General features: G+C 40.8%; 1 protein-coding gene across 2 annotated transcripts; it reads right to left on the bottom strand.

The window, feature by feature from the left end:
* Positions 1-46,424: 46,424 nt before the first annotated feature.
* Positions 46,425-106,421, bottom strand: RALA (RAS like proto-oncogene A). 2 transcript variants are annotated; one of them, XM_019710245.3, is made up of 5 exons: positions 106,151-106,421; positions 60,407-60,558; positions 56,554-56,762; positions 53,351-53,525; positions 46,425-48,396 (listed from the first exon to the last, which is right to left on the bottom strand). In XM_019710245.3, the coding sequence occupies exons 2-5, from the start codon at positions 60,518-60,520 to the stop codon at positions 48,274-48,276; spliced, it is 621 nt and encodes a 206-aa protein (XP_019565804.1). In that variant the 5' UTR covers positions 60,521-60,558; positions 106,151-106,421; the 3' UTR covers positions 46,425-48,273. The 2 variants fall into 2 exon arrangements, with proteins under 2 accessions (XP_019565804.1, XP_019565806.1); XM_019710247.3 differs by lacking the exon at positions 106,151-106,421 and adding an exon at positions 105,850-105,989.
* Between the last annotated feature and the right edge of the window lie 37,758 nt (positions 106,422-144,179).

The raw sequence follows: 144,179 nt of genomic DNA, 5'->3' as shown, positions 1-144,179 counted from the left end.
ACAGAGGTACAGAGGTACAGAGACACAGACGGGTAGGTCATGTGACCATGGAGGCAGGCACTGGGGGATACAGCTGAGGCTGCGGAATGCCAAGGGTTGTCAGCACATGGCAGAAGCTAGTAGCAAGGAAGGAGTCTCCCCTGCAGGTTTCAGAGGGAGCGTGGCTCTGCTGACACCTTGATTTCTGACTTCTGACCTCCAGAATTGGGAGAGAATAAATTATTGTTCTAAGCCACCCAGTTATGCTAATGTTACAGCAGCCCTGGGAAAATAATATAGCATCTTTAAAAGCTTGTTTGAGAAAAGTCAGTGTCACAAATTATGAACAGTACCTAGCCATCTCTAGGCCTGAAGGTGTATGTTCACTGGAAACATTGCCCTGTGGCTGTGACCACTAATTGAAGATAAGTTTTTAAAAGATAACAGTGAAAACCCATTGTAATTGAGGCCTTATAGGTATAACCTGTTTTTTCTGACCCAGGCCACTGGCTCCACCTCCCTGGAGAGACCCAATTTTCCCTGCGCAATTTTAGGAGACCCGAGCAGGACCCTGACTGGGGTGAGTCCAAGGGGGCCGTCCACATGCTTCCCTAATGCTGCCCTGGGGCTCACTCTATTCCAGCCCCGCCCCAGAGTGCTCACAGGTGCTCATGAACAGAAAGATGGATTTTGAAGCCATACCAAAGACACCTGGGTGAGACTTCCCTGGTGGGCAGATGGAATCTGCATTGTATGAAACTCTCCAGGCAATTCTGAGAATGAACTAGGTGGGGGCCGAGGTGGGAGGAGGGGTAGGTCATACCCAGGCCCAGAAATATGATTCAAAATACTTCTTTTTTGCTTTACACCTGTGTCATGCGAGGTGACAGGCGGGGTCTCAGCTCCCGCTCCCCACATAAGAACGCAGGCTATAGTGAGGCCAAAAAGGAACATCCACAGAGCCATAGATAGGGGAGTCATAGCACTATATTCTCGCTGGCGGCTGGGTTGGAGATACAGGAGCAGGAGCCACACGATCCGCAATCTGCCGTCACTTCTCTCTGCCAACCAACTTCATTTGCTACTGCAATCCACTCTTGCTAGCTCAGCCGCCATCTTCTTGTTAGCCCCCATTTGCTGCTAGCATAGCCACAGCAGTTATATTAGTGGCCAATGGCTCACTGGTTACATCTGACGGCCAACTAGCCACAGCTGATGGCCATCCAATCACAGTTGATGGCCATTTACTACCTGAGTGAGCACCTTTCCACGTGAGGCCGAGAGCCTGGAAACTGCACTCCTGGCTTTGTCCCCACAATCAGACAATGGAATATTATTTACCACTAAAAAGAAATGAGCTATCAAGCCATTAAAGGACATGAAGGAAACTTAAATGCACATTGCTAAGTGAAAGAAGCCAATCTGAAAAGGCTACATACTGTGTGATTCTGTTGCACAATCCAAGACCGGAAAGAACCCAAGTGGCACTCAGTGAGTTAGAAGAGTCAGCTTTATTACCCCGGTGGGCTCAGTGGGATCCTTCCCAAAAGACTGAGCCCCTAGCAAGGTTTTGAGCAAGTTTTTATGGGTTGGGGACTTCCTTGAGTTTGGGAAGGGGTAGGTGTCGTCTGGTGATTGGTTCAAGGTATGGCTTGGAGGGGGTTATGCGGAAGTGGGATGGGGCTTAGGCTGGGGACCTCTCTCTCTGCTCGGGCCACCATTTTAGCTCAGTTCCACGTGGCAGGAAACCATTTTAAGGTCAGTTTCCCCATCATGACGCCCCTGTTGATGATCGTAAGTGGTAACAACTTAGAGATCATCATATTAGCTAAGAGGACTATAACCCCACAGGGCGAGGATCTGGGCTGTGGCCCGGCGGGTGACGGAGTACGAGAAGGTTGGGTGGCCAGCTAATTTTCCCCAGCAGCCTGAGGGACAGGAAGGGAAGGTCGTGACTCCTTCTGGGGAAGAGATAGTATGAGAAAAAGCCAAATCATGGTTGCTCCCTAAGACAGGTTAGGGAGAGGAGGCAAGCAGCCCAGAACAGGAAGTAGAACCCTAACAGTCCCTTTTCCAGTGGTGACCAGCTCGGGGGGGGGGGGGGGGAGGATGCAATGAGACCAGCAAAGATTAGAAACAATAGGAGTCCAATAACAGTGAAGACGGAGGCCAGGCAGATGACGGCGAGGCTCATCTGGGCTGTTTCTTGAGGGTCAGATGGAGTGGACGGGCTGGGTCAGGCCGGGTGGTCCAGGCGTCGGTCTCTGGCTGGGCTCCTTTAACCGGGCGTGATGGATCCACGGGACAATGCCTGAAACTTTAAGAGCGGTGGGAGTAACGAATATTACAGTATGAGGGCCTTTCCACCTGGGCTGGAGGGGTTTGCATTTCCAATCTTTGACCCAGACCTGATTCCTGGAGTAAAGGGGTGTACAGGGGTACCGAGGGAAATGGGGGCCCTTTCCAGAATGTAAGCACGTATATCTGTGAGGACCTTGCCTAGCTCGGCCATCTGGTTTTGGAGGCTGGAGAACCCCAGCTGGCGAATGTCACCAGGGAGACTGGTTAGCAGGGGAGGGGGCCTCCTGAACCTAATTTTGAAGGGAGAGAATCCAGATTTGCCAGGGGTGCAGCGTGCCCAAAGGACAGCTAGCGGTAGGAGGTCCACCCACCCTAGGGAGGTCTCCTGGTGGAGTTTAGCCAATGTCTCCTTGAGGGTACGGTTCATGCGTTCAACTTTCCCTGAGCTTTGTGGTCAGTATGCTGTATGGAGTCTCCAGTTGATGCCCATGGCTCTGGTTACCGTCTGGAGGAGTTCTGCTATGAAAGCTGGCCTGTTGTCACTGTGGATAGAAAGTGGATGCCCGTAGCGAGGGATAATCTCCCTAAAAAGGATCTTGGCTACTTCACGGCTCTTTTCAGTCCAAGTGGGGAAGGCTTTGACCCACCCAGACAGAGTAGGTACAGACCAGGACCAGCAAGTACTTAGTACCATGGCAGTTTGTCATGTCAGTGAAGTCGACTTCAAGGTCCTCAAAAGTTGTGGCACCGCTTCTCTGAATCCCGGGCATGGGGCTAGGGCCAGACTTTGGATTGTTCTTTGCACAAGTGAGGCAGCGTTTTCCAATGGACTTGCAAAGACCTGACAGCCAGTTAATGTAGAAGTTTTGGGCTAGGAGGCCTTCAAGAGCAGTTTTCCTAAGTGGGTTAACTTGTGGTATTCAGTGGTTACTTGAGAACCCAGCAGGGCTGGGATGACAAGTCTTCCGTTGAGCAGTTGCCGTCACCCTTGTGGCAAACTGGTGGCCCCTTCTGACCTTGCCCATCTGGGTTTTTTTTCTGTGTACCGCGGGAGGGACGTGGTGGTAGTGTCAGTGACCAAGAGTAATTCACTAGGGCTTCCCATCGCCACTGATTTGGCCGTGGTGTCAGTGAGCCTGTTCCCGATTGCTGAGGGCTCGTTGCCCCTCTGGTGGCCCTGACAATGGATAACTGCAACCTGCTGGGGAAGCCAAATGGCTTGTAGGAGCTTAAGGATTTCTTGTTTATTTTTAGTAGTTTGTTTCCTCCATGGTCAGAAGGCCTCTTTCTTTGTATATAGCCCCATGGATATACTGAGAGTTGGTGTAGCTGTTGACTTTTTGGCCCTCGGATAGAGTGAGGGCTCTTATTAGTGCCCATAGTTCTGCCCGTTGGGTTGACCATCCCAATGGAAGTGCCCCTGCCTCGAGTACCTCATCTGTGGTAGTTACCGCATACCCCGCATGACGTTTTCCATCCCTCAGGAAGTTGCTGCCGTCAGTATACAGAGTAAGGTCCAGGTTAGGGTGTGGGCTGTCCCAGAGGTCAGGTCTGGTGGCGTAGACCTCGTTGAAACTTCTATACAGTCATGTTCTAGATCCCTGTCCTTGGTTGGCAGGAAAGTGGCTGGGTTCAGGGCGCACACAGTTTCTAACTAGATCCGATGGTTTTCCAGGAGTAGCCCCTGATACTGAGTCAGCCATGCATTTGACAGCCATCAGTGTCCTTGACTATTCATTAAGGTGGTGACCGAGTGGGGTACTTTAACTATGAGTCTCTGGCCTAAGGTGAGCTTATCTGCCTCTTTGATGGAATCACAGTGGCTGCTAGGGCCCGCAGGCATGGTGGCCAACCCACTGCTACCGGGTGTAGTTTCTTTGAGAGGTAGGCGATGGGATGGAGCTACAGTCCAACTGTTTGGGCCAGCAGTCCTAAGGCTATTTTGTCTCTTTCATGGATGAATAAGTGGAATGGCCTCTCAGCATCAGGTAACCCGAGGGCTGGGGCCTGTCCAAGTGAGCTCTTGAGCTGCTGGAAGGCATGTTCTTGATCTTCTGTCCATATAATGGGGGCCTTTTTTTGACCAGCTGAGCCTCATATAAGGGCCGGGCTATTGCCGAAAAGCCAGGGATCCAGATCCGGCAGAAGGCAGCGGCCCCGAGGAACTCACAGAGCGCTCTCCGGTTGGTGGGCCGAGAGAGAGAGGTGATGACTTTCTTTCGCTCAGTGCTGAGGGCCCGCTGTCCTTTGGAGATGACAAAGCCCAAGTACTGTACTTGTTCTCTGCAGAGCTGGGCTTTCTGCCAGGAGACTCTATACCCCGTCTCGGTTGAGTGGGACAGGGGTGCCCGCGTCGCGGTTTGGCATTCAGTCTTGGTGGCACAGGCTAGGAGCAGATCATCCACATATTGCAATAGAGTGCAGCGGTATTCTTCTCGAGGGAAGGTGGCTAAATCTGAGGCTAGTGCTTCCCCAAAGAGGGTTGGGGAGTTTTTGAAGCCCTGTGGGAGCCGAGTCCATGTCAGCTGGAGCTGCTGGCCAGTATCAGATTCAGTCCATTCAAAGGCAAACAGTGATTGGCTCTGGGCCGCCAACCGAATGCAGAAGAACGCATCTTTCAGGTCCAGGCAGATGAACCATCGGCCTCTGGGGGCAGCCGACTGAGGAGAGTATACGGATTTGGGACTACAGGGTGTAGGGAAACCCTAGCTTGGTTCACCGCTCTTAAATCTTGTCCTGGCCGGTATTCTCCATTAGGTTTCCTTACCAGCAGGAGGGGCATATTCCATGGCGACTGGCACTCTACGAGTATCCCTGCTGCTCTGAGATGGGCGAGGTGTTTTTGAATTCCTGCCCAAGCTTCCCTGGAGATGGCTTATTGACGTAGCCATTGGGGTTGAGCTCCGGGTCTCAATTCTACCAAAACTAGGGCCTTATGTTTTGCTAGCCCAGGCGGGTTATCTTCAGCCCAAACTTCCAGGAAATCGGCCCTGTATGCTTCCGGGTTCTGTTCTACACTGCTGGTCCCATAAAGCCTCCATTCTTTCCTCGGGGTGGTGATAGACAGAATAAGTCCCTCTGACGGGGGCTGCAGTGACATGGTGGCCTGAACTGATGGTTTGAAGGAGATCTGCACCCCTAACTTGGTAAGGAGGTCGCGTCCCAGTAGCAGGATTGTGCAGTCTGGTAAGTAGAGGAACTCATGTGACATGGTGTGTCCTCCCAATTTACAAGTCTGAGCCTGTCAGAACTGTCAGCTCTTAGCGTGATCCCCGCTGGCTGCCATTATGGTGATTCTGCAATCCCCGAGCGGTGCCACCGGCATGGTGACTACCAAGTGTTCTGCTCTGGTATCTACCATAAAAGTCACTGTTTGGCCCCCTACATCTAAGTCAACCGTGGGCTTGTGGGGGCCGAGTTTGAACGAGCCCAGTCCTCCTTAGTCCGACTCAATTCCCGCTAATCCTATGAAGTCGGGCTCCGGGCTGATTGGGTTGGGACCACGGGGAGGCCGACGCTGGAAGCAGAGTGTCTGGAAGCGGCGGTCCATGCCAGCCGTTGGCCGTGTTGTGTAGGGAAGTGATGGCAGCTCTTCGTCGGGGTCCCCCTGGTAAATGGCTTTAGCCATGTCTTTCTGAGTGTGGCCTCGTGGGTTCCGTGCAACATAGATCCTGGACTGTCCCTTACTATTGGAGCAGAACCATACCCAAGGAGGAAGGGTTCGGGCTATTTCCAACCATGAGTCAACTTAAGGAACTGGTCTGGATGTCCTGGGGTCCTGGTGACAACTAAGTAGACTTGGCAAATTGTGGGGAGGTCAAGAGTGCCTTCTGGGGGCCATCCCACGTCAAAACCTGGCCACTCCAGCTCACATAAAGTGCGGAGATGTCTGGGGGTCATTTTGACCCCATAGTTGCCTCCAAAACCTTTCCTGAAATTCTTTAACATGCAGTCTAGAATCGTGGGCTTCCTGTGACTCCCTCCCATGATGTTCAGTGTCGCACGGACGAGGGAAGGGTTTCAATCAGGCGTCTACCTGGCCGTTTCCCTTGCGGGAACTTAGGGTGCATCTTGGCTAAGGTGTGCCCGTATAAACGCTGGGCAGGTTGCACCCTGAGAGTGCGAATCACCATTATGCCTTACGACGCTACCATGGAAACGCAGGTTGGGGCTCACTCAGGTTCCGTAGCCGACAGGCGGTGGATCCACACAGAATCCCGTTCGGGACCAAGCATAGACACACTCATTCAGGGAGGGGAGATGCCCTCCCCCGGAATGGTCCTAACTGGAGTCCGAAGTGGAACTCAGCGGGAAGTGATCAGGCTCCCTTTCTGCCCTTAGGCAGGCCTAACTGGGTCCGGGCCCCGGGGTCTTACTGTGTCTGATGTCCTGGTTGGCTGTCTGTCCTTTCTCCCTACTGGGGTCCTGCAGGGAGTCACGGGCCGGAGCCGGTGGGAGGTCGCTGGTCCTGGGCCTGCTGAAATCAGCAGGGCACGCCTAGCCCCCTCTCTGCTCTCCTGCCACCCTGCGGACCGCCTCTGCCCAAACTGGTGGCTCAAGGGGCCAGCGCAGTTGGGTTCCCGGTCAGGGAACCAAATATTGCAGAATCCAAGACCGGAAAGAACCCAAGCGGCACTCAGAAAGTTAGGAGAGTCAGCTTTATTACACTGGTGGACTCAGCGGGATCCTTCTCAAAAGACTGAGACCCTAGCAATGTTTTGAGCAGGTTTTATGGGTTGGGGACTTCCTTGAGTTTGGGAAGGGGTAGGTGTCCTCTGGTAATTGGCTCAAGGTATAGCTTGGAGGGGGTTATGCGGAAGTGGGCTGGGGCTTAGGTTGGGGACCTCTCTCTCTGCTCTGGTCACCATTTCAGCTCAGTTTCACGTGACAGGGAACCATTTTAAGGTCAGTTTCCCCATAAATTCCACCTATATGACATTCTGGGAAAGGCAACACTATGGAGACAAGTGAAAAGTCAGTGGTTGTCAGGGGTTGGGGGAGGGTGGGATGAATAGGTAGAGCCCAGAGCATTTTTAGGGCAGTGAAACTGCTCTGCATGATACTATAATGATGGATATATGTCATCATAAATTTGTCCAGACCCACAGAATGTATAACACCAATTGTGAGCCCTAATGTGAACTATGGACTGAGGTGCATATAAAGCCTTGATATCTATCAATGTAAACAAACCAAAACCTAAGCCAGAGTCAATGCACTCAAATCTCATAAAACAAAATGTAAGAACAAACAGCCAACTAGGCTTTCCCAAATAAGGAAATGCTCAAGCTATATATAGCCATTCATGTAATTGCTTTGCTTCTGCATGGTCTTTATAAAAGTCTTTCTCCTTGCTCCTGTAGATGGAGGGCTCTTAACTATTTGGGTTTGGTACTACCCAATTTAAATTGATATTTGCTCAAATAAACTCTTCAAAATTTTAATGTGCCTTGGTTTATCTTTTAATCATCACCTTTTGCTGGGTGTGTACATTACAGTCGGGAAGAACTCTTAATACATCCATCCTTCAGCTTCAGGACAGCATGATGCAGTGACCAGACAATTCAACAGAAGGCTCCGAGCAAGTCTCAGGGTGTTGGGTAGGTATTCTGAATCCACAAGCATGTTCCCTGCCAGCTACAAAGATGTGGCTCTTCTTTTTTTTTCCGCACTTTGGTTTCTTTCACCTTACAATTTACTTTAGAGGTATTTCCATATCAGCACATTCCTAATGACTGAATTACACTCTTAGAGAAGTCCAGTCAGTTTTGCTATGAGAAAACACAAATTTGTTTCAGTGCTATTGATACATGAGGGAACTATCTGAGCATAATGGGAATTTCACACTTGCTTATGCATTTCTTCTGCAAGAAATGCTGGGTGAACACAGAAAGATGCACCCTGCTGAATTAAGCCACAGAAAGAATCCATGAGCTGTATATAGGTACACACCTCAAACATCCTCCAGGGACTGCAGACAATTGCTGTGTTATGAGACACACCCCTCCAGATGTGCACGTTCAAAGAAATGATTCCACTCTAGGGAGAAGAGACACACCCAATCTGCAGTTCACTTATGAAAATTAAATGCTTGAATGTCTATTTCTGGATAGCTCATTCCAAAACACTGGAATAGTAAAATTGCAAATAATTGAGATATTTAAAAAGACTTTAAACTTCTCAAATGCAAGAGACTCACATTTCTTTCTGACTTTAAAAAGGTTCTGAACACTTACGTGGGAGGCTCTGATTAACACAATCGGAGAAAAGGGGTGACAAAACTGAGTTGCCAGGAGGTGGCACCTGGTATGCAGCTGGGAGCCTGGCAACCCAGAAACAGCCTTCTGGAAAAGTGAAGCTGGTGGGACGTGGCCTTAGGGGGACAGAGGGTCCCCCAGTGATGTTGACAGCAAGGAGGCTGCTGGTGAGGTGGGAGGGGGAAGGTCTTAGTGGCCCAACCGCACACCAGAAACCTGGAGAATGACTTGTTCCCATCTCCCACTCACTCCTCAACATAAGTTATTGGCTCTCAGACTCTTTGGGATGCCCAAGAATCACCCATGATGTGTTGAAAACATAAAGGTAATGATGGACCCCAACCTAAGATCCAGATCTCCAAAGCCTGCATTATAAGCAGCATCCCAGGGGATCCTGAGGTAGTTGTGGTCTTTAGGTCAAAGCCACACTTATTTCAGGAGCAGCAAGCACATTTCATAGCTCTAGGTTTGAGCACCACAATAACTGACATTGAATCTTACCTCAGTTTACAAAGGGCTTTCACATCTAAGGTCTTATTTGAGACTCAGATTTATCCTTTTATTTGAGACTCAGAATTAACCTGAGGAGTCAAGCCAGCCCATGCCCAGGGCCTTCTGTTGGCAAGTCCCATGCCCACTCCTCAGCCCCAGGCAGCCTCTCCAGGGCCGAAGTCAAAACAAGGTTACTTTAGTGGTTCTCAAAACAGGAGAATCACATCACTGGGAACTTGCTAAAAGTGCAATTTGGGGTACTCAAAGATCCTGGAGTGGGGCCGTAGTCTGTGTTTTAACAGCCCTCCCTCCCCAGGTGATGCTGAAGCTTGAGAACCACAGGGTTTCCTCAAGAAGACCCTGAAACCTACCAGCGTTTGGATCACAGTACTGAGCGCAGCCTGCAGTTGGAGACGTCAGGGAGAAATCGGGGAGGGGGGAGGGGGTTGCTGGGGTGAGCTAGACCTGTTTCTAAACCTTTCCCTCTAGTCATGTGTCAGCCAGCGTCTTGGAGCCTGCTTGTTTTTTCTGCTTCTCTGCATGGCCACACTCTGTCCATATTTCCACCCCTCTCCCCATAAAGTTTATCTGACGTCAGATAAACATTATCAGAGCCTGCCCAATTGTCAGACCCACTCTTCCCTCCTGCAGGCCACCTGGAGGCCACTGACCTTCAGAACCAGCCTCAGCTCAGGTCCTGTCGCAAGCTGTTCCTAAAAGACTCTCTAAGGAGCACAAGTCCCACCCTCCAGGATTATACCATCCTTTTCTTCATGTACCCGCCTGGGTCCTGCTGCTGGTTCACACACACTTCCAACTGTGGCTCTTTGGCTCTTGAAAACAGAATTCCCTGCTTCCCACATGGAGATATCCGATACCTCCTCTGTCCTGCAGAGCCAGGCTCCAACAGCTCCTTTGTGACAGCTTTTCCAGGAAGAGTGAGCCAGTTCTTCCTCTGGGCTCCTGGGGCACTCAGAGCTCACCTCACAGCACTTACCTCACTGTTTTATAAGTATTTACTCTTCTGAAGTCCTTTTTGGATTCCCAGGATCTATGTCTGTTCCTGGCCCTAAGGAGAGCATCAGTAAATGCTCATTAGATGAAATGAATGTTTGATTTCCCCTGATCACAGGCTCTGTCCGTGTACCATGCTTCATGCATCTGGATTCCTAGTACGTGGAGCAGCAGTACAGATGCTCAACAAACCCGGTGCCCGGTGACCCTGACGTGGAGGTGAACCAGAGCACGTACAAGTATCTTGGCCTCCTGGGTCTTTCCTACATTGGGCTGAACAATTTCAAAACTCCTGCCCACCTCCCCCCTCCCCACCGCCCCCAGCACTCTCCCTTCCGTTTACCTTTTGGGAACCAGCGCAGTGTCCTTGGACCCTGGTTCTCCAATCTGAGGCTGCCAAGTCTTGCTAACTGTTGAGGTAACAGACTGCAGTCCAGTTCTCAATAAGGAGAATATGTAATTTAGCACCTATCTTTGGGAGTGAAAGGGGCAGTATTAGTAATGATACCAGGACAACAGGCATCAAAGGGGAGTGGCACAGGCAATCTGGAAGGAGACGTGGTCACCCAGGTCTGAGCTACATGGCCGCTTGGGCCACTCCCATTCTGGAGCTGGGTTTGGCCAGGCTGGGCCCACATAGGAGCTGGACAGGCCAGCGAAAGGGGTTTCATGCCTGAGGCAGACAGCATTTTCCCATGGAAACTACAGATGTACCACACTTATAATGGTTCGACTTACCATTTTTGACTTTATTATGGTGCAAAAGTGATATGCATTTGTAGAAACTGTACGTGGATTTCTGAATTTTGATCTTTTCCCAGGCTAGCGATATTAGGTCCACTGCTGTCCTGTGGTGCTGGGCAGTGGCAGCCACGGTTCCCAGTCAGCCATGCGGTCACAAGGGTAGACAACCCATATTCATCAGTGTGTTCATTGTGTTAGGTGGTTTTGCCCAACTGTCGGCTGATGTAAGTGTTCTGAGCACATTTAAGGTGGGCTACACTCAGCTCTGATGTTTGGTGGTGTGAGGGAGGAACGGACTTTCCTTTACCCTCTAAGGTCCTTTGGAGGGTCTAATAATCAAATAGACATGAGACAGATTAGCAAGAGAAAATAACCACATTTAATACATACGTATGTATGGGAACCGCACATACATGAGAGAGTCAGAGACAGAAAGGGGGATTGAGGAATATAAGACCTGCTGAGCTAGGGATGAGGCACGGTGCCTTGGGGGCTTCAAAGGGTCATTGCAGGATGATAAGAACAGACATTTAGTAAATGGAAGTTTGCTGTTCCCTATAGATAGCTCAAAAGAAGGTATCTCTGATAACCTCTTACGGGCAAGGCCCCTGATTCAAGTTCTTCTTGGTAGTTAAAGGGAGGAGGAGAAGTTTCTCTGGAGCCTGAAGCTAAAATTGCCTTTAGCTCAAAGTAATCTCTATACCACTGAGGCATATCTTGGGGGGCCTGTTCTGAACCCCCACAGTAGGTTATGTGTATTAAATACATTTTTTATTTACAGTATTTTCAACTTAGAATGGGTTTATCAGGACACAATCCCACTGTAAGTTTAGGAGCATCTATAGTATCAAATTTTGAACTGTTGGCAGGCCAGTTTAGGGAAAAAAATCAAATTTCAAAGGTCTGATCTGCCCACCAGCTGCCTCAGTTACCTCCTCATTTTTGGCACTTCCTCTACGTTCTCAATGGGCTACCCCCCAGCACCTCTTGTCTCCTGTTTTCCCAGATGTACAGGGACCCCAGGAAGTCACCCAACTTAATTATAACCCCCAGCCTGTCTAGCGCTTGGGTTAAAAAGCATTTTCACATGCATTTCTCTTTGGGGCCACACAATGGCTTTCCGGGAGGGGAGTGCTTGGAATGACTGGGTGTCTGTCACAGAAACACAGGACACAGAAGAATGTGAAAAGAAGGAATCTGTGTGTATAAATGTATACTCTACCGCACTGGGCAGTCTTTGGCATGATTAAACAGAATGCTTACCATTTCCTGTCTTACTGTGTCAAATTAGAGGGTGAAGTTATTGCTGCAACAAAAAGATTTCCCATATTACAAAAAGGTCCCTCTAAGAAGCAGTTTCTCATATGTGGACTTACAGATCAGATCCTTAAATCTTTTTTTTTTTTTTTTTTTCAGTGATGATAAATGCATTTCATTATTTATTTAGATGTTTAAACTCTCGCACTAGATTCAGATCCTTAAATCTTAACAGAGGCAGAAACCAAAAGTTGAAGTGTTCCAAGTTGGTGCTTATTAAATGTCATTAAAAATGAAAATAAAGTTAGTCTGAAATTATAATGCTAAAGAAATTATTTTTCCTATATTTATCTTTAAGTGGTCATTTCTCCAGTAATGTTTTTTACTTTCCTAGGCAGGACGCTAAAATGACAGATGTCCAGCTCAATATTAGAGCCAGGGAGAAGTAAGTGACTGGTCCTCATTTCCACAGTTAGATAGAGGCAGACCTGAGCCTCTGACTCAGTCTCCCCAGGCCCACACCACCTCTCAGCCAGACCTGCCCCCTGCCCACTTCCACCCATTAGCCCGACACACCCATGGCCGCTTGCCTGGTCTCCCCTAGTCAGGAGCAAAGCTTCCCAAAAGGGTGTTACGATGTCATCTGATCATGACTCTCCAGTGCTCAGTTTACAGGATCCCGAATGTGGCTTCTCCATAGTCAAGTCAGAGCTGGAAGAGCACTGTCTCAGCAGGTAATCCCGCGTGCACGTCACCTCATCTCAGGACACACCCTTCACTCAGTTCATCCTGGCCACACGAATCTTTTCTCAGAATGTGCTAAGCTCCTTCCCATCTCAGGACCTTTCCCCATGTGATTCCCCTGCCTGGGAACCTTATTGAATTATTGGCTGAAAGCCTGTCTGTAGGAGACCGAAAGATCTATACAGTAGTACCTTGGTTTTTGAACATCTCCATTGACGAACATTTCAGTTTACGAATGCTATAAACCTGGAAGTAAATGCTTAGGTTTTCGAACACGCCTCAGAAGTTGAACATGTCACACGACTTCCATTAATTGCAAGATCCTGAGGCCTAGCTGTCGGCTGTTTTCGAACATTTCAGAACTCGAACAGTCTTCCAGAACGGATTACGTTCGAAAACTGAGGTACCACTGTCTATGCTTTTAAAGATCATCTGTCTGGTTACAACTCTCTCCAGGGCACTTAGCAGTACCTGACACATAATAAGTACCCGTGAACACCTAAAGGGTGTTCCCTGCCAGCCCACATAGAAACATCTGCAGCAATGCCAGAACTGGGAAAGCTTCCAACACCACCATGTCATGTTAGATTTCTCCAGAATTCTAGGTTATCTTTGTTCCACCATGAAATTGAAAGCCAAGGGACATGCTACTAAGTAACTGTGAACATTCGAAATAATTGCTTAGAAACAAAAAAGACAAATAAAATTTCTATAAGATACTGAACTTCTAAACCGTATTTGTTTGTTTGTTTATTTATTTATTTATTGCACAGCCTCATTTAAAGCCCTTCCTGGAAGAAGATCCTATTCACAAAAGCAACCAAACATATAAACCACTGAGGAATAAACAAAAATAAATGTGTAAAAATTGTAAAAATGATATAAAAAAGCTATAAAACTTTGCTAACAGAGATAGGATTTTACTAAACACTGAATGAGAATTCTCTAAGTTAAGATATTAAATTAACCTATGTGTTTTGCAGTATCCAAATCAAAATGCCAACATTAAGCTTCCTGGGATTTTTACCAAATGATACTAAGGTCCATCTATATGCAAAGATAGATAAAAAATTTTGAAAAAGAAAATAATGAGGGGCGGACATGCAAGGATAGTTCAAAAATTTTGAAAAAGAAAATAATGAGGGGGGGACTTGCCCCCCTCCAAACACTCAAAGACATGCACAAGAATGTATAAAGTAGCATTATTAATAGTAGCCCAAAATTAGATAAAACCCAACCACCCATCAACAGAAGAATGTATAAATAAGTTGTTATATATTTGAAGAATGATGCAGCAATGAGGAATGAACTCCAACTGCACCCAACCATGTGGGTGAATCTGATACAGCAATGAATGAAGCCAGTCATCAAAGAGTACATTAATATACTATTAATATATGAGCTATTAGGTTGGTGCAAAAGTAATTGCGGTTTTTGCAATTATTTTTAACTTTTTACACCACAATTACTTTTGCACCAACCAAATAGTTATATATAAAGTTTAAAAATCAATGGTGATAGAAACTGGAAGAGGAGTTACCTTTGGGGGAAGTAATGATAGGTAGAGGTATAAAAAATAATATAAACCGAGCCACTTCAAAATGGAGTCAGAGCTGCTATCCTAAAGGAACTGCCTTGCCCCTATTACTCCTCAAATCTTTGGAATGTTAAAACTGGGCAAAATAACCTTTGTACTGGGCCTAAAGCAGCATTGTATACCAAACAACCATTTGTTATGACTAGGACTGAAAATTAAAGACTTCCTTTAGAGTTAGCATCACTATGTTACCTTAATTGCACCTATAGAAATTCCTTCCTTAGCTTATTAATACCCATAGAAAGTCCTTCCGTCTATTCATGTAATTAATCCCCTTGCCTTTCTCATAAACCCCCTTGCCTTTATCTCCTATTTGAAATGCTAGTTAGGTTTCTGCCTGAATCAATGCTTCCCAAGTAGCTATTCTTTTGGATCTCAAGTTCAATGCTTATTGCCTCTCATTTTGGCCTTTGATTTTTCTGTTAGGAGGGGGTACAAGAGAGGATTCTGGTGTGATGGTTACACTTGAATACTGACATTTTAAAAACTCAGTATTAGAATTTACCAGAAGGGTGGCCGGATGGCTCAGTTGGTTAGAGTGTGAGCTCAACAGCAAGGTTGCCGGTTCGATTCCCACATGGGCCAGTGAACTGCACCCTCCACAACTTGATTGAAAACAATAGTTTGAGCTTAGAGCGGAGTCGCTGGTGGACGGCTGGTTGGCTCAGTGGTTGGAGCGCAGTTCTCATAACACCAAGGTCACCTGTTCAAGTCCCATGGGCCAGTGAGCAGCACCCTCCACAATTAGATTGAAAAAACAACCACTTGACATCCTGGAAAAACACACTGTTTCCCAGTATTCCCCAATAATAATAATAATAATAATGATAATACAATTTACCAGAAAATACAGCAAAGAAAATAAATGAGCTACCGCTATGCTCAACAAAAAGAATTAAGTTCACAAAGATAATATTGAGTGAAAGAAATCAGACACAAATGAGTACACACTGTATGATTCCATTTATATAAAGCTAAATGACAGTCAAAATCAACCGATGATGTTAAACATCAAAAGAGTGTTTATGTCTGGAAAGGTGAGAGCAGTAAAAGTTGGGAGGAGACATGAGAGAGGTTGGGTGTTCATATTTTTCTATTTCTTGATCCCGGTGGTATTCCACAGGTGTGTTCCCTTTGTGATAACTGACCAAACTGTCTACTTAAAATTTGTACACTTTCTATATGCATGGTATATTTGAATCTAAATATTTGTTTTTTAAAAAAGTATGTGCATTCCATTTGTTTTTGCAATTTCACTTTTAGGATTTTTTCGTAAAGAAACAATAATAAAAGCATCCAAAGATGTACCAACATATGTACTGAAGTACTGTTTATAATAAATAAAAATTAAAAACAACCTAAATGTCTAATGATAGGCAAACCAGATGAATAATTTAAAAGACATGCATACACTGAGATGCTATCCAGCCAACTGTCAATGATATAGATCTACATTTACTGACCTAGAAAAAGGCTCACTAAAAAGGCTCAGATGATAATGATGGGGAAACTGACCTTAAAATGGTTCCCTGCCATGTGGAACCGACCTAAAATGGTGGCCCGAGTGGAGAGAGAGGTCCCCAGCCTAAGCCCCAGCCCACTTCCGCATAACTTCCTCCAAATCACAGCTTGAGCCAATCACCAGATGACACCTACCCCTCAAGAAAGTCCGGCTCAAGAAAGTCCCCAACCCATAAAAACCTGCTCAAAACCTTGCTAGGGGCTGAGGATCCCGCTGAGCCCGCCAGCGTAATAAAGCTGACTCTCCTAACTCTCTGAGTGCCGCTTGGGTTCTTTCCGGTCTTGGATTCTGTAACAATAAAAGCAGGTAAATGTATTGATGTTTTCAAATATAACACCAAAATGTTTTCTGCTGTAACTCTGGATGGGGGATTATGTATGATATTTTTCCACTTGCTTGTATCTATTTTCTAACTTTTCTGCAAAACCTATATTTTTAAAGACATTTAGTCATTTTATTCACATTAAGACAGTCCAGCTATTGGTAAACAGATGAGTTGCCTCCCTGAAGAATTTAGACTCTCGGAACAGATCCAGAATTGTGTTCCAGCCAGAACCAGGCTACTTCGAAGGTGTTGCCTCAATTTAAGAGTTTCCTTTTCCAGACCAATAAAAATGAAGATACTTGTTAAGAGGGGTTTAAATGATTAAACTTATATAAAGCATTTATCATTAGCTGACACACAAAAGACCCCAATCAATGTCACTGTCCTGCTTTTGATAGGTTCAAGGAGCTTAAGTCCGAATTTGGATTTCAGATACAACAAATCATTTCTAAAGATGCCCAGTTTTCCAGGGGCATCTCTTGTTTAATCCTGTCTGTCACCAGGTGGAATTGCTGCTCTTGTGCTCAAGTTTGATAACTGAAGGGCCAACACCCCAAAGGCCCAGGTGGCTCTCTGGTGACACAGCTGACCTGACCCAGCAGAAGTCTGGAGAACAGCAGTTGGGCTCCAATACTACATCTCTATTCAGGGTGGATAACCCAGTGTCTTCATACAGACAGGGCATGACACACCCAGCTGTCCCTGGCCCTAGAGTTTCAGCCTTGTAAGCATCTCTTTTTCTAATCAGCTAAACCAGGAGGTCAGGCCACAGGTATATGCACAGCATTTGGTTAGTAGAGAGACCTGGAATCCTTCCCAAATGTACTGTATGGCCCACCATCTTAAGAGATACCTTCCCCAACATGACAAGTCCTGGTATCAACCCCAAAGCCTTGCTGATGTTCCAAAGGAAGAAAATACAACGAAGCTTGCCAGAACATGAAGCATGTTAGTACATGAAAATGACATGACTTATGAAACAGAAGTTCATTTACATTGAGACCGTATAAACACTGCAATTGTTTTCATTAGGATAGGAACTGAAAACAAAGTAAACTGTGAACACCTTCATATAAAGAAACCACACTGGCAGGGAAGAGGTGTGTGTGAAGCCTTCCTATTTTATCCACTGAGACAGCTGCCCGGCTCCTCACCACTCCAAGCAATGATAATGATAGCTAAGACTTACATACCACTTAGTAACGCTCCATATACATTGACTCATATTCCCTATAACTACTTATGAGGCATGTAGTATCTTTATCTCCCACTTACAGATGAGGAAACTGAGGTTGCCATCGGTCAGCCCTAGGCAGCACCATCCTTGCTGCTCCACTGTCATCATCAGCTCGTTCAGCTGCTTTTGTGTTCTGGCTAGAGACCAGTCTCCCCTGTCCAGGCCTCTTGGTGATGAAATCAGAGCCGCCAGACCTCGATCCACCCCAGAGATGGCTTCCTGCCATCGGTCCAGATTGGTGATGTTGTGTTGTCTGCAGTTGTCTAGAGCTGCCATTGCCAAGATTGCTGGCATCGCTCTCAGTCAGATTGCCAGTCCCACTGATGTGCCACCAAGTAGAGACTGATTCCTTTGTCCCACCGATGCTGTCCCACCGTTCACATGTAACGGTGATTCTCAACTTTGGCTGCACATTGGACTCACTCAGAGAACTTCACAAATCTATTGTCCAGGCCATGCCCTGGACCAATTACATCAGAATCTCGGGGAGGTGTGGGGCCCAAGTATCAGTATTATTTTTAACTCCCAGGTAAGCTAATGGTAAAGACCACACTTAGCTGCCTGTCATTGGAAAAGGGGAGGCTTCAACGTGAACTGTTTAGCAAACCCAACACAGGGCTATGACCTAGTCTTCCTTCTTTTCAATTTGTTTATTAAAACATAAAACTTCTAAATGGGCTGTGTTCCATTTTCCTGTTACACAGAACAGAAAGATAAGCATTTTGTAAGAAACATATGGCATACATTATTCCTTCAAAATGGGAGGGCCTGAATAAAAAATAATGCTGTCTGCTAGATTGTTATTACGAGAAAGAAGAGTCACAGACTGACCATTTTTTAAATTTAACAAATACTTATTGAGCATCTACTTTATGCCAGGTATTGTGCTTGATGTGGGGGAAGACAGACAGACAGACAGCTAGGCAATTACAGTTCAGCGTGGTATCTATGATGGACAGGAATTCTGTGGAAACCATAGAAGGGACTCATGTCAAGGACAAAATTCAGACAAGTAAGCAGACTGATTTATTCCATCTGTTGTATTCAGGAGCGCGCCTAGATCCGAAGATCAGAATGTATAGGCAGGGTGGTTTTACTGCAGACATTTGTAGGGAGGAGGAGACAGGACACAGGTGTGGGGATTTACAGTCGGGATTGTTTTGCAATCAGGGAAAGTCTCAGTCAGCTAAACAGGAAATGTTTTTCTCTGTGTCTAGCTGGTTTCAAGGGGACAAACGGTTCTAATTTTAGCTAATCACCAAAAAGACAAAGAACAGGACATTGGCCAGAGGCAAAAGTGGAAGTGTCTGGGTCTGGCCTTGTCGCTCCTACCCAAGATTTTGTGTATGTGTATGTATGCTTTGCCTCTTTTTTTAAAAAAGTGATAAAATTTTGAATATATACAAAGGTAGAATAGTATAATGAATCTTCTTATAATAATCTTCTAATTTCAATAAGTATCAAATTTGGCCACCCTTGATAATTATTCCTCTCTCTCTCTCACTCTCTCTACCTCCTTCCTTCCCTCCCTTTTTTAAAAAAATAAGTGTTTTTTTAAAGCTCAGTCTGTGGTATTTTGGAGTAAGTGTATTTTTTTTAAAACTTACATTTATTTAAGTGTGTTTTTCCAGGACCCATCAGCTCCAAGTCAAGTGGTTGTTTCAATCTAGTTGTGGAGGGCACAGCTCACAGTGGCCCATGAGGGGATCAAACCAGCAACCCTGGTGTTACAAGCATCGTGCTCTAACCAACTGAGCTAGCCGGCTGCCTCCCTTCCTTCCTTTTAAAATTTATCCTAGACATTGTGTCACTTCATCCCTACACCCTTTGATATGCATCTGTAAATAAAATTTAATGAATTTTTGAGGTTCAGGAAGGCTTCCTAGAGGAAGTGGCATCTACACTGAGATCAGAAGGATAGGTAGAAAATAGCCTGGTGAAAATGTAGGTGGTAGGGCTGGAAAAAGGAGCAGGTTATGTTCTAGACAGAGGAAGACCCTGTGCAAAGACTTCGAGGTACATTTTGAGGAGAAAGGAAGCTATGAGAGATGATCGTGAAGAGGTAAACTGTGGCCTTTTCATAAAAAGTTTCGTGAGCCTCGGGTTCCAGAAGGCCTAAAGTAACTAGAGGACTGAGAAAGGAGAAAGCAGCATATCACAAGATTTCTCTAGCCCACCCACATGGACTCCTCTTGGGCAAAGGCCTCACTGCTCTGGGGTCCACTTTCAATTCCTCCCTGAGGTGGGAAATATAGTCTAGTGGTTCTCAAAGCTTCATCAGAACAAGTAAAATGTGTATTTTAGGGGGCTCAGTTCTCTCACACAGCATGCCCCATTCCTGCTGAAAGAGGTAGGCAGGCTCCTGCCGAGTCCACCCCCTCTCCAAGCAGATACATTAGAAGTGGGGCTTGTCTTTCACTGGCTTATGCCTTCTGAGACCCACTCAGAGAAGAGGAGAGACCCATTTTCTTGCACGAAAGAATGAGGGCGTTATACAATTCAGTTGAGTCCACAGGTCAGGAGAGATCTGAGTTGGCAACAGAAATTTGGGAACGATCTGCAGAGATGGCACTTGAGGTGAGAAGTGAGCTTAGGCCAGTACCCAGAAGGATGCCAACATCTAAGAGCCTAGCAGAGGAGTCACATTAGATCTTGGTATCATTTCCTTAAGCTTCATAATTGTCCCTGGTTCTTTATTTTTCTTGCACTCAACTGTGTTCCTGTAGTAAAAATGATAAAAAATGATAAAAAACTATGGCAAAGTTCTGTGGCCTTGTCTTTAGGGATAGTGAGGACAGGAGGAACATAGGAGATATGGTCCCGTTCTACAGCAGGTTTGGGTACACACCTCAAGGCTGGGATAGTGAAGCAACCAGGATGAGAAAGGAGAAAGCTGAGTCCCTGGGAATTACAGAAGTGGGGGAGGGAGGCAGAGGGGAAGGGCAAGGGAAGCCAGACTAGCCAGAGGGGGAAACAGTTAATAGAATAAGCATGGGACCCAACACAAAATACACATTTAATAAGATTCAATTTATTTATTAAAAATTAATTAGACATTAGAACGACCATTTATTAAAGGCTGTGTGCTTAGCACCTGTCTATGTGATTTCACATATTCTAGGAGCACTCTACTGAAGAGGGGTCCTCAGGCCTCAGTCTGCAAATAAGGAAACTGAGGCTCTGAAGGATTACTCAGTGTCTTGCTGATTAGACTCGCTGGAAATGACCTAAGTTCTGGCCCAGCACCTACCTAACTGGGGAACCTTGAACAAGTCCTTTCATCTTGAACCCCTCAAGGTTTGGAACCACAGACCTAGAGGAGCTCTAATGCCCCTGCACTCCCGCTCCTCCATTCCAAGTCTCATCACTGTTTTACAGATGAAACAGGCCAGAGGCAATGCCAGGGCTAGATTCCAGGTTTCTGGTTAAGAACCTCACGTTTTGAAGCAGAAGCTACTTGCCAATCATCGCCGACAGTAGCTTCTCTCTGGAACTACACAAGAAAAACATACCCAGAAAAGGACTTAGTCCTAGGTCATGATGCGAACACAAGGTCGCATCACAAGGTCATCGGACTCCAGCCTGATGGCGGATGGGGGCCCGCTTCCCTTCGGCGCTGGTGCTGCCCGGCAAGCCCTGAGCAGGGAGGATCCGGTTTCAGGTTTCCAGGCACGATAGAAGTAGCCCGCTCTGCGCTGGGGATCCCAGTCTCCTAGACAAGGCGGGGAAGGCCCACGTGGGCCCCTCGAACCATCCAGCTTGTAGTCACCACGGAAACCGCCTCCTGGGTCTCACGCAAGGGAGAGGAAATATCGACCAATGAGATAGCGAAACTTCCGTGACGTCAACAGTAGCTGGGTAGGTGTGAGCCGAGAGCTAAGCCAGACGCTGGAGCCTCTGACGGGGGTTGAGAAGAATGGTACCCGATGGATCAGAAAGACACAGCTTCCTCTCCTTCTGGGTGTCTCACAGACATCTCTCGTGTCCTCTCCCCTACCCCTCTCCTCCTCCTGAATTCAGTTTCAGTGCTGGCACAGTGGTCAACTCCAGGAGTGATAGCCCTGGGCGCGGGGATTGGGGGTGTAAAAGGAGTATTAGCAGAGAAGGCCTCGCTGAGGAATCCGGCCGCTGACTTTTGATTCTGACTGGGAAGTCTGAGTGGGGTTCAGGCAGCAATAGAGGTAAAGGTGGGGAGGGCTTCTTCTGACTGGAGAGAAATGCCACCCTGGAAAACAGAGAAGTCTACTCAACTAACCTGGAGGAGGGGAGGATGGGCTAGAGAAGTTGTAGAGAGCCTGAATGCCAGCCTGGCTCCACTTCATCCTGCTGGAGATGGCCAGCAGACAGTGACAACTGTGGGTTTGTAGCCACAGAAGCCAGGCTGGACGTTCCTATATGGCAGACATCTACACACTGGGGGAGGGGGGGGCAGAGTATCTTTATCAAGGATTCTTGGGGCCCAGAAGGCCTAGATGCTATTCCTCTGGTGGCTATAGAGCCCGGCTCAGCCCAGCTTGGGGAAGGGCCTTCCCTTCTTTTCTCAGTTTGTGTTAAGGGCCACCTATGAGCCAGACCTTGTTCCAAGGACTGGGAATACAGTACTGAAGGAGACAACAAGGTTCCAGCCCTCAAGGAGACTGCATTCGGGGATGCATTAGAACCTGAACTCCAGACTATACCGCAGCCTCTGCTCTGAAAGGGATCATCTGTGCTGAATGCAGTGAACAGATCAGGCCAGATGTGGCCCTAAAAGAAGGTATCTTTTATTTTTAAATTTTAGCTTTACTGAGGTATAATTGACATATAAAATTGTAAGATAAAGTGTGTATCATGGTGATTTGACATAGGTATGCATTGTGAAAGGATGCCCCCCAAATTAAAACATTTATCACCTCACATATTTGTGTTTTTTTCTAACTCACGTAGCAAATTTCAATTATATAACACAGTGTTTTCAACTATAGTCACCATGTTTTGCTTCACGTTGTGTGGCCGCAACATCAGAGTCCAAGTTCTGGACAGCAGGATGGAGGAAGAGACAGAGATAGATCAAGGGGCGTGCACTTATTCACCTGATAGCTGAAGTTTATACCCTTTTACCAAACTCTCCCTAGATCCCCCACCCTCCAGCTCTTGGTACCCATGCTGCTGCTCTATTTCTATGAGATTGACTTGTTTTATCTTTTTTTTTTTTTTTTAAAGATTCCACATATAAGTGATACCATACAGTATTTGTCTTTCTCTTTCTGGCTTATTTCATTAAGAGGGTATCCTTTCTTGGTGGCACCCTGACCATTTCCCAAAAGTTGCCCCTCCCCAGTGCCAGGAGCCAAGGGCGTAGGGCTGCCTTCAGGTATCCATCCCAGCCTCCCTTCTCAGTATGTTCCCTCCCCTTGTGCTGTCTCTGATGGATCAAAGGATTCCCCCAGGAGAACAGGTCTGGGTTTGAGGAGGCTGCTCAGCTCTGTCCTGAGCTGTAGCCCAAGGAAGGAGTAAATGGGGCATGGACAGGGACATGGTGCGAGGTCAAGGGATTTGGGACCTGGTGAAGGCAAAAGATATGACCATGAGAGGCAGTAACACACAAGCTTTAACAAGGTTGTGCTTAAACAAGGGTGCATGGGAGTGGAAGTTCCTCTAGCATGAGACCATTAGAGCACTGGCCACCATGAAGAAGGTGAGGAGGCCAAGGGAATTCCCAGGGGATATGGGACTTGGAGAGGGCTTAGATGTCTGGGAGGTGTTGCTCAGCAGCACAGAGGGGGGTGTCTGGATTAAAGGGGAGCTTGAGGTCTTATAACTACAAATCTCTATCTTATTTATGGCTGCAGACATGACGTAAGCCACTCTTCGCAGGGTACATGCAAGACCAGAAGGCTCTAATGGCTAAAAATCTGTGTGAGGGCTATTTTAAAAGTAACTGGATGTGTAAAAATTTGAGTTTCAACCTGGTGGGCTATTGAGCTAATGTGTCTTAGCCCACAGTGAAGAAATAACCTAGGGAAGCCATCTTTGGCTCATTTATATAATACAAGGACAGAAGAGGGATAGAAAGGTCTGCTGATGGCCTTCCCTTTAGCATTGACCTTGACTCAGGATCCTCTCAAATAGCAAATGAGGGCATCTCATTACAGGCAACTTTCACCCTCAGAGGACTCCTAAGACTGCCATTTAAGGTCCTTCACAATCTGGTTCCCGCTGGCCCCTATACTGCTGCTAGATGTTGTCATGGCATCCTGGGTCTCTTCAGAGTACAACTTTCCTAATGTCATTATCCCACTTGAAAACCTTAATGGCTCCGTACTGTCTACTTTGTCCCACAAACTGGGTGGCTTAAAACAACAGAAATGTATTGTCTTACAGTTGTGGAGGCTAGAAGTCTGAAATCAAATCAAGGTGTCACAGGACCATTCTCTCTCTGAAGGCACTCGGGGAGGAATCCTTTCTTGCCTCTTCTAGCTTCTAAAGTTTGCCAACAATCCTTGAGTTCCTTGGCTTGTAAAGTTATCACTCCAATCTCTGCCTCTCTTGTCACATGGCTGTCCTCTCCTGTGTGTCTCTTAGTGTCTGTGTCTCTTCTTCTCTTCTTACAAGGATACCAGTCATATTGAATTAGGTACCATCCTAATGACCTCATCTTAACCTGATTACCTCTTCAAAGATCTTATTTCCAAATGAGGTCACCTTCACACGTGCAGGGGTTAGGACTTCAACATATCTTTTTGAGGGACACAATAGCAGGTGACTTGACTAACTTTTGGTTAAATGAATGTGATAGAAATATGCAGGAGCTTCCATAGACATTTCTTAGGAAACAGCTGGTGCACTCCCCTTGATCTCTCTCTGTCTCTTCCTCCATCCTGCTGCCCAGAACTTTGACTTTGATGTTGAAGCCACACTAGGTGAAGCAACAATGTGGAGGAGCCTGGGTTTGATGCAGTGTGGAATGTATTTCCAGCTCTGGACAACCAACCTGGACTTTTACTTTAGAGAGAAATAAATTTCCAAGTGTATAATTCCCTTGTTGTGGGGTCTCTTTCCCTTGTAGCAGAACGAACTTCTACCATGGTGCAGTCCTGGATGTGGGGCTTCTCTGTAAGGTTTGGTTTCTCCTTGGAGTTACCAAGAGGAAGTTAGCACAGGTCCTTTTGCTTTTAGATCTTCAAGCTAACTTGGGGATTCTATCATGCACACCCTTTCTCAGGGATGGTCACCAGTGCCTAATCTCTCTCTTCACTTCTGACTTTTCTCTCCCTTTCTTCAATTCAGAGGGTCTTAATCCCTCCTAGGTCAGGAAAATAATTTTTCTCTTACATTTATCCAAATCTATTATTTCTGCCATAAATCGCCTGCCCGGAGTCCCCTGGGGCTTTGACTTTTGAGATTCAAAATGTTTATTTCTCATCTCAAAGATGTAGTTTGAAAGTCACAAGTCCAAAAAGGATATTTTTGTGTTGCTGTAACCCCTTTCTCTGAGGCTGTGAGCCCAGACTGCTGTAGCTGATACACAAATAGGGCAAAGGTTACAAGGGACCAGAAATGACCAGGAATGAAGACACACTGGCAAATTTTTCAGGTATGACCCTGCCACATGAGCATTCATGCAAAGTACTGGCAGAAAATGCCAATACTACAAAAAGTCTTTAAGAATTTCCCCCAGAAGAAGAGTTCTGCATTCAAATAAGTTTGAGAAACACTCAGAACATGTAATATGCTGATATGCATTGTGAGATACATAGACTGCAATATATCCTAAATTTATCTTCCTCCCCAGAACCATTTACCAACACATCAAAGCATGGAAGGGGTCTGTATTCCAAAATGCATCTCTACATACATACATATGTATGTGTTCTTGCAGAGACTCAGTGTGTCCAGAAGGATAAGCTGGTACAAATGGTGGCCTCTGTGGAGCCAGGGTGGGAATTAGATATTATTTTCACTGCACAGCTTTTGGTGTTTTGGAGTTATGTTTACTATGTACAGGTATTAAAATAGATACAATAAATTTATGAAAGCTTCAATGAGCCCAAAGCTGGATATCCAGTTGACATGTTTAATTGAATCCTCCTTGAGAATGATAGCTGATGCCCTCCTCTGAGGTCATAATCAGAAAGAGCCTAGAGATCTGATCAAGGTGGCTGAGTAGGTAAACACTGTGACCGCTCATGACCACGGCAAAAGTACAACTAAACTTACAAAAGTACAAAAGTACAACAAAAGAACAACCATCATTCAAAATTGCATGAAGTCTAACTGAACTGAAACCCTACAATTACAAACATACAGAAGAAGCCACCTTGAGACCGGTAGGAGGGGTAGAAACAACAGGCTGGTCCCACACCCATATGTGACCATTAAAAACTGGGAAAGAGGGGTGGCTGGTTAGTTCAGTTGGTTAGAGCGTGGTGCTAATAACACCAAGGCTGCTGGTTTGATCCCCCCATAGGCTATTCTGAGCTGCGCCTTTCTTTAAAAAAGAAAAAAAAAATCGGGAAGGATATCTTGGCTGTGAAGAACCCCCCACCCCCGGGGGAATGAGGGGTCCCCTGCCCACACTAGGCTCCCCAACCCAGAGTTTCAGTGCTAGGGAGAGAAGTCCCCATAACTTCTGGCTGTGAAAACCAGCAGAGATTGTGGCTGAGTGAGACAGAGGGCAACTGGAGTCCCAGGTGCTCCTCTTAAAGGGCCTGCACACGGACTTACTTGCTGATGGACTACCTCTGAGCTCCGTACTGAGGCAGCAGCTCGAAAGGCACCAAGAACATACAGGGAGGAACTGAATTGTCTGGCTTTAGAGCGAGAGCTGGAGGAGCAGCTTTCTCCCAGACAGAGGAGCTGCTTGAAGCCATTGTTTTTTTGTTGAGCCCTCCCCATTTCTGGCATGCAGACACAGGAGGCCGCCATGTCTGAATCTCTGTCTACCTGGCTAACACTGTTCATTTGCCCTTATTCCCTGAGATCCTGCCCCATCCAACTTTCAGGTCCACCCAAGCCACTTCCAGTGGCTTTTCTGTACAAACGGCCTGCCTTGGTTCATGCTGCAGAATTTTCTAAAATCCCTGAAAGGTTCACAAAACCCAAACAAGAAGTATCTGGCTTTGGCCTGTCCTGTACCTCTGGCTGAGCAGTCCCAAGCCTGGCACCAGTGACAGAGGGCCTGGTTCACAGCTTGGCCTCTTGAGGCACCTTCAAGCCCAGTGTGGGTGGTGGCCACCTGCAGATTGCTTTGTGGCTCATGCCAGGTGGTCCCAAGCAAGGCCCATCCTGCAGCTGAACTTGGGGTCCCTCTCAGAAGGCCCTGAGACTAGTGCAGCTAGTAGCCAGCTTCAGATCCAGCCAAAGCATCAACCAGTTTCTTCCAGGGATGACCTACCCAAAGGGCACACTCGGCAGGCACCACAGCCCTGCTAAAGTGAATCCTGCTCTGTAGGGTCAGCCTCTGCACAGCAGCTCCTCCACTGTAGTCATGGCCAGTCCTCACAAACAATCAGCCTGAGACTCAATCTTTCCCACTGATGTGCAAACAGCAACCAAGGCTCAACTACAAGACAGGGGCACACACAGCCTACACAAGGGACACTCCTGGAGCATTCAGATAAGGTGACCTGGGAGATTGCACCACTGGACCTCACAGGACACCAACTACATGAGGCCACTCTACTAGGACCGGGAGACCTAGCAGCCCTATCTAATACATAGAAGCAAACACAGGGAGGCAGCCAAAGTGGGGAGACAAAGAAATATTTCTCAAATCAAAGAACAGAACAAAACTCCAGAAAAAGAATTAAACAAAATGAAGACAAGCACCTACCAGACGCGGAGTTCCAAACACTGGTTATGAAGACGCTCAATGAGACACCGTCAAGAGGGCGGAGTAGGTAAATGCTGTGCTTACTTTCTCTCATGACCATGTCAGAATTATAACTAAGCTACAAAATAACCATCATTGAGAATCTCCTGAAATCTTGATGAACTGAAACCCTACAACTAACGATATACAGAAGAAGCCACCTTGAGACTGGTATGAGGGGCACAGACACAGAATGTGGTGGTCCCTGTGTGTGATCATTAAAAATTGGGAGGGATATCTTGGCTGCATAGTTTCCCCTATCCCTAAAGGAGCAAGGAGTCCCAACCTATCCCCAGCCCAGGGTTCTGGTGCCAGGGAGAGAAGTCTCTGAAACATCTGGTTGTGAAAACTAGTGGATAGTGTGGCTGAGTGAGACGGAGGGTGGCTGCATTCCCAGGTGCTTCTCTTGAAGCATGTGTGCATGGACTTACTCACTGACAGAATCACTGGCTCTGAACTCCAGCTCTGGGGCAGCAACTGGAAAGGCGGCAGGGACATATGGTGGAAAACTGAGTTGCCTGGCTTTAGGCCAGGGGTTGGAGGGGCAGCTTTCTCCCGGATGGAGGAGCTGGCAGAAGCCATTGTTCCTTTGTTGAGCCCTCCCCCTTACTGGCATGCACACAGGCTGCCACCATATCCGAGTCTCCATCTAGTTGGCTAACCTACTCATTCACCATGCCCTGGTGTCCTATCCAACTTTTGGATGCACTCAAGCTGCTTCCAGTGGCTTTTTTGTACAAACCGCCTGCCTTAGCTCATGCTAAAGATTTTCCTAGGGTCTCTCAGGTGTTTGTGGAACCCAGACAAGCAGCATCTGGCTTGAGCATGTCCCGTACCTCTGGCTGAGCAGCGCTAAGCCTGGCACTAGTGGCAGCCTGCCTTGGTTTGCAGCTTGGTCTCTCAAGGCATTTCTAAGCACAACACAGGCACCGGCCATTTGGAGATTGCTTTGTGGCTCCTGCCAGTGGCCCTGGGTGGGGTATGGGCTTTGGCTGAACTTGACTACTTGCAGTGGATCCCCTCCCAGGTAGCCCTGGGGAATGGCACACCCAGTGGGCAGCTTCAAAACAAGCTGGGGCATCATCTAGCTGACCCCAAGGACAACAGACCCAAAGGGTGTATTGGGCAAGCATCAACTCAGAGCCCTTCTGAGGCGATCCCACTCTGTAGGGTCAGCCCCTGCACAGTTCCTCCACTGTAGTCAAGGCCAGTCCTACCAATAAGCCTAAGGTTCAATCCCTTCTATTGATGTGCAAATAATAGCCAAAGCTCAACTACAAGAAGAGGGCACACACAACCCTCACAAGGGACACACCTGGACTGCACGGCTCGGGTGACTAGGAAGAATACACCACTGAGCCCCACAGCACACCTACTATAATAGGCCACCCTACCAAAACTGGGAGACATAGCAGCCCTACCTAATACATAGAAACAAACACAGGGAGGCAGTCAAAGTGGGGAGACAAAGAAACATGTCCCAAATAAAAGAACAGATCAAAGCTCCAGAAAAAGAATTAAACAAAATGGAGACAAACAGGGCCAGCCTGGTGGCTCAGGTGGTTGGAGTGCTGTGCTCCTAACACCAAGGTCGCCAGTTTGATTCCCACATGGGCCAGTGAGCTGCGCCCTTTGTGAACAACAGGTCTCCCTGGAGCTGGGCTGCTGTCAGCAGCCGGAGATCAGCATGAGCTGCCGTGAGCTGCTAAGTGCTGCCATGGGCAGCTGTGTGCTGCCATGAGCAGCCGGTGGCCAGTGCGAGTGGCCAGCAGCCAGCATGAGTGGCTGTGGGCCGCTGTGTGTGACCAACTGACGACTGGCAACTGACTGTCTTAGCTGGCGGGAACGCAAGGCTCATAACACCAGCATGGGCCAGGGAGCTGTGTCCTACACAACTAGACTGAGAAACAACGGCTTGAAGCAGAGTGGGGGGTTTGGGAGGAGGTGGAAGAAGGGGAAAAAGAAAAAAACACAAAAAACAAAATGAAGACAAACAATCTACCAGATGCAGAGTTCCAGCACTGCTTATGAGGATGCTCAATGACCTAAGGGAGAACTTCAACAAAGAGATAGGAAACATAAAAATGGAGGAAACATAAAAAAGAACCACTCAGAAATAAAACGTACAATAATTGAAATGAAAAGTACATTACAGGGAATCAACAGATTAGATGAAGCAGAGGCTCAAATCAGCAATTTAGAAGATAAGGTAGCAGAGAACACCCAATCAGAACAGCAAAAAGAAAAAATAATCAAAAAAAAAAATGAGCAAAGTTTAAGGGGATTCTGACACGACATCAAGCATTCCAACATTTGCATCATAGGGGTACCAGAAGGAGAAGAGAGAGCAAGGAATTGAAATCCTATTTGAAGAAATAATGATGGAAAACTTCCCTAACCTGGCAAAGAAAATAGATATACAAGCTTAGGAAGCAGAGTCCCAAACAAGGAGAACCCAAAGAGGTCCAAACCCAGACACATCATAATTAAAATGCTAAAGGTTAAAATCAAGGAGTGAATCTTAAAAGCAGCAAGAGAAAAGCACTTAGTCACCTACAAGACTGTCAGCTGATTTCTCATCAGAAACTTTGCAGGCCAGAAGGGATTGACATGAAATAGTGAAAGTGATGAAAAGCAAGGACCTACAAACAAGATTACGCTACTCAGCAAAGCTATCATTTAGAATGGAGGGACAGATAAGGAGCTTTCCCAGATAAGAAAAAGCTAAAGGAGTTTATCATCACCAAGCCAGTATTACAAGGAATCTTAGAGGGACTTCTTTAAAAAAAACAGAAAAGCTCAAAAGTATGAATAATAAAATGGCAATAACTGCATACTTATCAACAATTCCTTTCAATGTAAATGGATTAAATGCTCCAATCAAAAGATGGGGGGGGGCTGAATGTATAAGAAAACAAGACCCTTACATAGGCTGCCTAGAAGAGACTCACTTCAGTTCTAAAGACACACACAGACTGAAAGTAAAGGGGTAGAAAAATATATTTCAGAAAAATGGAAACAAAAAAGGCTGGGGTAGCAATACTTATACCAGACAAAATAGACTTCAAAATAAAAATTATAACAAGACAAAGGACCCAGTAATCCCACTTTTGAGTATTTATTCAAAGAAAACAAAAAGGGTACTTGAAGAGGACATGTGCATCCATATGTTCATCGAGACAATGCTTGCAATGGTGAGGTGTGGAGACAGCCTGGGTGCTCCTGAATAAACGATGGGGAGGAGGTGGCGCATATATACAATGGAATATTATTTGACCATAAAAAAGAATGAAATTTTGCCACCTGTGACAACATGGATGGATCTGGAGAATATTGTGCTGAGTGTAGTAAGTCAGATAGTGAAAGACAAATGTCATATGATTTCACTTCTTAGTAGAATCTAAAGAACAAAATAAACAAATGAGACAGAAACAAACTCACAGATATATTCAGGGAACATTTTGATAGATGGAAGGGGATTTAGGGGTAGGTGAAAAAAAGGAAGGGATTGGTTGTTACACAGTAGTCATGGGGATGTAGGGTATAGCATAAGGAATATAGTCAATAATATTTTAATAACTATATATAGTGCTGGTGGGGACTAGATTTATCTGGGTGATAGATAAGAGGGAGGTTGGTGGGCTGGATAAAAAACATGAAGGCTTAAGAAGTAAAGCTGGTAGTTACAAAATAGTCATGGGGATGTAAAGTAAAGCATAGGGAATATAGTCAATAATATGGTAAAAACCATGTATAGTGCCAAGTGAGAACTAGACTAGTAGGGGGTGTGTGGAGAGTTACTTCTTAAATTATATAAATGTCTAACCACTATGCTGTACACCTAAAATTAATATACAATAATATTGAGGCGGCCGGTTAGCTCAGTTGGTTAGAGCACGATGTACGTAACACCGGGGTTGCTGGATCGATCTCTGCAAGGGCCAGTGTGAGCTGTGCCCTCCACAACTAGATTGAACAACTACGTGACTTGGAGCTGACGGGTCCCGGAAAAACACACTTAAAATAAATAAAAGTTAAAAAAAAATAATAATGTTGAATGTCACCTATAATTGAAAAATTTAAAAAGGGGGGGGAAGGTGAAGAGGAAGAAGAGGTTCAAATTTCCAGGTATAAAACATAGAAGTCAACTGCATAGAAGAAAGCATAGGTACTAAACTTATGGATCTTGGGTTCAAAGAGGATTTTATGAATTTGACCTCAAAGGTAAGGGAAATAAAAGCAAAAATAAATAAATGGGACTATATCAAACTAAGAAAGCTTCTGCACAGCAAAATAAACTATCAATAAAACAAAGAGGCAACCGACAAAATGGGAGAAGATATATGCAAACAATGCCTCTGATAAGGGGCTAATATCCAAAATATATAAGGAACTCATACAACTCAACAACAAAAAGACAATCCAATTAAAAAATGGGCAGAGGACACGAACAGACTTCTCCCAAGAAGACATACAAACAGATATATGAAAAAGTGTTCAACTTCACTAGTTATTAGGGAGATGCAAATCAAAACCACAATGAGACATCACACCTGCTGGAATGCATATCATCAACAAGACAAATAATATCAAGCGTTGAAAAGGATGCAGAGAAAAAGGAACCCTCATATACTGTTGGTGGAAATGTAGTACAGCCACTATAGAAAACAGTATGGAGTTTCCTCAAAAAAATTAAGAATAGAATTACTATATGACCCAGCAATCCCTCTTCTGGGTGTCTACACAAAACATCTGAAAACATTTGTCCGTAAAGATATATGTGCTCCGATGTTCAATTGCAGCATTATTTATGGTGGCCAAGACATGGAAACAACCAAAATGTGCTTCAGTAGGTGATTGGATAAAGAAGATGTGGTATATACACACAATGGAATACTACTCTGCCATAAGAAAAGATGAAATACTGCCATTCACAACAACATGGATGGATCTTGAGATCATTATGCTAAGTGAAATAAGTCAGACAGAAAAAGCTGAGAACCATATGACTTCACTCTTGTGGGATATAAAACTGAAAACAGCGAAGGAACAAGACAAGCAAATAAAGAAACAAAAACTCAGACACAGACAACAGTTTAGTGGTTACCAGAGGGTAAGGGTGTGGGGGAATGGTAGAAGAGGGTAAAGGGGTCAAATATATGGTGATGGAAGAACTGACTCTGGATAGTGGGCACATAATGCAATATATAGATGATGTATTACAGAACTGTACACTTGAAACCTATGTAGTTTTGTTCACTATTGTCACCCCAATATATTTTAGTTAAAAAAAAAGTTATGAGGATGTAATGTACAGTATGGGGAATATAGTCAATAATATTGTGATAGCACGGTACGGTGTCAGGTGGTTGCTGGATTTATCACGGTAATTACTTCTTTAGGTATATAAATGTTGAACAACTATTGTGTACATCTGAAACTAATATAATATGTATGTTAGCTATATTTTAATAAAAATCTTAAAAAGAAAATCCCTCAGAAACTCATCACTGAGCTTGATGTAAGAAGGACATTGAGGAAGCTATAAAAAAGAAAACAAAACATCCCAAAGAAACAAAAACAAAAAGATGACTTATCTACTCTGGTGTGGAACTATGTCTACCAAAGTTTTTTTTTCCAGTTTTTTTTAATTAGCTGCAGGTGCACAAAACAATGTAATAGACATTTATCATTTATACCCCTCACACAGTGACAACCCCCCTCACCCATCCACTACCCCTCTGACATCGCACACAACCATTACATTTCCACTGTCTCTATTCTTCACGCTGTACTCCGCTTCTTGTAAATATATATATATAGTTGTAAATATATATATTTATATATATATATCTTGCAACTATATATATATATATATATATATATATATATATATATATATAATTATAGTTCACATTCATTATTGTTCAACTTCAGCTTCAGGTGTACAGTGCAGTGATCAGGCAGCTACATCATCCCTGAAGTGGTCTCCCTAATGAGACAAATGTCCATTGGATACCCCACAAAATCTTTACAACATTATTGATTACATTCCCCAATTGACTTTCATTTCCCCGTGCCAATCTTGTGGTTGCCGACTGTCATGCAGGGTGTCATGAGGGGTCTCTGGTCCCGCTCCCCACATAAGAACACAGGATATGGTGAGGCCAAAAAGGAACACCCACGGAGCCATAGGTAGGGGAGTCATCCCACTATAGTCTCTCTGGCAGCTGGGCTGGAGACAAAGGAAGCAGGAGCCACACTATCCGCAACCCGCCATCCACTTCTGTCTGTCAGCCAATCTCACTTGCTAGCTGCAATCCGCCCTGCTAACTGCAATCGCGTTTGCTAGCTCAGCCACCATCTTCTTGTTAGCCCTCATTCGCTGCTCGCGTAGCCACAGCAGTTATATTAGTGGCCAATGGCTCACTGGTTACAGCTGACAGCCAACTAGCCACAGCTGATGGCCATACAGTCACAGTTGATGGCCATTTACTACCTGAGTGAGCACCTTTTCATGTGAGGCCGAGAGCCTGGAAACTGCACTCCTGGCTCTGTCCCCACACTGACTGTGCTTTCTAATCCCCTCACCTTCCCCCTTATCCCTACTCCCCCCATCTAGCAACCCTCAGTTTTTCCTCTATGTCTCTGAGACTATTTCTGATTCGTTCATTCATTTATTCTTTTCTTTAGATTCCACATATAAGTGTGATCATATGGTATTTGTCTTTCTCTGTCTGACTTATTTCACTTAACATAATGTTCTCTAGGTCCATCCATATTGTTGCAAATGGTAAGATTTCCTTCTTCTTTATGGCTGCATAATACTCCATTGTATAAATGTACCACAGTTTCTTCTTAATCCAATCGTCTACTGATGGGCATTTCGGTGGTTTCCATGTCTTGGCTATTGTGTATAGTACTGCAATAAACATAGGGGTGCATAAAGTTTTTTGAATTAGAGTTGTGGATTTCTCCAGATAGATACCTAGGAGTGGAATTGCTGGGACATAAGGTAGTTCCATTCTCAGATTTTTGAGATACATCTGTACTGTTTTCCATAGTGGCGGCACCAATCTGCAATCCCACCAACAGTGCACAAGGTTCCCTTTTCTCCAAATCCTTGCCAGCAATTGTTTGTTGATTTATTGATGATAACCATTTTGACTGGGGTGAGGTGGTGTCTCATTGTGGTTTTTATTTGCATTTCTCTAATGATTAGTGAGGTTGAGCATTTTTTTCATATGTCTATTTGCCATCTGTATGTCCTCTTTAGAAGAATGTCTCTTCATGTCCTCAGCCCATTTTTTAATTGGGTTGTTTGTTTTTTTGGAGTTGAGTTGAGTGAGTTTTTTATAAATTTGGGATATTGACCCCTTATCGGATATATCATTGGCAAATATCTTCTTTCATTCAGTAGGATACCTTTTTGTTTTATCGATGGTTTCCTTTGCTGTGAAAAAACTTTTTAGTTTGATGTAATTCCACATGTTTATTTTTTCTCTTACTTCCCTTGCCTGAGGGGATATACAGTGAAAAACTAATATTTTCACTGATGCAGTGAAAGATTTCACTGATACAGTGGTACCTCGGTTTTCGAACGTCTCCATTGACGAACATTTTCGTTTATGAATGCTGTAAACCCGGAAATAAATGCTTCGGTTTTTGAACACGACTCAGAAGTCAAACATGTCACACGGCTTCCACTGAGTGCAAGATCCTGAGACCTAGCTGTTGGCTGTTTTTGAACGTTTCAGAACTCGAGGATTATGTTGGAAAACCGAGGTACCACTGTATCAGTGAAATCTTTCACTGTATCAGTGAAAATCTTAGTCCGGGTAATGTCTGTAAAGTTTCTTCCTATATTTTCCTCTAGAAATTTTATGGTTTCAGGTCTTACATTTAAGTCTTTAATCCATTTTGAATTTATTCTTGTATATGGTGTAAGGAGGTGGTCCAGCTTCATTTTTTTTGCATGTGTCTGTCCAGGTTTCCCAGCACCATTTGTTGAATAGACTGTCTTTACCCCACCATAAATTCTTGCTTCCATTGCTGAAGATTAAATATTTAATAGCTCTAAAGTGCAGCCAGAGTCGAGACTCACTAGGATTAAGAGCAGTCTTGAAGAAGTCCTCACCCACTAGCCATTTCCCTTGTGTTGGGTAAGGCACTATGCGCAGGAAATTCAAAAGTGAGTAAGACTCAGTCTCTATCTTCAAATGGCTCCAGGAGCTGGAAGTTGCTGTGTTTTCTAACAAACACTTGTTGGAAAAGAACCCCACCCCCACCCCCAGCTTTATTGTTTAAACTAGGGCTGGCTAGGGCTGGGTTTGCCTAGAGAGAGCTGAACTGAGTTTAACAAGCCAGACTTTGAAAATAAAGAACTTTAGGTCACCTGGAGGCCTGAGGACAGCCTGTCCCTTCCAGGTACATCTGTGAGACTCCACATTTTAGATCATACTCCCAGGCCCAGGAACTGGAGGAGGGGTCTGCTGGCTGATTTATAATCTGGACTTGCAATTGGCACCTTGATTTGGCAGGGGAACATCCAATCTGTAGCCAGTTGGTCAGAAGCACAGGTAACAACCTGGACTTGTGATTGGCCTCTAAAGCAGAGGGCAGTCTTGTGAGTATGAGCCCTTATCTTGAGGAATCTGATGCTGTCTCCTGGTAGATGGTGTCAGAATTGAGATGAATTATAGGATAACCAGCTGATATCACAGAGCATTGCCTGGTGGTGTGTGTGTGTGTGTACTGGGGAACTTCCCCCTACACACACACAGACACACACACACCGACAGTGGAATTGGGGCGCATAATCCAAATAACTATATCCCTAAAAGTGGAATTGCTGGATCATATGATAACTCTGTTTAACCTTTTCAGGAGCTTCCAAACCATTTTCCAAAGCAGATGTACTCTTTTACACATTCACCAGCAGTGTATGAGGAGTCTAATTTCTCCACATCCTCACCAACACTTGTTATTATCTATCTTTTTTATTGTAGCCTTCCTAATGTGTGTAAAGTAGGATCTCTTTGTTTTGATTTACATTTCTGTAATGGCTAAAGATGTTGAGAATCTTTTCATATGCTTATTGGTCATTTGTATATCTTCCTTGAAAAATGTCTATTTGGATTATTTGCACATTTTAAAATTGGGTTATTTGTCTTTTTATTGTGAGTTATAAGAGTTTTTTCATATAATCTACATAAAACTCTCTTATCAGGTGTGTGATTTGCAATCTTTTTTCCCATTCTGTGGGTTGTCTTTATGTTTTCTTGAGGGTATTTTGAAGCACAAATGTTTTTAATTTTGTTGAAGTCCAATTTATCTACTTTTTCTTTTTGTATTTTTTGGTGTTGTAGTTTAGAAGGCTTTGCCTTATCTAAGCTTATAAAATTTACTTCTATATTTTCTTTTAAGAGTTTTGTAGTTTTAGCTCTTACATTTAATTCAATGATTCGAGTTAATTTTTGTGTATGGTATAAAGAAGGAGTCAAATTGAATTCTTTTGTATGTGGATATCCAGTTGTTCCAGCACCATTTTGTTGAAAAATGATTCCTTCTCATTGAATTGTTGTGGCATCCTTGTCCAAAATCAATTAACTATAAGTGTAAGAGTTTGTTTCTGGACTCTCAATTCTATTCTACTGATCTATTTGTTCTCATGCCAGTCTTGTTTAGTTTAGTTTTGTAGAAAGTTTTGAAATCATTCTTTTTCTAGATTGTTTTGGCTATTCTGAACCCCTTGAATTTCCATATGCATTTTAGAATACGTTAGTAAATTTCTGCAAAAAAAATCATCAGGGATTTTTATTTTTTTAAAGATTTTATTGGGGAAGGGGAACAGGACTTTATTGGGGAACAGTGTGTACTTCCAGGCCTTTTTTTTCCAAGTCAAGTTGTTGTCCTTTCAATCTTAGTTGTGCAGGGTGCCGTCCAGCTTCAAGTTGTTGGTCGAACCGGCAACCTTGTGGTTGAGAGGACGCACTCCAACCAACTGAGCCATCCGGGAGCTCAGCGGCAGCTCAGCTCAAGGTGCTGTGTTCAATCTTAGTTGCAGGGGGCGGAGCCCACCATCCCTTGCGGGACTCGAGGGATTGAACTGGCAACCTTGTGGTTGAGAGCCCACTGGCCCATGTGGGAATCGAACTGGCAGCGTTCGGAGTTAGGAGCATGGAGCTCTAACCGCCTGAGCCACCGTGCCAGCCCAATCATCAGGGATTTTGATAAGGATTACATTGAATATGTTGACCATTTGAGGGGGTACCTATTGCCATCTTAACAATACTAAATCTTCCAACCCATAAACACAGGATGTCTTTCCATTTATTTAGGTCATTCTTAATTTCTTTCAACAATATTTTAAAAAGTTTTCAGACTATACGTTTTGTACTTCTTTTGTTAAATGTATTCCTAGGTATTTTATTCTTTTGACACTATTGCAAATGGAATTATTTTTCTTAATTTCATGTTCAGATTGTTCATTGCTACTAGTGTATAGAAATACAACTGATTTTTGTATATTGATATTGTACCCTGCAACCTTGCAATGAACTTTTTATTTGTTCTAAAAGTTTTCAGTGGATTCCTTAGGATTTTCTATATACAATCTCATGTCATCGGCAAATAGAGTTGTTTTTCCCCACATTAAAAAAAATAGACTTTATTTTTTAGATCGGTTTTAGGTTGAAAAATTGAGAGGAAAGTACAGAGATTTCCCATCTACCCTCTGCCCCCCACATGCACAGCCTCCCCCACTATGAACACCCACCATCAGAAGGTAGGTACATTTATTACAATTGATGAACTTACATGGCCACATCATCATCACGTGGAGTCCATAATTTACACTAGGATTCACTCTTGGTGTTATATAGTCTATGGGTTTGGACAAATCTGTGATATTTGTCCACTATTATAGTATCATACAGAGCAGTTTCACTGCCCCATAAATCCTCTGTGCTCTGCCTGTTCATTCCTCCCTCCTCTCCAACCCCTGGCAACCACTGATCTTTTTACTGTCTCCATAACTTTGCTTCATCCAAAATGTCAACTAGTTGGAATTACACAATACTTAGTCTTTTCAGAGCGGTTCTTTCACTTAGTAGTATATATTTAAGTTTCCTTCATGTCCTTTCATGGCTTGCTAGCTCATTTCTTTTTAGTGGTAAATAATATTCCCTTGTCTGGATGGACCACAATTCATTGATCCACTCACCTACTAAAAGACATCTTAGTTGTTTCCAAATTTTGGCAATTATGAATAAAGTTGCTATAAACATCCATATATATGTTTTTGTATAAACATAAGTTTTCAACTTGTTTGGACAAACACAAGGAGCACCAATGTTGGATCTTATGGTAAGAACATAATTTAATTTTGTGAGAATTAAAACTGCCAAACTGTCTTTCAAAGTGGCCACACCATTTTGCATTTTCACCAGCAATGAATGAGAGTTCCTGCTGCTCCACATTCTCACCAGCATTTGGTGTTGTCAGTGTCAGGATTTTGGCCATTCTAGCAGGTGTGTAGTAGTATCTCCTTATTGTTTTAATTTGCATTTCCCTGATGATATATGATGTGGAGCATTTTTTCATGTGCTTACTTGCCATCTTCTTCAGTGAGGTGTCTCTTAAGTCTTTGGCCCATTTTTTAATTGAGTTGTTTGCTTTCTTATTGTTGTTTTAAGAGTTCTTTGCATATTTTGTATAATAGTTGTTCATCAGATATATCTTTTGAAAACATCTTCTCTCAGTCTGTGGCTTTTCATTCTCTTGACAGTATCATAGAGCTGAATTTTTTAATGTTAATGAAGTTCAGTTTATCAATTCCGTCTCTTATAAATTGTAGTTTTGGTGTTGTATCTAAAATGTCATTGTCAAACCAAGGTCATCTAGATATTCTCCTTTGTTATCTTCTAAGAGTTTTAGAGCTTTTCATTTAGATTTATGATCTATTTTGAGTTAATTATTGTAAAGGTTGCAAGGTCTGTGTCTAGATGCATTTTGTTTGTTTGCATGTGGATGTCCAGTTGTTTCAGCACTATTTGTTCAAAGGACTGTTTTCCTCCATCATATTGCCTTGCTCCTTTGTCAAAAATCAGTTGGCTTATGTATGTGGGTCTATTTGGGGCTCTATAATCCTGTTTTATTGACCTATTTATTCTTTTGCCAACACCACATTGTCTTGATTACTATAACTTTATATAAGACTTGAGTTCTGGTAGTGTCAGTCCTCCAACTTTGTTCTTCTTCAATATTGTGTTGGATAACCTTGGTCTCTTACCTCTCCATGTAGATCTTAGAATCAGTTTGTTTACACCCACAAAATAACTTGCTGGGATTTTGTTTGGGATTACATTGACTCTATAGATTAAGTTGGGAAGAACTGACCTCTTGAAAATATTGAGTCTTCTTATTCATGAACATGGAATCTTTCTCCATTCAGTTCTTCAATATCTTTCATTAGTGTTTTGTAGTTTTTCTCGTATAGATTTTGTACATATTTTGTTACATTTATATCCAAGTATAAATACAAGGAGTATTAATTTAATTTTGGGAGTGCTAATGTAAATGGTATTGTGTTTTTAATTTCAAATGCCACTTGTTCATTGCTGGTATATGGGGAAGCAATTGACTTGTATATCTTAATCTTGTATTCTGCAACCTTGCTATAGTTACCGTATCAGTTTCAGAAGGGCTTTTTGGTAATTCTTTTAGATTTTCTACATAGATGATTATATCCATATAGCTTTATTTCTTTCTTTCCTATCTGGATACCTTTTATTTCACTTTCTTGCCTAATTATCCTGCTGGAATCTTCAGTACAGTGTTGAATAGAAGTGGTGAGAGTGACATCCCTTTGTTGTGAGGATGTAACCTTTTTAGAGTGACTTGAGGTCTGTAGTGGACAGAATAATGGTTTCCCAAAGATGTTTACATCCTAATCTGGAACCACTGAAATACATTAGGTTATATAGCAAAGGGGATTAAGTACTAATCAGCTGACTTTAAAATAGTGAGATTATCCTGGAATTTCCTGGCGAGCCCAGTGTGATTATAAAGGTCTTTAAAAGTAGAAGGGTTATGGGAAGAGAAAACCAGAGAGATGGCATTGTGAGAAGGTCTTGGCCTAGTGTTGTTGGCTTTGAAGGTGGAAGAAGGTGACCGTGAGTTGAAGAATGCAGGCAGCATCAGGAAGCTGGAAAGGGCAAGGAAATGAATTCACCCCTAGAACTTCCACAACAAACACTGACATCTAGATTTTAACCCAGTAAGGTCCAGTTTGGACTTCATGCCTCATACCAGATTCTTCATACCAGAATTATAAGATGATAAATTTGTGTTCCTATTAAGTCTGTGGCAATTTATCACAGCAGTCATAGAAAACTAATACCAGGTCTAATGTTCCTTTTTTTAAAAATTAAATATGTTGGGATAAAATTGGTTAGTAACATATAAATTTGGGGTTGATTTCTTTATAATATGACATTAATATATTCTATTGTGTTCTCACTACCAGAATTCTAGTCTCTTTCTGTTGCCGTATATTTGACCCTTTTACTTTCTTTGTCCTCTCCCATCCCCCTTCCCCTCTGTTAACCACCATTCTGTTGTCTGTACCTATGAGTTTGTTTTTATGTCTTGTTTGTTTATTGCTTTTTGTTTTATATGCCATAATAAGAATGAAATCATACAGTTCTTGTCTTTTTCTGTCTGACTTATTTCACCTAGCATAATACTTTCAAGATCCATATTGTTGCAAATGACAATATTTCACCTTTTTTTATAGCCGAATATTTCATTATATACATATATGTACCACATCTTCACCCAATCATTCATCAAAGGACACTTACCTTGTCTTGGATTTCCATGTCTTGTAAATAATGCTGTATATGGACACAAGTTGTTCCTTTTTATTGCTGAGTAGTACTCTATTTTATGGATGTCCCAGATTTGCTCAACTATTCACCTATTGAAGAACATTTGGGTCCATTCTAGTATTTTGTTATTATGTATAAAACTGCTTTGAGCATTTGTATACAGGCTTTGTGTGAATATAACATCATTTCTCTAGGATAAATATCTAGGAGTATGATGGCTGAGTAACGCATAGTTTTGTTAATAAATTGCCAAAATGATTCCAGGGTGGCTGCACCATTTTTCATTCTTACCAGCAATGTAGGAGAAACCAGTTTCTCTGCATCCTTGCCAACATTTGGTATTATCACTGTTTTAAATTTTAGCTGTTGTAATAAGTGCATAGTAATATCTCATGGCTGTAATTTGCATTTCCCAAATGGTTAATGATGATGAACATCTTTTCATGTTTTTTGCCATTTAATGAAATATCTGTTTATGTCTTTTGTCCATTTTCTAATTTTTTTCATTTACTGTTGAGTTTCCACACACACATATATATGTATATCTCCAAAAAATGTGTATATATATATATATATATATATATATCCAAAAATGTGTATACATATAGCCAAAAAAGTGTGTGTGTGTATATATATTTACAGCCAAAATGTGTGTGTGTGTGTATATATATATATATATATATATATATATATATATAGCAAAAAAAATGTATACACATTTTAAGAAAGGAAAACTATTAAAATCGTAATACTCAATATATACCGATCACAACAGATGAATACGAGTCACATTTGACTTCTGCAGTTACCAGAGGTGCTCAAAGTGGTTGCCATCAGCGTCCAGACACTTCTGATTATGGCGAACTTGAGCAACATTGACCAAAGTGTCCACTTGTATACATTTTGTTGGCACCCCCGTATATAAATATATATTCTAGATATAACGCCTTTGTTAGATATGTGTAATCATATACTTTAAAAATTAACTTCAATTATGTAAGTAGTACATGAATGTCTACTTCATTTAAATATTCTAAAACAAGATAAAGTTTAAACTCTCAGATTCATCCTTTTCCACCAATTTGGGGTAACCATTGTTATGTGTTTGAAGTATATCCATCTAGATATTTAAAAAATGCTGTTTTTAAGATAAACTCATAGAATGTATATGGTGTTGTTTTGTAAATGTGTTTTACAAAAATGTTATAATGTTTATATCACAGTGCAAGATGCATTTTGACTTAAGAATATTTTAGCAATCTCTGTGCTGATAAACATGTCTAGTCTGTTCCTGTGAACTGCCGTATAGTACGTAATGCTCTGATGACTAGGGCACGTTTTGTTTGGCCATTCCTCTTTTCCTACATGTCTTGGTGTTCCCAGCGCTCCTTAGGAAACAGTGCTCCAGGGAACCACCTTGCACATGACTCTGGAAACATGTGCCGTTGTTTCTTTCTTTCTTTCTTTTTTCAGCAGCTTGAAACACCACCAATTTACTATCTTACAATTCTGTACATTCTAAGCCTGACATGGTCTCAGTGGCTGACACCTAGGCTGACTTCCCTCCGGAGGCTCCAGGGACAGTCTGTTTCCTTGCCTCTTCCACCTTCTAGAGGTCGACCACATTCCTTAGTTCACGGCTCCAGCTTCTAGGCCATCAACAACAAGTTGAGTTCTTCTCACACTGCGTCACTCAGACTCAATTGTTTCTTTAGAGAGATACAGAAAAAGTGAATTTTGTGATTAAGGTATGTGCTTTTTATATTTTAATAGATCCTGCCAGATTGCCCTCCAAGATGTGTGTTTCCCCACACCCTGGCCAACAACCACGTATCTTTTGAACATAAGGCCCACTATTTTGTATCCCCTTCGCCTCACAACTGCAAAGAGGAGAAATGTCTGAGGTGGGCTTTGAGGAGTGGGATATAGACACATTGCTGGTGAGGGTACCGTGTGGAGAGCTCCCACATACTGAGTGTGTTCTATGTCACAGGTTACACACTTTCAGTTCCTCTCTATTAGGAATTGATTGGAGAAGACTAAGCAGACACGAAGGCTAAGCTCGATGCAGTTTCTGGATCAGATTACGAAACAAAGTTTCTGGGAAAACTGCTGAAATCTAATGAAGTCTAGTCTAACTAACTGTATTGCTCCAGTGTTATTTCATTAGTTGTGACAAGTGTGCCCTAGTTGCTAACATTAGGAGTCGCTGGGAGAAAGACATACAGGAACTCTGCACAATCTTTGCAACTTTTCTATAAATCTAAAATTATTCTAAAAAACTTATAAAAGACTTGAACATGAAATAAAATACAAGGTGTAGACCCTATTTGGATCCCTACTCAAACAAACCAACTACAGAAATTTGAATATAGCCTGGGTATTAAATATTAAAATTATTTTGTTAGGTATGATACATTTATGAACCAAATCATCTTGACTTATTGAAGGTGCATGCTGAAGTATTTATAGGTGAAATGAGATGATAGCTGGTATTTTGTTTTAAAGTATTCGGAAAGAAACAAAAGTATTTATGGGTAAACTGATAAAATTTCTTGAGCTTACTTTAAAATACTCTAGAAAAAATGTAGTTGGGGAAAAAGAGGAAAATGATTGGCAAAATGTTGGTAACTTATTGAAACCGGATGAAAGGTGCGTGGGGGCGGTTCTATTCTACTTTCATGAATAATTTTTCATAATAAAAAGTTAAGTAGATAACACTGCTCCGTGAGTGTGACTCCCCACTCCTTATTTATGGACTTTTTCATACCTGATAGCACTTTCTGTGTTGTTTTACACTGTTCACAGAACCTGTCTCTCTCCTTTCTGCTCTGAAGGGTCCTCGTGGCTATTTTCTCTCTGCACCAACTCCATTCACTCCAACAAATACTTTCTGAGCAAATACGTGTATGGGGCCCTGTGACACCCATGGGACGTGATGGGTAAAAGCAGACATAGCTGCTAACATATTGAACTTCCAGTCCAGGGGAGCCCACGGACATTACGTACTGTGCCAATAAATGTAACTGCTACTAAGGGTGTTCTGTGGGACAGAGCCGGTATCCTTTAAAGCTTAATCCATAAACAAGCAAGCAGACAAGAGTTGGCGTGTGATGTTGCAGCTCCCAGGGCTGCAGCCTCCTATTCCTGGTCCTTCCTCCCCTTGAGTTCCCTTTCAGCAGCGGCCGAGAAGTTAGCTCTCACACCTGCTCCTTTCCCTTCCAATTCAACAAGCCACGACTCCTATTTTATTTTTGGCTGTTTCAAACACTCTGCCCTTAGGAGCATTTTCTAACTTGTAGATGCTTGCAAGCACCCAACCCTTCAGCTGTTTTCCTTGGGCTTTTGATAAAATCAACCTCGTCCTTCTACTAGATTAGCCAAGAAAATTATCACAGGTCTCACAGTCTTCTAACCAGATGTTAGATGCTCCCCGCCCTCTCTACCCCCAGAATTTGAGTTTCCATGGGGACTGAGAATACAGATGGCCAAACCTCGCTCCCTGCCTGCTTGCCATGCATCTTCAGGCAGCTGTCCACGTGGCTGCATTCCTGGCTGCTGGAGCAAGGAATGGGAATGAAATCATTTTGCAGTGAAAAAATATAGGAAAGCTTTTGACTCGCCAAAGGAATGCTGCCTGTGTAGTGACATCACAGAGCCGGCACAGGAGGCCGACTCCACAGCTCAACTCTGCACAAGGTGCTCCCTCGGGCACTTATCTCTTAGCAACCAGGCTGCAAGCAGAGGCTTCTTTTCTGTTCACAGCAACCTCTTCCAACTTTCTGGAGACAATCATCGAGTACGTGGCCGCAGCCTTGGGGACATCTTGGGCACTCCCCACCTTAGCACAGGCTACTGAGTAACTCTAGCCTCCACTCTGCTTCTCCTTCACTGTGCAGTACAAAAGAGCATCGACTTGGGAGCCAGGCTTTGCTTCCAATTTCAGTTATTACTAGCTTTGTGGTCCTGGGCAAGTTATTGAACTGCTCTATGCTTGTCTCCATCTGCAAATCAGGGGATAATGACAGCACCTACTTCATTGGGTTAATATTAAATTTAAATATATATAAATACAGTATCTTGATATAGGATGCATTGTTTGCTGCCATTACTATTGGGGTTGAAAATCATTAACAGGGGCGTAGCCCAGAGTAAGGAGCCCGACTTCATCTCATCTTTAACTTCATTTCTGTCCTATGCGTGGGGCTCACAGACGTCCTTCAGTGTCAGTCTGTATTTGCCCCTCCCTCACGTTTGTCCTTGACCTGCTGCATTCCCAGCAGTGCCTCCAGTAGCAGTCCATAAAAAGCTATTGAAACTGAAGGCATGAATGAAGACCTCTATTGACCTGCCACTCCTGACTTCCAAAGTAGTTTGCTAAAGGAGACTCCCAACACTTGGTTGAATAACAATTACTTCGAAAACTTTATAGAACTTTTGGTATGTCCTTTGATAATTCTACTTTTAAGGTAGTAATATAAGGTTGCTAAATTTGTTTTATATCCTTGTCACAAAATTTTGAGAAATGACATTTTGATCCAGTTTAGGACGAGAACTTAATCTAACCTGTGTTTGGTAGACATTTAACATCACACTTGTTACTGTTAGAAATGGGTCCATACAGTGAGGTTAAAATTATGCTAATTATAACTTAAATGGGCTCATTCTGCCATTGCTATGAGTCGAGGAAGAAGTTACAATGAATGGATTTGAAAGGCTGTGCTCACAACTGGGCCAGATCATTTTTAACCACAGGCTACGGAATAGTTCACAGGCAGCTATTTCTCACCAGACCCCGAATGAGAAAGAGAACAGCCTGAAGCTTGGTGAAATGGTAACAGGGTGGCTACTTCTTCCACAATTTGGGATTAAACAGTCTCTGGGGATCATTCCGATTAGAAAATGAATATAAAGCTGTCACCTATTCTGCAGAGTTCAGTAATATTCTAAAAGTAATGCACACATTTGTGACTTTCATGGCAGCCAAGGGCATCATCTGTGTAATGGGACATGGGATTCTTCCACTTCTGACCCCTGATTAAACCTGAGCAATGATACTGCTGCTGTTTAGGAAATCTGGTGTTATACAAAACAAGGCCCTAAACTGACAGCTCAAAAGATTTTCTTTTGAAGTCTCTGGTAAAGACGCCCAGGTTGATAACCCTGAATTTGACCTGCCATACTGTAAACATCAAGTAACACCACAAACATTTTTACAAAAGGAAGTTTATTGGTCTTTAAATGGCTCAAATTGCAAATAAACCAGTCGGGTAGTGGCATCAGCCTAAGACATGTGATGCATCTTTGTCAGTTGGCTTCATAGCACCTCAGTACCCAGGAGAGGAAAGGTCTCAAAGCAAAGTGACAATGTTAGTGGTTAGGACCCCTGGTTACATAAGACTGCAATGAGTACACAGGGAGATCGCTGGGCCCGCGGGCGGGCCAGGGTTACATTGGTACTTTATTTCTGCACATGGCATAGTCTATGAAAAGGACGAAATGAAAAATGTACATCTCAAACCCTTTACGGACAAATATTTAACATGACAAGCTGGATGTAATATCTAAAGAGTTGAGTTTCTAAAAAGCCTATTTTTGTTAACTTTACGTACACGTCTGTTACCTGGAATGCCTGAACACATCTTTGATTTACTGAAATGAGGACTGAATAAAAAGAAAAGCTCTGCGAATCAACTGTTTTAGCTCCGTTCCAAAGAAAAGAAAAATCTTTTCCACAGTGGTGGATTTCTCAAATAATGTGCTAGCATCCTTCCAGCCAGCGCACACACAACAGTGACACAGCTCTGAGTGTGGTCTGTGCACGCTGGACGTATTTTCTGCACTGGACTCACGTTTGACTGCTTGATGTTAACTTCAGGAAACTGTAGCTACACTGTTCTTCCTTACAAACACAGACAGACTACAAACACTAATAACTCCTGTAGCGCCAACTGTAACCTCATGAGTACACATTTAAATATTAACAGGTGGCAAGCATGAGCATTTTCCCAAAGTGTTCTAGTGCGAAATGCATTATTAGCACTATTGCTGCTTTCCTGGGCCTGCTCCCAAGAGATCAAAAACTGAACACATGATTAACACTTGCAGAAAGGGATTTCCAGGGACCAGCATCAAAAAGAAAGAGCAGGCTCACTGAAACAAGTGGTGCTGAATCCTTGGTCTAAAACGCTCTCACAAGTAGACACTGCCCTGCATTTTAAACCACCACATAATCAGAAGCAATCAGGAGCTCTGGAACCTTCTTTCAAGAACCAGAGTATGGCACACATTTTAAATTTGGACAGACTCCTAGCAGTTATTTCTCAAGAATCTTCTATACAAAAGCTGTACTCTATACGAGGCATATACTCTCTCACCAGGACACACGGGGCAACGGGCCCATGGCGCCAGTGAGGCCACACCCAGAATGATGTAACTGGGCATTTTTCAGTTTCTAAATTAAGGCATATTCAAAAACTTCCATGTACAAGTTTATACCACTTTTCTAAGTGAATTGCCAGGTAATTAATACAGGCTCACAGATGAATTACTTTCAATTTAACTATATGCAACAATCATGCCAAAAAGTTTTCTTCTCTATTTTACGTAACAGTGGTTTAAAAAAAGTGGTACAGTTTAACTATCATTTTCACAATTGTTATTTTCAAGGCAGTAGAAGACCAAGATATTTTAAAATGATATAAAATTTGAGCTTTATAATAAACCAGAGGAAGCAGCCTTTCCTCCCATTCCCCACCCCCATTCACCTCTAACAAGACTGCCCTCAAAACACAAGCTCAGACGTTACATTCAGGACCGGGGTAACTGTAGGCAAATATGAAATAAGCTGAACTTTGCTTCTTGGTGAAGCCACGTTAATTTCTTTTTTTTTTTTTTTAAATGAATTTGACTTTCAGTGCAGTTCCAATTCATGCTTTTAGTGATACATAACAATTTCCAAAATATTAAAGTAATTTCAGTCAATTGAGCCTTCAATGGCAATGCTTATAAATTATATTTATTAGTATGGTCAAGATAAGAAAGGAGTTTGGGCTTTGATTATAAAATGCAGCATCTTTCTCTGATTCTCTTGGCTAAACTTTTCCTCTTCTTTTTTCCGTTCTTTTCTTTGCTGTCTTCCATCTTTCTGGCTCGAATTTCCCTCATTAAATCAAAAAATACCTAGAAAGATGAAAACAGGGTAAGTAAAGCAAACATAATAGGAGCTTGGTAGTTCTCAGAATCACAGCAGTAAACTTTGAGAGTAAGAATAAATAACCAGGGTGTCAAAAAAATGTCTACACATTTTAAGATATGTTATCTATGTATTACTTTACGAAGCTGAATTGAATTACAGTTGGCTCTCCAGGTAGCAATGTGCAGTATGACGTTCGCTCAAAAGATGGCGTTAATCAAATGACTGCTAGCATCACCATCAACAGGCAGGAAAGTCAAAGAAAACGGCAGAAGCACAGTTGTCGTTCAAGGAGCGCAAGACCATTTTGAAGTGGTGTTTGAAATTCGAGAACGTTGTGGAAATACAAGGACAATGGAGGTGTGAATGTGCAGCAGAACCTCCAGCACGCCTGACAAGTGCACACATTAGTTTGTGGTAAGTCTGAGACGTGTGGTGCTGTGACGTGCACATGGGAAGATCCGGAGGCCTCGCACAGCAGCAAGTCCCGCTGCTTCTGCTGTGGTGTTGGAACCGTTTACACGCTCACCATAGAAGTCTACCAAACAATGTTCACCGTCATCAGAAGTGTCTGGACACTGAGGGTAACCACTTTGAGCACCTCTTGTAATTGCAGAAGTCAAATGTGACTTGTATTCATCTTTTGTTATTGGTATATATTGAGTAGTACATTTTTAATACAGTTTTCCTTTCTTAAAATGTGTATACATATTTTTGGTACCCGCTGTATTTAAGAGTTCTTGTTTGGGGAGTATAGGGAGAAGAAAGCACAAAACTAAAGTCTACTTCTTTAAGTATATTAGGAAAATTGGGAAATTTCCTGAATTATAACTTTTTGGTAAAAATGTTCACATAGTATATGACCTAATCTTTCCATCCCATTTTTTAAGATAAAAATTAAAAAAGCACTACAAATGATAATAGCTCCAAAGATAAAACTCAATGGATTATGTCTAAATTATGAAAAAGCCTAACTATGGAAAACATCACAGATTTTTAAAAGAATGTGGTTTATCTACATATAATGACATGGAAAGAACTACAAGACCTATTTGTTGTGTAATTTAAAAGCAAACCACTAAAATTATCTATCTACGTACACAGAAATACTACATAATAGATACATGCTATATATTTATACACTATAAAATCCTATTTATACAGGGGAAAACAAACAAACACAAACTTTCCTTAGATTCTGTCTGCCCATCTCTAAAATGCAGGCAAACATTTGGAAAGACACATGTGTTAGCAGTGGTTCCCACAGGCAGGGGAGGGGAGTAGAATTTGGGCAAAGAGTAACTCATTTTTTCCTTATTATGCTTTTCTTTCCATATCATGAATTTTTCTTTACACAATAAGCATGTGTTCATGTACTATAACAATGAAAAAAAACAAATACTATTAAAGAGCCAGAGCATTTAGCTAGAAAGGTACTAATAGGTCACCAGATGAAAGCTGGCACTAGTGTGTACACAAGCGGCTTTGTTGGGTGGTCCTCTAAGTTCTGGGGGACTCCTCTGTGACAGGCACCGCCTCCGAGACAGGCTAGGCCCCAGCCCGACAACTCCGATGACAATGACATTACAAAGCTTTTTCACAGGGGGATATACAATCTGCCTCTTTGAAGCATCTCCCCAGTGGTCGGTCTATTTGGGGTTCAGATGAGGATAAGGCATCCTGCAGGGAGCTAGTGTTTGTTTTCTGTGACAAAACTCGATCCTTTCCCATTAAACGGAAGGAGACAATAGGAACACTGCTCCCCCGGAAGATGTGCAGCAGGCATCTGTAGTGGACGACACACAGTATGGGGGACACCAACCACTTTGAGTAAATACTGAGGCGAGAACATGGGTACCTGGGGGCCATTCCCAGAGCCTGCAGATGCCACTACAAGCCTGTGAACTTGAACCAGGCACGGAATCTCACTGCACTTCAGTTTCCTCAGTTAAAAAGCGAGCATGAGAAGAGTATTAATGCTTCACAGCGTTAAAGATGAAATGATTAGTGCTTGCCACGGTGCCTGGCTCCTGTAAGCTTTAACAAACACTAGCTATTTTAACCATTATATTATTTCCTCAGCAAAAACAAACAAACAAACAAAAACACGAATATAACCTAATTCTAGAAGCTGAATAGTAGCTGCAAGTTACTTTTCTGTAGCCCCTGAGGTACTTTACGTGGTAGCCACTCTTCAGACGGTAGCAGTACCAGAAATTAGTTTCAGCATGAACTTGTACCTCAGTTTACATGCACCCTCATGTAATGTAATTCTGCTCTGGAGATGTAACCAATGACTGTAGACAGTATTTCCCACAACTGGCCCCGGCAGTACTTTGTATGAGCTTTTCCAGAATCGTCCCTTTCCAGCAAGAGGTGGAGTCTCCTCCCCTTCCTCCTGAACCTGGGTGGGATTCTGACTACCTTGTCCAGTAGAATGAAGGGGAAATAATGCTGCATAACTTTGGAGGCTAGGTTTTCATAAAAGGTGGTGTTTTCTGCCTGGTTCGTATTTACCTGTCACACTTGCTCTTGGAACACGTAACTGCCACCCTGCTGTAGGGAAAGCCTAAACCAGCAATCGTGGAAAAGGTCACATGGGCAGGGACGGAGGTATCCCTGGACAACGGCCAGCAGTGACTGGCTGAACCAGACGCGGTGAACAAGCCATTAAACCAGTTTGGCTGCTTTCAGTCCCCAGACTTGCAGCTTCTCAGACTTGAAGCAGCAGACCTGAGGGGCACAGACAAGCCCCCCACCGCGTGCTGTCCACATTTTTGGCCCCCTGAGTCCGTGTGCATAATAAATGGCTATTTCACCATTAAGTTTTGGGGTGTATTTTTTTACACAGACATAGTAACTAAAATAGCTTTAGACCTTTAACTTTCCTCTTTTGAAAAGTAATACATGCAAACGGCAAAAAAACTCAAACACAGAAGTCCAAAGGGGTATTTACAGTGAAAAAAGCATTTCCCGGTGACCGTTCTCTGGCGATCACAGGTACTAGATTCTACATACCCCTCGGATGTAGGCACGCGCCTGTGCGCGGGAGAGAATTTAAAACACAGATGCAGCAGATTCAGACGCTGTTCTGCACTTCGCTTGTTTCCTCACTTTATGCTGAAGGCCATTCCCTACCAGCACACTCAGGCCCTCTGCTGTCTTTGTTAAGGTTATACAGTCCTCTGTTATACAGACACAGCACAATTTTAACTGGTCCATCACTGGAACGTGAACATTTGGTCTTTTGCTTCTTCTACAAATAATGCTTCAATTACTACCACTGAACATACATTTCCACGCAGATGTATGATTTTATCTGTATATAAATTTTTAGAACTTAAATTGTTGAGGTCATAATTTTGATAGATGATAGTCAGATTGACCTGCACAAACACATGCGAGTTACTGTTTCGCTATACTCTGGTCAACAGTATATTATCAACCTGTTGCTTTATTTTCCAATGTGACAGGTAAAAAAATGTCATATTTTTAAATTGCACTTCCTTTTTTATAAGACAGACTCAGCCTCGTTTCAAGTTGAAGAGTGATTTGCATTTCTTTTCTGTGCATGCCTGTGTATGTTTTGGACCATTTGATATTGGTTTTTTCTTACTGTCCTGTGAGAGCGCTGATAACGCACACCACCACACTTTGCAAGGGCCTCTGATGCCTGCCAGCAGATGACACTACAAGGACTGTTAGGAAGACAGTGTCACAGCTGGACAGTTACTGTCCCCTTGCCTCCCTGTACCCCTTCGTTCTAGTAGGTTTTAGACTGTGTTCTACAACCTGCTCAAGGTATCACCTAGGAGGAAACAAAGTAGATATGTATACTATGATAATGTTCAATGTTACCTTTCAAAATCCCAAACACACTGAACCTTAAAACACATTTTCATTAATACTTTCAAAAACATTTGCGTAACTTTAGAAAAAAACTGGCATACTGAATAGAAATCTTGTAGCATTCACTTTGTACAGATGTCTTGGACCTATAGGAATCTGACCACGTGACTAAAAAATTAATCAGCTATGACAATAATGACACTATCGTTGCGATCTACAGTAAATGAACAGAAAGAATCGCTAATATTTTTAACCTAAGGGTTTTTGGATCAGGGTTATGAATCTGCAGGTATAAGCACTAAAACCTGAGGACACCTCGAGCCCAGGAATCTGTGTTTATCAAGCTGTGTAGCCATTTTTCAGTTAGAATTTGAGAGGGAGCTGATGGGTCTAGATGGTTGGGGGCTGAAAAAGGCCCCACCTGGAGGGCTCTCAGCACCTGCGTGGCCTCAGCCCAACAGGCAAGCTTCCTAAAGACTGAAGATGGCCTCTGGCAGCAGAAGGAAATGCACCTGGGAAGGCTCCTTGACGCGAAGTAAGGGTGTCCCTCAGTAAGGGTGTCCCTCGTGGTCTCCAGGAAGGGCCAATCTGAACAGAGTGGGAAGATAAAGACAGCGGAGGGTTTCCCTTTCCACTCAGGGAATAACAGAAGTTTAGGGTGGGGAGTGTAGCTGTACTAACAGAGATCTGAAAATCCTCTAATGTAGGGCTCCTTCACCTTGGGAGGTCCCTTGACATCTGAAAACTTAAATGGGGCCAAGTAGTTGTCAGCTCTGAGGAATCACACAATTCCTTCTAAAGTATCCAACTCATCAAGGGGTGGGGGAAAAAAAGCAGGGATTCAGGTCAGGAACTTTGTCAGTACTAAAAAAAAAGTATATTTAGCTGCCGTGTCTCATGTTTTAATGCCTCCCGGAAACCAAGGGACAAGGTGAAGTCACATTCCTACTGTGCTGTATTTGAGCATTCAGGGCTGATCAAGATCAACATGTGTTAAATGGCTACTTGAAAGTCTCACACCCTCCAGACCAACAGCCTAGTTACAGCAAACAAACCTACTGTAACACCGGCAGTAAGGAGAGTGGCCTTTACCTTGTCAACATTAGCACGCGTCTTAGCCGATGTTTCCACATAGTTAACATTCCACTGGTCAGCTCTGGTTTTCGCCTCTTCTACAGAAACCTGCCTTTTATCTTCTAAATCTGATTTGTTACCAACCAGCAGAAATGGAACATTCTCATCTTCTTTTACTCTTAAAATCTGCTCCCTGGATAAGAGAAAATGAGAGAGAAATATTAACATCATCTCTATATGTTAAAGTAACAAAATAAATACCATCTGCAACGAGCATTTATGTTTGCGTAGACAATCAGCTCATTTATTACACGGCAGGAAATGAGCAGCACTTCTTCCTTATTCTACCACCAGTCATTTGAGTCACACCTTCACTTCACTGACAAGGAAAAGTACACCAAGACAGACAGTATAAATATGGCAGATCAGGTACGAAATGAAAGTGTCAAATGCAACTTCTGCTAAATGCGTTCTAGGACCCCATCCAGGATACAAGACATTTAGTCATCACATCTCCTCAGATTCCACTTGGCTCTGACACTTCTCAGATATTCCTTGTTTCTGATGACCTTGACTGTTTTCAGGAATGCTGGTCAGGTAATTTGTAGAAAAATGTCTCAACTGGTATTTGTCTGATGTTTTTCTCATGATTAAACTGGGGTGATGGGATTTGGGGAGGACACAGAGCGAGAGGGTGCCTTTCTTATTACATCCTATCACATCAAAGGTCCAACTAAATGTTTTCAAAGCCCCACATATGCCAGGGATATCTGGAAGTCAGCTCTTGAGTATAGATTTTGTATTAGAGATAAGTTACATGCTGTGAAAGTGTCTCCAATTTTAAAGGTATCATGACCCTGCCCTTCCTAGTCACGTGACTCTGAGCAAAGTCCTTCTTTGCCTCAGTTTCCTCATTTGTAAAATGGGACAATACCTTTCTGAGCCGAAGTACTAATGGACTTCCCACTCAGCCTCACTAACCACCAGGAATGAGACTGACTCAGGTATTTGTGACTCTAGCACTTCTGGTCATATTACACACAGTCATTGATTTATTTCTTAATAAATCCGTACTAAGCTACAAGTCATGTGCTTCAGGAAACCCATATTGAAATTACAGTGTGACTAATGCTACCAGAAACATGGCCCTGGAAAGCTTGGACCTACAGGTTCAGAGGCGAGAAGACAATGTTCTTCATAGTTAGTAAGTTGATTTTTTTATCAGCTACTTCCCTGGATGTCAGAGACAGAAAACGCTATGTCTATAACCTTCATATGCATTCTCTTAACACGATGCTCCTTTTAAACAGAGTATGAGAGGCTATTACAGAATTTTAGAATAGGAAAGTACCTTTATACACTGATACAGCTTCTACATTTTTGGCATAAGGAAAAGTGAGGACCAAAAAAGGTAAGCGAGTTTTCTAACATTTCTTCCAAATGTTTACTAAGCATTACATGTCATATGCTAGCAACTGTGTCAAATATGGGTACTAGGAACACAGACATGGGTAAGAATCGGGTTCTGCTCTCGAGAATGTCGATCCTGTCAGGAAAAACACATACAAATCAAGCTCAGCAGAACAGTGTGGTAAGTGTGCTGTGGAGCGGGGCAAGTGCACCACACAGAGATGGGGAAACAGACTCTGCCGTGGTGGTGGGAGGACCAGGAAGGCCACACACAGAGAGGAGCGGACACTTGTGCTGTACTTCGCAGGTTAAACGTCGTGGACAGCTGACTGTCTCAATAATCCCTTCCCTATCGCTGGTCAGTCACTAAGACATTGTTATTTATGGGCAGGGCAACACATGGGAGATCCAACTGAAGAGTGACGAAGGACCGACTGCAGCAGTAACAGCCAAGACTTTTCTCTCGGTGTACAAATCACTTCTTCACTTGAGACAGCACTTCGGATGTCATGACTACGGTGATAAAGTTTATTCCATCACCTACAAGAGGAACTGCTAGACATAATAAGCACTCAAATATTTGTTGAATGGATGAATAAGCACTAACATTTATGTAACTTGCAACTTGTCTCCCAGGATTACAAGTTTCAGAATCTGCCACCCTTTGCACTTCATCACATACGAGTATAAAACTCCTTCCTTATAGAAACCAACAAACTTAATTTTACAAATAAATCTGTATTTTAAAACGTTCTCAGTGACATGCTTTTTTTGCAGAGAGTATTCCCTTAGAATCCTTTAAGTTCCTGAGGCTTTCAAATATACACAAAAAGGAATACTCTGCATACGTCCAGGTTCGGTTTTTTGCTCAACAACCTGAAAACACTTCTTTCCTCGTCCACAGAAATCCTTCTTATCCTTCAGGCTCATCTATTTCATGAAGGCCTCCCGGCTTCTCTCCTTTCCTGGGTCCCTTGGAATGACCACTGTCCATATCTCCTACTCTGTCACTAATTTACTCTTAGTTTCATGCCTTACACAACTAAGCTGTGTGAATCTTGAAAACAGGATACATTACATGCTTCTTTTGTGTTCCCCATACCCAAGCAGACACTTAACACAGAAATAAAAATATACAATTAAAGGATACTTTTGTTTATGCATGTGGTATTTACGAAACTACTCAGGAACTTATTTATGTCACATTTTTCTTAGGTATAGAGACAACCCCTCTCCCTTTCACGACTACCCTCTCCCCCCACCAACGGATGACAGATTTTGATTAAGGAAACAGTCAATAAGAGATAAAAGATATTGCACAACACAACCTACTATGTCAATCTATGCTATTATTATTTCTATTAAAAAATTCAGCTGTCAGGGCATTTATATTGTGAGAAGGATGGTATGTGCCTGCTGAGCATTACACTAAGCCTTAGTTACCGGGCTGAGAGACCAGTAACTAATGTGGAAACATTTAAAATCTGGGTCAGAGCTCCATTATGTGATCTAAATGTCAGCTATTATGGCAGCAGCAGTACTGTACTCCAAAGAGCAATACTTCCATAATGCCTAAAGACACTTTGGGTCCTGAGACTGTCACAAACTCAAGCTCCAATACAGCTGGCACTGGGCAGCATGTGAGTATAAGTACACAGCGGACAACCACATACTGATATCAAAGAGGGAATAAAAACAATTAGACACAGAGTGAATGACGGCCAAGTTAAGAACCTCTAGCTATCCACTTGTTTCTGAAGAAGAAACAGTCAGGCAGGAAGTCAGAGCTATAACATTCCTCGCCAATATACCTGAAGTCAGCTGTGGCTGCAAAGGATTCCATTTCTGTAATGGAGAAGACACACAGGAAACCCTCCCCGCTCCGGAAGTAGTTGTCTCTAATCGCAGCGTAGTCCTCCTGTCCAGCTGTATCCAGGATATCAATCTGTACTTCCTCCCCATCCAGCACCACCTTCTTCCGATAGCTGTCTGCTTTGGTAGGCTCATAGTCCTCCACAAACTAGAAAAGACCAAAAGCATATCCAGTTTTAAATTACCTTTACTTTTCAAAACTTCTTATTTTGAAATATAGATTCACACAAAGTTGCCAAAATAGTATAGAGGTCATGGATGTACCCTTCATTCAGTTTTTTCTAATGGTAAAAACTATGTTAATTAAATGTTCTTTTTAAAATTTTTTCCATTTTTTAATTAGTTTCAGGTGTATAAAACAATGTATTAATTAGACATTTACACCCCTCACAAAGTGATAATCCCCCTCCCCCAATCTATTGACCCCTGACATAGTATATATAACTGTTACAATTCCAGTGACGATATTCCCTATGCTATACTCCACATTGCATGTATATATATACATACATATATGCATGTATAAAAATTATAGTTGACATTCAATATTATTCAGCTTCAGCTTCAGGTGTATAGCTTACATTTTCATTTTAGACAATTTGGTGACTTCCTCATTTGCAAAAAAATGGGGGTTGAACTATCAGCTCTAGGCTGTTTACAGTTTGAAATCTGTCCCTTTTTTCTTCCTTATTGCAGGTTCGGTTCCAGACCACCACAATAAAGCGAGGAACGCAATAAGCGAGTTGTAATCTTTTTGCTGATGGAGGATCTTGCCCTCAATTTGTAAAAAATGCAACACTGGTGCTGTGTGGTAAAGCGAGGTCTGCCTGTACTTTATCAAGTGTGGAAGAATCGCTTTCTATGTGACTATAAATTTTCATGCCAGAATTGTGGAACTATCTTGAAAGTAAATACATATTTAGGTATGCATTAAAAGTATCATTAAATCTTTTCTTTCTCCAAAAAGAACGAAGTCAATAAAGTTGCTTATACTACTCTGCAGATGGTCAAATCTTGAACTTTGAGATTTCTGCTCAAACTTCTGATTTTTAAAATAGTACAATTAAACAACTTTACTTTCCCACTTCTGTTTTCAGCCTCAGAAATCTCACCTTGAGATGTTGATCAGTGTATTATTATTTTGTGGGGTTTTTATTAGTTTCTTATAAATATCTTAATTTTCTAATATTTTCTTATTGATTGGCTCAACGTCTATACCCTCCTGTTAGAAGTGAACCCCTGGAAGCAGGGACCCTGACTACTGAACTCATCACTGTATCTCCAAAGCCCACAATAGTGCCTGGTACATGGCAGATACTCAATAAATAGTTATTTAAAAAAAAAAGGAAAACAGTGTATTTGTAACTGTAAAAGCTACAGATCATTCTCCCATATTTACATGCTAATAGTTTACAAATATTAAATACTTATGAACATGTATGAATATTTTAATGAATAGAAATATTCAGGTCTATCAGATATTATGACTATTAAATGAATATTAAATATTTATGAATAATAAATGAAGGCTTACGCATTTAGCAAATGTCAGGCATGTGAATAGTCTTATTTTTTACCTCCTCAGTGTCAAGAAGGAGACTGATTTAAGGATTAGTTTGAAAGAAGAATAGCTAGGTTCTGGTCAAGATGGCAGAGGAGGTAAACTCTGTGCTCGTCTCCTCCCACAACCACACCAAAATTACAACTGAATTACAGAACAACCATCATTGAGAATTACCTGAAGACTAGCTGAACACAATTACTATAACTAAGGATATAAAGAAGAAGCCACATCGAAACTGGTAGGATGGGCGGAGATGCAAAATGGGCTGGTCCCACAACCATGTGTTAAGATTAAGAATCTGGAGGGTTATTTCGGCTGTGAAGGGTTCCCTGAGGAGCAAGGGGTTCCAGCCCACACCAAGCTCCCCAGCCTGGGGCACCAGTGCCAAGAGGAGTCCCCAAACTTCTGGCTGTGAAATCCAGAGGGGACTGTGTTTGAGGAGAGGGAGCTGCTAGAGACTGAGGCAAAACTCTTAAGGGGCTTGCACACAGACTCATTCACAAACTCACTTGCTCTAAGCTCCAGTGCAGAGGCAGTGGCTTGAACAGCACCAGGGACATACAGAGAGAAACTAAATTGACTAACTTTAGGACGAGGGCTGGAGGGGCAGGGGTTGGGGCAATTCTCTCTGGGGACAGAAGTGCTGGCAGGCGCCATTGTTCCTTTGTTGAACTCCCCTCCCACCTAGCTGGCCAGGTGCATGTGGGAGTCAAATCTGTGCTCTCCATTAACTTGGCTAACACTGCTCACCTCCCCCTAGTGTTTCCCTGAGAACCCACCCACCCAACTCACCTGACTGGCCCAAGCCCCTTCCAGAAGCTCCTCCACACAAGCAGCCTGCCTTGGTTCATGCTGCAGACTTTCCCCAAATCTCTCACAGACCCACAAACCCCAAACAAGCAGCGGCTGACCTCGGTGTACCTTGTAGCTGTTGCTAAGTGGCCCCAAGTCCAGCAAAAACAGCAGGCAGTCTTGGCCTGGAACACAGCTTCAACAAATCAGCCACACACCCGGCAAAAGTGGCGGCTGGCCTCAGAGCACACTGTGGTGCCAAACAAGGTCGCAAGCCTGGTACAAGGGGCAGCTGGCCTTGGTTCACAGAGTAGCCTCTCCCAGGCACCTTGAAGCCCAGCACAAGTGGCAACCATCTGCAGATCACTTTGTAGCTCTCACCAAGAGGCTCCAAGTATGGCACAAGCAGTGGCTGACCTTGGCCTGCTCCAAAGTACATCCCAAGAGGCTCCAGAACCAACACACCTGGGGACTGGCTTCAGCTGACACCAGAACACCACCCAACTAGCTTCACAAATGACATACACAAAGGGCAGACTCAGCTGGCACCAGAGCTCCACTGAAGCAAATCCCGCTTGGTGAGGACAGCTCCCATACTACAGCTCATCTGCTGTAGTCAGACAGCCCTCACAGCCGGTCAGCCTTAGGGTTAACCCAACCCACTGATGTGCCAACAGCAATCGAGGCTGAACTTCAACAGGAGAGGACACAGGTTGGGTAACCTGTTTGAGGGTTTGTTTTCTCATCTGTAAAATGGGGATCGCATCACCTATCATGCAGGACTGTTATGAGGATTAGGTAAGAAAGAGTAACCACATCGCTTCTGTTGGGAGGACGAACTGAGATAAATGCTTAAATTAGATTACCAACTCTTAAATCAGTTAGACTTGGTAACAGTCCTCTAGGGAGAGAATCTGGGTCAATAAGATCTGATATAAATACATGCACACAAATATGTTAACTTGTCTAGTCATTTTATTTTAGGGATATAGCCATTACCTGTTTAAAGGTGAATGTAATGCCATGCCCAATACACAGTAAGTTAAGATTTTTCACTGAAGTTATTAAGGATACCTTATGTACATTAACCTCAAGTATCAATCAGGTATTATATCCACCAGTTCTATTAATTCAAGGTGAGAATTGCCATTAAAACACTAAAAATAAAAAAGCCAGAGTTAGATTTCTCAAAAATAGGTACTGTTTTCAGTTTTGTTTTGCATTTTAAAGCATGAGATTTTTATGAACCTTGAGTTCTTGACTTGTTAAATCAAGTTGTGTATAAATGTTGGCTCTAAATTTAAAAATGGGGGAAAAAATGATTAATAGCTTTCAAGGAGTCAAGGAATCCACCCCAAACAGCACCAAAACTAACCTAGAGAAAAACGCTCTGGAAGCCCAAGCTGTGATATCCATGACACAAAACCAGCACTTACCTCGTCGTACATGAACTGCAGGGTCAGCGCGGACTTGCCCACACCACCACTGCCCACCATGATGACTTTGTGTAAGGCCAGGGAATTCTGACCCTTGGGCTTATTCGTGGCCATCTTGTGACAAGAGTTTTCACCGAAGGATTAACAGGAATCTACAAAGAATGAGAGGAAAAGTAATGGTCAGTACATTGTTCTTCAGAATTTCAACGTAGGAAAGAGATATGATGTCCTCAGGCTTCAAGATACTACTTTTCATTCTGCAGTGATTTTAAACAGATGGCAAATGAAGTACGCTCACTTAGGGTTACAACTGCTTACCACAGAACACCATGCAATAAAACAAATCTATGACTCAAGGGCCTTTCTCTTCTAACAGTTTCCAGTAATGAGCTGTGACCAAAAGTGAAAATTTCCCAGTGCAACCATATGCTGACAATAATGGAGTATAGTTTCATGAGAATATAATCACACATTATGAAAACAGGTACAACAATCACTTTGTTTTCCTATTAACCCTTCCTGCCACTAGAAATAATCAAAGAGATGTTTCTTCTAATTTCAGTAAGAAACTGACCAAAAACAAAACAAAACAAAACCACCACCAATTTAAGGCTTACTTACTGCCAATTTATAAAAGAAGAAACGGCATCCCAACGACTTGGTGGCAGGATTACCAACAGAACCCAACACCACCTACCAATTCCCAACCGTCTTACATGAGCAGCTGAGTGCCTTGGGGTGGACAGCCCGAGGTTCTGGGTCTCAGGTGGTGCCTTCTCTGGACTGCATGTCATGTTTACTACATTTCTGTGCTCAGTGTGGGAAGACCAGCTTCCTCGAGAAGCTGCAGCGGTGAGGGACACTAAAGGCACCCAGTTACCTTTGGCCATGGTACCAGGCATTATAAAAGGAGGCCATGAGGTCACAACAAATACTGAGTCTGCATGAGGCCCAAGCAAGGAGACTTACTGGAGGACGCAGGTGCCAGACCCTCTCTGACTTGCTTTGGTCACAGATCACACCCCATCCTGCCGGCCTCCCTGCTAATCCTGCACCAACCTCTCCCAGCGTGGCGACATCAGATCCATCCTGGGCTCCTTCAGTTCTCATGCGCTCTTCTCCCCATCCTGGCCTTGGCGATGCAGCTTCCCCCACTTGGCATATTCTTGTTTCAGCTGTCTAACTCCTCTCCGTTTTTGGGTCTCAACCTTACCTCAAACTCTCGGCCTAGATTAGACTCTCTCCTGCCCTGTACTCTGTCATTATAGCATCTGATACTTTTCCTTTATAGCCATTATCAAGTTGAAATTACTTGAGCGTGTCAGTTATTTAATACGGGTCTTCTTCCCTAATATACCAGAAATACCTGGAGTACAGGGGCCATGTCTATTTGGTTTACTTTACGATTAATGTACTAACATGACTTGGCAAAATCAGCCATTCCATTCCGATGTGCTGAATGAACAAATGTTCAAATCTGACTTAACCTCGTGCTTTAGACTAGATTGGTGTAAAGCAACTGTTGTTACTAGAGACTCAACCACAAGCTGGGCAATGGCGCGTCTGCAGTCAGCCCCACACACTGCACTGGCCCTTTGCGCTGGGCACTGCTTCAGGCTGCGCTCAGAAACCACGCCCGTGTGCCTACTTCCCAACCCAAGAAAACATTAGGAAACAGACTCCACAATCTGCTATCCATTTAACAACATGAATATATTAACATACTTCTTTTGAGACTGCTTTTAATCCACATGGAGCATGATTGAGATCACATTGTATATGCTTTTTTTTATTTTTAAGATTTTATTGGGGAAGGGGAACAGGACTTTATTGGGGAACAGTGTGCACTTCCAGGACTTTTTTCCAAGTCAAGTTGTTGTCCTTTCAGTCTTAGTTGTGGAGGGTGCAGCTCAGCTCCAGGTCCAGTTGCTGTTTCTAGTTGCAGGGGGCACAGCCCACCATCCCTTGCGGGAGTTGAACCGGCAACCTTGTGGTTATGAGGACGCGTTCCAACCGAGCCATCCGGGAGCTCAGCGGCAGCTCAGCTCAAGGAGCCGGGTTCAATCTTAGTTGCAGGGGGCACTGCCCACCATCCCTTGCTGGAGTCGAGGAATTGAACTGGCAACCTTGTGATTGAGAGCCCACTGGCCCATGTGGGAATCAAATTGGCAGCCTTCGGAGTTCAAACCGGCAGCCTTCAGAGTTAGAAGCGCGGAGATCTAACGGCCTGAGCCATCGGGCTGGCCCCTGTATATGCAATTTTTGATCCTGTTCTTCTATCATAAACATTTTAGCAGAAGCAGCTTGAACTGTAAAACGTATGGTAAAGAATCCACACTTGGAGGCTAGAAGTTCAATTCAATTCAACTTAACCCAACAGACAAGGGCTGAGTGCCTCTTTCCTGGGTACCAAGGACGTGATCATTAGATTCCGAATGACTAGCAACTGCTCAGGAACAGTGTACATCAGATAGTAACTAAAAGTCTGAAAGACACCAAGTCTAAGCAGGTTTATCAAGTATGCTGCTGCTGGTGTGTCTAAATAAATCAGGAAATAACTTCTTTGTCACTAATTATGACCCTTACTGGGCAGCTGTAATCATTTCACTGCTTCGTCACTGTTTTATTTTTGAAATAGTAAATACCACATGAGCTCAGGGTGTTGCCATATCAATCAATACTCTAAGAAGTGTATGTGTGCATGTGTGCGTGCATGTGTGATGAGCAAAACATTTAGCTGTTACGCCAACTGGGTTAGAACATCTTTCCTCCCAGAACAATTTACTCGTAAACAATAGTCCGTGACTTAGAAAAGGCAGAAGTCCCAAAAACATTTTCCAAAATGCAGTTATTCCCTAATAACTATGAGCTGTACATCCCATACTTTCAAGAGGCTATCCAGGAAAAGCAGTTTTCACCAAGCACGAACTCCTCTCCCCACATTTCAAAACCATGGCATTCCACAGGTGAGCTCCCCACCACTAGTCTAGGTGCCATTTTGATGGTAACAAGCCAAATCTCCTGCCGACCTGGAACTTCAGAAAAACACACATATAAATAAGTACCTTCCATTTGTCATGCTAAGTGCAACAAAAAAAATAAAGGGGCACTGGGATAAAAAGTGGGGCGGGGTCAAGGATGAGTCCTTTGAAGAGGGAGCCCCTGAGTTTCACGAAGGACCCAGCAGCTCTGAGAAGGCGGTCCAGACTCAAGGAATAACAAGTGCAGAGACCTCCGATGAGAGAGGGTCTGACATGTTATGGGACCAAACGCGGAGTGGATGGAGCTTTGGGAGTGAACAGGAGTTGAGACTGAGAGGTAGGAGAGGTCAAATCACAAAAAGCCTTGAAGGCTGTGGAAAGGTGTTTGGGTTTTATTATAATAGTAATGGGAAGCCTCTGGAGAGTTTTAAAGCAGGACAGTGACATAACTTCATTTATATTTTTAAGAAGATTGCCCTGGCTGGTATGTGACTGGATGCTAGCACAGGCTACCCCACAGTCCCTGCAGGACAGGATAGAGATGTGGGTGGTGGCGGTGACGGCGGAAGCAGCAGCAGAAGTGGCACTAGTGCTGGTATAACCACCACTACCTTCTATGCCAGGACAGCGACAAAAAGCCATTACGAGTCCTCACTGCTCTGAGAACCTCATGAGTATTAACTTAGTAGGGCACCACATTTCCTGTGTGAACAGTCCTATGAGGTGTGTACTACTTTAACTTTATTTAAAAGATGAGGAATCTCATCAGAGAAGGTGACTTGCTCAAGGCTGAGCCAGGATTCAAACTGAGGCAGCCGGGCTCTCCTCGCCACTCTGCTGTTCGGGATACTTTTGGAGAAACAGTCGACAGGACTTGACTGACTAAGATGGGGAAAAACAAGAGTAATTTCTAAAACTATCTGAATGTGCGGTGGTACCACTACCTAAGACAGAGAAAGACATGGAAGGAATGGGCCCGGGAAAGTTCTGCCTTAGATATTCAACTGGAGTTGTTGAATAGGAAACTGGATCTTCTAGTTGGGAATTCAGGGGTGAGGGTAGAGATGGAGGCAAAAACGTGAATGTCAGCTTACATACGGTATTTAAAGCCACAAAATGGAATGAGCTCCTTGGGGAGAAGATGAAGATGGTTAACAGAAGGCAGCAGAAGACAGATACCTGAGACAACTCAACAGTCTGGTTCAGGAGAAGGAGGAACTCTAGTGATCATACGGTCATAAAAGTTGGTTAACTGTCAGATCCTGCTGAGAGAATGGAAGAGCAATGATGAGGTAAGAGATGAACAGAGAACTGACTACTAGGTTTAGCCAGATGGAGGTTGCTAGCGCCTCTGAGAAGAGTCCTTTCCCCAGTGAGGTAGGAACCACAGCCTGCAGGGGGTGGGTTGAGGAGAAAACAGGAGGGTCAGAAATGGACTTCTACTCTGAAGATGAATGGAGATGGGGCCATCGATGGACAAGGGCTTTTGTTTGGCTGCTTTTTAATTATTAATAAGATGTTTATGTGATAATCACCTAAAAGAGGCAGAAATTAATGATGAAGAAGAGAGGTTGCCTCTAGCAGCAAAGTGCCTGTAGGAGCGGACCCAGGAGTAGAGACCAGGGCACACAGGGAGGGGGACATCTCTTTCTTTGTAACAGGAGGTGAGCTCAAACCAAGAACACGGCATAGGTGCTGGCTGCAGACAGATTTGGTTATTTCTGTATTAACTGTACTACAGCTCCTCAAATAAATATGATCACACAGCTAATTTAGTGAGAGTTGGAACTCCAAAGCAAGCTTGTCTAGATAGACAACTAGAACACAGAGAAATAGATCCCAGTATATACTATAGTATATTTTATAATTCATTTCAAAGGCAAGAGATAATATTCCGATACAAAAAATTACTATAAGATCAGCAACTATAGGAAAATGGGCAAAAAATATAAATAGTCACAGAAAAAGAAATACAAATGGCTCTCAATATGCTCAGGCTTGCTGGTAAGAGAAATACGAATAAAATTATATTGGGACACCACTGTTTCACCCATCAGATTGGTAATATGTTTGCAAGGCTCAGCAATATAGTCCCTTGGCCTGCTTTTTGTGTGGCCTGTGAGCTAAGAATAGTTTTATGCTTTTGAAAGTGTGTAAACCAAACCAAACCAAACCAAACCAAACCAAACCAAACCAAACCAGGAGAGTGTGTAAGGCTCACAATAAGCTACTTACAGAAAGTCTGCTGACCCCTTATTCATCGATTGCGGTGTTAGTATAAATTGGATACATGTCAGGAGGCAGCTCAAACATACTGTTTAAAGTGAAAAAACCAAGATATCGAACAATGTACCTTGTATGCTATGAACTACATAAAAAGTTGAGTAAAAGGATTATTTAGGAATTTACTTGTTTATATATCAGAAAGTGTATTAAAAACGGTAATACAGAACTGCCTGTGAGGATGGAAACTAAGCCACCAGGGAACAGATGTGGGGTAGTGGCTTTTTGCTGTGTACCATTTTGATTTTTGTATCATGTGAACATGTATTTGTTTTAAAAATTAAAATGAAAATTAGTTATAAAGTAAATCAATACTGTAAGCCTGTTTATTTCTTGCACTCACTTGGCAAAAGTCCAACTAACTACCCTCCTGGCACCTTATACAAACTAGGAATTGGAGGACTGAACCTTAATTTTAATTAATAGATGACTTCTCCATGTGTACGTGTGTGTTTGTTTTCCCCCTTAAGTAATAAAATAGGGATCCTTGAATTCCAAACGGTTTGGTTTATTTGGTTCCTCAATTATTTTCTACCTTTTACTGTTCAAGTGTTTAAAAGTGATGTCCTAGAATAATACTACAGAATCTATTTGGCTATGGGTGGGCTTCAAGTTCTCAAACTTACTGTTTTTCTCTGCTCTATCCAGAAACTAGACACCTACCTGGGTCTTACATTAATGTTTGCTCCAAAAGATGCATTAGAGCTGATGGTCCAGCTAGGTCTTATTTTCGGAGAAACACGGTACACCATGTTTACAATGTTCATTTAAATTACGAATTACCTGATTTTTTTCCTTCCCTCCTTCCTTCTTTCTGCCATCAACAAATATACTGAGTGCGACAAGGATAAGAGATCCTTATTTGTACGGCACTGCTCGAGCTTAGGGATAAGGAGTTGAATCCTATAGGCCTAGGTCCCTGCCCTCATATGTGCAGTTAGCGGGTATTCATACTGTGTTAGTTTCCTGTTGCTGCTGTAAAAAATTACCACTGACTTATGATGGCTTAAAACAACACAAACTTACACGTATTGTCTTCTGATTCCAGGGACCAGAAGTCCAAAATGAGTCTAAAGGGACTAAACTCAAGGTGTCAGAAGTGCAGGCTCCTTCTGGGGGGCTCTGGGAGACTCTGCTCCTCACCTTTCCCACCTCTGAGACTGGCTTTTTTTAGTCCCCAACAGCACCGCTACAATCTCTTTCTCTGGTCATACAACCTTCTCCTCTACTCGTGATTACATTTAAGGCCCACACAGATAATCTGAAATCATCATCCCATCTCAAGAGCCTTAACTGAACCACATCTGCAGGGTCTCTTCCACCACAGAAGGAAATCTGCACAGGTTCTGGGGATTCAGACGTGGTGTCCTGTCAGGCCACTGTGCAGCCTCCCCCACGCAGGAGGTGGGCCACGGACTCCAGACCACACACCTCCAATCCAAACTCGAAGCTCTCTATTTTAAACATTAAGAAATTGTCTAACCAACAATCAATCTAGTTCTCTAATACCTGATAAGGAATACTCTACCAAAGTATTTCATACAAAAAATTCACACATGACACACTCTATCTGTATTAAGAATCTCTGCTAAATTTAAAAAAAGGAATTTAGTATAAAATAAACAATTTTAGAAGAGTTAGAATATACCTGACCAAGAAAACAATATACACAATTCTATTTTGAAAGGGATTTAAGACTATTTAGGTTTATTACCAGGCACAGATAATATCACTGGTGTATTTTTCCAAACATTCAAAGAACAGGTATTATCAATACTATTTAATGTTCCAGAGCACAGAGAAAGCTTCCAAATTCTTTTCAGAGAGTTACCTTCATACTGATGCAAAGTTCTAACAAAGCGAGACTAAAGGAAAAGTAAATTGACTGACCTATCACGTGAATGTGGTGCAAGAACTTAAAATGCTACCAGATGGATAAATCCAAGTTACCAGGTGCTGTTCAATCAGGTATGCAAGAATGTCTCTATATTTTAGGAAGTAAATATAATTCTTTGTATTAATACAAAAAACATGATTATCTCTACAGGATACGGAATGACATTTGATAAAATTCAAAGTCCACTGCTTATTAAAACCCTTAAATAAAGAAGAAATTTATTGGTGTTCACTTAATACATCCAGAAACTGGCTAGCTTAAAACCCAAACCATAACAATACCGTAAGCTTAATGATAAAATAAAAGCATTCCCACCACTGTCAGAATAAGAGTGACCACTCTCATCACCCTTATTTAGCATTGTGCTGGAAGTAATATCTGATGACACGAGAAAGGGAAAGGAGGGCAAATGAGCATTATAAACTGATAACATGATTTCACACTTAGGCCAAAGAAATCAACTGAAAAATTGCTATAAGTAAGAGATTTAAAGGGTAATCAATATAACACATTATAATCAATGTTATGTATAAAATACGTTATAAAATCCACGCTATATAAAAATAAATATAATACAAAGAGTACATAACAGAATAAAATTAACACAAACTATGTAAGATACACGTGAAGACAATAATGACAACATAAAGGGTGACTTGAATAAATACAGGTCCTGTTCTTCGGACAAGACTGTATACTGGCAAAGGCGCAAAACCCTGAAAATAAAAGACTATTAATTACTAACATATAAAAATTTCTTCATGATAAAAAAATAAGTTAAAAGACTTTGGGGTCATCTGATCTATCTCCTAGAGTTTTCTTTACCCTTAATCTATGAAGAGAAATTCTGATGTTGAAAACTGGCTTTAACTTTTTTTTTCTAAGGCAGGTTGATTTATGTACAATAAAATCACCCTTTTAATGAGTTTTGATAAATGTAGTTATGTAACCAACACCACAATCTAGATATAGAACAATTTCCAACATTTTAAAGTATGCAGTCAAGCTCTACAGGAGCAACATTCAAAGTCAGAAAGTCCCTGAGGCAATGTTTTACTTTAGAAATGTAACCATATTTTCTAATTACCCAAACTGCACTGAATAAGGAGAACACAAAATTATAACAAAGACTGAACTAAGGAAGGCACTATTCTGTTTTAAGGGTATAGTAGTTGAAAACTGTTTAATGAGGGCTTAACCTTTTGCCTTGTCTGCACAGTCACATTTATTTATATGCCTTGCCAGGCATGCTGTCAGACATCAAAGCACAGACTCTTAAAATCACTGAAGCTCAAAGTACTTTATCTCCTTGGGTCTCAGTCTGTTTGTAAACATAATGTTAAGATGAATAGAACAGCATATGTAACATATTCAAGTACACATAGCAAGGATGGGTAATGTAAACATTCAGGCATGTTTACAGAAGACCCTCCCTTTATATGCAATATATTCAGCCCCCAGTCAGTGCAAAATTCTTACCAACAACACAAAGGTAAAGCCCTCACCACAGTTAAAACTAACAAAAAATTTCTACAATGCATGAGGAAGTGATGGCTAAACTGAGACTTGAAAGACTATCAGCGGAGCAGGTGAACCTGCAAAATAAAGCTCTATGAAGGGTCAGAAACAGAACTTTACATGCCAGGAATTTAGATTTTTATCCTCCGAGTAATGGAAAAACCACCAATTTTTAAGAGAGACCACGACCCAGAAGAACAGCTGGGAGGCTACAGGGCAACTATGACCTGAGTTTGGACTAAGGCGAAGATGTGGGTGGATTCAACAGATATTAAGGGTAAAGAGTCAACCAATCTGGGGACAGATCAGATGTGAGCGGTGAAGGAAAGGGAAAATTCAAGTGAAATTACCCAACTTTGTGGCTTGAGTGGCTATGGGTAAGGAAAAGAAGAGGAACAAGCAGCTTTTTTAGGAGGTGGTGAGACGAGTTGGTGAGAGGAAATGATGGAAATCAATACTGATCGTTTAACAGATCAAAATATTTTAAAAGCATCTAAGTACAGCATAGCACAAGGATAAGTGGTTTAGGTAAAACCACCACATTATGACTTAATTTCAGCAATTATGAGAAATAAGAGGGTGGAACATGAAAGATGGAAGAGTACGAGACCGACAAACCACTATTTACAGCAATTTTAACATTTGTCTTTGAACCCCTAAATGTGCTTTTAAAATAAGATTACGTAATTTAGGAAAACATTTAATAATTATTAATCATAAAGAATATACATTTTGCTTCTGTATTCCTGTAACCCTGGAAGGATACATAACAGTAACCTTTTGAATTTTAAGCCATGTGAACGTACTACCTATCTACAAATTAAATACATCAAAGGTAATTGAATTTACAGGCTAAAAAATCGGATGAAGAAATAATATTCAAAGCCTGGATGCTTAACAGATCTGATAAAAAAAGTGTCATTATATCTCTTTAGGTTCTACTATGTATGAGCTATAAGTTAAGTGTATACATACTGTTAAGAGTTTCTCTTGTTGTTATCTTTATGAACTTGATATTGTCTATGAAAGCTCTGCTAATTTAAAAAATGCAAGCAGAAAAAAATAATTGAATTTATTAACCATGTCTGAATGATACAGCTTAAAAATTATTCAACTGAATAAAACTTGTATTTTTATTTCTTTAATAGCTTCAAGTGTACAAAACATAATGATTAGACATTTACACCCCTCACAAAGTGATAAGCGCCCCCCCAAGTTTACTACCCATCTAACATCGTATATAGCTGTTACAATACCATTGACCATATTCCCTATGCCTGTACTACGCATCCCGTGTGACTAAGACTTATATTAACTCACACACATGAAGAAATACTGACAAAAAGTTGAACAGTAAATAGTCATTAGCAAATGAAATACTTTAAAAAAATCTAATACATGAAGGGGCGGCCGGGTGGCTCAGTTGGTTAGAGCGCGAGCTCTGAGCAACGGGGCTGCTGGTTCGGTTCCCACATGGGCCAGTGAGCTGTACAACTAGATTGAAGACAATGAGCTGCCACTGAGCTTCCAGATGGCTCAGTGGGTTGGAGCGCGAGCTCTTAAACACTAAGGTTGCCGAATTCGACTCCTCCACTCCCGCAAGGGAGGGTGGGCTGCACCCCCTGCAACTAACAACAGCAACTGGACCTGGAGCTGAGCTGTACCCTCCACAACTAAGGCTGAAAGGACAACAGTTTGACTTGGAAAAGTCCCGGAAGTACACAATGTTCCCCAATAAAGTCCTGTTCCCCTCCCCCACCCCCACCCCCAAAATCTAACACATGAAGACATCTGTTAAATCCCACTTTTTAATGCAGGTATCATTGGTAAGTTAGCTCTTTGTATAGTGGCTTCTCGATCTTTTGGTTTGCTTTTGGGTTTCCTTTCTGTTTCTTTTTCCTATGCCCATTTTCTGAATCAACAAGCATTTACTGAGAGTCAGACAGTGTGCTAGGCACTGGGAGGGAGTGTGAGTGGGTCAAGGACGAGCCAGTCAGGGTCACTGGCTTCAGGGACCTTACAATCAAGTACAGAGATGTGGGGAGGGGTTATTAAGTAGTAAGGCACAAGTCGGCCTTTTGCATCCCTTTCCATTTAAGTCACACTTGCTTTTCTATGGTGTTTTGTTGACTTCATAGCTGCAGGTTTTAATGGCTGTCTATTATATCACCCTGTAGATGTACAGCAGTTTACTTACCAAACCTGTAATGTAATTAGAGCTGTTCAGAATTATTCAATATTATCACAGATGAACTTCTATTTCTACATTTAAAATGCTTTCCATGAGGTAGATTCTAAGACATAAAAATGAATGAATGGGTTGTTTAAGATTTATTAGGCAGCCCTGTCCAATTGCTTTTCTAAAGTGCCATGCAATTGTTCACAACATCCTACTATTAGCAATGGGCATTCTTTTCTTTTAAAAAACGATTTTTGATTTCATTACACGAAAAGAGTGAATATTTTCCCCACGTATTTATCTATTTGTGACTTGTTCATTCAAAGCCTTTACTAATCTGGCAGCAGTATCTTGTATTGCATTTTGTGTCGTTCCTTGTCAGCGCGGGCTAGGCTTGCTCTCCTCTGCTCTCCCAGTCCACTGCAGTAGTGTCCCCTGCTGCTGGGTAGATCTGCTTCCCACACCAGATCAGAAGAGGTAACAAACTCTGTGTTCACTGACATTTTCATGGACATGCTTCACTTCAGGGTTCACGGTAAGGAGTAGGTTGATACTAGGTTGGATCGTTCTCCAAATACCAAACCAAGGAGAGTATACCGTGGGTCACTAACTCTTTCATTAGAACTCCTATTCCTCTTCACCCTGAGAGTTTAAAAGAATTTTCTGAAAGCAGATTTCCAAAATTCGCATGGGACCAGTGTTGCTGCAATCTTTGTCTAGGCGGGGTGTGTGGGTAGGGGATCCAGTTAGCTCTTAGTAGATCCTCTTGGAATCAATCTCGTGTCTTATCATCTCTTCAGCTCTCTGTCCCTACTGACATGAGCTTAAATCCTCCTCAGGATCTGTGGGAAGAACAGATCCCACTCACAGCCTTCCCTCAGTCTGCTCGACGGGCTTCCTCCACTTGGCTCACCATCTCCTGGGGCCTGGAACTCCTCTGATTTGCTGATGGTCACTCCATCTGTCCCATTCTCAGTGCTGTTCTGGATTTACAAATTTCTGCCTGTAAAATTTTTCCCCTCTGTCATTTCAGGGAGTTGGGGATACATGAGTTAGATACATGAATTTAGACTATTGGCTTTCACCGTAAATGAGTTAAAATTCTAAGTTGACTTGATTTGGAATCCCAAAATATTTCACAAATTTAGAAACTGAAAATCTCAAGTAGAGACATCTAATTAAAATTAACCTGAGTTTTAAATAATACAATTATTCAGTACCAGTTTTAAGGATAAATCAGTTTCCTGATATGGGTGACCAAAGAATCATAAATAAAGAAAAAGGTTAAGATAAGGCAATATCTGGCATAAAAAGGAGTGGGAATGAGGCACAAGTGGGAGAGAAGAGAAAGGAGAGCCAGTAGTCTTCATTGCTACCAAGGGCTGAAATAATTTCTTAGAAATGTTTTCTTTACTGTATTGGGACAGGTTAGCTAAAACTGAAAATGTGTATGGGGACATATTGATCAGTCATGGCCCTGCAAATGATGTACTGAAACTATTTTTACTTAAATAGCGTTGATCACTCTTCTCACTTTCACGTTGCTTACATCATGCATGCATGCATGGGACTTACGTTCCTCCTTCTCCCAACAATTTGTCATGATTATAAAAGTAACAGGTGCTCATCATATATAACTTGGAGAGTAGAGAGAAGAGGGGGAAAAGTCACTTGTGTGGTCCTATCACCTAGTGGTAATGTTTTGGAATTTTTATCTTCTATAGGACTATCTTACACAAGGCATTCAATCAATCATATGGTTCAAGAAGCTCGAAGATCCAAAGCAATCAGACAAGAAAAAGAAACACAAGGCATCCAAATTGGAAAGGAGGAAGTAAAATTGTCATTATACGCAGAAGACATGATACTATATAGAAAGAACCCCAAAGACTCCACCAAAAAGCTATTAGAACTGATAAATGAATTTAGTATAAAGTAGCAGGATACAGAATTAATATTTAGAAATCAGCTGCATTTGTATATACCAATAATAAACTATCAGAATGAGAAATCAAGAAATCAATCCCATTTACAATTGCTTCAAAAACAATAAAATACCTAGGAGTAAATATAACCAAAGAAGTAAAAGACCTGTACTCAGAAAATTATAAGACACTGAAGAGAGAAATAAAAGACACAAATAAATGGAAACACATACCATGCTCATGGATAGGAAGAATTAAGATAGTTAAAATGTCAATACTACCTAAGGCAATATACAGAGTCAATGCAATTCCTATTAAATTACCAATGACATTTTTCTCAGAAATAGAGCATATAATCCTAAAATTTATATGGAACCATAAAAGACCCCTAATAGCCACGGCAATCTTGAGAAATAAGAAAAAAGTGGGAGGTATCATGTTACCTGACCTCAAATTATACTACAAAGCTATAGTAATTAAAACAGCATGATACTAGCATAAAAACAGACACATAGATCAATGGAACAGAATAGAGAGCCCAGAAATAAATCCATTCATATACTGTCATTTACTCTATGACAATGGAAGCAAGAATTTACATTGGAGTAAAGACAGTCTATTTAATAAATGGTGCTGGGGAAACTGGACTGACACACGCAAAAAAATGAAAGTGGACCACCTCCTTACACCATATCTGAGAACAAATTCAAAATGGATTAAAGACTTAAATGTTAAGACCCGAAACCATAAAACTCTAGAAGAAAATATAGGGAGTAAATTTGCAGACATTACCCTGAGTAATATTTTTATTGATATATCCCCTCGGGCAAGGGAAGTAAAAGAAAAAATAACATATGGGATTACATCAAACTTAAAAGTCCTTTCACAGCAAAGGAAGCCATCAATAAAACAAAAAGACAAACTACTGAAAGGGAGAAGATATTTGTCAATGAGACATCTGATAAGGGGTTAATATCCAAAATTTATAAAACATGCATTCAACTCAACACCCAAAAAACAAACAACCCAATTAAAAAATGGGCAGAGGACATCAAGAGACATTTCTCTGAAGAGAACATACAGGTGGCCAACAGACATATGAAAAAATGCTCAACCTCACTAATCATTAGAGAAATGCAAATGAAAGCCACCTCACTCCTGTCAGAATGTCTATCATCAATAAATCAACAAACAACAAGTGCTGGCGAGGATTTGGAGAAAAGGGAACACTGGTGCACTGTTGGTGGGATTGCAGATTGGTGCAGCCACTATGGAAATCAGTATGGAGGTATCTCAAGAAACTGGAAATGGAACTAACTTATGACCCAGCAACTCCACTCTTAGATATCTATCCAGAGAAATCCAAGACGCTAATTCGATAAAATGTATGTACCGTATGTTTATTGCAGCATTATTTACAATAGCCAAGACTTGGAAACAACCGAAATGCCCATCAGTAGACGACTGGATTAAGAAACTGTAGAACATTTATATAATGGAGTATTACTCGGACATAAAGATGAAATCTTACCATTTGCAACGATTTGGATGTACCTAGAGAACATCATGCTAAGTGAAATAAGTCAGTTGGAGAAAGACAAATACCATATAACCTCATTTATATGTGGAATCTAAAGAACTGAATAAATGAGCAAAGTAAACAGTCTCAGAGATATAGAGAAAAAACTGATGGTTGCTGGATGGAAGGGGAGGGGATGGGAGAAGGGGAGGGGATTAGAAAGTACAAATTGGCAATTACAATATTGCCACAGGGATATGAAAGACAGTTTGGGGAATATAATCAATAATGTTGTAAAGATTTTGTAGGGTGTCAGATGTGGGCACATGTCCTATGAGGGAGAGTACTTCATGGATGGTGTAGATGCCTGACCACTGCACTATACACCTGAAGCTGAAACTGAAAAATACTGAATGTCAACTATAATTTAATATATATATGTAGTCACAGGATGTGGAGTACAGCATAGGGAATAGAGTCCATGGAATTGTAACAGCTTTATATGATGTCAGAGGAGCAACAGATTGGGGGAGGGGGGGGTTACACTTTGTAAGGGGTGAAATGTCTAACTATTACATTGTGTTGTACACCTGAAACTAATAAAAAAAAAAAAATCACAATACCTGCAGACAGGCCAACAATACTGGAGAAAAATAGTATTTTCATTTATTGAGTGTTTGCTCTACATCAGATACTTTTTCAACTACTTCATTATCTCACAAGACTCTCAACAGACTTTATAACTATTATCCACATTTTACAGGTGAGAAAATTGAGCCATATAAAAATTTTTAAAAATGCCCCAAATTACACTGCTGGTGTGAAACCAGGATTTTTAAAAATCCAGATCTTAAGTGTTTAGCATCCAAACTTTACAACCACTATAGAAGAAATTGGTAGGAATGACCTTTTTTACAACGCTGGGGGCCAAACAGTTTTAGAGGCAATTTCTTTTAAACATAAAAAGGTCATTCTCTTGGGTAGCACAGAAAAGCTACCTAAATCATTTTATTTGGGTTAATAAAAGTCAGTGTTACCAAAATAGCAGTAATTGTACCCCCGAAAAAGCAATATTACAATTTCATTCATGAACATAAACATTTCACAAAATACAAACACCTGAATTTTAGAAAGAAAAAAAAAAATCCATTAGTTACGTTTTATCCCAGAAATAATAGCTTAGGAATGCCATAATATAATCACATGAATAAGCGCAACGAGAAAAGCCACGTAATTGACACAAAAAGGCATTAGATATAATTCAATATTCCTTCCTGGTAAACTTTTTTTCTGAGTTAAAACACCAGAGGCTGCCTGTTGTTTATACACACACACGGTGCCAAAAAAAACACACCGTTTAGTTATTTGTAAGAAAGTAAAAAACTATTAAAATCGTAATACACAATATATACTGATAACAAAAGAGGAATACAAGTCACGTTGACTTCTGCAATTACAAGAGGTGCTCAAAGTGGTTACCATCAGCGTCCAGACATTTCTGATTACAGCAAACTACTGCTTGAGCAACACTGGCCAAAGTGTCCATTTGTATACATTTTTTGGCACCCCTGGAATGATTACATATATATGAAATCATTCCAGGGGTGCCAAATATATACATATATATAAAATGAAATGCTTCACAAAACTGAAAGTCAATTTTGTACAGGAGCCACACTAAACTTCTCTGTATTTGAAAAAAGTACATATGCCCAGGGACAGCCGGATGGCTCAGTAGGTTAGAGCACGAGCTCTGAACAACAGGGTTGCCGGTTCAATTCCCATGTGGGATAGTGGGCTGCTCCCCCTGCAACTAAAGACTGAAAAACGGCAACCGGACTTGGAGCTGAGCTGCGCCCTCCACAACTAGATTGAAGGACAATGACTTGGAGCTGATGGGCCCTGGTGAAACACACTGTTCCCCAATAAAATTTATAAAATAAAATAAAATAGAAAATATAAATAAAAATAAAAAAGTATGTATGCCGATTTTTAAGGAATGCAAATTAGAGTGAACATGAGAGTGGGAGGTGGAAGAAAAGCTCAGAATTCTCTTTCCTGAGTTTTAATATTCTTGTCTACAGTTACCAATGAACTAACAGAAAACTTTTGCCCACAATTTTGGGCTTATCTAGAGCCCACTTACCCAGAGATTTCAAATCTGATTAATAAGAGCACAACACATAAATTACCATCAATGAAGGGAGACAGCTACTGTTCAAAGAAATTTGCCCCGTTTTCTCTTGGCTACATTACAATTATAAATCACGTAGATAAGCTGCACTGTCAGTCACCTGAGTCAAGGCAAGTAATACTGAATTGTGGCCTGCTTACTACTATCGATTCTGTTTTATGAAAACGCAAAAGACTATATGAAAAGTGCCAAATGCCAGATTTAACTCATATGAGAAATAATGTGCAGTTACAAACTAAAAGAAAAATGACTCAGAAATTCTCTGAAAATCATGGAAACATCTTATAGCACTCCAGATTTTTCCTTCCCAAGACTCAGTACTGATAAATCTTGAGATTTGATCATATCTTAAAGTTAAAAATGACAGTAATTTGCGGAGTCATGGAACTAAAGTTTCAGTTTGTGACATGACCACTGACTATATAAAAAACATACTTATCTGTATAAAAGAACTTTTACACTAAAAGAAAACCTAAAGAGAAAATTCTCTTACAGGCGTTTTTAAGCAGGGGTATGAATCAGAATTCCTGCGGAGCTTTTATAAAATGTATTTACCCCGGACCCATGCATGAAGATCGTAACTCACTGGGCTAAGATGGGCACAGAGTATATGTATTTTGTAAAAAGCTGTCTAGATAATTCTAATTTGCATTCTGGTTAAGAACCATCACTCAGTATATCTATAAAATTGAACCACACGAAACTGACAACCTGAGATCTTTTTATTTTTTTTACACATAAAAACTGCAGTTTCATATGGTTCATCTAATAGAAAGCGGCCATGGATCAAAAACAACTAGCATTCACTTTGTACCCTGCACTAAGTTCTTTATACCTGTTGTTGACAGTTTGATAATACTAGGCAAGAGGTGGGCAAAAATAAGCCTGGGCTTTGTATGAGGAGGTAAGGGGGACAGAGAGGAAGCTAAGAATGAGGAGGAGCTGAGTCAGGGATGATCCCACAGGCAGAATAGTGCTATGTTCAGGATAAAGACACTGGGTTTCGAAAGGACTGACGGAGGCAGGAGAAGAGACCGGAGAACATTAATTTAAAACAAGTCCCACATTAAACAATTTTCCATGGTCTTAAGGAAGGGACAGACCTCCTCAGTCATTCCCAACATGTCTAACAGCAAGAATATGGACTAGAGTGCTTGTCCTTACTCTCAGTCAGAGAGAGGGGAGGAGATGGGGGGGTTACAGAGTAAGCAAGAGCATGCCCTCTCTTTGAGGGGCTTATTGGGTACAGTGAGGACTCATCAGGAGTGGTTGGCAATCAGGCTGAGCAGCAGGCCCATGCACAAGCCAACCTCCAATCTTTTCAAACTGTATTATTAAAAGCCAATTATACATTTTAAATGAGAACATTAAACATGTACCTGAATTCAAACCAGTGGTCAGAAGCAAAGCTGTAGCATCTCACTATCACATGAGGCCAACAGGCTTCAACTAGTAATATAGAGGACAATTTGATTGATGATCAAAGAGAATATCTGGAAGGTCTGTGTCCCACAGAAAGTGAGATTTTCCTGGGAAACCTCATCCAACAATAGCCTTAAGTATATTAACCTATTTCTTCCAATTTTACATGTGATATGATTTCAACAAGTTACTTTCATGTTTACCTAGAAGTTTCACCGCAAGGTATTTCTTAAGTCAAATAAATATGATGCAACTAAAGAACCACAGGGGTGGATGGGTGGCTCAGTTGGTTAGAGCTCAAGTTCTGGGCAGTGGGGCTGCCGGTTCAATTCCCACATGCGCCAGCAAGCTGTGCCCTCCGCAACTAGAATGAAGTCAATGAGCTGCTGCTCAGCTCCCGGGTGCCCAGATGGCTCAGTTGGTTGGATCGCGGGGCTCTCAACCACAAGGTTGCTGGGTTCGACTCCTTGACTCCTGCACGGGATGGTGGGCTGCGTGCCCTGCAACTAACAACGGCAACTGGACCTGGAGTTGAGCTGCGCCCTCCACAACTAAGATTTAAAGGGCAACAACTTGACTTGGAAAAGTCCTGGAAGTGCACACTGTTCCCCAATAAAGTCCTGTTCCCCTTCCCCAATGAAAATCTTTAAAAAAAATAAAGAAGCACAGAAGGCAGTCTTAAAATATCCAATTCTCTCATTTTTCATATGAGGAAATGAGGGCTTAAGAAGAGTTAGGTCACTTGCAAGAAATTCCACAGGAAGTTGTGGTAGAGTTAAAACTGAAACTGACTCAGGATGGCGTGATCCAGAAGATTCTATGTACCTGTGCTAGTGTGGTTAGATTAGCTGTGAAATCACCGTGTACTTGCAAATGACTTCTGAAGCCGACAGAATACGCCTAACCCTCATTTTCACGCTACCCTAAATCTGAGGTTCGATTCAAGGGGTGGGCTGAGCATGTTTGTTGTACTTACAACTGGTACCCACTTACAGGCTTCCACGTTCACCAATCCATCGTCGGTGAATGCTGAGTTTAGCCAGTGGAATCGAGTTTAACTACCTTCCTGAGGGACTTGGCCTCAGTGTGACCCAGTAGTGTCACGTCATGTCAAGTTTTCAAAAACATGGTCTTGGTTACACAGTGATAGGTGCTATGTGAAGACAGAGACTTGTTACAACAGACTCTTTAACAACAAAGTATTCTGGTTGCCAGATAACTGGCTGTTTCTCATAAGTCACCTTTCCTCCTTTCTGGGTTCCTGCTGTCATCAAGACTCAACAGTGGCTCCACAGAGAATCATAACCAATCCTAAATTAGTGAACCCTGATTCTAAAGGTTTGAAGGGAAGAAAAATAAAATATTAAAGCTCTTACATGCTATTTCATAAGATTCCATATTGAGAAACAGCAAGCATGAATAGATGAGGCCTATATTTTTTAATTCCAGTACTCTAAATTCTTAGGCCTAAAAATAGCTGTCATTCTCATAAACCCAAGAAAGAGTCAGAAGCAAGAAAATTCAGGTGTCTCCGAACTTTGAATTGCTAGTTATGTTTCAGTTGACTGAAACAGGATGCAAATATAATGTACAAAGAGCATGGTATCAGGAGTACTGGCCCTGCCACCCCCCAAGATTACATACTAACTAATATACCAAAGGACTCATACAAACCCCCCCCCCCATTATTAACACTACCTGTTGTTCATGTAAGTGCAACCTAGCACAATAAAAAGTGAAATTACCTGACATGGCTTACTTAAAATTCTTCAAAGACTCCCTATTGCTCTTAGGTAAAAATCTAAATTCCTTACTACTGTCTGCCGATATTATCTGCCCCTGCTCGTTTCCTCTGTCATTCTTCTCCCCCTTAAACCTTGTATACCTTAATCATGATGCACTTTTCAATTCCTACTAATGAAATATTTGTGGACAATTTAGGGAAGTTTGGCTTAAATGGTAATAAGTTACCATTTGTAGGTAGTTGAACAATGGTACCAAAAAAGGGTAACAGACCTGTAGGGACTGGTGTGCCAGAATGGGAGAAAATTTTTAGAATTTAAAACTAAGATTACTGAGGAAAAAAGGCATATTTTGGCTCACTGGCAGAATCTTCCTGATGACTTACTACAGTCAAATATGGAATGAACTGTCTTTAAGTTCCCATAAAAGAATTCACACAGAGAAAGGCAGGTGGTGGAGACTGGGCTGACTACACTTAAACTTCAGACTCTATAAATACTCATTGTAGCTATTTATTTCTAAAATGACAGATTTCATGCACATTGATTTCATATTAAATCAATGGTGAAAGTTGCTGATCTATATGACTCGATCAAAACATTTGCAATTAAAAGATCTTTGGTGATGTGAATGTACATAAAGGTAAAGAAAGCTATTAAAGAGAAGCTCTTCTGTGAAGCATTTCCAGCCTCATGAATGCTCTCCAGGCCTGAGTGGTGAATTCCTTGGTGGTTCCAGAGCATTATGGACAAAACTTCTATCCGTGCTTCTCACCATGTTAATTACGGGAGCTTTTCAACAGTAAATAACTCTTTTCAGTTCTGTAACCCCAGCACGTAGCACAATATCTAGCAGATAAAGTACAGACATACACATTTGAAAAGGAAATCAAACCCTAGAAAATGACTTTGGAGAACAGGTCATCAGTAGGGGTAAAATTCCGAGGCACCCCCCAGGGAGAACAGGAACCCCAGCTAAGAACAGCTGACTGAGGATATGGGCGGGGAAGGAGAACCAGCAAAGGAGACAGACTGCTCTGCTCCCACATCTGATCATACTGCGTTGTATTACCTGGAATTACCATGTATTATGCATTATGGACAAATTGAACACTGGTCTTGGAAGCTAAGTTTGGTTTTACGAGACTAATGTTCAAAAAAAGCCCCTGATGGGCCGGCCCAGTGGCTCAGGCGCTTAGAGCTCCGTGCTGCTAACTCCGAAGGCTGCCAGTTCGATTCCCACATGGGCCAGTGGGCTCTCAACCACAAGGTTGCCAGTTCAATTCCTCGACTCCTGCAAGGGATGGTGGGCTCTGCCCCCTGCAACTAAGATTGAACACGGCACCTTGAGCTGAGCTGCCGCTGAGCTCCCGGATGGCTCAGTTGGTTGGAGCGCGTCCTCTCAACCACAAGGTTGCCGGTTCGACTCCCGCCAGGGGATGGTGGGCTACGCCCCCTGCAACTAGCAACGGCAACTGGACCTGGAGCTGAGCTGCGCCCTCCACAACTAAGACTAAATGAACAACAACTTGAAGCTGAACAGAACCCTCCACAACTAAGATTGAAAGGACAACAACTTGACTTGGAGAAAAGTCCTGGAAGTGCACACTGTTCCCCAATAAAGTCCTGTTCCCCTTCCCCAATAAAATCTTAAAAAAAAAAAACCACAAAAAACATTCAAGACAACCACTGTCTTAAAAAAAAAAAAAAAAAAAGCCCCTGAAAAAAATAAAATAGAATTGTCAGAGACAACTCTGCTACGTTGAGCTGATAGCTGATGTTTCTTAATAAACTAATACAACCATGTCAATGTTACATGACATTTGACTAGAAAGAAATTCAATAAGGTCATTTAGTAAAATCATTATAGCAAGTAGCAAATCTCTGCAAAACGTTTTTTGCTTCTTACCTTATATATATATTAGGAGGCTTAGGCATTTGAGGGACATTAGATGTGCTGTGTTCTCATATCCAACCCAACAGGTTTATGGGAGATATGTTTATAGTGACTGAACTCCATCTGCCAATTAACTGAGGAGATGAAGAACCCGATAAAGTCTATGTACCCTCAACACAGAGCCCCACCAGGGTCCTAGTTGAAAACTAACATAAATGTTACAAAGCTTATACTTAACAGTCATTGCTTTTGCTAAACCTGTATGTGAACTATTAGTAAGATCTGATATTTGTTTTTTAAAAAAGGCTGTCATAATTATGGTTGTGCACACAGAATTAACAGCAAGGATATTTCTTGTAACATTAATAACGTTACATTTTGTAACATGAAATGTTACAATTTGTAAGATTTTTGTTACAAGTTGTAACACAAAATGAAGGATTACATATGGATAGCCATACAATGGAATTACAAAAAAAAGTATTAAAAAATGACACTAAGCACTGAAAGAGACTGAAAAATGTTCTCAAAATATGTGAAAGCAGCTTACAAATAGTATTTATGTATGAACTTCTTAAACAGATAAGCACTATAACAACAGGAAAAACATTAGATCGCAAAACAAAATTTTAGTAGGAAATCGTTCAGAGGAACGTGAACAATGTTTAATTTCCAGGGCTTTTTGCTTATCTGTATTTGGTTTTCTACCATGAATATCACTTTTGTAATCAGGAGAGAAAAAAAAAAAGCTTTGTAAAAAAGAAAAAACTATTTTAAAGTGTTTGTTTGGGCTTTAATATAACCAAACTGCCACAAATAGCTGCTGTGGGCCAATTATGAAAACACTGGTCACGTGGCAAAGCTGGACTGGCAAAGCTGGATGCACCACACAAGGTAACTAACTCACAAATTCTGCAGCCATTCAAGCCAGCCTCCAAGATGGCTCTCAATCATCCCAATCCTCCGGGTATTCACGCCCTTCTATCATACCAGCTGATGTAGTGCTGCAGCAGGTTATAAATCAGGCTTCTGTCCTGGGTAGTCTCTCTCATTCCTCTCTGCCGGGAAACAATGCTGTGAGCAGTCCTGGGAGACAAGTGAAGTCTGTTGCCACCATGTGAGTGACATGGGAAGCTGAGCTGCAGACCCAGCCGAGGCCCAGGTGACGGCAGTCCTGGCTGACACTAATGCAGCCTCATGAGAGACTGAGTCTGAACCATACAGCTAAGTAACCTGCTTCCAATTCTTGACCCACAGAAACTGTAACACAGTAAATGTGTGTTGTTTTAAGCCACTAAGATTGGGGTAATGTGTAACGCAGCAATAGCTGACTAGACAGTGAGCTTACACCTTTGGAGAATAGAGCCCCTCCCAAAACCTAGCACCTAAGCTGTGTAACTAACTCTTTTTGCTCCAAATTCCAGGTCCTGATGCCCTATTTCGTCTGACCCAAACCACAAGTGGTATTTGAATACCTTTTCAAAATGTCCAGTTCCCTAGATCTGCCTTCTACTTCATCCCCTCTCCTACTCATATTTCAGCCCATCTTCTCTTCTAATTACTGCAAATCTAGGACTAGCAAACTCCTATAAAGAGCCAGATAGTAAATGTTTTAGGCTTCTCTGTAGCAACTACGCAACTCTTACTCTGTATTTTGAAAGCAGCCATGGACAGTATCTAAATAAACAGGCATGGCTGTGTTACAATAAAACTTTATTTCAAAAACAGGCAGTAGGCTGAATTTGGATCTGGAACTGTAGTTTGCTAACCCATGCTAGAAATGGAACTAGTAAGACCAGTGCTTCCACTCATGCAGTGAATCCCACTACCTCCAACTGACTCAACAGACACTGCTCGGAAATCCCCGCACCACCACGCATCAAGCTGTCCTTCTCTACTGGATGCAAACTTGTTATTTCTCCTATCTTAAAAAACAAAACAAAAACTCTAACTGTGCTTCCATGTCTGGAACTTACTGTATCTGATTTTGCTCCTCTTTTGTTAAGGCCCTCAGTGATCTTCACATTGGAAATCCAATGATCAATTCTCAATCTTCATTATACTTCACTTAGCAGCAGCTGACTGAGGTGATCACTGCCTCTTTCTTAAAATACTCTGATTTCCAGGGTACCACAATCACTTGGTTTTCCTCCAATCTCTATGGCTGTACCTTTGCCATCCCTCTCACATTCTAAACGCTGGTGTCTCTCAGGGTTCAGCCTGGACCTCTTTTTTCTGTCTATATTCATTTCCTTCATATCTTGCTCAGTACACTTCCATATGGGATGACACCGTAATTCATACCTCTAGATTTCATCTCTCCCCTGAACACCAGACTCATATTCAACTGCCTACTCAACATCTTCAACTGGCTGTGTACGCCAAACTTAACTGTCTAAACTCCATGCTGTCCACAACAATCTCCTAATTTCACCACCTTCACGTGCTTTCCCTTTATCAGTAAATGGCAACCCCATTCTTCGAGTTGCTCGGGCCAAAACCCTGGAGTCATCCTTGACTCCTCTTTCACAGGCAACATCTCATCTGGCAAATCTGTAAGCTCTACCCTCAAAATATATCAACTCTTGAGAAGACTTCCCATGTTACTAGGAATAAAAAGCCTTCCAACAGTCTATAAGGTCCTAAATTATCTTGCCATTCCTTCTAGATGATTCACACAAAGCTCCCTCCCTCACATCCTTTAGGACTCCCCTCTGAAGAATGGAAGATTCACGAGAGCGGATTTGTTTTGTTTTTGTTTACTGAGATCTATTATCTTAGATAATGCCTGACTCATAGTAAGTCCTTAGAAATGTTTGTGGACCAAGTTAACGTGAAAAGAGACGAAAAGTACTTTATAAGTTGATGGAAAACTTATTGGCAAAACAAATTGTGTACATTCACTTTTTCATTTCCCATTTTCATAGTGCTTTTTACATAAAGTCCCTAACTTATAGCAGAAAGACTACTACAATGTGAGTCAACGGACATAGATTCTGCCACATACGAGCCTGTACAGACTAGTTTTTTTTGCCTTACTAAACTCTAATGACCATGGTTTCAGAGCTGTAAAATAAGAATTGAACCAAGAAATTTGGACTCCTTTAAAACCTATAAATTTCCACAAGTTTGCATATGACTTCAGAGGCTTGTGCGATGACAGACGCTCCCCAAACCCTCAAGGATCTGACCACAGGCTCCGTAAAGGTGTGCACGAGCCTGACTTCCTGGAAAAAATGTCACGCTGTGTAGAAGTGTCACAGCAGCTGATAAGCTGATGACACAGAAGTGACACAAACACTTATTTAAGTACTTAAAATATCCAAGGCTTTATGTTAGACACTGAAAGAGTTATCTTCCAGTCTTCAACAACAACACTGGAAGGTAGGTAGGAATTTTCATTCTTTGTTTAGAGTTTTGTAATAGACCATGTAAATGAGGCCCCAAAAGTTATGTAACATGTTCCAGATCACACAGCTAATAAATGGCTGAGCTAGAATTCAAACACAAGCCTGTGAAACTCTAAATCTACACCATTTCCAATGTACCATATATCAAAAGCTTTCATTACAAGGACGTAACATATCTGGGACAGTCACAGATACCAAAGGATCTTCTGACAGACAGACAACTGGCTGGACTTTACCTCTAGTATGTTTACAAAAATCATCTTCATAGCTGAGTAGATTTCCAACTAGAAAGAATCTGCTCCTAAGCTCAGTTATATTTCTTCATACAAATAATAGCTATTCCTGATTACTTTTAAAGGAAAGGAAGCTAAAATTTGTGGATGAATGCCTACTGTGTTCTTGTATTTCATAGTATTTATCAAAATGGCCCTATAAGGCAGGCATCAGACAGGGGAAAAAACAAGATTCCTAAGATTGCACAAGGGATAATGCATCTTCGATATTAATAATCAGCTAAGAGGAGATGTGAACAGAGTCCATCTGTTACCAACTGTTACTGTTCATATCTTGGATATGCACAGATAACTCAAACTTAAAATGACTAAAACCACCTGTTCTTTCTCCTAAACCCCCCACTTCAACGAACGGCATGCGTCACCAGCCTCTGAGGCTCAGGGACCCGCAACATCGGTTATTCTTGATGCCTCGTCCCTGACTCTGCGTGTATAATTCATCACTAATGTCCTATGTATCCCACCTCCTTAGTATTTCAACTCCAGCTGCCTTTCTCAACCCCATCTCCAACTCAATTTAGGACATCATACGTATTTTAGCTGACACATGTCAGAAATATTTGTATTTTCATCTAGCAGTACAAAAATTTTGTTCTTGTCACCTAAAACCTATGTGTTTTCCAGCAGGATTTGTTGATAGTGGGATACATTTTAAGTTGCCTTTTGTTTTGTCCATGTTATTTTAGCCACTTTCATGGCAGGAAGAACAAGTGTTGAAGGAGTGTAATGTGAATTTCATTATTAAGAGGCCGTAATGGATGCTTCTGAGCACTTACTGAGTTCAGAGAAATTATATGAAGTGTTTATTCAGCATTGCATTACTTTAAAGGTTAGTAAATATGTGGAGGTTTTCTTGTTCTGGATAGTTAGTTTTAAGCACTGTATTAGCTTTGTTTCATACCACAGTTCCATAATACTTTATCTAAAACTTCCTGGCCTTGATTTGTTTTAGGATTCAGAATTCTTAGAATTTAATAAAGATAATTTCATGCATACACTAAATATTACATAATTTGGTGCAATGCCCTTTCATCAAAATCGTATTTCTGTGGTAAAATGCATCACTATTCACACTAATACAAATAGTCTTTTGTCTGTTCAGGTCAGGTTTTGCCTCAAATCAATTTGCACCAAAATTACTTGGAAAAACCTTCAATTTTCAGACCTTTCTGTGTTTTGATATTGTGGTTAACTATTTGGTAATACCCTAAGAAACAACGAGGTTTATCATTTACAATATACATCAGAGATTGTTGGTCTCGGTGTTCCTCTTCTTTTGTAAAAGAACTTCCAAGAACTTTGCAGGGTGTGCACCTGCCCAGAATAATGACTACAGTTAACTGTGGCTAGGTAACTAATTTCTGACCAGTGAGATAAAAAAGAAATGATGTATGAAACTTCCAGGAAGAAGGGTTCTAAAAGTAGGGGAGGGTCGCTTGCCTTAAACGTACTTGGAATGACTGGAAATCCATGTTGTACCATGAGGACAACCAATCGCTCAAAAACCGGAAGCATGCTGGTTGCTAGGTAATGTGGGGGCCACAATATCAGCTCTGGATTTGCCTTATGATATACTTATATCATCACAGAAATACATTTCTAGTTTAACTCTTATTTTGGGTTTTCTGTTATTAGCAGCCAGACTTAAACCTAAGACAGAATTAGTTAGTAAATTGATATTACATTCTCCCATTTTAGTCTGGCCTACTTCTCAGATCTGATTACTTTGTCATTGTTTTCTTCCATGAGGCTGATAAAGAACTTACACTAGGACTGAAAATAAGTTAGAGCTCCGCCATTGTCTTGTTGCCGACCTGCACTTGCATGAATCTCTTCATGACTTCGGTTCAGAAATCTTATTAAATTATCTATTTCGTAAGGGTGTTTTAGGTAAAACTTAGATAATTACTTACAAATCTACCTGCCTAAGTAATGTAAATTAAAAATACAGTAATATCCTGAAAGTAAGTCAACAGCTGGTGAGAGCACTCCTCTCCTCCTCTCTCCGGATGCCCACTCTCTTCCCTAGGACCTCCTGAACCCCACCTGTGCTGTGTGCACCTGACAGACACCCAGTGAGTATGTCAGGGTCCCTCAGTATGCCGGCTATCAGTAAAGCTTCATTTCTCAGTTTTTAAGATTAAAAACATGTGTAAATACAAGTGCTAATATTTTCCCATATTCTAGTGGCTTATTTTGTATTCATCCTCAGGTGTTCGTAAGCCGGCTCTCAAGATCACTATTCTAGAGAATGCACTAGAAGCGATAAGGCTATCGGGCTGGGATACTATGACTCTTGGAACAATTCAGGTTGACTCGTAATTCACAGCTATCATAAAAAAAATGAAACTGGAAATGCACAAAATGTTATGTCATTAATAAGGTTCAATCTATAAAAATAAGACCTTTAAAATATGAGGAGGGACCATATCCTCAGTCATTTGTGACACCAAGATAATATTGATATGAAAACCTGAAAAGGCAAGGAAGAAAATTATAGGCCAACTTCTCATGAACATAGATGTAAACACATTAAAATATTAGCAGATTAAACCCAATTATATATATAAAAAGTTAATATACCATGATCCAACTGGATTTATTCAAGAATATAAGGCTAGTTTCTACATTTCACAAATCAGTGTGAATTCACAAAAAGGGAGAAATCATCTCAACAAATGCAAAAAAATGCATCTGATAAAATTCAATATTGACTCATCCATAGCAAACTGGAAATGGAAGGAAACCTCCTTAAACTGATAAATAGTACTTACAAAAACTTTACAGGCGAAACAGGAAGTGGTTTCCCCAGGAGGTAAGGTCGAGACAAGAGTGTTACTGATCATCACTTCCAGTCAGTAACGTCCTAGGGATTCTAATCAGTGCAATAAGCAAGAGTGAGAAATAAGAGGCAAAAGACTGGGTAGGAAAAAGCAAAACTGAGATTATTCATAGGCAATATGCCAAAAGAATCAACTTATCAATATTCACAAATGAACTTAATGAAATTACTGGAAACAAGGTCCTAACTTATAACATATTTCAATATATAAAAAGTAATTACTGGATCAAGGACCTAAATGTAAGACCTAAAACAATAAAACTCTCAGAAGAAAACAGGACAAAAGTTTCATGACATTGGATTTGGCAATTTCTTGGATCTGACACCAAAGGCTCGTGTAACAAAAGAAAAAAATGGACAAATTGTACTTCATAAAAATTAGAACATTCTGTGCATCAAAAGACACTATCAACAGAATAAAAAGGAAACCCACAGAATGGGAGAAAATATCTACAAATAATAAATTTGATAAGGTATTAATATCCAGAATATATAGAGAACTCCTAACTAAGACTCAACAACAGAAAAACCAATCTGATTTAAAAATGAGCAAAGGACTTGAACAGACATTTCTCCAAAGAACAGAATGAATGGCCAAAAGACATATGAAAAGATGCTCAACATCACTAATTACGGAAATGCAAATCAAAACTACAAGATACTACCTCACATCTATTAGGACGGCCACCACTAAAAATAAAAAATAAACAAACAAAAACCAGGAAACAAGTGTTGGTGAGGATGTGGAGATTAGAACCCTTGTGCACTGTTGGTGGGAATGTAAAATGGTGCAGCCACTGTGGGAAAGAAATAGTATGGTGGCTTCTCAAAAAATTAAAAATAGAATAAACATAGATCTAGCAATTCCACTTCTAGGTATACGCCTACAATAAATAACTAAAGCAGGGCCTCGAAGAGATATTTGTACACCCATGTTCCTAGCAGCATTATTCACAATAGCTAAATCATGGAAGCAACCAAAATGTCAGTGGATAGATGAATAGATAAACAAAACGTGGTGTATATATGTACAATGGAATATCACTCATCCTTAAAAAGAAAGGAAATTCTGAACTGTATTACAACATGGATGAACTTTGAGGACATTATGCTAAGTGAAATAAGCCAGTCACAGAAGGACAAATACTGTCTGGTTCCACTTATATGAGGTACTTAAGAGTAGTCAAAATCATAAAGACAAAGTATAATGGTAGTTACCAGGGGCTAGGGAGAGGGGAGAATGGGCAGTTACTGTTTAATAAATAGTTTCAGTTTTACAAGATGAAAAGTTATGGGGATGAACAGTGGTCATGGTTACACAACAATGTGAACGTAGTAGTATTAAATATACTACTAAATTGTACACTTAAAAAGTTAAGGTAGTAAATAGTACATGTATTTTACCACAAAAAGGTGTAAACAAACAATAATGTAATTACAATTAGAAAATAAAAATTTTTAAATAAAACATGTACAGGAGTACATTAGTTATCTACTGCTGCATAACAAATTACCCTAAAACTTAGTGGCTTAAAATAACATTTATTATTTTAGTTTGAGCAGCTTCAGTAAGTTTTAGTTCAAGGGCTCTCATGAGGCTCAAGATGTCGGCACACGGCAGTCATCTGAAAGCTGAAAAAGTTGGAGCATCTGCTTCCAAGATGGCTCAGTAACATGGCTGCAGGAAGCCTCAGAGTTCTCACCATCTGGGTCTCTCCACTAGGCTACTTGAATGTGCTCATTACTTGACAGCTGGCTTCCTCCAGATGAGTAATCCAAGAGTACAAGGCAGAAGCTGCAATGTCTTTTATGACGTAGTCTTGGAAACCAGACAATGTCATTTGGTCGACTCTATTCAATGTGTAAGGGAACTATACACAGGGTGTGAAGGTTACCAAGAGGCAAATAACTTTGGTGGACATTTTGGAGGATGGCAACTTTACATAGAAAACTATGAAACATTGCTGAGAAAATTTAAAGATGACTTAAATGACGCTGTAGGTCGTGTTTCTGGGTTGAACGCTCATTATTATAAAAATGTTAATCCTCCCCAAATGCATCTATAGATTCAATGCAATCACAATAAAAATCCCATCAAGGTTTTCTGTGGAAATTGATAAGCTAATTTTTAAATATATACAAGAAATGTGAATGCCAAGAACATCCAAGACAATTTTGAAGAAAAGCGTCGAAGTATGCAGGGGTTGGCAAAGTAGGCCGCTTGGTGTGGTTTTTTTCCTGTAATGTTTCTTTTATTCAGTTTTAATGATACATATTTTCTTAAATGTTGAAACAATCTCAAATTTACAGAAAAGTTGCAAGTTCATACAAAAGGTTTTTCCCCAAGCCATTTGAGCTTAAGTTATTGACATGATGCACCATCTCACCTAAACACCTGTGTTTATTCCCAGCAAACACAGATAACCTACTACAAACCACAATACAGCCATCATCCCTGGGAAATAAACATGAGCACATTCCGACTACAGAATCCTCAGACCCTACCCAATATTCTGCACAGGCTCAGAATCACGTGTTTGTTGTGTTTAGTTGCTGCATCTGTTTGGTATCCTTCAGTCTGGAACAATTCCTCATTCTTTCTTTGACTTTCAAAAACTTGACAATTTTGAAAGATTACTGGCCAATTATTTTGTAGAATGTCCCTTGATTAGTTCCATCTGATTAGATTCAGATTGTGCATATTTGGCAGGAACAATACAAACTTTATGCTGTTTCTTCTGTCTGCATTTCTGTTTAATAGACTATTTTTTTAAAACAATTTTAGGTTCACAGCAAAATGCCTCTTTTTGTATGTAATGTTTTACTCCCATTTGTTTATGTATTGTCTGGCTGCTTTCTATTTACAACAGCTGAGGTGAACACATAGTTGTAACAGAGACCACATGGCTTGCAAAGCCTACAACACTGAATATTTGGCCCTTTAAGAAAATGTTTGCTGACTCCTACTCTGTTGACTATTAAGACTTACTACAAAGCTACAGTAATTCAGACAGTGTGGTGTTAGTGAATGGGTGGATAGATCAGGAATTGGTAAATGTGTAAAACGTGCCCACTTTAAAAGGTAATCTTGCCTGAACACCAACTTGAAAATTAATTTCTAACCTGTTTAAGTCTACAGTGTCACTAGACTTTGAAAACATTTATTAAAAACATACACATGAAAGGCAACACATTTTGATGAGTTTTTAAGAAATAATTGGTATCAGGGAACATGGAATTAGCAAGACAAATTTCATTAAAAAATCTGTTAATTACCCATTTTGATATTATATGTTTATGAGGCATCTATTTCAACTATGACAGCCATTAAAACAAATATAAAACAGACGGAACCTAAAACCAGGCCTTTGAATCATCATATCACAGTGTTAACCTCCACTAGAATGAATACTCCACATGAGCAGGATTTTTGTGTATCTTATGGTCTATTATATCCCTAGCACCTGGAAAAGGGCCTAGATAACTTATTTTAATTTTTTAACATTTCCAGCCTATTTGAGATATAATTGACAAATATAAATTGCATATATTTAATGTGTACAATGTGAGGATTTAACATACTAATTATTTGTTGTGTGAAAAGTTATAATAAAGCACATTCAACTACACTGTCACTAAAGTGATCTAGTGCAAAGTATTTTTATACTATTAAAAACAAAATTTTAAAATACCTTATATAACCTCTCATTACTTTAACTTTATGGCTTATAATGTACACTGTATAACTGTACAGTAGTATATGTACATGATTTTAAAGTAAATACACACGTGGAAGTTTCTAGAATTCTGTACTGATGGGGCACATGATCAAAGAGATTACTCCTCTGTAGCAAAGGTACTCAAAGCATAACCAATTCATGACTAGGAAAAAAAAATTTGACAGAACATTTAAAAAAACTTAGAGGAGAATTTGATAGTAATTTTATGTCTGTTCCATCTAATTTTTAAAATGGGCTTGCTTTCTGTCTTTTTGAAATTTCATTTTTCTAGTAATTCACTGTAACTGTATTTTACGCAGTATCAGTCTGCTAAGCATTGACAATTTTAAAAGCAGTCCCTCACCAGAGATCATTTCGGAAGCACTGCTGGAGATCAGAATGTGTCCCAAAGTTTTTGATGGCTCCCCAAGGGCTTGACACAAGAGACTCTATGATCCGCCTACAGTCCTCCCAGCCCTCTCCTCTCAGGCTCTTTTCACTTCACCCTTCTCATCCCTCAGGAATACATCACACTAACTCTATCGCCACTGTATGAATTTTATTCCCTGGTCCTGAACACTCAACATCCAACTCAACCTGAACCATCTCCTTCACCAAACTCCTTCCCATCCTTCTTGCGGTCACCTCTGGTTCCTTAAGCCTAGGTTAGGTGCCTGTAGCTTTGGATGCATCTAGCACAATGCCTGGCACGCAACACGTGCTATTCATCCAACAAATGTTCTATTAAACAAGGCCTATGCTCACCTCACCACAGCATGCAGTCCCCCCAAAATGTCCTATACTGCTCTTCAAAGCTTTACACACTGCTAACAATAAAAGGTATCTATCAGCTTCAAATAGAAAAGAAAAAGCAAACAATCAAACTATAATTTCTAAAGGTTAAAAAAAACCTCAATTACTATCATTCTGCCCTTTCTCATTTTATTTGTGAGACTATTATTGCCAATAAGTCCCAGTTTGGGAATGAAGCAAACAAGTATTAGTAAAACTGTGATCTCAAAAGTACTTTCATACATGACTGCCTTAAAATGGAAAGCTGCTTTCTGAACCCTACTGCCCCACCTCTGCTCCACACTGTGATACAGACTTAAGAGGTTTACAGATTAATACATAAATAAACTGCAACAAGGAAATGTCCTGCTGTTTGTCCTTGGCCCTACCTAGTATTTTAATGTTTATGGTAACACCTTACACGGACATTAAGTTGAAAAATGAGTCCCAAGTCCTGACCTCAAATGATGTTACAATCTCAATATTTTAAACAAAGAGCACTTCACATTTTTAAGGTTTAGGAAAGTTTTCAAAACTTCTAGTTGTATCGTATTTCTTAATCTATCAATGTAAAGAAACAGCAAAAAGTAATTTATAAGCAGAAACTGGGTTTTCCACATTTTGCACAAATCTGTCAGGTAATGACATACAATGCACACTGCACAATGAAACTTCTTAATATGAAGTTACTAAAATGTCACTAAAAGCACCGACAAGCTTACTAGTTTACAGTCCTCAATGGTAATAATGCTCTGAAAAGGATTACTGCTAGGTTTTAAACAACCAAAAAGAGAGTCCATAAATATTCTTGCACTTATGGACTTATACATTTTAACTAATCTTTTTTTAATTGAAAAAATTGTTAATATTTGTATCAAAGATTTAATCGTGTAATAAAATTACATAGTTTAAATTCATAAGGGCAGTAGCTATTTGGCTACTTACAGCAAAACAGCCACCAAACGAATAGCTGGGGTTTGGAAGAAAAGATGAAGGCTGAAACCTAAAGTATTTCTGGAGTAACACAATCTTATTCCTTTACTTCCCAATCTAAAAGAAAGCAACGCTAACTAGATAATTTAAAAAGTACTCACATGTATTTTTATATGAAAATTTAAACTATGTTTCGCTTAGCCTAATAATATTCTCTAAATACTGAAAAACTGATAGCAGGGGAAGTGGGCCAGAATGTTGTAAAACATAAAGGGAAGTCAAGCTGTGATAAACCTTAACACATCCAAGATGGGAAAACCCTGGTAATTCAGTCAAGGTTGTAAGAAATGATAAATTCTCACTGCATAGATTACCTCCCTAAATCAATCATCAGTGAGTAAAAATACCTACAATTTAACAAGTACCTTATTATACCTAATACTTAACATAAACACATTAAAAAATAATCATGGAAATATCCCCGAAAGACAATAATCAATGAGAAACATGCAATTTAGCCATCAGAAACAGCATTTGGGTAAGACAGTATTTTAATTTTTGAAATGTATTTGACAAAAATTTTGAGTTCAAAATTTTATCTCTCAAATTCCTCAACTTTACTGAATGATTTTTTTAAAAAACTGACAGCCCAGAATCATAATAGTCAATAATTATCCTGTTCTCAGAGGCTATTAGGAATTCAGGGCAGTTTTCCTGGATTCAACAGCCCTAGAACGTGGAACTCTGAGTTTTCCTATCGTCATTTTACAGTCTTTCTGCCTCTCCGTTCTTTTCATACTTGTCCTTCACCGATCACTACCTACTGCTATATGCTGCTTCCACAGCATCCCTTCACCCCTCAAAACCGTTTGGAAGCAAACTACCAGGCACATTGTAATCAGATATTAAGTAAGAGACAGCAGGCTCTGAGTGATGGCCTAATTACTCTCCTGAGAATCGATGCATAACAAACAGTCTTTAGTGCTAGGACCTTGCATTTCTACTTTGGATGCTCAAAAGTATGCTGTTTTTTCTTATTTGTTTGTTTTTAAACCTTCCTACCTAACAAGTGCTCAAATATGTTTGTGTACAAAGTGCTTCTCCAGAGAGCAAATCAGGAACAAAAAGAAGTCACAGAACAACAGACTTCGGTTTGAAACAAGGATGGATTTTTAAATCAAAATCTAAAAATGACGCAGATTTATACAATACCATGACAAGTGGTAGGGGCTGGGTAGTTTTGAGATTTTTGAAAAGGGTGGAAGAATATACTAGATGACCTTTTAAGCCCATTCTAACTCTATGAGAGATGATATATAGAAAATCCAAAACCAGAAGTTCTCATTTTCACATTTAATTTTCACACTGAAAATAAATCCTGAAGAGTATGGAAGCAATGCAACAGCCACACCGTATGCGAAGTTACTTATTCACTTTCATGACAGTATTAACATACCAGTTATATCAGTCTATTAAGAGTGTAGATAAGAGACAGTCAAGTGATAAAATTTACTTCTGTTCCATAATAAAGCTACTAGCACTTACTAAAAAAAAAAAAAAGGTTTCCATTTCTGAGCAGGAAAATCAGCATCGTCACCATCAGCACACACATCATATACCCAACGTCATAGAAAGAAACTGCGAACTATACTTACTTTAAAAAAAATCATTTCAAAGATGAATCACATAACATATGGATACTGACAGAGCTTGAGAGTCTAAGTAAATGAAAGAGAAGAAGGAAACTAATTATAAAAATTGATTTCAGCAATCTGTAGGAATGTAGGAACTCCAAGACAGTTGGTAAAACCCCCACTCAGAGAGCTAAAGAAAACTACATAAAGGAACACTCAAGAGAAGTACAGAAAAACCAGCCACAATTATCAAATAATTATCACTGTCAATGTAGGTTGTCATCCCCGCCTCTAAGGGAGGCGAAAAGAGATCTGTGGAATGTTTTAGCTTAAACCAAAGATCACACGAGTTTTGTTTAGATAAGAAAAAGTGCTATCAGTGAAGGCTAACTTAGAGTTAATCAGATAACAAACATGATTTCTTCCAAATACTCCACATATTAACCTTCTACTTATTACTTTTGGTTTAATTTCATAAAAGGGGGCCAAAAGTGGCACGATGCTCCTAAAGCATCAGACATGTGACAATCTGTCTGGCCAGCACCCTTCATCCCTCTCCTTACTGCATTCTAACAGGGCTGCAGACCAGGCTGCTCTAACTCCCTGAAAGCAGGGCAAGAGACCCAGGCTGGCCAGAGCACTCCATTCCTTGGGCTTTTCTGGAAGGGATAGTGAGGAAGGCTGCCTCTTTCTGCTCCTCAGGGAAGAACCGCACTGGGATGAAGGTGGCAGCCATACAAAGAGAGTAGGCCACTGGGATGAAGAAGGAAGCGGAGCTGAGGGCAGGAGACAAAAAAACAGCAAAATCCTGTTTTGCTTAAAGTAGCCTAAATGGATTTCTGGCTCTTGCAACTGAAAGCGCCCTAATACCTATAGTATCCCTATTTGCTTCTCATGGTTAAGAGGGGACCTTGCTTACTGACTGTACTTTCTAATCCCCTCACTTTCCCCCTTATCCCCACCCCCCTCCCATCTAGCAACCCTCAACTTTTCCTCTATGTCTCTGAGACTGTTTCTGATTAGTTCATTCATTTATTCTTTTCTTTAGATTTCACATATAAGTGAGATCATATGGTATTTGTCTTTCTCTGACTTATTTCACTTAACATAATGTTCTCTAGGTCCATCCATATTGTCGCAAACGGTAAGATTTCCTTCTTCTTTACGGCTGCGTACTATTCCATAGTATAAATGTACTACAGTTTCTTAATCCAGTCGTCTACCGATGGGCATTTCAGTTGTTTCCATGTCTTGGCTATTGTGTATAGTGCTGCAATAAACATAGGCGTGCATAAAGTTTTTTGAATTAGAGTTTTGGATGTCTCCAGATAGATGCACCTGAAACTAATAAAAAAAGAAAAAGAAAAAAAGGCTAGGAAATTGAAAGGCAAGGCAATAATAAACACAAAATTTAGTGTTTCATCACTTCTGTTAAAGAAAACAGGAAGGTGGACTAGGAAAAAAGCACAGAGTTGATGCTATGTTTCGTATGCAAAATGTTTTAATTATTAAATTTTTTGGCATGTTTATATTTAAAAAAAATAAAAATGAAAAAGAAGGAACCTTGCTCACCACTTAATTGCAGAATGAAGATGAAAGTAACTATTACTGTCATTACTGATTTCTTCAGTACTAGGCACATGGAAGAATTAAGAACAGAAGATTTAACTTTTATTCCAACCCTTCAAAAAAGCCCCATGGCAAATTAGAAAAACAGAGCAGGGTTTATAGTTAACAACATCACACAAAAAACAGCATTCTCTGGGAGAAAATCTCTGCAAATCGCTTTATCTATTGAAGAACACAAAGAACTATTTCGATTCAATAATGAGAAGACAACCCACTTTTAAAAAACAGGGAGATCTTGGGGGTGGTCGGATGGCGCACCTGGTTAGAGTGCGAGATATCAACGACAAGGTTGCCGGTTCAATTCCCGCATGGGATGGTGGGCTGCGCCCCCTGCAACTAGATTGAAAGCGGCGACTGGACTTGGAGCTGAGCTGTGCCCTCCTAACTAGACTGAAGGACAACGACTTGGAGCTGATGGGCCCTGGAGAAACATACTGTCCCCCAATATTCCCCAATAAAATTTGTTAAAAAAAAAAAAAAAAATCCAGCCTTCCACTTCCCTAAAATAAGCAAAGGACGTAAAAAGGTAATTCACAAAATAAAAAATATAAATGACCAAGAATGTACAAAAAGTTCAAACAGTCTTAACCAAATAAATATAAACTTCAAAACAAAATAAAACAGAAAGTCAGGAATGTGTTTTACGATCTAGACCAAACCAAAGGATAAGAGATAAACAGAGCAAATGATCAAGTTTTATTTTATTCTGAAGGACCAAGAAAACTACTAAAAACAACAAGCAGCAAATAAAATTAAATGAAGTAACAGGCATAGAGAATTATCTTAGTTGTAGTATTTAGACACATGATGTAGGGAAACCTTGGTGACTAATAGGGTAATGGGAAAATTACCCGTAATCTAAGCATTAAGAGACCAGGGTTGGTGTCCTAGAATCCTGAATTGTCAGAGGATGGGGATTTTCTGTCAGACAAAATGTGCTAGGCAGAAAGATGAGGGGAGACAGACTGTCCTCAGACTAAAATGGTGGGGTTTGAGAAGTAACGGGGAAAAAGAGGGAACATAAAAGATCAGCCTCTTAATAACCAAGCCCTGCCATTAGGGTGGCAGCATATACCTGCCAGAGGATGAGACCTAAGGGTCTTCCAGGTAGGGAAGCCCCCTACCCCCCAAGGCTGAATGGCATGTCAGTTAGGAAGCTACACCCAGAGAGTAAGAGATAACATGGATGCCAGGAAAAGTGGGGATGGACAACTGGCCATGCACCAAGAGTCCTCTCCTGGTGAGTGAGAGCTCCTCAGCCTAAGGACAGAAAGAGATTATTAAGTACCCCACCTACCAGCACTCTTGGGACAGTGAAGATGGACAACAGGCCATGAACTGAGAATTGCAGAAACTTCTAGAAAGGAGCTCCTCAGCATAAGGGACAAGAAATTAATAAATATCCAACCACTCAGCACTCCTGGGAAAGGAAATACTTAGACTGGCAGAGATAGACAATGAGATGTGGGTTAGGAGTGCACACACGGGCCCAGATAAACTTGAAAAACAATGTACAGAGAGTACGCTACTTAAACTTTCTGGATGAATTAGATGGCACTGTAATAAAAACCTTCTCCAGAAGCTGGGAGACTGAACACTGAACACCGTCCATAGCTGCACATGGATGGAATGTGTGCAGGTTGGGCCAGTATCTGATTCCACACCAACACATCACTTTCAGCCAGAGAACTGGGTCTTCATAAATGAATTCTGGAGAAAGAACTGCCTCGAAGTCAGATGATCCAGGTCCTACAAACTTGTCTAGAACCCCCCACAGCTGTGTACTCTAGACCACCCCAACGGATACGATAAACTCATCTATAAACCTGCCTTCCCATTCAACCTACAGCCCTGAGCAAAGCCATAACCACATCAACACAAGGTGAGCCTAACTCATTTGCAAAACACAGAAACCACTTAAGACTGTGAAAGCCTAGAAGGGAACCCTTAGATCTGCACAGACCTACGGCAGTTTCTGCCTAGAGGTCACCCTATGGCATCCACGGCTGGTTGAGCGCAAGACTACGGAAGAACGGAACAAAACTCAGGGCTGGTTGTACGCACTGGGAAACCACGGAGCAGTCTTACATTGCTCATCATTGTACTTTGCTGCTGCCCACCAAGAAAGTCAACCTATCTTGACTCTTACCATGTCAATCTCCATTAAGCATCTCTTACAGAGAGTGTGAAGGACTGCAGTCTTTGAAACACATACCCATAGCTAAACTAATATACAAATGTACATCTTTGTATATCCACAGAACACAATAAAGCAATCAGCATATCTACTAAAGACACTGTGGTACAGCTATTTAACATTGTTCTGGAGATACTAATCAATGCAGTTAGATGAGGTAAACAATGAGAAGCATAAACACTGGAAAGAAACGGGCAAAATTTCTATCTACTGGTGATATGACAGTATATCTGAGTCTAAGAGCAGCAATGATAAATGAACTCAAACAAGAATTCAGCAAGGTAGCAGGAAAACTCCAGAAGTCCGCAATATTCATATACATGAATAATAACCAGTTAGAAGATAGAATTAATACAAAAATTCTATTTATAATAGCAACAAAAAAGATTAACTACTTATGAATAAATTTAACAAGAAATGTTCAAAACTTACATGAAGAAAACTATAAACCATTCCTCAAAAGTAGATTTAAAAAAATGAAGACATCGCTTGTTCTAGGTCAAGAGGTCTCAATATCATCAAAATGTCAGTTTTCTGTAAGTTAAATCATAAGTTTGATGTGATCCCGATGAAAATAACAATGAGCTTTTTAATGGACTTAGACAAATTGATGCTGAAGTTCATATGGAAAAATAAAACATGCAAGAATAGCAAGGAAAATACTGAAGAGGACGAGCTGTAATGGCGTACTAGTCCTACCAGGTATTAAATCACACTGCAAAGCCTCTATGATTAAACCAGTGTGGCACTTGTGTGTGGACAGGAAACCCAGCAGGATAAAATACACCCAACTACATATAAAAATCTTTTGTATGATTAAGGGGGGAAATTATTTTTAAAAATGGCACCGGACAACTGGATAATACTGTGGAGAAAGATAAAGTTAGATGCATTCCTTACACCATATACCAAAATATATTCCAAATGGATCAGAGACTAACTGAAAAATGAAACTCTATTAGTACTACAAGAAAGCATGGGTGAATTCCTCTATAACCTGGGGGTAGGAAAAGCCTTTCTAACTTTGACTAAAAATCCAAATGCGATAAATTTCAGACTACTCAAAAACAAACTTTTGCATGGCAAAAACAAACCAACATAAGCAATGCCAACAGATGAGTGGGGGCAAAATACTTGCAATATGTCAAAGTTAAAAGGCTAAGATTCTTAAATATAAGCAACTTATAAAAACTGAAGAAATAAAGACCAAAAATTATTTAGAAAGTAGACAACATGAACAGACAATCAATTTAATATTGTAAAAAATGGTCCTTAGGGGTGGCTGGTTGGCTCAGTGGTTGGAGCACGGTGCTCATAACACCACCATCGCCAGTTCGATTCCCACATGGGCCAGTGAGCTGCACCCTCCACAACTACATTGAAGACAACGATTTGACTTGGAGCTGATGGATCCTGGAAAAACACACTGTTCCCCAATATTCCCCAATTAATAAATAAATAAATAAATGAAAAATAGTCCTTAAACACACAAAAGATGTTCAATTCACTTGCAGTACAAGGAATACAAATTAAAACTACACCAGGAAACCATTTCTCATCGATCTGAAGCTTGGTGACATACTCTGTTGGTGAGATTGTGGCACTCATACACTATTCGTGGGAATTCAAAATAGTACAACTGCACAGGGAGAAGAATTTGGCAAGAGCTAACAAATCTATACATACATTTATCTCGAAGCCATACCTCCAACAATACAAATATACACATATGCAAAGTTTTTCATTATAAAATCATTTGTAATTAAAAATATTGGAAATTACTTAAGTATCCGAGTATAGGAGATTGGTTGAATAAGCCATGGTACATACAATGGAATACTACCCAGTTAAGAATGTAAGTTATTTAATTAATGTGTTTTTTTCCCAAATAGCTTCTGAATTGTTAGGACATAAATACTTATTAAGTTGCTTGGACCTAACTATCTAAGACATTAAACTGTTACATGTTTCTTTGGGACGCTATGAAAATATTACTGACATAATAAGGCTGCTGTGAACTGAGAAAGTTTGGGAACTTTTGATAAAGACCTGTGAAGCGTGTATGTGTGAGTGTAGTTATGAGGTTACTGTGGAGAGTAGTCAATGAAATTTACAACAGGCTAATGAGGCGCTGTGCACAGGATAGTAAATGCTGTGATAGATTTTATGGCAACACATAAGAGCAGCCCAGTCTTGGTTGTTTTTTGTTTTCAGGTTTTTTTGAGGGATGGGGTTGAGAGAAAGAATCCAATCTAGATACAATTTTTGGAGAGGTATAACCTAAGCTGAGTTCTGAAGGACTAGTAGGAGCATACTAGACTGGGGAAAGGAGTGGCTAAAAGTCTGGGAAGACAACGAAATGGGGGACTGAGAAAATGCTAGCATTCCAGAAGCTTGGTATTGCTGGAACGGAATATACTGGAAGAAAAGAGATGAGGCTACTGGGTTAAGGAAGGAGAAGATCTTGAAGATTTTGTCTATGAGATTAAGGGTAAAAGGAATTTGGTTGTTATTAATGAGCAAGGAGGAGCTATAAAAGGGTTTTAAGTAGGGGAGGATCACGACTGCTCTAACCAAGTATGGAGAAAGATGGGAGGAGGAGAGCCAACCAGAGGTTAACGAGCTGCTGCAGCAATCCAGAGCAGACCTAGACAGTGCAGCTGAACTGAAGCACTTGCGACCACTCAGCGGTGCAGCAACCTCCAATTTCAATGGGTTAGATTACTATGCTAGCTGCTCAACTGCTTGAGGAAGCAGAAGAGATCCTGTGGCTGAGACAACCAAGATTACGATTTTTGTGAAAACCAGGGATCTGTGCCCCATCTTCACAATGCATCTGGGAGAAGTCATTTCACAAGCCTGCTGTTTTATTCTTCAAGATGACACTGTCAAACGGTGATACTTAGTTTCCATGAGTGAATTCAGCAATGAAATTGGATCGTACACTTCAAAGAAATTACTGTGTCAAGCATTATGTCTACTGCATCTCATCCAGGAGTAGCTGTTTAAGAACAGCATCATAATAATTTATGGAAGCTTGTTTTGGCTTGTACAGACTACCCTTTTAACATTGAGGAATGAAGTCTTCACCTTCAGGTATACTTTTCTAAAATTTGTTCACAAATCTTTTAAAAACTCAGAGCTTTAACTTAATTTCTTCTGTATTATAACCAAATCTTTACGAGTAAAATAAGGTAGTAAGAAAGGTGTCTTAGAGCTAAAGAGAAAAACAAAGAATAACTGTTACTAATTAAGGCTAGATAATGAGCTGCGTTTTTTTAAAGCTATGTATTTTACATAGCTATATACTTTTTTTAAACCAAGAGATGAACACATCCTTCAAATTAAGCCCATTTAAAAATGCACTACAGGGCCGGCCCGGTGGCTCAGGCGGTTAGAGTTCCATGCTCCTAACTCCGAAGGCTGCCGGTTCGAGTCCCACATGGGCCAGTGGGCTCTCAACCACAACGTTGTCGGTTCAGCTCCTCAAGTCCCGCAAGGGATGGTGGGCAGCGCCCCCTGCAACTAAGATTGAACACAGCACCTTGAGCTGAGCTGCCGCTGAGCTCCTGGATGGCTCAGTTGGTTGGAGCATGGGCTCTCAACCACAAGGTTGCTGCTTCAACTCCCGCAAGGGATGGTGGGCTGTGCCCCCTGCAACTAGCAACGGCAACTGGACCTGGAGCTGAGCTATGCCCTCCACAACTAGGACTGAAAGGACAACAACTTGACTTGGAAAAAAAGGCCTGGAAGTACACACTGTTCCCCCAATAAAGTCCTGTTCCCCTTCCCCAATTAAAAAAAATGCATTAAAAAAACCACAAAAACAAAACTGCACAGGAAAGTGCAGAGAATTCTTCTAGCACTGAATAGCAATTAGACCCTTACAAGAGTTCTGCCCTCTTTAAGACTCCATATTAAACCCAAAGAGAAAATGATATATAATCTGAGATGGTAAAAACAAACCCACTACACCTTTGCTTCTTTTACCATTCTTCCACTCCCCTACAACCTCTCCCTCCACTGTCTCCTTTAGTGAAAGAAAGTAAAAACAACATGCTTTCAGGAACAACTAGGTTTCCAATAGTTCTCTCAAATCTCAAATACGTCAGAGGCAAAAAGCAGTCATCAAACACCAGAGTTCCTAATACTCTGCTTTTCCAGGACACTTACAGGAACAATGCCCAACCTTTTTTTTTTTTTTTAAATCACAGCACCCATAGAAGGTGATAATGCTGTATTTGTAGGCACACCAGAGATAAACAGAAAACTGGCTACTGCCTGAGGCCACCTGGCCAGGGTCACCAGTAACCTCAGGCCCCACTTGATGACCAACAGTGCTGAGATCAGTGTCTTCAGTTTCCTGAAGCTCAGATCAATCAAAATCTCGTTTTCCTCAGTCTTTTAAGATTAAATGCAATACCAATGCCCTCAGAAGTCGTTAACTGTTACTATCAGGAGGGTTGATGGGTTAAAAAAGGGAAATCTGACCTCTGTACAGTGGTAATGTCAATGAGATAAATTGCAGGCTTCCCTCTCTTTAGTGTCTAAAAATTAAAACATTTTATAAAACAATGGAAACCATGTACTGTCTCCCTTCTTCTTCTAAATGATATATTTTTCCTCATTAACAGCCTCTTATTAAAGTATTTTTAAAGTGACTGTCTTTGCCACCCATCTACGTAAGGGTTCCAAGTATATATACACTAACACACACACATATACATGAAGTGATACTGATACACTTATTTACGCTTTGTAGAAGCTGAGCTTGCAAAACCAGTGCAGGACCACCACCTGACATTTGGAAAGGAAAGATATAAGCACTTTTTTATTTGGATCTCCATAAAGTGAAAATAACCCAACCACCTATAGACAAAAATTATCTCCCACACAATGGTAGAAAATATTGTTTCTTATAATTAGCCCTTTTTCCCCTGAAAGCCCTGCGAAGACAGTGTTGTATGAAGAATTGCTTCAAAATAGACGATACAGATGACTGCATACTCAGCAGACACACCAGAGAACAGGATCTGAATCTCTGAAAAGAAATGTGAAAGTGGCTGTTGGTGGGTAAATCATGCCAAGGTCACATCAGGATGTCAGAGGATTTCATGTATCCAGGGGAAGAATGAGCCCCGATAAGCAATTCTGTGATGCACCACATTTCCCAAACAGCGGTAACTCCCAATTTCCTCTTTTTGATTACGGTAGGCTATGGTTATCAACTCCAAACTTAAATCTACTATCACCAGAAAATCTCCTGATAACCTTGGACAAACATGCTCAAGTGGTAAACATTTACCAATGGAATACAAGTTATTATAATCCTCAATCACAGTACCCTACAGATAATTTTAATCTTGCAGGTGAGGACAGTATTTTGAGAACAGCAAAGTCTGTATGTATCAACAAACTGGAACAAAAACAAACAAACAAAACACCTAACCCAAAATAAATGACTCTGGGAAGGCAACTGTGAGATCACCTACACATTCATTCATTCAGCGAAGAAAGAATGAATAACTTCTGTGTTCTAAGCCAGGTAGCATGGAAACACAGGGATGAGTAAGACATGGCTTCTGCCCTGAAGAAATTCAACGTCTAAAAATAATGTTTTTAGAGCCACAGTCATTATATAATAATATTGTATTAATACACAGAAAAACATAAACCAATATACATTTAAATGTATTAGTAAACATAAGCTAAAAGAAATGCCTTCTACAGTGAGTTTACTAATGAAATTTGTTATCCAATTTTTTGGGGAACATGATTAAAGTTGCAATTTACTTTCAAGACCAGAATTAACTTACGCCATGTTTTGTAAAGGTTTCCCCTACCACCACCACCATCAAACACAATTTGTAAATTAGGTGCTTTTCAGCTTGACACTCCAGTAGGGCGTGGCACTGGAGTTCTCACACAACCTCAATGACACTTGGATGAGCTCACACAAGTCTGGACATTCTGGTTTCCGGGCAAAGGCCAGTTAACTCCTTAATTCTCTCTAAACCTTGAAACAACACTGCCACCTCTGTGCTTGGTCACCCCCGCCCACTTACCACACATACCCAGGCTAACGCATACAAACCACGTCTTCCACTGGAAGACCTTCAGGAAGAAACCACGGAGGAAACACCCCCTCACTCAAAACATCTATATTTCCCCGTTTTAGAGGCTGGGTTACGCGAATATGGGCCAAACCCGTGCAAGACCCCAGGACCGGCTATTCGGTTCAGCGCGGAAAATCTAATGACTTCATTCTGAAAAAGCCATTCCTTCAACTAGCCCAAAACCTTGGCGGGGATGCTTAAAAAGCGACTGCTCTAGTACAGGCAAGAAGTGGAAAGAAAGGGACGAGGGCAGAGAGACGGAGTGAAGCACGGTGGCGGCGGGACCCCCAGGTCGCGGGCACCGCCCAGACCCGGACCTACGCGCTAGGGCCAGAGGTGCGGCGTGACCTTCCAACCAGGCCAACTCGGAGCAGGTACCCGGCGCGGGGGACCTCGCCGCAGCCTCCCGTTCTCCGGGGTGCACTCGCCCGCACAGCGGCAAACACGGCGCCCGGAATTCCAGCTCTTCCTGCAGCTCGTTTCGGGCAGAATACGGGATGTGCAATCTCGGCGGCCGGCCCTAAGCAAGGGCCTCCGCCCGCCGCCGCCAGGACACACCCCCGCCGCCGCCCCTTCGATGGCCCCCGCCGCTCCCGCAGCGGCCCGCGCGGGCATCGCTCACCTGCACCGCAAACCAGTCCACCGCCTCCAGGGCTCCGGAAGCCGCGGCTGAGCTGACCTCGGCCGTAGAGTGCTCGGCCGTTTTCCGGGAGGCTCCGCGCCGGGAGCGGCAGAAGGAGGAGTACGACGGGCGGCGGCGCGGAGCCTGGGCGGCAGGAGGAGGAGGAGGAGGAGGTGGAGGAGGAGGAGAAGGAGGAGGAGGAGGAGGAGGATTTCGGGCGCCCTGCTCGAGGGAGTTCCACCCTCCTCCCCAAGGCTCTGCAGCAGCAGCCGCAGATCCCTTCCGGGGCGCTGGGGAACGGGGCGGAGCCGCAGGGGGAGGGACTTCCTGTCCTCGGGCGGAGAGTAGGGTATGGGGGGCTCGGGCTGGAGAACAATGGCTGGAAGGGCGTGGGCTTCCCCGTGTCCACCCTCTGCGTGTTGAGGGCGGGTTGCGTTGCCTTTCGGGCGGCCCGACCCACAGCTGCCTGCGGCCGACGAGGTGAAGTCACCTCCTAGGGGGCCCGGGAGTGGCCGCGGCCTCGTGGAGGTCCCCGGATCTCGGCGTCGGTGCCGCGACGTCCTTGTCTCTCTTCTAGGGGATTAAAGGGAGTTCTTGGGGAAAGGAGGGGGAGACCGAAGGCCGCCATCTTGCTTCTAGGGGCAGCCCCTTCTCCCGGGGTGTCCTAGTATGGAGGTCGCTCCGTCTCGAGGCCGGGGATTCCTGGAGTGGAGCCAGCGATGTGGCTGGTCACCGGATTGATCAATCGCCTGCCCTGGTTGGAGGGTCTCGTTGGCTGCCCCTGGCCTCACGTCTAACTGCTGATCCCTGGAGAACTCGCTTCCGCGGGTGGTCTGGAGACTTGAGGGTCTCAATCCCCCTAGGGCACTTTGGGTCTGGTGTGGTGTTGAGCTCATTCTGGTGTCCCACCCTGTGATTTGGTAGCTTAAGTTGGAAGTAGTTCAACAAAATCGATTGCTTTATTTAAATCCTTTCACAGATTTGAAATAGAAGGTTTGCCTAACATTCGTTAGCAGCTGCAGACCCTTATCTCTTGACATTCTCTCATCTCCCTCCGCCCCCAAATTCAGTACCAACTCCCGTGCTTTGCACAACCCGTTCAAGGAATGCCCAGTCTAGTGGGTAGACAGACATGGAAGCATATAATTATGATTGCGAATATGGTATATAACGGTATACAGAGGAAAGAATTGATGACGATACTGCGTTAGATTTTAAAGATAAATAGGAGTTTCCCAGCACAAAAAAATAGGGGATGGAATGGCAAATCCATATCCTGACAGGCCATGCAGCACAGGGACAAATAATGTGTGTTGAGAAATCTGAGTGGTGATTACAGAACTTAAAAGTTCAAACCTGAGTTGCTGAAAAAGATGAGGCTGGAGAAGCAGTCAGGAGCCAGATGATGAGAACCATCTTTCCAACCATGGCGACGCAATGACTAAAGTGGAGTAATGTCCCTGGATAGTTGTACAATTTAAACTGTAGGTAGAGGGCAGGTTAGCTGGGAGGAGCACAGCAAGCAAAGAGCTTGTAGACATGCAATCGCAGAAATGAAAAAGGATAAAAGGACCATTATGTGAGTGGCAGCCAGTATCCAAAGATGGATTCCTAAAATATTCAGGAGGCCAAATCAACTGATTTTGATAATTGATGGCTGGGGTCAGGTGCTGGATAAGAGAAGGGGAGTGGCAATGATGTCATGTTTTGCTTTTTGAGGAGGATTACAATAGATTTTACCAAATGAGATAAGGAAAGGTTGGGATGGGATGGGATGGGTGAGGGGGTGCAGAAAATGAGTGCCATTTTGGACCTGGTGAATTTGAAGTACCAATGGTGCTATCTAATGGCAGTTGTTATATGGATCCAGAGTTCTGGAGAGGATCTAGGCTGAATTTAGAAACACTCCAGGTTTGTATTACCACATCCAGGCAGACTGCAGTCTCACTTCACTGAGCAGTTTCAAAACCACTTCTCCTTTCTCCCTACCTTTTCTTAGGAAAATTGCTTAAATGTTACATTTAAAAAACCCACATGTACTGATACATGCCTCTCCGTAGGCTAATCAAATGCTAATGGTCTAAGGATCATAAAGGTTAGGCTTACAGAGAATTGAATATGACAGTGATAAATAGTATAGCGTCATAAATTCATAAAATGAAATATAATTTTAATAAAAAGGTTTTAAAAATGTAATCATTGACAGTGGACATGCTGGCCACAGATGAAGGATTGAGAAGGACTGAATAAGTCCTGCAAATATCTGCTGAATGGAGAACTAGAAGGAGGATGACTTCAAAAATAAGCAATGGGAACACAATGCAAGACAACTTTAAATTCATTTATCAGCGTGTCTCAGCTGCGTCTTGGTTGTTCACAGCCTTGCGAATCTGTCTTAAAGCATTCAGAAATAGAATGCATATTTTGAGCAGACACTTCAGAAAACCACAAATAGCAAAAGCCCTATAAATAATAGCTACAGTATCAAAGACTTAGTTTTTATTCTGCAGCATTTTGAACATGAAAAATGAGGACCTCACATATCTTTAGTTTTCAGATTATTCAAATACATTATTTTCAATTTTCCCAAAATAGAAATACATTTAGGTATATTAACCATATAATGAATAATATACTGAACTAATATACTGAACAGGAAATGAGAACAATGATCCTGAGTCCCTTTTTTGTTCATTGTTCATTGTATGACAATAGCAAAGTCACTTACCCTCTCTAAGACCTAGTTTCTTTGACTAAGATAGAGATATAGCTTTGTACCAGCCTGCCTCTCAGAGATACTATAATAAGAAATTAATGCTTTATAAGCTCTTTGAAGTACTTGGATGGAAGGGCATAATTGTAAATGCATGTTAATAATTAGCACTAATATCAGTAGAACTCATGAGCATTCCTAGATTTGCTGCCTGGGCAACTCAAAGATGTTGAAACAGAGACATGAAAGATTCTGTGTTAAGATTTCTTCTTGATTTGTAAGTTTAATTTTTATCTATGATCAAACCTGTATTTTAAAAGACAGATTGAGTAAAATGTAAAAGGAGAGAAGTTTCAGTAACTACTACAATTCTTAAGTTTGCTGCTACTTATAGCTAATAAATACTTTGGGAGAAGTATATGGTAGGTGTACTTTTGTTAGAATCATGTTTCAGTTTTAACAATTCGCTGCTGTTATTGAACTGAAAATTTCTGTTAAAAGTGTTACTCATGTCCCTACAGAATAATAAGAATTTATATGCAGTTAACATGTTTGTCTGAATCATCATGAAGGTGAACATTCCTGTGAAGCTCCTGTCATTTCCATCATTGTTTAACCAGAAATACAAAAACATATAGTCCCGTGAGATTTTTGTACAATGTCATGTTGATGTAAGAAATGTCCGAAACTATAGAAAGATTTTATAAAATTTTATTTGAGCCAAATTGACAATTGTTGGGAGGCAAGATCTCAAATGCTCCAGAGATTTGACAATTTTGCAGTTTCTTTTATGCATTTGAAATTGAGGGAATGTAAGGAAGATTGCACGAAAGTGGGAGAAAGCAGGTGGGACTGGATTACAGGAGAATTAAGGTTATATTCTCTCTTGAGGTGGTTACATTTATTTCAAAGGTGCGTTAACCTAGATGGATGAGAATAATGGACAGCACCTGCCTAGAGCGAAGATAAAAAAAGTTATATACCTGGGTGTGACTAGCCACCATGACCTGCACAGTTAGGGATTTGATCAGATCGCCTGGGAAGGTTACTTTCAGTAGGACCCTTTTCATCCACTGTCTATCCCTAAAATAGATGAAATTTTACCCATTAGATTGGTGGCTTCTGAATTTCTCTTGAAAAGTGTATGCATATATGAACACATGTAAATATATTTGTGGTTATATAATATGTATATATTTATACGTGTACTTATCATATACCAACTTATAAAAATATTATGAATGTATATTAACTATACATGTAGTAACAACAACAAAACTTCTGAGGTGTGTTAGAGGCCAGACAAGAAAGTAATTGGTTAATAGCAATTTGTCACTATTGGGGAAAAACAACTCAAAATACATGTTTTATTAATAGAATTATGAGCATTGTTTATGACACCTTAATATTTGTATTATTACATTTTGTTTTCACTACTTTGTGAGATAAGCATTGTTCAAAAAAAAAAAATAGAGACAGAGATTAAAGACTTGCTACAAATTGTCAAGTAGTGTCGCGTCCAGCGCAACATGGGCAGTGAGAGAACGAGAAGGTGTGGCAAAGGGTTAAGAGAGAAACAGAAATCAAGAAAGTTTTGAAACAGGCCAAGGGTCTCACAGCCCCAAAGAACTTAGAGCCCCGAATCGGGCCACCTTGTGGCTTTTATTGATGTACATACAAGGAAGTAGCATTGTTTTTACTACATCTGTGAGCCTCATACACCGTACCAGAAAACTGGTTCAAACCAATCACTCTTCCCTGTCGAAAGTCCCATGATGTATTAGTAATTGTTGTTTGTACCTCCCCAGGGGACAAAACCTTTATGCTGAAACTTGCTGAGATGGAGAACTGATGTTATCACATCTAGAATCACTTCCCAAGCAGGTCGTGGGAAGGAATACAGCCACAGAGGCAGAAGCTCTCCTTAGACGGGGGAAGGTGGGGGTCTATGCCAACCTCTGTCAACCCCGTGAATTCTCCTGGTGGTCCCCACATGACTGTGCCTGTCTTAGGTCATTCCTTTCTTGAGTAACCTTACCCTTCATTGGCAAGCCAGCCATCCTTTGGGGCCAAACAAGGAGATGGCATAAAGGTGAAGCAATGTCCCTGAAAGGAATGGTCTCACAGACTCTTCTTTCTTTTTAGGGGTAGGCACGAGGGGACAGCCAGCCAGGCAGCTGCATGACAACGAAGTAGCAGAGTCAAACTCAAATTCTTATCATGAGACTCAGATGCACTGTTCCTTCTAGTACTTTATACCAGGGTTACCAGCTTGATATGACAGTTATGCGAGAGTATGTATTTATAGTATGGTTTATAATATGCATATGATTAATTGCCTGCAGAATCTCTAAAATTCAGCCAAACTTAAAATTTTTAAGCTTCTTATATTTATGACTGTATCTTCACTGCCTTGAAAACAGGCACTTAGTCTTATTCATCTTTGTATCCTTCATGGTATCAGGCATAAGTACTTAAATACTTTAGGGCTGAAAATAAATATATTGTAATGATTAAATAATTTAAGGGAAAAAACCCATATAATCACCTCGAAAACTTTTAAGTGTGTGTGCGTCTTTTCTGCGCATTCAGGTAAAGAGCATTTGTTTTTGTGTATTTTGTAACAAATTGGTGAGGCCATTGCCTCAGTTTCCTGCTTCATTTTTATTGGCCTCAGGCCTTGGAGGGATAGGCTAAGTAGGTACCATAGATGACACTCACCGGTATACCATTCTTAATGTTTCTTTTGGATGCAGATATTCTAGATGACCCTTTTGTCATCCCCCTCTAATGAGAATCCAGAAAGAGTGGAGATGTGACAATTTAGGTCTTTATAATGCTTGCCTTCATATCCACCCTTGTGGATCACATATTTTCATATTTTTTTCTATCGGGATTAGAGGATGAGCCTACTAGAATAATAGTTCCCAAGCATCGCTGCTTGTCAGAATCACCTGTATAGCTTCAAAGGCAATTCAGATTCTCAAGTCCCACTCTAAACATAGTCCATCAGAGAGTCTTGGGTAAAGCCCAAGGTAACTGTAACACCCTCCTGTGAATTCTGATCACCAGTCAGGTTTGAGAAGTTTTGGTTTCAGTAACTTATCCAAAGTCATGCAGAACCTTAAATAGAGCTGGAAACTAACTCGAATTTTATGAGCCAAAGTAAGTTATTATCACTGGACTTTTGCTGTTCTTTTACTGACTGCATGTGATGGGGTAAGACGGAAAGGTGGAGAGGAAGACAGCAATTTTATTATTTTTATTTTTAACATTCTACTACGTGGTTTTCAGATTAAATGAGTTAATAATATCTGTAAAGTGCTTAGAACAATGCCTGGCACATGGCAAGTACATGTAAGTGTTAACAAATAAGTCTCCATTGTCTAATTCCAGCATTCACTTTGCCCAGGGTTAAATTAGGTAGAATGCATTAGATGTAAACATTTTCTATGTAGAAAAAAAAGTATGTAAATAATGGTGGAATCCTCAGCCTTTTTTATCCATGGAAACTCTGAATTTGTATAGCTGAAAAAATGTCTATATTGTTTCTTTTAATATTTTCGATGTATTAAGAGAAATATTAATATACTAAGTAAAAATTTGTATTTGCATCTGTGTAGTATTTTTATATCCTTTTATTTAAGATATAGTTAAGGTACATGGGATGATATATTCTACCTTGTCTTATTACAGAATTAGTTCCAAAATTGATTATTATTGTTATGTAATCAAGTATTTTTAGAAGCCATTGTCTATTTGGACTTATCTTCCAAATGAAATATTTCCCTTGAATGAGGTAATAGATATCCTTGATTCTATTTAATTTCTCTATTTCTCTATAGGTTTCTTCATAGTCTTTCAACCTTGAACAAGTTTTTATACTTGTTAACTATATATAAAAGTATGCATTTTCATCACTGGTAAATGAAGAAATCAGTTCAATGTTTTTAATGGCTCTTTGATACATGTTGACAAGGTCTGTAAAAATATGTGTTTGGTCAACATCTGTTGCTATGAAAATTGATACCCATTTTCATTTTTTGGGTTTGTTTGTTCCAGTTTTATAGGTTGCAATATTTTCCCATATACCCAGCATCAATTTCTAGTGACTCCTGTATTCTTGTGTATGTATGTGCATACACACAGAATACCTTCATATCTTCATGCTGAATACTAATTTAGTCTTTAATATACTTCATTAAAATGAATTATTCTGTCACACATGACTTGATTTGTCCTGGGAAAGGGTAGAGGTAGGAATAGACCAGACAGAAGGTATTTATAAAGTCAGGAGAGATCTAGTATGTAGACTGGATTAGACCAGAAGGTACCGATCTGAGAAGCCAGAAGAAAGAATCAGATAAAATCATCAGTGAAGCAACTATTTAACTCCAGAGACAGCTAAGAAAAGGGAATTAAATTAGCATTTATTGAATATTTACTATCTTTCAGACATTTTGCAAAGCACCTTACAAAAGAAGGAATGACTGGTGAGAACCCATAAATCTAGGTGGTTTAACCTAGGGAGTCAGAGAAAATTGTTTTAATAAGCAGGACACTTGAACAAATTCTATTACTCTCTGCCTTTTAAAGTACTTACACTGTAAAAAAGAAAAGAAGAAAAACAAAAATAAAAAATACACTATATAGTTTATTATAAGAATTAAAAATTACATGAGATAGTACAGGTTGATCATTTTAATCAAACTTACAACTTTTGAACCATACCTATCCCTTCCTTTTTCATTCTTTTCACAAGAGAAGGCCATTATCATTCAGTTGTATTTGGGATCTCAACTCCTCTGCTATTGAGGGCCTTGCTCCAACAATTATTCGCTTTGTGTTGTGTCTTCAACCTCTCACAGTCCTGGTTCCTTGCCATTAGCATGCCCATTTGTTTAATTGTCATCGTCTTACATTATTTTTCTTCCCTCTAGCTTCTACCCAAATTCTCCTTCCTTTCATTGAAGATAAACTTTTGAGAGCATTTTCTGTGCTTGCCATCTCTACCTTTTCATTTCCAAGTGAGTCCTCAATTATTTGTAGTCAAGCTTTCCATTCCCAACACTGCTGTGAAACTATTTCCAAAAAGTCACCAATATCATCCCTATTATATGATATCTCTTAATTTTTAATGTTTCAACAACATTTGAACTGTTGACCATTGCCTCCTTTTTGAAACAATCTTAGCTTCTGTAACACCACAATTCACTGTTCCTTTCTGGCCATTCATCCTTGTCTTTTGGACACTTCTGTTTTTGCTGAAATATTGCCATTCCAAGGAATTCTAAGACTCATCACTCTAGTCTAGTCTACACATTCTTCTTGGATGATCTTATCTATGCCCATGTTTTTATTTTCTCTACATTGCTGACTTCTAGCCACAATCTCACTCCTAAGCTTTAAAACCAAATATCCAATTCCCTGCTTAATGTCTCCTGGGTGTTTTATAGGCACCCACCTCAAACACAGCATGCACAAACGAACTGATGCCATCACACACCAAGGGCCCAAAGCCAGAAATCTAAATGTTCACTTTGAATTTCTGTCTTCCTCTCAATATCCACTCAATCACTGGGCTCTGTTAAATTTTCCCCCTTAGTATATCTCAGAATCATCCATTCCACTCCATTTCTACAGCCACTTCCCTAATTCAAGCTGTTATTACCTGCTTACTGTTACTGCAGTATAGATCAAATAGGTTCAGTCTTTTCCTCCTCTAACTCCACTATTCACACTCCCACCATCATGATCTTTCTAGAAAGCAAATAGGATCACAGCAGTCCTCTGCCTAAACTCCTCCAATACTTCTGTTAATGTCTGGATAGTCTGAATTCTTTCACGTGTCTTATACAATCTAATTTCTGTTTGTCTCTATAGTCTCATCTCTCGTCACTTACCTCATTTACTATTTCCCTTACTACTGACACACACACACACACACACACACATCTAGCTCCAAGAATATAAGCACCTGCTTTTGTACATACTGCAGTCCAAACCATGTATGAAAGTTAAGTGAGCAAAAGTTAACTAAGACATATTATACCAGGTTTTAAAGATTATAATATAAACATTATAAGATTACCAATTGTTATATAAAAGTTTTAGTTTTTAATGCTGCTATATTTATACACATATATTTAAAACATAGATTAAACACTAAATATGATAAATTAATTCACATTTTAATCCTCTCATTTGTGGTCACGTTTAGTAGACAAAATTTATTTTCATGTTGAAAAGAAGTTGATATAGATTTTGCAAAGTATTGATGCCATTTTATAAGACATTTTGTTAATGTCTTATAACTGAAAAATTACTGAGAGAAATTTGAATTCCAGCTTTCTTTTGATAACAGATTTTTTAGTAAGCTGCATCCCTATTTCCATTTGTACTATGTTCTTTCTGTGTTTGAATCATTGGAACACTTATGGATGGTAATTATCAATCCATAATTTTAATAACATTTTCATTTCTTTTTTCACTGTATTTTATGTTTTAGACATAATTGTCAAGGATAAATTTTCATTATTTCCCAAATGTGCTTTAATATATTAGTTCTTTTCCTACACATTTAAATTCATAGACAATCAACTTCAAGTCCATTAAGCATCTGATTTAGGCTATAAAGATTCACAACTTCAGGCAAATCTAATGATTTCTTTTTGGCCTTTGTCCCAATTATATTGTTAGCAGCACTTTCAGTTTTTTCATTAAGTTTTATAAAATATTAAGTTCAAATGCAGTAAATTATTTAAACAATTGTATAAACACCGCTGTACAAAGATGGCATTACTCTGAAGTTAAGCTATTAATTGGTAATTAACACCACTATGTAATAAGAGCTTCACATTTTTATCAGTGGATATGTTCCCAGTTCAGCCTAGAAAAAGTAGAAGGAGGGATGGGAGGGGGTTAATGGGTGAAGTCCAAGACCACCTATCACGCGGGGCGGCCTTCAGGGTCTCTCGTCCCGCTCCCCGCATAAGAACGCAGGATACGGTGAGGCCAAAAAGGAACACCCATGGAGCCATAGATAGGGGAGTCACACCACCATATTCTCGCTGGTGGCTGGGTTGGAAACACAGGAAGAAGGAGCCACATGATCTGCAACCTGCCGTCCACTTCTCTCTGCCAACCCACCTCACTTGCTAGCTGCAATCCGCGTTTGCTAGCTCAGCCATCATCTTCTTGCTAGCCCCCATTTGCTGCTAGCATAGCCACAGCAGTTATATTAGTGGCCAATGGCTCACTGGTTACAGCTGACGGCCAACTAGCCACAGCTGATGGCTATCCAGTCACAGTTGATGGCCATTTACTACCTAAGTGAACACCTTTCCATGTGAGGCCGAGAGCCTGGAAACTGCACTCCTGGCTCTGTCCCCACACCACCTCTTTGTGTTCTTATCCCTGCTGTTTCTTCTGCCTGGAGAAAATCGCTCTACTCTTTCCCCACTGTGGGGACAGAACCCCAGAGAGTAGTTTACAGGCTCTCGGCCTCACGTGAAGGGGTACTGGCTCGGGTGGTGAATGGCCGTGGGCTGTAGCTGATTGGCCGTCGGCTGTGGCCGGTTAGCCAATAGGCCGCTGGTATAACTGCTGCGGCTACGAGGATTGCCGAGGAGCCGAGCAGAGCCGAGGAGAGTGGAAGAGGAGAGCCGAGAGAGAGGAACAGAGTCGAGAGAGTGGAGGAGAGTCGTCGGTCGGTCAGTTGGCGGAAAGGCGGACGGCAGGTCGTCGTCCGGTGGGCCCAGCCTCCAGTGAGACCGTGGTGGTATGGCTCCCCTACCTATGGCTCCGTGGGTGTTCCTTTTCGGCCTCACCATATCCTGCGTTCTTGTGTGGGGAGTGGGAGCAGAGACCCCGCAGGCCGCCCCGCCTGAAAGATGGCGCTGCGAGAAGGCCTCCGCGCACGACAAATGGCGCAGTGAGCAGGGTCTCCCGCACGACACCCACCAACCTCCTACTTCCCCTTTGCTCATCTTTCACATCACAGCCTAGATGCCACTTCATCCTGGAAGCCTCTCCATACTTTCCTTGATTACCGTAGGTGGTAGGTGATGGAGGCATGTGGTGCTTTGTGCCTTTTACTTTCCTTGGCACATGTCACATTTTATTGGAATTGCTTGTTTGTCTTTTTTAGGAAGGACAGGAATTTTTTCTATTTTGTGTGCTGTTATATGCCTATATTAGATCAATATTATTTTTTGAATGAATCATGGGGAAAATTATGAAGGTAAGTGTCCTCTGTGTAAGATAAGGTTATACTGCAGTAACAGAACACAGAAAATCTCAGTGGCTTAACATCACAAAAGTTTATTGCTTGCTCATGCTACATGTACACTGCCAGTTTGCTGGGATTCTCTGCTTCTCCCTGTCACTTAGGAACTCAGCTGTTGGAGGAACCAAGTGACGTGTTTCCATAATCACTGCAGGCACTGAGAACCTGCAAATCTTGCACCGGTTCTTAAAGTGACATACTTTTGCTCATAGTTCGTTGACAAAGGAAGTCACGTAGTCATGCCTATTCAAAGTGGGTAACCCCACCAGGTGTCAAGAGGAAGAGGGAAACATGAACATTTGTATACAACCCAACAATATCATACCCTCTGTCTTAGTCAAGACTTTTAGTTGCATGTGACATAAAGCCAGCTCAATCTAGCTTAGGAACAAAACTAATGATAAGATCACAGAGCTGAAAGAAATTAAACCACTCAAAATGCAGGAGCCTCTGGGCCTCACTGATAATTGGAACCAAAGACTCTTCCAAATCTTGCCTCTATTTCTTTCTGTAGGTTGGCTTCAGTCTCTCCCAGTACAGAACGACTGACTGTTCACATGGTCACTGATGTCTTCCAATCTTTACGTCTCATGGCTGCCACCACTCCAGAAGGCCAAATGTTTCCAGTTTCCTTAGTAAATCCTGGGTAAGGCCTCCGATAAGGTCTTATGGGTAAGGTTTTGTAGGAGTGATGTTCCACTCTTGAACCAGCCATCTGTGAGCAGAAGTAATAGAGCACAAACGTGGTGCCTGCTACTCACCCCTCAAAAATTGGGGCCTGTGATAGTTAATTTTATGTATCAACTTGGCTACACTGTGGTACTCAGTTATTTAATTAAACTCTAGGTGTTGCTATGAAGGCATTTTGTAGAGGTGGTTAACATCTATAATCAGTTGATTTTAAGTAAAAGATTATTCTTTATCATGTGGTGGGCTTCATCCAATCAGTTGAAGGCCTTAAGAACAAAAACAGAGGTTTCCTGGGAAAGAGGAAGTTCTATTTCAAGTCTGCAATGGCAGCTCCTTGCTGAGTTTCCAGCCTGCCCAAGTGATGTATGGATTTTAGACTTGCCAGCCCCCACAATAATGTGAGCCAATTCATTAAAATAAATCTCTCTCTATATAATTGCTTTTGCTTCTCTGGAGCATCCTGACTTATACAGGGACCATTCCAGGATATGATAGAATCACTGGGCTGGGAGCCAGACAGTTATCTCAACAGTATATCAGTGACAGGAAGAAAGAAGATACACAGAGGAGTGGGAAAGAAAAAAAGGGAGGATGGATAATGAAAAATATATATGGTAAAGACTATTACAATATGGCAAAGTATTGACTCACATATGACTAGCCTTATGTTACCTAACCTTGTCCTCATGCATAAGTAACTATATCATCATTGAAGTATACTAAAATTATCCCTTTCTGATTCAGATTAATTTATTCCTTCATTTTGAACTACCTTTGTCAGTAGATGGTAAGTTTTCTATAATTAATGTCTTAGCATGTTTTCTTTTTTCTTATATAACATTTTTACACTTTATTTTCTAAATAAATGTGTTAGTTTCCTCTTGCTACTATAACAAATTACCACCAATTTAGTGACTTAAAGCAGACCAAGATATGATGTTACAGTTTCGGAGGTCGGATGTCTGATGTGGTGGCAGGGCCGTGCTCCTGCTGGAGGCCATAGGGAGAAAGCCTATGCTCCTCTTTGGCCAACACGCAGAGGTCAGTCACATTCCCGAGCTCATGGTCCTCTTCAGTCTTCCAAGTCTGCAGTCACAGCACTCCAGTCTCTGATTTGTCATCATATCTCCTCTTTCACTCTACCCGCCCTGCCTCCCTCTTATAAGGACTCTTGTGACTGCATTGGGATTACCAGAAAATCCAGGATAATTTCCTGATCTCAAGATCCTTAACTTACTCAGGTCGACCAAATTTCTTTTGCCATGTGAAGTAACAGACTTACAGGTTCCAAGGACTTAGGATGTAAACATCTTTGGGTGGGGGCAGTATCCAGCCTACCACAATAAATATTTATATTGTAAATAAAAAATCAAATAATATTGAAGTGCCCTTTCAATAATATTGAAAGGCAAGTATTTCTAGCTTTTATATCTGCTTCTTCCAATATTTATCTTCATCTTTCTCAATAATGGGTTTACACTGTCATTTCTTGTTTTATCAACTGTAAACATTATCTGTTGACTTACAATTTGATAGATAACAATTTGGCTGTGTTATAAACAACCTCCTAAACTTTCTCCATCTCCGCAAGGGCTCTGTCACATGTATCATCCCAATTTTTAACTTATCTGGAGTGCTGTACTGAATATTTTATAGTCATTCAAGAAATTATTGGCTATTGAAAGATTTTAGGCTATAGGCAAATAATATTTCACTTTTATCCTTGCTTCTCAGTCAATTTTTAAAAGTTGCATACCTTTATAACAATAGGCATCTTTGTTGACTTCAAGATTATTCAGTAGTTTCATTAAATTAATTTTGCTGACAGAAATAAAGAAGTCAAGGGAGACTGAACAGATACTGTGGTTTTTGGATTTGGCCTGAAGGTTATCAAGGATTTCAATGGAAATGGGATCAGCGCAAGATGTGACAAGTGATTATAAATGTAATGGCTTAACACACATTTATTATCTCAAGGTTCCACGGATAAGAAGTCCTGCACAGATCTCTCTGGGATAAGATCAAAGTGTCTGCATGGTGCATTCCAGAGGCTTCCTGATTTCCTTGTCTCATAGCCTCTTTCCTGCACCTTCAAAGCCAGCAACATCATGTTGTCATCTCTTTGGTCCTCATTTCCAGTTTCCTCTTCCACTTCTCAGGACTCTTGTAATTACATTGAGCCCATTAGGGTAAGCTGGATGGCTTCCCTATCTTAAAAATCAGCTGATCACCTGATTAATTCCATCGGCAACCTTAATTCCCCTTGGCTATGCAACCTGTCATATTCACAGTTTTCATGAATTAGGACACTGATACCATTCAAGGGGAGGGGTATTACTCTATCTACTATAATGAAAAAACAAAAGAGAGGATCCAGGCAGTCCTAAAAAAGGGGGAAATTATGGCATTAAGTAAACACCATAGTTTAGATGACTTTTTGGTAACAAAGATCACTGAAGACCAGATAGTCCATGATGTTGGGAATATTTAATATTCTTACAGACTGGAAAGAACTTTGAAAGTGTGTCTGTCTCACTGTAATTTCAGCCATTCGTCCTATTTCTAACCTGTGGAACTATTCAGAATCAGTCTATATTCTACATACTAGTTTTCAAATAAATTAGACTTTTGTTGTATTCTCCCAAGGTTTTTTTCCTAGTGAAATATTCTCAGCTTATTTTTCTAATCCTCATAATATGAATTTTTTTGATGCACTCTAGTTTTGTCAGTTGTCATAGAATGTAATGCCTTTGTGGGGACAGAGCCAGGAGTGCAGTTTCCAGGCTCTCGGCCTCACGTGGAAAGGTGCTGGCTCAGGTAGTAAATGGCCATCAACTGTGATTGGATGGCCATCAGCTGTGGCTAGTTGGCCGTCAGCGGTAACCAATGAACCATTGGCCACTAATATAACTGCTGTGGCTACGCTAGCAGAAAATGGGGGCTAACAAGAAGATGGTGGCTGGCAAGCACGGATTGCAGTTAGGACGGCAGGTTGCGGACAGTGTGGCTCCTGCTTCCTGTATCTCCAACCCAGCTGCCAGCAAGACTATAGTGGTATGGCTCCCCTACCTATGGCTCCGTGGGTGTTCCTTTTTGGCCTCACCATATCTTGCGTTCTTATGCGGGGAGGGGGACCAGAGACCCCGCGTGACTCCCTGCATGACAGCCTTAAACTAAACACATTATTCTAAATGTGTTTTAACTCTTTTATACTAAAAAAAAAATCAACTTTGAGTGTGTCTTTATATTCTTACATAAAGGAACTTTTTGTTGAGTCACTGAAATAATTATTTATGATGATATACTAATAATCAGACTAGCCTTAATATATTGCAAGCTGTCCAAATACTTTACATGAATGATTCCCCAAACTCTCTCTATATTTGTTCCTTCAGATTCAAATGTCAGTGGATACCTAGCAACCCTGATTTTCTTAGGTATCTATCATCTGCCTTGTGACTCAGAAGGTGAGTCATCCTTAGCGCAGGAGTAAATACTGATTGGTCTAAGCCAACTAAGGTGTTTCCAGATGGGAGCAATCCCCCTTGCCAGGAGACTGATTTAATGGCAGGCATGTGACACAGTTCTGGCCAACTAGGCATGTAGGAAAGTCTGCTAGAGTTGCCTCTTGGAAATATTTCCTTATTCATAAAAAGGAGATTCCAAGAAATGGCATTTTTTCCTGTCTCTGGATGTATTGCCAGAAACTGCTATAGTTTTGCTATCAGCTAGTAATGTCAAAATAAAGATATTAAAAGAACCTGAGTCCTTCATGTCAACCAACTCCTCCTCCATATTTCTGGCCCTTTCTCTACACTTCCTATTATATGAGACAATGAACTCCCTTCCTGTTTAAGTCAAGTTAAACTCTTCACCTGTAATATAGTAATAGTTACTGAGAAAGTTGTTTAGGAACTCTTTATTCGTTTATTTAGATATTATTCGTTCTTTAAAAGAAATTAGAGTATGATATATAAATTCTATCTTAATAAAGCTATTTAAAAAAAGACATTTACAGTGTACTCCGCTGGGTCCCACCCCCTCCACCCCCAGAGACCAGCATAGTTTGGCACGTAAAGATTTCTTAGGTTGATGGTGTTGTGTCCTGGTTGTGTCCCTCTGCAGTGTTCTCCTTTCCTCTGGCAGATGTCCCAGAGTGGTAATCCTTTTCCCTTCTGTGATTGTGCCATTGGATGTGAACTCAGATCCCCTTTATTCAGAAATTTACTGTGAAACCATCCAGAAAAACTCTGTATTAATATCCTAGTCAATAAAGAGAGAATAATTGAATGGAATGCTTGGAAATGTTCCCAGGCACTTCCTCAACCTTCCTCAATACTATAGACTGGGGAAAAAAATCCCAGTCTATAGTATTTCTATTCACTAATCCACAGGAATAGAATTGGAAGAGTGAGTCAGAACAAATGAAAGCCCTGTTAGTGGGAGGTTCTGGAAAAAAAGCAGTCTGATTTTTCAGCAGAGCAATGAGATAGGAGCACCAGAACATGAGGGATGTGGTTCTCTTTCCAAAAGACTTATCTCTAAAAGGTAAAAAATTCAAAGCATGTTTTAATGGGGTGCAACAGGATTGGTATAAATAGAATACAGACACCTATATATGGAGCAGACTTTTTTTTAAAATTGGGGAATACTGGGGGACAGTGTGTTTTTTTTTTCCAGGACCCATCAGCTCCATGTCAAGCCATTGTTTTTTCAATCTAGTTGTGGGGGGTGCAGCTCAGCTCCAGGTCAAGTTGTTGTTTTCAATCTAGTTGTGGAGGGTGCAGCTCACTGGCCCATTGAAACGAATCGATGACCCTGGTATTATGAGCACTGTGCTTTAACCACTGAGCAAACCAGCTGCCCTGCAGATTTTTCTTGGATAAAGGAAAAGTGATGTTCCACTTCCATCAATGGTTGAGTAGTTTATATCAGACCAACCATTCCACAAGTAACACTTGTAAATGCTGGACAAACTATAAGAAAACAACTAGATGAAGGCATTAAAAAGTGACCAAGACAGGCAGAAAATGGAGGGGAGTCAACACTTGTAAGAAAGGAAAGAAATCAAGTGAGTTTTCCATTTGTTATGACTCTTCACCTGAGGGCAGAATCCAGTCAACATTATACAGGGTAGCTAAGACTCAGAAACTGTTCATACATGCAGAGCCACAGAAGAGTCCCAAGACTGAAAATCTACCTCTGTATGTGCAGGGCAGGGAAAGACCGAAGAAAGAGGCTGACCACTCCAGTCTGGTAATTGATAGAGTTTATTAATGGAAACTTACAAGGCATGTCTTGGGCAGCTGCAAAACAGAATGGATCCCTGTGCCACTTGGCAGGTGCCACAGAATTATATAGGGTAAAGGGGGATAGTCACAGTACTAGTACATGAATGACACCAGGTAGGGAAATTACATGCTTGACAAAGTCGGGATAACAGCCTGTTCCAGGAACCAGCACATAGCAGGAGGCAAAGGAAGGGTGCTGATTTATGTCGGAATGAACATCAATTGCGATCAGATAGTCTCTAAAACGGATTTGCAGAAAGCGACGTCTATTCTGGCCAGGGTGCAACTCTCTGGACAGACAGTGGTTACATCATGGAACAGTTTCTCTTCCACAAAAACTTTTAACTTTACAGATTAAATATTCACAGTCAATGATTAAAACAACCACGACTGAAATGTGAAGACTATTCCAGAAAAGAGAGAGTCATAAAGGGGGTCCCCAGCTTATGAGTATAAATTCTGCCTGAACATCTGGTTGACCCCTGCACTATGTGTGTGCAGGGCAGGATCCAAGTAGCCTCTTAAGGCTATAACAGAACAGAAATTTTAGCTGCTGCCCAATGTAAAGGAAACAGAGTTTGGGGTTTGAGTTCTGCCTTGTTAATTTTCTACTGAAAACAAATCAATATTCTTTAGAAGAAAATACCAGAGTTCAGAGTCTCTACAATGTATCAATCACCATGTCCAAGATACAATCCAAAATTGCTAGACAAAAGAAGAAACATGAAAATGTGACCAATACTCAAAGGAATCAATGGAGACCAACCACAGGATGTCTCATTTAATGGTGGTTATAACTATAGCCAAGGATGTAAAGAAAATACAACTTTAACAGATAAACATTCAGGAAATCTCAGGAGAGAAACAGAAACTAAAATGAAGTAACCAAATTGAAATTCTAGAGCTAGATATTGAAATATCTGATATAAAAAATTGACTGGATAGGCTTAACTGCAAATTGGAGATAATAGAAGGAAGAATTAGTATCCTTAAAGATAGGTCAACAGAAATTATTTAATCTGAAAAAACAGATCTGACAGAAAGTCTTCGAAAAAATGAACAGAGCCAGAGTGACTTGTTAAACAATACCAAGAAGTCTAATATTATGCGTAATTGAAGTCCCATAACGAGAGAGAAAGAGAGACAGAGAGAGAGACCCCAAAATTTGAAGAATCAATGGCCAAAGTGTTTTCAAATATAGTGAAATGTCCAAGATGCTTGGCAAACCCCAAGAAGGATAAGATACAAACAGAACCACACCCAGGCACATAATAATCAAACCACTGAAATCCAAAATTAAAGAGAAATTCTTTAAAGCATCCAGAAAAAAAAACCAACACATTGTAAACAGGGCAAAAATGTTACATAATGACAGCTGACTTTTTCTAGAAGCTAGAATGCAATTAAATGGCATATTTAAAGTGCTGAAAGAGAGACGTCATCAAAATGGCGGCGTGAGGTGAGCCTCTGTAAATCTCCCCTGGAATTTACAACTAATCGAACAACTATAATTCCACAAAGGACTCCCTGCACAACAGACAGGCAAGACGAAGAGACCCACTACGGAATTCACCTAAATGTGGGCGAATCTCACGAGCAGGGGAGGAGGGAAGGGAGAAGTGCGGAGAGGGAGCCGCGCGGGCGCAGGACGCAGACCTAGCTCAGTGCTCTGAGCTCGCTGCTTCCTGGAACTACCGCAGCTGCGGGAGAGGGAAGAACTCGGACTGCTAGGGCTCTGCTTATGGCCCACAGGGCTGAGGGGGCAGCATATAACACGGCTGAACCCAACGCTCACGGCAGAGACCTCGGAGAAAAGACTGAGGGAAGAAGGCTGAAAATGGTGGTTTAAGCCCTCACTGCCGAGCAGAGAACAAAAGCCTTAGGCACTGAGACTAGCCGCCCCCTCCCTACCCTCCCAGAGCTCGCCCCGCCCCCACCTGCCCGGTGCTAGAAGCGGAAGAATAGTAGTATCAGATCAAAAGAACAGAATATTTGCTGTTCTGAGAAGTGTGGACGACAGACACAGTTTCGCAGCCCAACTAGTTCTGGCAAAGGGGAAGGAGCTGTGGAAGCAGGACCAGCTGTGGTGGTGGTCGCTGCCATTGCTCTGGGCCACCTCTCACAACTCACCCTGCTCCTGGCCCCACCTATCTGGGTGGATCCCTGCAGGAGTAAACAGAACTGGGGAAACATACGGGCTCTGAATCAGGTGCAGGAAGAGCTTTGGAACTTCAAAAGTTCTCCGCATACCCACACGCGGACACTGCGCCCTGTAACCCAGGCGAAGTATTAACAGAGGAGAAGCCCATCTCCCGAGGAATCTCCCATTGTGTGATAAGCTGGAATAGTGCAGAGAAAACATAGCACTACTGTGTGAGAGAGAAGAAAAGGCTGCAGTCGGAGAGAAAATAAAACATTCGACCAACAAGTACTGGAAAACAAAAGAAAGACCTCTTCTATCAACCTATTGCAGAAGCCACTCCTGTAGATGTCTAGGAAGAGAAATAATAAATCAGTAATTGCCATGAATAACCAAGGCAACGAGACAGCTCAGAAAGAAAGTGAAAAGTCTCCAGAAAAGGAACTTAAAGATAATGGAAATATGTGACTTAAATGACAGAGAATTCAAGATTGCAGTTCTGAAAAAACTCAACGAGATGCAAGAAAACACAGAAATGCAGTTTAATGAACTCAAACACAATCAAAGAACAACATGAGCATTTTTACGAAAGAGATTGAAATTTTAAAAAACAACCAAATAGAATTTCTGGAGATTAAGAACTCAATAGAAGAACCTGAAAATGAAATAACCAGCTTAGGTAGTAGAGTTGACCAGATGGAGGAAAGAATAAGTGACATCGAAGATAGAAACCTGGAAATAACACGGATGGAAGAAGAAAGAGACTTGAGACTTAAAAGAAATGAAAGAACTCTACAAGAACTTTCTGACTCCATCAGAAAGAGCAATATAAGAATAATGGGCATACCAGAAGTACAAGAAAGAGAGAAAAGAACAGAGAATATATTCAAACAAATTGTCGATGAGAACTTCCCAAACTTGTGGACAGCACTGGATCCTCGAATCCAAGAAGCAAATAGGACACCTAATTACCTCAATCCCAACAGGCCTTCACCAAGGCACATTGTATTGAAGCTGTCTAAAATCAACGACAAAGAAAGAATCCTCAAGGCAGCCAGGAAAAAGAAGACGGTAACCTGCAAAGGAAAGCCCATTAGGTTATCATCAGATTTTTCAGCAGAAACTCTACAATCCAGGAGGCAGTGGAACCAAATATTCAAACTATTGAAAGAGAGAAATTATGAGCCAAGAATAATATATCCAGCAAAGATATCCTTTAGATATGAAGGAGGAATAAAGACCTTTCCAGACATACAGAAGCCGAGGGAATTTTCTAATACACGACCTGCACTACAAGAAATACTAAAGGAGGCTATTCGACCACCATCAACAGGGACAATTTGTGGCAACCAAAACATAAAAAGGGGGAGAGTAAAGGCCTGAACTGGAATATGGGAATGGAGAAAGGAAGCGTGCTGAAAAAAATGGAATACTCTAAATATCAAACTTTCTTTTACATAAACTTAAGGGTAACCACTCAAAAAAAAATCCAGAACTGAAATATATACTGTAATAAAAGAAGAAACAGAGGGAAACATCATAGAATACCACCACACAGAAATTATAGACAACAACAAAAAGGCAAAGAAACAATGGAGACACAGCCTTACCAGAAAACTAAAGATAGATATTCAGGAAATTCTCACATATCAATAATCACCCTAAATGAAATGGACGGAACTCACCAATAAAAATGCACAGAGTAGCAGATTGGATCAAAAAACTAAACCCAACCATATGCTGTCTCCAAGAGACACATCTCAGCTACAAGGACAAACATAGACTCAAAGTGAAAGGGTGGAAATTGACACTCCAAGCAAATGATACCCAGAGAAAATCAGGTGTAGCTATAATGATATCAGATGAAACAGACTTCAGGGTGAAAAAGATAACAAGAGACAAAGATGGACATTTCATAATGGTGAAGGGGACTGTACAACAAGAAGACATAACAGTCATCAATATTTATGCCCCCAATCAGGGAGCACCGAAATACACCAAGCAACTACTAACAGAACTAAAGGGAGAAATTGACCAAAACACAATTATACTAGGGGACTTAAATACATCATTGACAGCTATGGATAGATCATCCAAACAGAAAATAAATAAGGAAATAGCAGCCCTAAATGACACATTAGATGAAATGGACATAATTGACATATATAGAGCACTTTATCCTAAAACATCAGACTATACATTCTTTTCTAGTGTCCATGGAACATTCTCAAGGATAGACCATATATTGGGACACAAAATAAGCCTCAGCAAATTTAAGAAGATTGAAATCATACCAAGCATATTCTCTGATCACCAGGCTTTGAAACTGGATATCAACTTCAAAAAGAAAGCAGGAAAAAACTCAAATACATGGAGATTAAACAACATACTTTTAAAGAACGACCAGGTCAAAGAAGAAATTAGAGGAGAGATCAAAAGATACATAGAAACAAATGACAATGAAAATACATCCTACGAAAACTTTTGGGCTGCAGCGAAAGCAGTTTTAAGAGGGAAATTTGTATCATTACAGGCCTATCTCAAGAAACAAGAAAAATCCAAAATAAATAACCTCATATTACACCTTAAAGAACTAGAAGAAGAACAGGTGAAACCCAAGGTCAGCAGAAGAAAGGAAATAACAAAAATCAGAGCAGAACTAAATGAAATAGAGAACAAAAAGACAATAGAAAAAAATAATGTGACAAAGAGCTGGTTCTTTGAAAAGATTAGCAAAATTGACAAACCCTTGGATAGACTCACTAAGATGAAAAGAGAGAAGACACTAATTAACAAACTCAGCAATAAAAAAGGGGAAGTTATCACAGACACCATTGAAATACAAAGGATCATCCAAGATTACTATGAAGGACTATATGCCACCAAATTCAATAACCTAGAAGAAATGGACAAGTTCTTAAAAACATATAGCCTTCCAAGGCTGAACCATGAAGAACTGGAAAATCTAAACAGACCAATCACCAGTAACGAAATTGAATCAGTCATCCAAAACCTTCCCAAAAGCAAAAGTCCGGGACCAGATGGCTTCACTAGTGAATTCTACCAAACCTTCAAAGAGTATCTAATACCAATCCTGCTCAAACTCTTCCAAAAAATTGAAGAAGAGGCTGTACTCCCTAACTCATTTTATGAGGCCAACATTACCTGATACCAAAACCTGGTAAGGACAACACAAAAAAAGAGAACTACAGACCAATATCTCTGATGAATACAGACGCAAAAATCCTAAACAAAATTCTAGCAAGTCGAATACAACAGTGCATTAAAAAGATTATTCATCATGACCAAGTGGGGTTCATCCCCGGGGCACAAGGATGGTTCAACATCCGCAAATGCATCAATGTGATACATCACATAAACAAAATAAAGGACAAAAATCATATGATTATATCAATTGATGCAGAAAAAGCATTTGACGAGATACAACATCGATTTATGATTAAAACACTTAATAAAATAGGTATAGAAGGAAAATACCCTAACATACTAAAGGCCATATATGACAAGCCCTCAGCTAATCTCATAATTAATGGTGAAAAACTGAAGCCCTTTGCTCTACGTTCAGGAACACGACAGGCCTGTCCCCTATCACTTCTGCTTTTCAACATAGTGTTGGAAGTCCTTGCCAGAGCAATCAGGCAAGAGAAAGAAATGAAAGGCATCCAAATTGGGAATGAAGAAGTTAAATTATCACTTTTTGCAGATGACATGATGCTACATATAGAAAACCATACAGACTCCACCAAAAAGCTATTAGAAACAATCAACGAATACAGTAAAGTTGCCGGCTACAAAATCAATGTAAAAAAGTCCATTGCATTCCTATATACTAACAATGAAATCTCAGAAAAAGACATACAAAAACCAATTCCTTTTGCAATTGCAGCAAAAAGAATAAAATACCTAGGAATAAACTTAACGAAGGATGTGAAGGACCTATACGCTAAAAAGTATAAGACACTTTTGAAAGAAATTGAAGAAGACACAAAGAAATGGAAAGACATTCCGTGCTCATGGATTGGAAGAATCAACATAGTTAAAATGGCCATATTACCCAAAGCAATATACAGATTTAATGCAATCCCCATCAAAATCCCAATGGCATATTTTAAAGAAATAGAACAAAAAATCATCAGATTTGTTTGGAACCACAAAAGCCCGAATAGCCAAAGCAATCTTACAAAAAAAGAACAATACTGTAGGTATCACACTCCCTGACTTTAGCTTGTACTACAGGGCTACAATAATCAAAACAGCATGGTATTGGCAGAAAAACAGACACATAGACCAATGGAATAGAATTGAGAAGCCAGAAGTAAAACCACATAAATATGGACAGATAATTTTTGACAAAGAAGCTAAAAACATACAATGGAGGAAAGATAGCCTCTTCAATAAGTGGTGCTGGGAGAATTGGATAGCCACGTGCAAAAGAATGAAACTGGACTGCTATCTGTCACCATGCACCAAAATTAATTCAAAATGGATCAAAGACTTAAGCATAAGACCTGGCACAATAAACTGCATAGAACAAACATAGATAGTAAACTTATGGACCTTGGTTTCAAAGAGTATTTTATGAATTTGACTCCAAAGGCAAGGGAAGTAAAAGCTAAATAAAATAAACGAACGGGACAATATAAAGTGCTGAAAGAAAAACAAAACCCAAAAAACCTAGAGTTTTAATCTAATATATATTTAATAAAAGTATCTAGAATTTTGCATCTCTACTTAAAAGTACCTTTCAAGGATTAAGAAGTACAAATTGGCAGTTACAAAATAATCACAGGGATGTAAAGTACAGCATAGGGAATATAGTCAATAATTTTGTAATAACTATATATGGTTTCAGATGGGTGATCACTTTGAGAGTTATATAAATGTCTAATCACTATGTTGTACACCTGAAACTAATATAATATTATATGTCATCTGTAATTGAAAACTTTTAGGGCTGGCCCGGTAGCTCAGGTGGTTGGAGCTCCATGCTCCTGACTCCGAAGGCTGCCAGTTCAATTCCCACATGGGCCAATGGACTCTCAACCGTAATGTTGCCGGTTTGACTCCTCGATTCCCGCAAGGGATGGTGGGCTGTGCCCTCTGCAACTAACAACGGCAACTGGACCTGGAGCTGAACTGCGCCCTCCACAACTACGATTGAAAGGACCACAACTTGACTTGGAAAAAAGCCTGGAAGTACACACTGTCCCCCAATAAAGTCCTGTTTCCCTTCCCCAATAAAATCTTTAAAAACAAGAAAAAAGGAAATTTTTTAAAAATTCAAAAAAAGAGAAAGAACAAAAATAAAATAAAGACATTTAAAAATAAATGAAAACAAAGAGAGTCCATTGTCAGTAGTCCAGTGCTAGAACAAATGCTGAAGCACTATTTAGTACTATGTGCCAAACAACATCCTCCGTGTTTTATGTAGAAGTTTGTGTTTCCCAAAAGCCAAGACTGGAACCAAGTTTCAAGTAAAGTAGTTTATTTGGTAGATGTTATGGGCTGAGTTGTGTCCCCACTCAAAAAATAAATAAATAATGTGTGTGTGTGTGTGTGTGTGTGTGTGTGTGTGTGTGTAATATTAAAATATATATATCTCCTAACCCCCAGTACCTCAGAAAGTGACTGTATTCGGAGATAAAGTCTTTAAAGAGATAAGTTAAAATGTGGTCTTTAGGGTGGGCCCTAATCTAAGATGTTCTTATAAGAAGCGGAAATTTGGTCACACACAGAGACACCAGGCATGTGAGTGCACAGAGATGACCATGTGAGGACAGAGCAAGAAGGCAGCCAGCTGCAAGCCAAGGAGCGAGACCTCAGAGGGAATTAAACCTGTTGACACCTTGATCTCAGATTTCTAGTTTCCAGAACTGTGAGAAAACAAATTTCTGTTGTTTAAGCCACCCAGACTGTTGTTATTTTGTTATGACAGCCCTAGCAAACTAGTATAGTGGGTGATCCCAGGAAACATGGTAATGAGAAGGAGAAAATTATGAGATGTTCTAAGTTAGAATTACAGCTGCCAGAGGATGAGAGAAAGAGAGAAGAGTTAGCCTGTTAATAGCTGTGGATCAGCTCTGCCAAAAGACTGCTCACATTCCCATGTTGTCTGTTGGAATTTGGAATTAATTTCCAGGTGGCTATGTCTGGGATTATCCAAAAAATGAGAATAGTCAGGTGTCTTGGAACCCCAGGAGCCTCTGCTTAGTTACACACACGAGCTGTACCAACTGTTCTGTGGACCCTGCGGCAGACTTTGCTGCCGCTACCCCAGAACTAGCCCCCATTCACCTTCTCCCATCCCCTTTGTCTATAGCTAATGTAAGTTCCTTCGGAACAGCTTACACCTTTCTCTCCTCTGCTTACAAAACTCCTACCGTGTTGCCCCGAAAATACGACCTAGCTGGACCATCAGCTCTAATGCGTCTTTTGGGTCAAAAATTAATATAAGACCCGGTCTTATTTTAATATAATGTAAGACCAGGTCTTATATAATAATATAATATAATATAATATAATATAATATAATATAATATAATATAATACTGGGTATAATATAATATAATATAAGACTGGGTATAATATAATATAATATAAAAGACTGGGTATAATATAATGTAATATAAGTTAATTTTTGCTCCAAAAGACACATTAGAGCTGATTATCCAGCTGGGTCTTATTTTCCGGGAAACACGGTAGATGTCGAACTTGTCTTTTCCACCTAGCCATGCTGCTGCTGGTGGTTTAGACTCCGTGCCCGAAATGATCTTTCTTTTTTTCTCTTTTTTTTTGCTAGCAATGACCTAATAAACCCTTTCTTTTAAATAGCCTTTCAGCCCCAGAAGTTAAGATTCTTTGTTTAACAGTAGCGAAGTGGGGAAGGAAGAAAGGGAAAGAAAGGCAGCCAATAAAATGTATTTTATTAAGCTCTGTGGGCAACAGCTAAAGCGGGCTCTCCAATGTAAAGGCTGAGAGGGATTGCTGAAGATCACAGTAGTTGAGGGGACAGGTGTTGGAGTCCGGCAGATAGGGTTCAATCTTACTGGCTCTTTATGTAGGGATAATATTACTGCTTAATAAAAATAAAATGACATAATCCATGTAAAACCCTCAACTAGTATTTGAGATAATTTAAGGGCTCAATAAGTACCATTATCTTATTTAATTTCATGACAACTCTGTGAGATGCATATAAATGATAATTTCTCTTAAAATAGCTCCAATAATTAAAATGACTAAATTTAAGTTCTGTTTGATTGATTATGATTTTAACTCTGTTATTGTGGTTTACAGTGTTTAGTATAGTGTCTTAATAAATACTTAATATACTAAATGCTTATATAGTATATATTCAATAATAATTCATTTATATACACATATGATTTTCACATTGATGGGGCTGGGCTGTACTGAAATTATATTCCTTTGTGTTCTGAACCTCCTGTTTCTATAATCACATACTGTAAAACATAACACATACATATTTTACCAGTGACATGTCAGGTGTTTTCTTCCTGTAAATCCCGAGGTTTGGAAAGGGGCTTTTGGTGAGTCATTGTCTTGGTGTCTTGTGGTGACATGTGACCTTTTCTTTTGCCTACTGCCTCCAAGAATGGCTTCCTGAAATAAGGCTGCAGTTCCCTAATTGCTGACTGGTCCCAGCAGCCTTGGTGCTGTGGTAGATGCTGCCACTCATTCCTGGAATTACCCTGGATGGGCCTCCTGAGGCCTCCGGCAAACAGGAGAGTATTTTGTTACAGAGATGTCAGGTACTTAAGTAAATTACTTTTCATTATGGATAACACAAAGACTCTTTACACAGCATTAGTTATCAAAAATGGATTATTTTATTTTCAGTAGTTAAGAGGAATAATAATTTAAATACAGAAGTTCTATCTTCACATTTAGAAAAATAATATTCAGGTCATTTAACTGAGACTGAAAGATCCAATTTACTGTTAAAAAATGTATTATTGGGGAAAATGTTGAAAACATACTTTTAATAGTTTTATTTCTATTAAAAATGTAGACATTTTATTGATTTCAATAAAAGAAAAAAATCAATTTGTGTGTGTGTTATAACCAATGTTGGAGTTGGGAGATTTAAAAAAAGGATTTAAATTAAAATATTCATTCATTCATTAAACAGATATTTATTTATTTATTTACTTTCAACAGATACTTATTAAGCAGAAGTATTATGAAGCAGTAGTCCAGAACTACAGTCACAGCTGTGAATAAAATACACTGAAAATAATTACTACCTAATATTTGAAAGAAATATTTCAATAAACAATCCCGAAAAATTATGAAAAATTAATGACCCCAAACAATTGCTTACATTCAGCAAATTTCAAAAGAAACAGCCAATCAAATCCCAAATAACGAGTCAGGGATAGCTAACTTATTTTCAATTTAGAAAATGATTTACCGAAACAAAACAAAACTAGAAAATTGAAACAATCACACATTACAGATAACTAAGAAAACTTCCATGAAAATGGCTAAGGCAATAATTGAACAGATTAGTCAAAGATTGTCAGCCATTTAGAAACGTTTATACCCATGCACCAACAAGCAATCCAAAATGGGTCTATATATCCAACCGATCCAATGAGATAAGATTCCAGGGATAGAATAAAATCTAGCAGCCATCTGAATGTTCCCACAAGGTCTACGCCTTGGTGGGTTCCCTTGGATGCTTGATAGGCCCTTACTATGTGTTCAGGAATTCTATTTCTTCTGTTCACTCAGAGCGATCAAGTTCCAGTAAATTAAGTCATATAAACGAAATCCAAGAAACCTAAATAAGTCAGACTGATTATGTCGCTTTATTCATTAATAAGTTTACAGTGGTCAAAATCCTCATAGACATTCAAGACACAATTCCCACCCCTCCCCAAAGGGGACTTGGATATTTTAAGGAAGTCTCATCTAGACTGTGGGAGAGCTAAAAGAATGATCCTGTGGAATGCTATTTGTTCAATACGTGTATGAGGTGTGAAAATTAAGTTCACGAACTTGCCACCGTGTGCTTACATTGGTAGCACTGTACAAATAGCTCAGTAAGCCCTTGCATCACTACAATGTACCAGCTCACACAGGGCTGTTTATGAGGGAGTTTTTGGCCAGTAAACAAATAACTGTATTGGAACACCCTTCCTACTCACCTGATCTGGCCCCCAATGACTTCTTTCTTTACCTGAAGATAAAGCAAATATTGAAAGGAAGACATTTTGATGACATTCACGACATCAAGAGTAATATGATGACAGCTGTGGTGGCCATTCCAGAAAAAGAGTTCCAAAACTGCTTTGAAGGGTGGACTAGGCACCGGCATCAGTTCATAGCTTCCCAAGGGGAGTACTTTGAAAGTGATCACAGTGATACTCAGCAATGAGGCATGTAGCACTTTTTCTAGGATGTTCGCAAACTTAATTGTCAGACCTCATACATTGAGCACTCACTATGTTTCTAGCACTGTGCTACATGCTGAGAATCCAGATTTTAATAAAATCTATTTAATGCTTCAAAAAGCTCATAATCTAAAAGGGACAACACTAAGGACTAATTATAACACATTATGTGGTAGGTAGGAGGTACAGGGAAGCAGGAGAAAATGATTACTTTAGCCCTGGGAGAATGAGTAATGAGAGGAGCTGATACTTCAGTCAGATTTAAAGACGATTGTAGAAAAAATTCATTCCAGTCACAGTAGCAAATACAAGGACATGGAGTATTTAGGAAACAACATGTGCTATTATTACTGATGTGTGAGGCTTTTGGTTGTACTTACAGGAGATGACATTGGAAAGGAAGGGTGGGACCAGTTTCAGTCATGAAAAGATATGGAAGAGAGCAATATGATCAACCTTGTGTTTTAGAAAGATCTGGCGATGTTGAGGACGGGAACTACGGAAGTAAGGAAGGAAGTTAAGAGGGTATTCCCACAGCCCAGGCAAAACTTATAAGGCAGTAGAAGTTAAAGTCAATGGATTTTACAACTATCCCTGAGCATGACTGAGCTGTCGCTAAAGAAAACTTTTTTTTCTAGGACAGTGTTGGATACACACCAACAGGTATTTCCACATTGATTCTCCTTTTTCTCAAATCCATCCAAACAATCATCAAACGATTAAGTCGATGTCTTTCTCTTTTATTAGATATTAGACTTCTGTCTCCCCATGGAGTTCAGGAGACAACCTAAATCACTGACAAGATTTTAAGAGAGATTAGGCTGTAATAATATTAATACTACCTATTACGTATTAAAGTCTAACAATTTCCTTACCAGATAGGAAACAGGCCTTTTGTTATACCAGAATTCCTCGGAAGTTTGGGAGTTAGATGGGATTACAGCCTTGGAGGGGGGTTAAACACTATGGAGAAGAAAGGGAGGTTTCTTGCACAGCTAAGAACCGGGTTTGAGCTATGTTCTTTATCTAAAATGTGTACTTTCACTAAGACCCAACAGGATCTGGGGTTCCCAATTACAAAGGAAAAGAGAATTTATCTCTGAGTGTTGTTACACACATCAACAAGACTGAACACGACTGATTCTAATTAAGGAACCCAGATAGTGCAATACTGATGCTCCAGCAGGAGGACACATTTCAGATTTGAAACACAAGCACTCCTTTGTACGTGTTCAAGAATGCTATTCCTAAACCATCAACAAATAGCTTGAATTTCAGATTTCAGATTCTAAAACACGTGCTCTTGAAGCCACTGGACTAGCTATATAGAAAGCTATAGCAGATTTTTATCTACTGCTATCATTTTTCAAAACTCATCTATTTGTAAGGTAAATTAGTTTCTATTGCTTCTGAAATTACTGTGAGTTATTTTGAGAATAAATCATTTATTTTAAACTAAATTAAAATAAAACTAACATTGTATACGGTTTACACTTTAAAAGTAAATTCTAAAAACTGAGTGTGATTTCTCTAGAAATCAGAAGCAGGCACAGAATAAACAGGAAGACTTGTTTAATCCATTGATATGACCGTAAATGGATGCAGTGAGCAAACAGCTTCTAACCAAATAGCCACAGCGTTGATATAAGGGGGGAATCCTTCTTTTTGGGAGGAGACTTACCAGGAAAGAAACACTGGAATTCCTGTCACTGCTGTGGAGTACGTGGGGGCAGCTATATGTTTTTCCTTCTTCCAAGCTTTGCCAAGCTTCCAAGCTCCCTACATGTACAAAGGACTAAGTAACACTAGCTTTTCAAAACCAGAAGTCCACAGTAACATGTTAATGAAATCTAAGTTGGAGCAAAAGAAAGATTGGAGAAATGTTAACATCTCTAAGAGACAAGTATAGCGGTTTGGAGCTTTTACAAGTCCTGGAAACCAGCAAAGGTGAAGAATAAATTGGAGCCAATTAGCCAAGAAAATGAAATAAAAAACTAAACAGTGATTAAAAAAATAAACAGTAAGGAAGAGATAAAAGTTTTTGTTTTCTAAATGTTATTCTAAGTTGTCATATTTAAAGCAGAGGTTTTTAGACACAATACCCTTTCCCATAACTAATATATTGAAATGCTCCCTTTACTGCCTTGAAATGAAATTTATAGATAATATAATTTATCCATATACATAATTAAAAAATTATGATAGTGCACTAGTTGTAATATAAAGGAGAAGTAAAAGGAAGAGAATTAACAGCAAAAGAAACTGTATTTCAATAGGTAAGTGCGTGGGCACAACCCACCCACTAAGGCATAACAGAGCAATCTGCCCAGAAGGGCAGACCGACTGGGAGGAGCCCCGGGCTTGGTACCAGGAGCAGTGTTACTGCCAGTTGGCAAATTTCCAAACACAACATAGTACTACATCCTTCTATTTAGATAGTCATTGTACCCCCAGAAAATTCAGTGTATATTACACCATACTCCCCCCCCACCAAAAAAAAGATAATTTGTATTTTTAAAGAAACTATGGTACAAAGATGGTAAAAAAAAGAGGTTGTAGAAAAAATTGAACCTGGACACCTGATTTCAAGTCCTTAATTGTCCGTTTTAGTGGACGTTGGCTCTTTGAGGCGCCCAGCACCTGAATCTCCTTCCTGGATTAGGAGATCCCTCACAATGTGAAGGTTGGTGGGAGACACAGCTCTTCCTCCCAGTGTCAGGTACCAGATAGTCCCTCTTCCTGCCCCGGGGAGAACAATTGCCTGGGCTTAGAATTGGAGGGGAGTAGAGCAGCGTTTAGTTACAGGTTAGTGCAGGTGGCTGTGGTGCTGCTGTGAGTCAAGCCAGCTCCAGGGGCTGGTAGTGGCTGGCTGAGCTCTGCCCCTCTCTTGACTTTCTGAACTTGGTTCTCCCTTGGTTCCTCAAGTTCCATTGACCAGAATCAATTTACTGATCACAGCCAAGATCTCTGGCAGGTCCCATTTTCTCTGGTCCTCAGTTTCTTCACACGCATGATACATAAAGGCTCCTTCCAGGCTTGATGGCTGGTAGGCAGTGAGTGTTTGTAGGCAGCTGTTGGGGGGAAATCCTTTATCTGTAGCTTGAGCTTTAGATTCCAAAGGCCTTCAAGTCTGTCACCACATTTGGCTTGGAGGGACAGCGGGTACCAGGGGCACAGTGTGAGCAGTATTTACCCCAGTGCCTGGCACACACAAAACCCCCATAAGTGACACTGCGATAACTGACATGGACTGACACGTAGGACATGTTTCTAAGTGAAAAGATAAAGCTGCTTTTTGTATATCTGGTATGATCTCATTTCAGAATGCATTTTGTTTTGCATGCCAGTTATCCTCTCTGAATATAGTAGGTATTTAATAAATATCTGTTGAAGCAATAAATTTCTATAAAACTTGTGCCCTTTGCTACTATTTATATAGAAAGAGTCTGGAAGAATTTGAAGGAGTGGTTCATTAGTTTTCTAGGGCTGCCATAACAAGATACCATAGCCTGGGTGACTTAAACAACAGAAATTTATTTTCTCATAGTTCCTGGAGACTAGAAATCTGAGATCAAGGTGTCAGCAGTTTGGTTCCTTCCGAGGCTCCTCTCCTTGGTTTGCAGAAGGCCACCTTCTTGCTGTGTCCTCACATGGTCTTTCCTCTGTGCACACACGTCTGATGTCTCTTCATGTGTCAAATTTCCTTTTCTCATAAGGACACCAGTTAGACTGGATCAGGGTCCACTTAAAGGCCTGGCTTTAGCTTAATCACTTCTGCAAAGGCCCCGCCTCCTGACACAGTCACATGCTGAGTGACTACGGCTAAGGTTTCAAGCATGAATTTCCGGGGGACACAATTCAGTCCATAATAGGTGACAATATGGAAGGCTTACTTTTCCTAAATAATATTTTCTACAATGTTTCAATATTTTACAAGGAGCCTAATTTATAATTTGGAAAAGCCATCATGTCTGAACAAAACAAATTCTTTTTTATATTTAAAATATAGTTAGATTCTAGACTTAATTATAAACAGATTTTTCATTTACATGAATGTCTTCTGGGCATTCGAAAGTCGTGAGGGATGCAGGACAATTCTTCGTTATGAAGGATTGACCCAAGCATTACAGGATACACAGCGACCCCTCCCCACAACTATTGCCAATAGTACCTGTACCCATCACAACCAAAAAATGCCCCCATAGTTTCCCCAAACTGCCCCCCCCACTGACCATTGCACTTTATTTATACTTATATTTATACTTATATTTGCAAATGTTTAAGTTTTCTTCTTGTCTCTCCGTTTACTTTCTCTTTTAAAATAATAGCAGAGGAAGAAGTCATGCTACTTACCTTTAGCTATGCCAGTGGGAAGGTTGGCTGAGTCATGGCAGAGTTTCATGATAGCTAAAGTTGTTGTCTAAAGACAGTTAAACCTCGTTTGCTGCAGGTTCTCCAAATTGCAGGCATAGTGCTCAGGAGAAAATACAGAAACAACACGCGTGAAGTGGGCACTGAGCTTGTGCCAGGCACTGTCCCAAGCGCTCTACATACAGATTCATTTATTCTTCATAACCACCCATGAGTGCTATTATTTGATAGGTGAAAATACAGGCACAGATAGGTGAAGTGACTTGTGGGTGATGGCGTTGTGCTTCGAAGCAGGCAGTAGGTTTCAGGGCTGCCATGCTTAGCCGCCACAGGGTGCCAGCTCCGTCTTACTGAGCACTTCTGTGCACCTGCGGTGAGCGCTTTATAGACATGTGGCACGTGTTCCTCACAGAAATAATGAGATTGCCACCATTTCACATATTTGGAAACTAAGAGGCCCAAATCTCTTTTCAGAAGCACACAGCTTGCATGCAGTTTATTAACATATACAAAATAATGGCAAACTTAACCAAAGTTATCCCCACAATTAAAATGTGGAGAACCAAAGAAATTATATGAATATATTTTCTCTTCCAAATCCATTTAAGTTAGTAGTCAGTCACTTCTGATTGAATTTTCTGATGTTCTAAGCATCTTATTACTGGATAAGCTATACTGTGGAAAAGTGATTTATATGTATAATATTGGTTTTCTCCAGGAAATAATGAAAAATAACCTCACGGGGCTAATAGTAGTCCTAATTTTTGTTGTGGTTTCTAGCTTTATTTTTTCAATTACAATTGACATTCTATATTATTTTACATTAGTTTTAGGTGTACAGCATTAATAGTCCCAATTTTGTGAACTGATTTTCTCTTTTAAAACAGAAGCAATATTATGACAAATCCAACAAAAGTTTCATTTTTATTTATTTATTATTTAAAAAAATTTCATTAAGAGAAAGCAGTCCAAGGGATTTTTTACGAAAGCCAGTTTTCATGCTACTGAGAATATACCCCAAATCTTGGGTCACCACTAGTTGGTGTAATTATTAGTATCAGCTGAAGTAAAACCTTATAAAGGCTGTCAGAAAATGCATAACAGGCCGATAGGAATGGCTTCTAGCTTATCCATACCCCTTTCTCTTCAACTGGGGTTTAAAGTTGATTATGAATAATACTTCAAGAAATAAACTTCACGTTTTGATATCACTGGAAAAACAATGAAAAACTTAATAAACCTTTTCTGATTTCTTGTTGTGTTCCCCCTTACCAGATAGTAAGTAGTCTGGGGATCTTTTTCTGGTCCTCTATTTTGAATTAAGTGCATTTACTTTTTTTCCAGATTGCTTTTCAGGATAAGGCACACATAGTTCTTTCTCTTAAAAATGATTCCTTTTCCAAATATTTACACATTATTAATGTACAACAGTACATCAACATAAAATTCTGAAAAAGAAATCCCTTCAATCCACATTAATACATTGTTATATCTGAGAATACGTTTCCAATTTTTATCTGCAAAATACACATTTTTGAACATAATTTGTCTACATATGTACATAACATTTTCAGTGACTTTCACTTAAAAATGTATCATAATTATTTTCCTTGTTCCTATAGTTCTCAAAATGATAACCTGTAAAGGAGTGTATACTTTTCTTTGAGTAGAAGCAATTTTTATTGTTGGTCATTCAGGTTGTTTCTAATTATTCTCTACTCTCGATGGAATGTGGCAATGAATATCTTTCTGCTGTTATCACCTGTTTATTTCCTTAGATCAAATTTCTAGAAGTGGAGTGTCTTTCATTTGGCACATACCTCGCTATATCAGACCAAAAGCCATACCAATCTTCAGCTTGCTTCTTTACCAGCCTTCGCTGCTCATTCTTTCCACCAACCAAACAACTCTGTCAGTGGCCACTTACTCTGCTTCACCTTCTCTAGCTGTCCTTTGGGGACTTCCTGGGGACAACAGTAACCTGTGATGAGGTCAGAAGTCTCATGTTCACCGTAAAGAGGCAGAGCCCAGAGCGGCCGAGTGAACATGGGTCATATCTCTGACCTCACTGCTGCTGAAGGCAGGCCTTTGTTTTAGCAACCGATAGAAAGAAAACTGGTCTCTGACCTGACAAAGGGTCATGATCAACACTATGTCCGATCCCAGACATCACATGAACCTCACACAGACCTATAAGAAATTATAGCATTCTGAATAGCAAAACAAAGTGATTTCAAATGAAAATAGTCTAATTGGCTCCCACTTGAGATTTAAATGTCTAAAGGCATTAAATGAGTTTTCCTTCCATAATCAACTCCATGGCAGTACTTTCTAGTACAGCTGATGGAGTGAAAATTTATGGTTAGTTTTTAACATGTGAATTATCATTGAAGTATCCCAAGGATAATGTGATGCTTCACGGTATAGTTTATAATCACAAATTAGAGTCCCTGGTTATTTTAAGATCTGGTTTTGGAAGAAAGGTACTCTGCAATATTTCCAGTAAAAAAAAAAAAGATATTTTATTTTCAGGTTACTTACATTATATACTTATTTTAGTCCAGTGTCACTTTATTGGCAAGGACTGTCAGTACTTGCGTTGTCAAATTACTCTTATTTTATCATTACAAGGGATTTGGCAAATCATTTATGTTTTGTGTTTAAAAATTCTTTACAGAACCATATACTTATTTTATAAATAACAAAGCAATATTACATAATGGTGACTATGCAATTCATAAAGAAACAGTAGCTGGAATGAGTTGTATTGGATGTGAGGAAAACCTATTTGTATATTTGTTGACTAAAAAAAGGGCTGTGACATACTTGATAGGTTAACAAAGTAAGTTGTTGCCTCTCCATATCTTTAAATTCTGAGATGTTTGCGTGTGTGAGATACAGAAATTTACATATATATATTTCTGTATATAAATTTATATATATATATATATATATATATATATATATATATATATATATATGAGATTGAGATTGTTTTTTAAAGAGTTTAGGTATAGTCCTGCCTGACAAAGTATAGATACTTCAAGCACGTGAAATTGTAATTTTATAATCACTTCTGATTAAAGGCTGTATGCTTTGAATTCTAGGTGCATATTTTTAGGCCTCAGGGATTTGGAGAATAAAAGGTGCTTTTTGTCTTGAGAACGGGTTTCCTGATGATTAGTTACTTTGATTTATAAACATTCTCAGCCTAGAATTTAAAAAAATGGGGGCCACCCTAATTTATTGAGTTTTTGGGCATACCTCAGAAAATTCTCCCCACTCTCCCCACTCACCCAAATGATTGTTTGGCATAACTTTAGGGATAATCATCGGCTTATTGTCCATGTGACCAGGAAGACTAAGCCGTTACACATCAGGATGCACCAGCACCACCCAGTGGCCTTAAACTAGTCTAACAGCTTTTCGGAAACAGGATCCAGAAACCCGGGGCTGCTATGCGTGCGTGAAAGCACCAAGATTCAACTTTTGCAGAGTTGAATCCGTTGTGCGCAGTTCTGATCTTACTCTACTTTCTGGAAAGATCAGACTCTATGTTTCAGGGCAAGAAAATGGAGTTTGGAGTATCTTAAGGACTCTTGGCTCTTTTTTGCAGACCGGTAGCAATACACACTATATTTGTAAGTAGTAAGCTAACACCCTGTTTTTGAAAGTAGGAATTTAGTACAGCTAAAGAAATCATCACAAATAAGTGACAAAAATTATCCTCTCCACCAGGAGTGTAGAAAGTCTAAGGAGTCCAAGGGGAATTTAGTTTCTATACAAGCTAAACAGACTTTTCTATACCACTTCCTGGATGACAAAGATTCCTCCCAGCAAGGAATGATATTTCTCTTCTAGGTGTGCAGCAAACCAACCTCTGGTAAATTTTTTGTTCCTAGTAGCTGCTGATTGCTACGCACATCTTATTATAGAAAGATAATTGTTGGCTAGGCCAGATTTGAAAAATGCAGCAAAGTAGAAATTAACAGCAAGGGGGAAATACAGTTCCTAGTCCCTCTGCTAAGCAGTCACCACTACTGTTGTCATGTTGTGTGCCTGTCCCCAGCAAACCCTGGAGCTAGGTTTGCCGGGCCATTTAGTAGCTGGGAATTAGACAAGTTAGTTTTCTCGGTGACCCGGTTTCCTGATCTCTAGGATGGGATAATTCAGTTCCACTGCATAAGGTTATTATAAGGATTAAACATATTAACATATGTAAAGTTTTCAGAATAGTGCCTGTATGTGTTAGCTAGTATTACTTTTCCATGCCTCTATTTCCTCCAACTCCTTCTTACTGTTATTATACTATGCACCAGGCATCCTGCTAGAAACTAATATTTTTGTGTCCTTCCAGATTTTTTTTGTTTTCCTGTCCTTTATTAGCTGAAACTGTACTATAAATATAATTTTGTATCTTTAAAAATTATATTGTAGTATTATTTGTTCACTAGTGCAATTTTTAATGATAGGTAAGTACTATTGGCTATTACAGTTTAGCCTGGTACAAGATGACAAAATTTATATATGTGGATTTTTATTGCCATGCAAAACACAAAGGAACATTTTAAAAAAGGCAAACACAAAGTTTTTCTAAAAACAAAAGAATATAACATGATGTATTTTGGAATCTTAAATTTCTGGTTTTATTTTCATTTTGGCTAGTAGATTCATTTATTTTTTTCCTAAGCAACACCATGCATCTATGTACAGAGTCTGTGCTCGTGATGTAACAATGAATAAGGCACTTTCTTGAAAAACACTGAGGGTTGAGATACTCAAAATGATGAAGAGGGAATAGTGGGAAGAGCAACTAATTCTGCTTGAGAAAGTTGAAATCTGAGCTGGTATTGAAGGATAAGTACGACTTCTTTAGGAAGGCTGTGGAATAAAGTATTCTGGGCAGAAAAGTCAGGGATGAGTAAAATTAGAAGCTGATAATTATCTATAAAACATTGTAGTAGTAGCATCTGTAAAATATTGTGTGCAAGGGGGAGGAGGAGGCAGGGTGGGCGATCAGATTGACAGTGCTGCTTGGGCCCAGAAAAACTCAAGCATGTAATTTATTCAGTAGAAGTAAGTAGTGATAAGTAGAAT

Source organism: Rhinolophus sinicus, chromosome 4 (genome assembly GCF_057876585.1).
Source record: "Rhinolophus sinicus isolate RSI-liver-muscle chromosome 4, RSI-T2T, whole genome shotgun sequence".
Classification (NCBI taxonomy): domain Eukaryota; kingdom Metazoa; phylum Chordata; class Mammalia; order Chiroptera; family Rhinolophidae; genus Rhinolophus; species Rhinolophus sinicus.
Note: the sequence above shows the minus strand (reverse complement) of the source record. Positions and strands in the feature narration are given on the sequence as shown.

Bases quoted from the DNA above. Each gene is read 5' to 3' on its own strand.
- RALA (XM_019710245.3), bottom strand. From the start codon at position 60,520: ATGGCCACGAATAAGCCCAAGGGTCAGAATTCCCTGGCCTTACACAAA. The intron at 53,526-56,553 runs GTATATTGGCGA...TCTCTTATCCAG, and splicing joins GCAGCCACAGCTGACTTCAG to GGAGCAGATTTTAAGAGTAA. The intron at 48,397-53,350 runs GTAAAGGCCACT...TCATCTTTCTAG, and splicing joins CGCGTGCTAATGTTGACAAG to GTATTTTTTGATTTAATGAG.